Raw genomic sequence first — 118,834 nt, forward strand, 5'->3', positions numbered from 1 at the left:
CTTGATATTTTGAATATTTTGAATATTGGACTATAATTTTTTGTACATGGTTTTTAGTTTAAATAACCCGTGATTGCATAATGCGGGGCACGTTTTGAGCACGTTGGTGTTATTGCATATCTTAATGATTCATATTTCAATGATTGATGTTTATGAAAGATTGAAGGTGTTATACGCATATAGGGGTTAAAATTAAATTTTGCATTGAATCAGCGCAGTAGTATATGTACGCCATATACAAACACATATCACCAATACTATTACACCCCCTGGAGGTGTGCACAGGAACTGCAGCAGATATAACAATTTGGAAAAATATCATAATTTTGCGCCGGTGACACCACATACACAGATTGTAGTACCATGCCTTCTCTGGGGAAATTGCACACAAACACCCTCACTCTTGGTACTTTCCTGTGAATACATCAACTATGCTCTACCTACATCCAGGGGATGCCTCAGTTGGGCTGTCTATTTGGATCATCAAAGCATGTCTCAAAGGCTGCAGAAAATGCACCTTCTCAGCCACCATCAGAACACAACTGCAACTCAACATCAACTGCCCAGTTCTGCCTTATCAGCTGGCTATCTATCAACCTTCCATTATCAATATGCCAGTCTCTCTAAGTGACTACACACATATCCATGCTGACATTTTATTTTAAATGGGTTATACTTCCCTTACTAAAAAAAAATGCCAGGCACTATAATTAATTTATAACTAGCCTTTTAAAATAAGCATGCACATGAAAAAGTAATTTCACAGAAAAGTGTGAAGTGTGGTCCCTAACCCTAGTCTAACCGAGCATTCATCTTGGGTCATTTAAAACAAACAATACATTCAGGTATGCCCAAAGATAGACCATTTACTCTTAACGATCTAAGTAAAAACACCAAAAGCCTAGCACAACTCAAGTGCAGATGAAGACCTCCAGGATGTTAAATATAAATTTTATTTGCACCTTGACAAATCTTACTCATCATTAGGCTCAATCCATGCAAGTCTCTTATCACCAATTCTAGCCAGAAGTACAGAGGACATCTTTTTAGACCCACTGATCACAGAATTAATGTCTGCATGTAGATTCTGCTGCTCTTCTGATCATTTTGATACATACCTTAAACTGAAGGCAACTTCTCCATATGCTTTTTTTTATTAATCATATACTGACCTTGAATTGCACAACATTTGGCCAGATTGCTTTGAAGCCTGCAGTACATAGGATTTTTATAGTAACACATTCTAGTAGCAAGCAAAACTATGGGCCAAATCCTCAAAAGGGATATGCAGGCGGAACTGCTGTTCAGCCTGCGTATCTCTGTGCCTATCTTTGGAACTGATCCTCAGAAGCAGTTTTCCAAAGATAGGCAGAAGATCCGACATCTGTAAGAGACTTACACTGTCGGATCTTAGGATGCAGTACCGCATCCGCCGCTGGGGGCATTTAGTGTCGAAATGCCGCCTAGCGTATGCAAATGAGGACTTACGGAGATCCACAAAGCTTTTCAGCTTTGTGTTTTCTGCGTAAGTTTACGTTTGCATACATAAAATTAGTTCTGCTTTTACAAAGTGTAAACTAGTTACACCATGTAAAAACAGACCTTTTTTTCGATCGCCGCAATTTTTTTTAAATTTTGAATTTTTTTTTTCGGCGCGTAACTTTTTTTTTACCCGACGCAACTTTATTGTCCCGTCACAATCCACAAAGCCCGGCGTAACGAAATTTCGCGCGCTGCCCGTCGGGAAAATGACGTCACGAGCATGCGCAGTACGGCCGGCGCGGGAGCGCGCCTCATTTAAATTGTCATCGCCCCCTGCAGAAGAGGACCGCCTTGCGCCGGAGATATTTAAGTTACACGGCCTGAAATTTCTAGGTAAGTGCTTTGTGGATCGGGCACTTAGGTAGAAATTTTAAGTCAGTGTAACTTAAATGGGAAAAGATAAGTTAGGCAGGATCTTTGAGGATTTGGCCCTATGTTCTGAGCCAAGCACCGCTGTGTAGCCCCTTTTTGCAAATCATTTTTCAGTATTGCGCAAAGCTAGATTTCTGTAGTCTAGAGCAATGGTTCTTAACCCTGTCCTTGTGTACCCGAACAGTCCTTATTTGCAAGTTTTCCTTTATCGTGCACAGGTGCTTTAAATCAGAGTCAGTGGCTTGGTATTTTGAACAGCTATTTTATCTAAGAGAAATTCCCCCCAAAAAAAGCCTGATGGGGGTACTTGAAGACAGGGTTGAGAACCACTGATCTAGAGCTATGATTCTCAACTCCAGTCCTCAAGTACCCCCAACAGGTCATGTTTTTAGGTTTTCCATTATTTTGCACAGGCGATTTGATCAGTTTCACTGCCTTAGTAATTACCACAGCTGTTTCATCTGAGGGAATTCTTGAAAACATGACTTGTTGGGGGTACTTGAGGACTGAAGTTGAGAAAGATTGGTCTAGAGCAGGGCTCAAAATTTCAAGTCCTGAGCTACTAGCCAGGCCTCAAGGGTTACTCGCCACCAGTTTCCCCGCCCAACCCCTACCCTGCCCTGCCCCTAATCCCGCCCCTAAACACGCGCTTATATATTATCTCATGAAATTACACTTAAATGTTCTATGCAGAATTAAGTTATAAAAATATTAACAACTTTTCACCATACCCAAAAATGCAGCCTGCCCGTGTCCGCCAATGCAGCTTGTGTCCGCCAATGCAGCCTGTGTCCGACAGTGCAGCCTGTGTCCGCCAGTGCAGCCTGTGTCCGCCAATGCAGCCTGTGTCCGCCAATGCAGCCTGTGTCGGCCAGTGCAGCCTGTGTTCTGGTCCTCAGTGCAACCTGTGTTTTGGTCCTCAGTGCAGCCTGTGTGCCGGTCCTCAGTGCAGCATGTGTTCCCAGTTCAGCATGTGTCCCCAGTTCAGCATGTGTCCCCAGTTTCAGCCTGTGTCCCCCCAGTTTCAGCCTGTGTTCCCCCCCATTTTCAGCCTGTGTCCCCCCCCCCCAGTTTCAGCCTGTGTCCCCCCCCCAGTTTCAACCTGTGTCCCCCCCAGTTTCAGCCTGTGTCCCCCCCAGTTTCAGCCTGTGTCCCCCCCCCTAGTTTCAGCCTGTGTCCCCCCCCCCAGTTTCAGCCTGTGTTCCCCCCCAGTTTCAGTCTGTGTTCCCCCCCCCAGTTTCAGTCTGTGTTCCCCCCCCCAGTTTCAGCCTGTGTTCCCCCCCCAGTTTCAGTCTGTGTCCCCCCCCAGTTTCAGCCTGTGTTCCAGCGATTGTAGGGGATTGTAGGGGATGAGAGGGGAAAGCCGCCACCGCCGCCTGGCTAATTAGAGCGCTGGGGAACATAACAGCTTTCATTACAATAGCTGTGTGTTTCCCCGCCGTGCGGCGCCATATACAGCTCCTCCCCCTTGTCCGGGGAACTTTGATAGACAGATCACCATCCCAGGATTGGACGGTGATCTGTCTATCAAAGTGCCTGGACAAGGGGGAGGGGCTGTATATGACGCCGCACAGCTATTGTAATGAAAGCTGTTATGTTCCCCAGCGCTCTAATCAGCCAGGCAGCGGCGGCGGCGGCTCTCTCTTTTCCTACGATTGCTGGGACAAAGGCAATACAACCCGGACCGACGGCGGTGCTCGTCCCCCCCGCTCCCAGGCAGCCCCCTCTCAAAATCCACTCGCAAAATGCGAGCAGGCGAGTGGATTTTTTGAGGGCTGGTCTAACGTACTAGAGAATGCACCTGGCCAACCTTCGCTGTCAGTTTTCTTGAATTTTCTTAGCCCTGGAATGGACACATCATTTCCTATTGTTACTAAAGATGAGCTCAGTGTTTGGTACGAATGTGAGTTCAGACCTTATACTAGCTGGTTGGTTATTCAAATGCTTAACACTTATAAGGGTGTTCAGCGTCGATGAACGTGACAGCTTGTGGCTTGAAAGAGTATGAGGTCATCCACGCGCACGCCTAGTGCCATGGGGAGAAGCCTCGAGAAGTTAAGTACATTTACAAAAGTAATTTGCCCCTACATTTATTTTATGTATTGAAGCATATTGGTGTTAGCATGTGGAGTGCAAAGTAAATAAGTAAACCTTGCCTTTTTACTTTAAAGCCAAATAAAATTGCTTTTACCAAAGAACTGATGTGCACTGGTGATAGCAGCTTATTGTCTTTATGTCATGACTTGATAGTCCTGCGAACACTGCTCAAATCATCCTCATGAGTTTTAACAGTAACATTGCAGTATGAAAAAGTTAATAGACAATTACATGATTACACTTAAAATGCTTAATTTAGTGATATCTTATTTCAGGTAAAACACATATTTTATTGATGGCTGTAAAAATATGTTGTAACACTAAAGCCAACATGATAATGTGTAATAAAAAATATATATTGACTTCTGGGCTCACATTTATCTCAAAAAGTAATTAAGAGGCGGTGGCGCTGCCTAAAAGTTATAAATGTTAAACAGCTGAGTGTGAAGAAAATATATCTAGTGTAAACCTCTTATGGTGGCGGATGGAGCGTGCACCCCCCCTAAATTGATGAAATAATGATTCTCCTACAATACCAAGGTGCAGGTATGATGCTAGTGAGGTGATTCACTAAGACCAAAATTTCATATACTCCAGCCACCGATAGGCGATCCACCCATTGATCGCCTTTCATAGGCAATAATCCTAAAACAAGTTTATATGGTGGGTTAGTGATGCCCACTTGTCCAATCAAGTGAGCTGTGACTCTTCCAAAACCTCTGGTAGGTTAATAAAGTGATACTGTGCAAAAAAAGAGATGATATATTCCCCAGTGGGATGATCCCTCCCACTATGTAAGCTCTATTGGAGAGACCAGGGTAGTAAGGTGTAGTAGTAACACTAAAAGTATGTGATGCAAAACAAAATTCTAATGAGACTTCAGCAAGTGAAAGTGATCGCTGCACATAAAAATAAGAAACAAAAAATGTAAGTGCAATCACCCAGACAGGCGGTGCATATACAATAAATAATGGTTCCTAATAACCACAATTTTATAAGTGTCCTAAATGTGTAGCCCCACTCTCCATTCAGAGGCAGTGTGGGCAGCACTAAGTAACACTTCTCTCCCGGCCACAAAAAAAAAAAAGTTCTTAATCTCTCAGGCAGTGGTGGATATTGATATCACAAAAAGCAGTTCAAATCAGGTGACTTTTGTGAGCTTCCTGGCTGGTTGGTCATCAACTTGAAGCAAGGTGACCTGAGTGCTCCCCCCCCTAGAGACCACACTCAACAGACAGAGGTACCCCTACAGGGGTGAAAGGCACATCAGAGGGAATAGATGGGTTCCTCCGCTCGCCGTTGGCCGTGTGCTATGCTTCTGCGTTTCCAGAACTCCCAATCCTCGCCTTGAACTCCAAGTGGGCAGTTTCATATAGCCTCCGTCCCAGCTCCTTACAAAAGTGAAATCAGGAAAAAAGCCTCCATAGCGTAAAAAAGTTTATTTAAAAATCATAAAAACAAATCGTTTGCATCAAAAAACATGGCATGTGCAAACTGATCCAAAACAATAAAAGCAAACAGGTCAGGAACACAGTCTTGCACTGGGGATGGCGGATGGCCGGTAGACAGCATGCATTCCACCACTCTATCCCCCGTGAACCGGAAGTGAGCCGGAAGTGCCGTGAGACGCGCTGAGTGTTTCAACGTAAGTCGTCTTCTGAGGTGATGTCATTCCGCTACGTCTCTCGTCTAAATAGGCAGACGGCATCTAGGTACCTCCCCCAGTAGGGGCGAATAGGGTTTGGCCAGCTACACTGAGATCTTTCCACGATCCCACCCTCTACAGACCTCCCCCGTAGTTGCCCTCTGATTGTGAGGACCGGAATTGTTCCCCAGATGCCGTTTTGCTCAATGCAGATATTATAATGTAAAGATGAAGTACAGGCATGAGGGATGCAAGTATAAAAAACATCAGAAAAGCAAATATATATAGGCAGGTTATAATCCGCAATACATCTGTATTACATGTGCCCACCTTCCTTAGTGGGATGGTAAGTATCATCTCCTACACGTGAGAAATTATTAATACCAAAAAAATGCTGGTGGGATAAATATAAATAGCAGGAAAAAAATCCTATTTAAACTAATAGGGGGATGATAATGGACTAAAGTTCCACATGCGATGGGCATAATAGATACTATGGGAGGATGGGTATCCTTGATTCCTGTGATCCATACAATGGACATAATAAATACTATGGGAGGATGGGTTCACATTTATTTCATTGTACTTTGGGGCAGTACAGTCTTTGTGTTATTATTACTCTGTTGCTTAGCTTAATAAACTAATGATACCAATGTCTCCCATAGAGTACAATGTACCTGTACAAGTACCCCTGGTTTAGCAGGCACTTCTGCATCCTAAATTAAACTCAGCCCATCAGTACATGCACATAATACTCAAATACAGCTTGTGTCTTAATGTATTTTAAAGTACAATTAATACTTTGAAAATATTTATACACAATTAATGAGTACTGTTAAAGAAAATGTATGGTTTTGTTAGTATACTTGTGCTTAGGACTGGCAAAAAGGTTGAAAGATATTTAAAAATTTTAGGACAAGTAAATATGAAATAAGGAATCGAAATATTTTGGCCCAGATTCACGTACAGCGGCGTATCTTTGTGCGGGCGTAGCGCATCTCATATGCGCTACACCGACGTAACATAGAGAGACAAGGCCAGTATTCACAAAGCACTTGCTCCCTAAGTTACGGCGGCGTAGCGTAAATGGGCCGGCGTAAGCCCGCGTAATTCAAAGTAGGCAGGTAGTGGGCGTGATGTATTACAATGAAGCGCGACCCCATGTAAATGACGTCGCATATACGCCCTAAGATACGACGGCTCAATGCCTTCAACGTGAACGTAACCTACGCCCAGCCCCATTCACGTACGACTTACGCAAACGATGTAAAATCCGACGGCTGTTCCGACGTCCATACCCTAACATGACCTACCCCTGCTTTATGAGGCTTAACTTTACGCCGGACGTACGCCTTACGTAAACGGCGTAGATTACAGCGACGGGCGTAAGAACGTTCGTGAATCGGCATATCTAGGCCATTTACATATTCGACGTGTAAATCTATGGAAGCGCCCCTTGCGGCCAGCGTAAATATGCGCCCAAGATACGACGGCGTAGGAGACTTACGTCGGTCGTATCAAGCCAAAATTCAGGCGTATCTTGTTTTCTGAATAAGGCGCATAGATACGACGGCGCATCCGTGGACTTACGCTGCGTATCAGAAGATACATCGGCGTAAGTCCTTTCTGAATCTGGGCCTTTATGTTTACCACCACTTGCGACCAACTAGTGCAGCTCTAGACTACTTTTTCCAGGCTTGAATTCTCTGCATTGAATAATCTTGTGTTGTGAATGAACCTCGATAGCAGAAGCTTAAATTAAATATGCAGTTGATTTATCAAAGGAGTGTCATACACTCCTCCCTGTCTATAATTTATCTTTGGAAAGCTGCTAAGCTCTGGAAAACCAGGGCAATGGGTGCATCTATGTCTAAACAATATTTTTTATATAAATAAAAATATTATATAAAACATGTTTACAAATGTGAAAACTTTATTACGTTAATATAATTTTGGCAAAAAAACGTGTATTTTATGTTTAACAAATGCTCATGTTCATGTTCATAAGGGGTACTTGGGTTAAGGTTAAACACTCTGGGGCAGATCCTCGTACAATTGCATGGGCGCAGCGTATGTGAGAGTAACATTGAGTACGCCACCAAACAGCAGCTTTAACTATACGCCGAAAAAAGCCGACTAGAGACGACGTAAAAGAATGCGACGGCCGCTCGTACGTTCGTGGATCGTCGGAAATAGCTAATTTGCATACTCGACGCGGAATACGACGGGAACGCCACCCAGCGGACGCCAAAGAATTACATCTTAGATCCGAAGGCGTACAAAGACGTACGCCTGTCGGATCTAACCCAGATGCCGTTGTATCTTCTTTTGAGGATTCAAAACAAAGATACGACGCGGGAAATTTGAAAGTACGCCGGCGTATCAGTAGATACGCCGGCGTACTCTCTTTGTGGATCTGCCCCTCTGGGTTTTATATAGTAAGGTTGAAAAAAGATACATGTTTAACATCTTAACTCCTGTTTTTCTACTCTTTATTCTCCTTTTTTTATATATATTTTTTATTATTATTTAAGTTTGGATTTTAAACAAAATTTTAGATTATGTTTTAAAAATGTATATAATATATAGTTTAATATGAATCCTATATAATACAATAGCTGCAGTTATTTATGCTATCTTTTCATATATTTTTCGTTTGATTCTCTGATAATTTTATGTGTATTATGAAAGACAAAAAAGATACATGTCCTTTGAATTCAATCAAAATACATAAACAAGATGCTAAGAGCCGGTTCACACTGGGGCGACTTGGGATCCGACTAGAAATCGCCTCAAGTCGTCCCAAGTCGCGCTGTCGAGAAAAACAATGCAAGTGAATGGGAGCGGTGTTAATACACACGACTCGAATCGCTCCGACTTCAAAAGAAGTTCCTGTACTACTTCAATCCGACTTGTAGGCGATTTGTACCCATTGATTTCAATGGAAGTCGCCTCCAAGTCTGATCCAAGTCTGATCACTGTCTTAACTGAAGCGACTTTCCAGGAAGATAACATACATTTCTCAGGCAAACCTCTCCCTCCCCCTCCCTCCCCTAGAGCTGATTGTTGTTTGATTGGCCAATGGAAAGTCTCCTGTCCTGGAGACGACTTCAAGTCGTGTTGTAAATCGCCCCAGATCGCCCTGTGGTTCATGCTCAAGTCGTGTCGGAGTTGCCTCTGAAAGTCGCGCTGGAAGTCGTGTCGCCCTAGTGTGAACCGACTCTTAACAGGTCAACTAAAGAAAGAAAAAAACAGTGTGACCAATTTTCTTAATAATTAAACATTTTTTTCCTTATCCCCAAAGGCAGATGGATACTCCACAAATCAATATTCTATTATTTTCTATGGATGTTAAAAAGTAGCTCTATTTTGTGTATTTATAAACAAAGTGGGCCTTTTTGACAAAATCTACTAAGCTTATTAGAACTAGCTACTCTAGAACACTATTCCATAAATTCGCAGCTCTAACTGTAAAGAAGCCTTTCCGTATGTGGAGGCTAACCCTCTTTTCATTAAGACAGAAGGATTACCCACTTATCTTTTGTTCTGACCCAACTTTCCACCACATTTACTATAAAGACCAATTATGCATTTTTTTACATAATGATCACATCTCCACTCAATCACTTCTTCCCAAGTGGGAGGAATATCATTTCAGTTAACCTTCCCCCATAGCTGGGATCCTCCATGCCACATATTACTTTATATGTCCTCTGGATTTGAGGCAATCTACATCCACAGAAGATCTGTGGTTAGTGATCCAAGATGTTTGGAACAACCTACCTGCTGAGTGCCTTTAAAATCTGTGAGCAAGTGTACCTAGAAGAACTGATGATAATTTAAAGGCAAAATTATGATTTGATTTTGATTCATTTTCTGTTCATTTACTTTCTATTTTGTTAATTAATACAAATAACACTTCTGTTTCTGAAAGTATTCCTAATTTACAGTATTTTTAACACCTGCCCTAAAACTTTTGCACAGTACTATATCTCACATACATTTTGGAGTGCCCTTGTGGCCTCCAATATGTAGGCAGCACCACATGGAAACTTAATTTAATATTTATACGTAGTAGTTTTATATAGTGTGATACAGTGGTGTATTCAGGTTTTGTGCCGCCCTAGGCCTGACTAAACTCGTGCACCCCCTAATTTAAATATGACCCACCCCTTCCTGTCAAGGCCACACCCTTTGCTGTTTAAGACCCACCCTGAACATTTTGAGTGGGGACACTAGTTCTGAGGGTCTGGGGGGGGGGGGGGCAAAAGATTTCCTTAATTTGCATAGATTTCCTCTCACTTCCTGTTTGGCTATGAGACAGGAAGTGAAGGAAAATTTCTGCAATGTGATGGTTAAAAAATAACCAGACAGGGGCTATAACCCTCCCTTACTCTATTCAAAGTGTTGCCTATAGTTCTACTTTAAGCACAAATTTCTGATAATTTTATGGAGAGGACTAAGAAGATATAACCATGCCAACGGTGTAGCAGAAAACATATAGCACAGTGAGGAATTCCGACCGCCCGCATACCGGAAGCAGTGCGGCCGCTTTATGGGGGCACTAGACTAATTTGCCTCTCAGCCCAGTCTGCCCCATAAAGTGTAGCACAAGCCAGCGGGGACTCTTTCTGTGCTGCCCCCCTGCAAAGTGCTGCCCTAGGCCTGGGCCTTGTTGGCCTAGGCCAGGATACAGCACTGGTGTGATATGTATTTATTGATTCATACAGCAGTGTAGAGATAGGTAAAAGTTGAGGCATTAGGTAAGACATTGACCAATATAATATGATATAAGGCATGACTGGCAAAACCAGGGTTTAGTGCATATGTGCTCAACCTGTGGCCCTCCAGCTGTTGCCTAACTTCAAGTCCCATCATGCCTCTGCCTTTAGGAGTCATGCTTGTAATTGTCAGTGGCTTGCAATGCCTCATGGGACGTGTAGTTTTGAAAAATGTGGAGGGCCACAGGTTGAGCACCCATGGTTTACTGGCTAGGAATTATAGAGTTAATAGACACTGGTATTTAATCAGCGGTAAAAATTGTAACCAAACTGCTTCCTGATGACATTGAGTGATAAAATGCGTAGAAGTGGAACTTCCAGTTGATGAATTCACATCCGCTCATACCACTTCCACCGCTTGACGTGCATGCTAGCTCCTGAACATAGTGGAGCAAAAGCGATTTAATCTAACTCATGTCGGCAACAAGGTGAGTATAAAAGCTTCTTCTTTATTATTTTCAAAGAGTAAAATATTTCATAGAGCAATCAACACTAAAGCTTTCCAGTCAAAAGATGACCTTAATCATAGCTGGTTACATACTAATTATTAAAACAAATATATAGCCACACTTCAGTCTGACACACCTCTATAAATTACCAAAATGATTGCACCTGTTTGGGGTAACTGCCAGACTGGGGATGGACTGATGGTTGCTACAATTAAACCATAAAAAACAACTAGCATCAATAATTACTCACAGAGACAAAGAATATGAATAAAATAATTTAGTCTGAGAGAGCATGTAAGCCAGGGGATAGAGATAGTGAGAAATAAAAATAATAACAGCTATGGAGATGGAGAATTTAACCTAGATGCAAATCCAGGTCCCAACTAAGATTTGACCCCCGGAAGGGATCCAGGTCCCATCCAAGATTCAACCTCCGGGATGGATCCAGGTCCCATCGAAGATTCAACCCCCGGGATACCCGAGTCTGCATTCTGTGTATCCACTATGCCTCCCTTTGTAAAAACTTGCGATATCTCTCCCCACCTCTCACAGACGTCTCTCAATTCTTCAAAATCTAAAAATGGTGGTATCCCCCCATGCCCATCTCTAAAATGTTGTGAGACACTCAATATCTGTTTTGTTTGTAAGTTGACAGAGTCACAAAAGTTCTCTCCAATGTGGGTCCTGAGACAGTGTATCGTGAACCCCATATACTGTAAACAACAGGCTGTGCAGTAAATGAGATACACAGCATAGGTGCTGCCACAGTTTATGTAATGCTTAATTTTGAAGCTTCACCTGTAACCAGAGAATAAAAGGTCTTGGTGCAACGGTTCAAGGGGCAATATTTGCATGTTTTAACCCCATAGGCATAAGAACCTGTACATGACAACCAAGTGGAAGATTTTTCTCTTGAGATAAACAGGCTGGGGGAAAGGAGTGAATCTAGAGTGGGCGCTCTACGACTTGCAAATCTTCAGCCTCATTCTAATACAGTGTGTAATTATTTGTCTGTATACAAAATAGGACTTTTTTTTATGATGTTTACTATGTAATGATATTCTTTAGAAAAAGATGTAACAAATATAACCCTATTTTCTTCATGACACTTCTTTCTATAAAAACACATCCCACTCCCATACTGTGTGTTGCTCTTTCTTAATAAATGGTTCCGATCTGTTCCTTAGCAATTATCCTGCCTCGCTCAATACTCCAAATAAGAAAGCCCCTATCCAAAAGTCTATTTTTTATAATCGTACATTCTTTGTCTAAAAGTTCCTCTGTTGAACAATTTCCGCGAGCTTGAATGAACTCTCCTACCGGTATACCTTTTATAGTGTGGGAAGGGTGACAACTGGTTGTAAAGGGTGACAACTGGTTGCATATGTTTCCTGCATATGATTTCCGAAAAGTTGTCAAAGTGACCAGTCCCACTTCAGGATTGCCCACATCAAGAAAATCAATAGAAGTGGTATGATAATTACAGTATATATGAATTGAAGATAATAGTTGTTATTATTTAAATATTTTACAAATTCTTAAAGTACCATGGTGTCACCCGCCCACATGACCAGCAGGTTGTCTATAAAGTGACCAAACCAATGCAAATGTCTAGCATATGGATTCTGTTGAGAGAAAAGCAAATGCTCCGCCCACCATCCCATATACAAATTCTCCAGAAAAGGCGCAAAATTTGCTTCCATCGACGCTCCATGTGATTAAATATAATACAAGCCGTCAAACATGAAAAAGGTAAAAGATATTAAATACATTGAAGCAAATATTCTTGTAGTTCATCAGAATATAAACTATTTTGTTTTAGATGGTATTTTACTGCTTGTAAAGCTAGATAGTGGGGGATAGTATGTATTTTTTAAGGGTATTTTTAGACATTGCAAGTGTTATCAGAATTCTCATAAGATGGGTATTGATCCTGTAGTTTCATGGTATCATTTGCTGTTCAGACATGAGGCATATTCCACAATCTCTGGGTCTCCCAATCTAGCACTGGTGCAGGTGAGAGCTAAATAGATGGATGGATCTGACACAGAGAAAAACAGGTGGAGCAATTAGCAGAAATATCACAATACCACACATTTATGATGCAACATAATAGAGTAAATGGCAAGGTTTGTGTAACCTGGAACAAGAAGCTGCCGGTCCCTAGGTACAAGCTACGTGAATTAGTACATGGACATAGGAGAATCAATCAGTCATGACACTACAAACTGCAACCACAACATATGAGCCCATCGGTAAAATGTAAGGCAAATAAATGACACAGGAAATATAACCACACTAATAGCTACATTTGAAAGTGCAGGGCTGGACTGGGACAGAAATTTGGCCCTGGACTTCATCCAGACTGGCCCAATTTGACAGGTCTCTCCCATGGCGGCCGGCAACTCCCGCGGCCACCCAAGCCCCCTCTCCCCCTTCACTAGCCACTAGCCGTTTCTATTAGAGTAGAACGGCTGGTACTGGTACTCTTATAGGCAGTACCAGTGGGGAAGCAAGACATTATTTCACCCGGGACAAAGAATCAGTTTGGTGCCCCCCCTTATGGGACAAGATTAGGCAGAAGTGAGAAACTCCCAGACCATAGCTGTTGAGTCAGCTGTCATGCTCCTCTGTCCCCCCCTGCTCCTCTGCTCCTCCCCCTGCTTCTTTGTTCTCACCAGGTGAGTGCGGAGCGGAGGGGGGAGGCGGTCCGCTGTCACTGAACCCGGCCCACTGAGCCATCGGCCCACCGGGAAGCTCCCTGTAGTCCCAATGGCCAGTCCATCCCTGTGAAAGCGTACAATGCGTTTAATAGAAAACCAGGTGATTATACCAAAAAAGGCAGGCTGATAAAATGTAATTTAATGCTCTCTTATCAAATGTCAACTATGACATTTTTTTCACGTAAACCCCACATTTTATTGATAGCTATTTAGATTATATTAAAGCTAATATGATACTGTGTGATAGAATATTTCTTTATCGACTTCTGGGTTCGCATCAGGGTAATTGTACATTGTGGCAGCATGCTCTTTGTGCTAATGTTACTCTGCTACTATGTTGTATTACACTAACTATTTTATAATCTCCCAGTGACCCCCAATATAGATCACAATGTACAGTACCTGTATACGTACCTTGGCAGGTACTTGAGCCAGGTATAGCAGGTGCTTCTGTTCCCTAAATTAAACTCAATCTATCCGTACATGCACATGATACTTATATAAAGCTTTTAATTTTTTTTACAAATTATTGAGTACTGTTAAAGAAATGTATAGTGTTATGTGTACTCAGAACTGGAAAATAAAAGGTTGCACAATATTTTAAACTTGTAAGACAGGTAAGTATGAAAGGTTCTAAATATTTTATGTTTACCACTTGCAGCCAGCTGGTGGAGTTCTAGATTATTTTCCCATGCCGACTTTCCTTCTCTGTGTTGAATAATCTGTATTGTGAATGGACCTTGATAGCAGGGGCAGAATCAGCACAGCCGCTTCCCTCTCTGGAATTTCTCTTTAGAAAGCTTAGAATGCTCTGAGAAAAAAAAAGGCCATAGGTGCATTTATTTCCAAAGCAAAATATTTATATAAAGTTTGTACTTTCTGTTTAACAAAGGTTAATATGACATTTGGGATAAGGTTAAAGGGGTTGTAAAGGCAGAAGTTTTTTTTTATCTTAATGCATTCTATGCATTAAGATAAAACCCTTTTGTGTGCAGCAGCCCCCCTAATACTTACCTGAGGTCCCTCTCTGTCCAGGATCCGGGCTGCTCTGTGCAAATCCACTGCAACAGAGCAGGCAAGTATAAAATGTTTGTTAGTTTTATAGGAAAATCACTTTAAAGTGGAAGTCCAGGCTAAAACTAAAATCCTTGCATCTATAGCCTTAAACATGCTAACATTCACCTCTCTAGCCCTGAAAAGAAAAAACATCAGTATACAGTGATCGAAGTATCTCCAGTGGCGAAATCTCTGATCCCAAGCTGAGCTGTCAGCCACGGCTTTGCCGTGTAGGCGGGTGCAGAGGACACATCCGTCAATGGATGGGTGATGTCCCATTCATTTCACAGCCCTGGTCGGCCGTGTCATTGGCAGAGCTTCCGCTGCTGGAGATCGCCTGCAGAAAAGGTATGTATACTCAATGTTGGTGTCTATAGATGCAGGGATTTTAGTTTTAGCCTGGACTTCCACTTTAACCACACCAGGTTTTATATAGCCAGGTTGAAAAAAAATGCTACATGCTACATGTCTAACATCCTAACTCCTATTTTTCCACTCCTTGTACTATAGAACTATATTCCATATATTCACAGCAATAACTGTATAGAAGCTGTTTCATGTATGGTGGTTAAAGCCTAATACCGCGTACACACGATCGGAATTTCTGACAAGAAAAGTTAGATGTGAGCTTTTGGTCTGAAATTCCGACTGTGTGTAGGCTCTAGTGGTGCAACGGATCATCACCGATCCGTGATCTGAACGGGTCACCCTGTTCGGATCGGCACACCACGCGATCCGCGGAGGGCTCCGCAGCCTCGGCCATAGGAAAGTCCCCGGTTTCGGCCTAGCTCCGGAGCAACAGCCATCTTGGTACACCCGGCGGTGGCTGTCTCGCCAGGAAGTGACGTTTTGTCGCTGCCATCTTGCTCCATTCCACACTCTTGCACAGTAATACTAGTGAAAAGTGGGCAAGCGGGCATCTTGTTACACCCAACGGAGTTTTAGATTTCACAGTTCTTTTCCACAAAAACTAACTTTTCCATCCGTCTGGCTGATCGGATCGGGTGAACACGGACAGATGGTCCGTGTTCATCCGATCCCCCCTTAGGGGAGAGCGGAGAAAAGACAGGGCGGTCCCTGCACAGTGTGTGGGGACCGCCCTGTCATCCGCCGGCTCAGCGGGGATCAACGGAGCGATCCCCGCTGAACATACGGAGGTTCACGGGGTGGATCATTACTGATCCACCCTGTGTGAAAGGGGCCTTAGGGGTAAGCTGGGTCGGTAATGTGTAATCAAGCAGAAGCACAATGTACAGGAACACAGGATACAAGGCTGATGATAATTCAGCAATTTATGAGAGGAACTGTTGTCCTTATAAAGGCCAGTGGACGCGGGCAATTAGCGTGATTCGCATATGCGCATTAGTGTGGCCATACTGGATATTGCCATCTTTGTCAGGTCTTCTCCAGAATTCTTCGCTGACAGTGAAACAACTATGGAGAAATGAGAACCCTTTTTTTATGTATTGCAACATTCTGGTATTAGGGTGTAGAGAGTTTACCCAAGAATTGCTGTGCACTGGTGATAACAGTCATACAGTATTTTGATATTTTTGCAGACACTGCTCAGAACAAAGGATGACCTATGAATTTTTACAGTAACATATTGCATCATGAAAAATGTTATTGACAATAAAATGATTACTCTTAAAAGGCAGACTAATGTCCCTGAATTTAGTGATATCCTATCAAATGTCAGCTATAGTTTTTTTTTCCAGGTAAACCACATGTTGTGTTGATGGCTTTTACATTGTATATAAGATTGACACCAATATGATAATTTGTGATAGACTATTGTTTTCAACTTTATGGATTCACATCCATGTCATTGTATGTTCTTTGTGCTACCTTTAGCCTTGGTTCACACTGGTGCAATTTGACATGTGATTTGACATGTCAAATCGCATTTCAAATCAGTGGCATTTACCGGCAATTGCTTGCAATGGCACCGTCCTAATCGGTGCGATGCCGCATTTGAAAAAGTCGTTTCTGTACCACTTTTTGCGATTTCAGCCCGCGATTTACATTGACATCTATGCAGAAACCTGCACAGATGTCCCCGTAATCGCGGCCAAAATCGTGACTGACAAGCGGGAGTGAAATCGTGTGAGTTCAGGTAAACTCGCACGGCTTCACTTCTGCAGCCCAGTGTGAACCTGGACTGAAAGACAGAGAGATGCAACAGAAAAAAATCATAGATTAAAAAATAGCATACATATCAGTTAGAGTTTCATATTATTAGTTTATGCAGCCTAGTAGCAGAGTTAGCCCAGGTTCACACTGGGTTGTGGGAGTGAAGCCGTGCAAGTAGTTCAGCTGAACTCGCACGATTTCACTCCCGCTTTTCAGTCCTGATTTCGGCCTGGATTACGGGGACATCTGTGCAGGTTTCTATCAATTTAAATCGCAAAAAGTAGTACAGAAACGACTATTTGAAATCGGTGCAGTGCCGCAGATGCGTCAATTTATGGCAAATGCCGCTGATTCTACTGATACGCCGGCCTAACTCTTTATGAATCTAGCTAAATATATTTTATTTTTTGCTATAAAACATATCCAATAAAACACTTTAAAAAATATAATTTCTCAATAATTTTTGGTTAATATGTATTCTGCTACATATTTTTGGTAAAAAAAATACCAATAAATGTATATTGGTTGGTTTGTGCATAAGTTATAGCTTCTAAAACCTCCAAGTTTTTATTATGTTATAGCTTCTACAAACTATGGTATATATACTGAAATTTCTATTAATTTATTTTTTATTCTAGTAATGGCGGCGATCAGCAACTTTAGCGGGACTGCGATAGTATGACGGGCAATCTGACACTAACACTTTGTGGGAACCAATTACACAAATTCAGTGATCAGTGATAAAAATATGCACTGTCACCATACTAATGGCACTGTCTGGGAAGGGGTTAAACATCTAAGGTAAAAAAGTTAAATGTGTACCTAACCAGTGTTTGTGTGTACTGTGCTTTCACTAAGGTTCCATTCACACCTGGGCGATTTGAATTATTTCTCAATGGCACCCTAAATGCGGTGAGATTTTGCTGCGATTGTTGCACAACAAATTGCGGAAAAAATTGTGCAAACAATATCACAGGTAGCGTGTTGCCCAATAATAGTCCCGGAACTTCTTTTGAGCGACACGCATCCCGCGTTTTTGCCACGCGTAGCGGCAAAATCGCGCTTTGTTTGGGGTGCTATTGAGAAATACTGTCATTGCATTTGTGTCTAAAAACACTTATTTTAGACGAATAACAGTAGTAAAAGTGACACGTATGTTATGCTTTGACGCACGCAAGTTATTTTCCCAGTAATACACCAGAAAGGATGTCAATGACATATAACTTTATGTTGGGGATATTAAGGATATCAACAAGATTTTAGTTACTGTGATTCATTCTGCAGTTAAGTTGATAACGTTTTACTGTGTCATAAACAGTTATAAATAGTTTGATGATTCTTTGAAAGACGATTGGCTAAAGTTTTCATACAGTTCTTTAGAGTGAAATATAAGAGGAATGGTTTCTTAGGTGTATTTCATGTTTCTGTTTTTTTTTTTGCTTCAAAGAAAATAGAGCACAGGTAAAATGCATCTATTATTGTTTTAGTGTTATTATTGTACATTTTTAAGTTCAAACTGTTTCAAATTAGTGTATTTGCTAAAAGTACTGTATATATAAAAACATAACATTTTATATACACAGTATATATGAAATTCATCTATTGTTTTTAGTGTTATTATTGCATATTTATATATTTGTTTTTTGTTGGTAATGCGCAAAAGATAAGGTCTACGTATCATTTGTGACATAGACCTGGTAGGAATACCTACCAGAAAAACGTAGAAAAGTGACGGCAGAAAAAAAGACCATCAAGTCTGCAGCATTTTTTTAAATTTACACGTTTTTCTTTTCTTTACGATAGTTAACTTTGTTTTTGTCTGAGTATTGATCTAATGCCGCGTACACACAATCAGTCCATCCGATGAGAACGGACAGATGGACCGTTTTCATCGGTTAACTGATGAAGCTGACTGATGGTCCGTCGCGCCCACACACCATCGGTTAAAAAAACAATCGTGTCAGAACGCAGTGACGTAAAACACAACGACGTGCTGAAAAAACCCGAAGTTTAATGCTTCCAAGCATGCGTCGACTTGATTTTGAGCATGCGTGGATTAATCTTAAAATAAGTTGGCTTTTTGTTAACCAATGGTTAAAGAACCGATGGCGCCCACACACGATCGGTTTTGACCGATGAAAACGGTCCATCAGACCATTCTCATCGGTTTAACCGATCGTGTGTACGCGGCATAAGTTTGTCCCAAGCATATTTGTCTCCACTTACTGTTGACTGACTCACTACCTCTGCTGGAAGTCTATTCCAAGCATCAACTACCCTTTCAGAAAAATAATACTTTCTAAGATTAGTTTTGAACTTTCTTCCTACTAGGTTCAAGTCATGTCCCCATGTTCTTGATCTTTGCTTCATATTGAAAATACTGCCCTCTTGTCCTCTTGTACCTTATTCACCCCTTGATCTGTTTAACCACTTCCATACAGGGCACTTATATTTGTGAAAATACTCAGGGCCATCTTATTGTCCTATAGGGAATCCCTGTCTAACAGATTCCAGGAACAGGGCTAGAAATTACTTACACAGTGGTACTGTGTACCTGCTGTTCTTTAGAAGCCATTGGCAATGCCAAACTGGTCTGGGGCCATTGTCCCACATCTTCTGGCACTGCCCCGTACTGCTACTGTTCTGGTCGGAGGTACGTAGATTACTTCTTAAACACTAGATGTGTGTAAGAAGTCATCTCCAGCTCACCAGACCCGCTACTTGTTCTTCTTCTATTGCCGGTCCACGGCCACTTCCCATTTCATCTACATGTGTACATTCTGTTTCTCCCATGCACCTTCACTTACTCTCCTGATGCTGCCCAGTTTCAAAAAGACCGCAGTTCTATTATCCAGAGGCAGGAGACGTGGTCACGGTTGATCCTCGAAGGCTGGCCACACACCCTTTCCTTATTCCTGCCCAATCACTGCCTTTCTCCTCACATAAAGGCTCTGCTACATAGCAGTAAGTGCCCAATAGTTAAGCTGCCCCAGGGATCACGGCGGGGTGGAGGGAGGGATCTGTGCTGTGCTCACATGGATGTTTTTTTATACAGACAATGATCCTGCCCGGGCAAGCAGCCTAATTTAGTGGGGGACACACGGTGGGGCAAGGGATAACCTGGAAATCACCACTCCACTTGTGGGCGGCGCTGGCCAGATCTACATCTTCTCAACTCTCTCTACACAGTAGGGTAGGAACTGGAGGCGGAGCAAAGGGGCCATGCGAGTGAGTCTGAGTCAGATCATGTCAGTGAGCAGCAGCAGTCGGCAGACTCAAAAAAAAGTCTGTGGCGGACCGCTCAGCTCACTGACACCCACTTGTCTTGTGCGGACACCTTGCTGATTCCAGGGGGGGGCACTTGACCCCCCCCTTGCCCCCTCCTGCGGACGCCCATGAAAGCAGCAGATATATTTACCTATGTCTGGGATTCCAGTAGCTCCATATAGTTTGGAGAGAGACAAGAGGGAGAAACGTAATTGAGGACACAATTTATCCCAAGTAGGCTTCAGGGATGTATATAGGGAGCATATGAAGGAAAGAAAACACCAAATTCCCTCTCAGCACACACAGGTGTATCCAGCCAAAAAGAAACTTCAATGCCAGTAATATTGAGCAAATATCCCCAGGATCTGTGCAGCTGCCCTCTAACTTGTCTAACCAAGGTCTTGGTTCCAATCCAAACAAAAAGGGAAGCGCAACCTAGTGCAGTAAAAAATTTTTTTTTCTCAAATAACAATTTTTATTTGACACAGGGTAACCCCCGTGCCACAGAGGAGACAGTACAAAAACAGTGCATATCATATTACAGCACATTACAAGGCAGATATCAGGGGGAGCTCGGCGGCTCCACACGTAAGCGGCTAAACCACAAGCACATTCTGCTGGAAGTCGAATCATAGCACACGTAAAAGAAACTCTTGAATAACAGAGACAAAAAACAAACGGAAGGGATCAGAAGGGAAATGAAGAAAGAACAGGAAGGGGGGACTGCAGACGCAGGGAGGCAGGGAGAGAAGAGGCTGGGAAAGGGTAAGGGGAGGCTCGACTCGTGGCTCAGGGCGGATCCTCATGACGATGCCACTCCTCCCAGATCTCGTCATGCTTTTCCAATCTATCCTGCAGCCTAGCTGTCATTTTCTCCATCAGCTCAACATCTTTAATCCTGTCGTGAGAGGGGGGGACAGGCGCTTCCAATGGAGAGCGACCAGGCACCTCGCGGCCTTCAATACATGCCTCATCATTTTATTGGAGGACTTGGGGATCAGCAGGGGTGATACCCCTAGTAAAAATAGTTTTGGGGACCAGGGAACCGGTACTCCCAGGAGGCGATACAGCAACTGCTGAGTTTCCGTCCAAAACGGTACTATCTTGGGGCATGTCCAGTATATGTGGTACAAGGTACCCTTGGCTCCCTGGCAGCGCCAACACCTATCTGAGCTGGATGGATATATATATAGCATGGAGAACATCCGGTGTCATATACCAAAAATACAGTACTTTTTAGGCATTCTCCTTGTACAGCATACAGAGAGAGCTTTTAGCTGCCTGAAACCAGATCATCTGCCACGTCGCCTCTGGGATCTCCTCCCCAAGCGCCTTTTCCCAGCGAAGCATGTATGCATGCTTACCCTTGGAGGGGAAGGAGCGAGAGTTTAACAGCCTATATATATCCGATATCAACCCGCGGCGAGCAGATCCCTCCAGTACCAGTTTTTCTAAAGGCGTTGGCGCTGAAAATTGGAGCTTTGGGGCAAATGATTTTGCATAGTGTCTTATCTGCAGATACCCATAGAACACCTGGCGAGGCAAGTTCAATTTCTTTTGCAAATCAGAGAATGAGAGCAGTTTTCGGGTAATAGGGTCCACTAAATGGCCAAAGTGGAAGAGGTCACGCGTCGCCCAAGGTGACGACATCTGGTGGGTCAGACCATCAGGCATCCTGGGGTTGAACAGGAAAGAGGTCAGAAGGGACCGCTCCGAGCTCAAACCATGTGCCGGGGACAGTCTACGCCAAAGCGTCCTGAGGTGGAGCATGGGTCCTAAAAGTCGGCCCGGGTCCACCTCTGCGCTCGCGTTCCACTAGTGCAGTAAATTTTAATAAAATAGAGTAAAAACCTTAAAATACCACTAACAAGAGAGTTGTGGCTGGTAACATAATCACATGATGCGTTTTGGAGGTGTTGACTCCTTCCTCAGATGTGCCTTTTTAGACACCTCTCATCGATTTTCCACTGATGCTCAATATCATTGGTGGAATTCGATCGCGTTAGATGTATAGTACTGGCTTCAGAGTCTTTTTGTTCTTCCTGACTATTGTTAATAAACCAGTTAAATTTGGACCTGTCAAACAAATCCTTAAATAGTTTCTGAAGATTGTGTATGATATTCATGAGGTTATATAGTAGTACATGGTGAAATGAAGTTCCACTTTTAGCACTGCACCTTTTTTTTCCTACAGCCTTTTGATGAGCCTCCATGGCAAACACCCTAGTTTGCAAAGCAGTTAGATTCAGTCTCACCTCCAAGATCCTTGCACCCACAATATGTTGTGCTAGGATTTCTAGGTCTTTTCTGGTTGGGAAGGAGTCCATGTCCTGTCTGGTAGGTAGAGAGTGCAAGATGTTTCTTAGATCCAGGTCTTCTGCCCACAAATGGCATACAGAAACTCACGATGAGTCCGACTCTGATGGAGAAGCGTTACTCGTGTTGGGTCAGTCGGCTACTCCTCAGGAGGGAGAGTCTTGACCTGTAAGTCCATTGTCTCATCTTCCTTGTTGTATGATGCAGCTGGGTGCCATCTTGTGAGGAGAGCAGGGTGAGCTCAAAGGGGACAAAGTTGTTAGCTAACACTGGAGGCCCAAGGTTTTAGGCATACAATCCAAGCCAGGGGATTTCTTTTTTCTGGTCATTGGGTAAAGGAGGCATACATTTGTCTTGATTGCCCTCAGTATATCAGAGCTTCACTATTCAGCTGCAGCCCTGGACCATCGTCAGGCCACCCTCTTCTCCCTCCAGTTTGTGAAATACATCCTCATTATTTTCATTGGCCCAGTGCATGCAGACCCAAAACAAACAATACAACTTATGCAAACTGCAAACCTCAAGAAAACTGGAAGCAAAAATGGGATTATAGAATCAGGGAGGAGGGTTTAATGTTATGATGGTCTGTAATGTAAGTAAAAAACTAAATTTTACGGACATTTAGGGAAGTAGTGTTTAGGGGAAATTTGACTCAGAGAACAATAAAAATCCTAAAACTTCCCTAAATGTCCTTAAAATGTATTTTTTTACTTACATTACAGATCATAACATTAAACCCTCCTCCCTGATTCTATAATCCCATTTCTGTGAATTTGTTTTGCTTCCAGCTTTCTTGAGGTTTGCAGTTTGCATGAGTTGTATTGTTTGCTCCTAGTGCCTCAAAGAACAAACTTTTGCTTGACACTGGGTATAGAAAACATTGGTGGACACTGAGGCAGTTAACGTGTGGGTTGTAGAAGAGCACACAGCACAATGGAGGTCTCCATTGCTGAAGCAGTTGGCGTGCTTAGTGTATACTCTGCCAGTTATTGTGGAACAATATCCCAATGTACACTCTGAGAAATATGTAATTTCACCAAAAAAGGGGGACAGGTGTGCACAAAGTTAGAGCAGGGTACAAATATCATAAGATCTTTGAACTGTTCTGTGCCATATACCAATTCTGCAGTGCAGCAAATATAATAATCACAGAGATTCTAACACATTCTTCTTTTGTTTCCCAGCATTAATCAGGTTGGAAAAAACTGTCCTCACCTTATGGTTATCTTACAGTTATACGGTTCGCATTTACCTTTTAGAACTACTGGAATATGGATTACCCAGAAGATGCAATAGCAATAGTTGGAATAGGATGCAATTTTCCTGGTGGTGAGTATTTCAAACCATGATACACATGATAGAACCATGCAGTGTTTAGTAAGCTGTATAATCTGTTACAGCGTGATGAATGTGCTATCTCCATTACGAACGCTAGTTTTACCAGAACGAGCGCTTCCGTCTCATAACTTTCTTCTGAGCATGCGCATTTTTTTCACGTCGTTAAAGCCCACACACGACCATTTTTTACGACGTTAAAAACGACAACGTTAAAAACGGTGTGAAAAATTATAGCATACATTTTTAGTTTTTAATCGTAAAAAATGCTCTGGAGCCCCCACACGATCGTTTTTAATGACATTAAAAACAAACGTCATTTAGAAAATAGAGCACAGGTAAAATACATCTATTATTGTTTTTAGTGTTATTATTGTACATTTTTAAGTTCAAACTGTTTCAATTTAGTGTATTTGCTAAAAGTACTGTATACATAAAAACACAACATTTTATATACACAGTATATATAAAATTCATCTATTGATTTTAGTGTTATTATTGCATATTTATATGTTTGTTTTTTGTTGGTGATGTGCAAAAGATAAGGTCTACGTATCATTTGTGACATAGACCTGGTAGGAATACCTACCAGAAAAACGTAGAAAAGTTCACTGATGGGCACTAATGTTACTGCACTGACGGGCACTGATAAGGTGGCACTGATGGGCACCGAAGAGGTGGCACCAATGAGGTGGCACTGATGAGGTGGCATTGATGGGCACTGATGATGGGCACTAATATGCGGCCCTGATGGGCACTGATAGGTGGCACTTATATGCAGCACAGATGGTTACTGATAGGCGACACGGATGGGCACTAATAGGCTGCATGGATGGGCACATATAAGCGACACAGATGGGCACTGATAGGCGGCATGGATGGGCACTAATAGGCAGCATGGATGGGCGCTAATAGGTGGCACGGATGGGCATGGATGGGCACTGATAGGTTCTTCAGTGTTGGTGTTGAGGGGGGTGGCAGCGGTGGTGGTCGTGTTGAGGGAGGAGGCAGCAGCGGTGGTGTTGAGGGGGGTGGCAGCAGCGGTGGTGTTGAGGGGGGTGGCAGCAGCAGTGGTGTTGAGGGGGGTGGCATCGGTGGTGTTGAGGGGGGTGGCATTGGTGGTGTTGAGGGGGGTGGTAGCAGTGGTGTTGAGGGGGGATGGCAGCAGCGGTGGTGTTGAGGGGGGTGGCAGCAGCGGTGGTGTTGAGGGGGGTGGCAGCAGTGGTGGTGTTGAGTGGTTTGGCAGTGACGGTGGTGGGGGGATGGGATCAATAAGAGACAGAGGTGGTGGAGGTTGGGATCGATTGCACTGGCAATTTGTCACTTAGTTCAAGCAATCGATTCCTCCTCAGAATTCTGTCACAGGTACCTCCAGCCTAGGGATTGCTTTGCCTCATGGGGACTCCTGGCAATCGCAGAGGAGAGAGCTCCTCCCCCTTCACTCGATTGGTGTCAGATGGTCAGCTGACTTTTTTTTTCAGTGACCGCCCCGCCTGTCTACTCTCTCTCTGGATAGGGGCGGGGCGGTCCACAGTCTCAGCTCTGCCTTCTCTCCCCTCAACGCTATCAGCGGACGAAAGGGATATGCAGGCCCCTCCCACTGGCAGACGGACGGGTGGGAGGTTTGTGGGCACCTCCCACTGGCAGACGGATGGGCGGGGGGTCCACAGGCCCCTCCCACTGGCAGGCGGACAGACGGGGGGGTCTGCGAGCCCCTCCCACTGGCAGACGGAACGGGCGGGCAGGCCCCCCTGAAGTGGCGAAACTGCAGGGCCCAGTCACAACTGACAATTCCACCAATGTTCCTAAGATTGTATCCCAATATATGGCTTCTAGCAAGGTTCATAATTTAGGGAAGTTGGCTCTTTTGAAATTCAGTGTCTTTGTATTCCCCTTATGTTTCCTATTTGCGTGATTTATATTGAAGCCAATTGACCTGTGATCGCTGTTTACTAAATTGCCCTGTATTTCCACATCTGTGATCAGGTCTGTATTGTTGGTAATCAGTAGATCCAGTAACCAGGGGCGGACTGACCATTGAGTCACTCAGGCACTGCCCGAGGGCCCCATGCCACTAGGGGCCCCATCAGGGTTGCCATAGTATGTAAAAATCTATGTTTTTTTTACATCTGTCTCTGATATGTTCAAAACCGACATGCTTTTGATGTGAAAATCCCGAGATTTTAGCTGCCCCGCCTCTGCACTGCCTCCTGGCGTGGTGGCCATCTGTAAGCCCAGGGGCCCCATAATCTTCTATTGCCCGGGGGCCCCATGAGTTGTCAGTCTGCCCCTGCCAGTAACGCTTTATTTCTAGTTGGTGCGTCTATCATCTGACCCATAAAATTGTCCTTCAAGACATTTAGGAACTGGCGAGCCTTAGGCCTCGTACACACAACCGAACATGTCTGCTGAAACTGGTCCGCGGACCAGTTTCAGCAGACATGTTCGGTCGTGTGTACGGCCGACCGGACAATTTTCCGGCGGATCGGACAGGTTTCCAGCGGACGAATGTTTCTTAGCATGCTAAGAAACATGTCCGCTGAAAGCCTGTCCGTCGGACATGTTCGGTCGTCTGTACGACTTACCGGACATGTCCGCTCGGCCGAAAGCCCTCGCATGCGTCGAAGTGATTCGACGCATGCGTGGAAGCATTGACCTTCCAAGGTCGCAGCCGGCGCGGCCATGTCACCGCGTATCCTGTCCGCGCGGATTTCGGTTTGATGGTGTGTACAACCATCAGACCGAAATCTCTGAGCGGACATGTCCGATGAAAACGGTCCACCGGATTCCACCTCTTCCCTAGCTCGCTTAGTGATGTCATCTCTCACATTCACTTGTACATAATTCTTAATATATAGGCATACCCCTCCCCCTTTTTTACCCTCTCTATCCCTGTGATAAAGGGTACACCCTTGAATGGTTGCCAACCAATCATGAGAGCTGTTGAACCAGGTCTCTGAAATTCCCACAAAATCAAAATCCTCCTTGTACAACAGTATCTCTAGTTCACCGATCTTGTCCACCAGGATCCTGGCATTGGTGAACATGCCATGTAGTTTAGACCAGTCGCATACTCGCAGCTCTTATTGGGTGTTCCGAGATTGCAACTAGGACTTGTTACTATACTTACCTTGGGTTTATGTGCTTTAGTCAACCTACCACTAATGCCCCCAATACTACTCTCTGGAATATGTTCCGCGCTGACTATCTGTACCTCTGGACCATCCCCCCTGTCACCTAGTTTTAAAACCCTTCTAACTTTTTGCCCATCTTCACATCCAGCAGATCTGCACCCTCCTCATTTAGGTGCAGTCCGTCCCTTCTATAGTACTGGTGACTGACTGAGAAGTCAACCCAGTCTTCCAGGAACCCAAATCCCTCCTTACTACACCAGCTCCTCAGCCACTTGTTTACTTCCCTAATCTCCCTCTGCTTTTTTGGTGTGGCTTGAGGTACCGGTAGTATTCCTGAGAATACTACCTTGGAGGTCCTTTTCCTCAATTTAGCTCCCAAGTCTCTAAAATCGTTCTTTAGGACACTCCATCTGCCTCTGACTTTGTCATTGGTGCCAACATGCACCATGACAGCCGGGTCTAACCCAGCCCCTTCCAGTAATCTTTCCACCAGATCCGTGATGTGTCGAACCCAAGCACCCAGTAGACAACATGCAGTTCGGCGCTTCAGGTCTTAGTTACAGATTGCCCTCTCTGTCCTTCTAAGAATTGAGTCCCCTACCACCAGATAACTGTTTTATACCTCAACTGGTTTGTTACTACAAGCTTAAAAAGAGGCCATTGTTTTGACATCTACACAGGAAAAAGATGCACTTTTCGTTTGTGAATTGACTTGTTGTTTTGAAATCGATTTATATATGTACAGTTCAGTAATGGTGCGTGGCCATTTGATGCATGACTGTGGTGAAAATTGCTTGTTGAACTTCTGCCTACACCGTTTCTGAGGTTCTGCCTTCCTTATTTTCAGCATAGATGGGTGTATATATATATATATATATATATATATATATATATATATATATATATATATATATATATGGGGAATATGGGTCACAGCCCATGTAGAGTTTATATTAAAATGATTATAATTTAATTTGTGGATTCGATTTCTAATGCTGTTTATGCTGTTGATTTTTCTATTTAACAGGGGAGGGAATTGATAACTTTTGGAAAGTTATTGCTGAAGGAAGGAACTGCACAGTTGAGATACCTGAAGAAAGATTTATCACCAAACACTGGTACGACTCAGATTATAACAAGCCGGGCAAAATATGCACCAATCGAGCAGCTATTGTAAACGGGTAAGTGTATTCTGTAAATATTAATAACTTGAAATGGTTGTGTCACATAGAGAACAATATATCTGTCTGTGGTACAATCTGATAAAGTTTCAGTATGGATTTTGTTAGTCCTTCAACAACTCCTGACTGAAGTTTCCTGTCTGAAGTTGCTCGGGATAGGATTAATCAACTGAGATTAATCTTTTTGACCCAGCAATATTATTTCCCCTGAACAGTGTGGTGTGCCCAGTGCCCTCCTTTCTTTCTCTATAGATCTCAAAACTTGTTTGTAGGAAGATCTATCATTGACTCCCAATGTAAGGGGCATGTATCTACTGACTACCAATGTAACAGAGGCACTTCTCCAATGAACACCAATGTAATTGGTGCACTGATCTACTGACCACCAAAAAAAGGGGCCACTATAGTGACACAAGAGAACTTCTCCCCTGACCACCAATGTACAGAGGGACTTTCTACACTGGCCATCAATGTAAGAACAAACAGCTTTTTCTTCAAAGCAGAAACAGGTAGAAATTTGCAACAAATTAATTAAAATCCTTGCAATGAACATTGATTACCCTGGTTTTTTTTTTTTTTTTTCACAACAAAATTGCAGTTACTCTTTAACGTTGGCTAAAAAGCATATGTAATTGAACAGTTTCATTTTTTTTTTATTTTATGTTTGTGCTACATGTTTGGTAGGATATATTTCACCATGCTCTGTTAACCGCTTGCCGACCGTGCACTGTAGTTTTACTGCTACAGTGTGAGTTGTCCACTCTAAATCACTTATATATACATGATTGTTTATTTCCAGGTAGGGAGTCCATCCTTGCACCCACTCACCTGGCTGCACTTTCACTGGCTCCCTTAAATGCCGATCAATGGGTCTGTGCCTATGATTCATAGCCGGTACCCGGTACTGTGACATGGATGGTGGCAAACACATGGAATATAGACACAAAACTGCCAGCAGGACACCTACCAAAGAGTAAACAAGAAATTGGTACAATGTATACTGTGCTATGCAAGCAGGAAAAACAGTAGAACACTATAGGGGATGGTGCAAAATGGAGGCCTCCTTACACTACCCCCCAAGACCAGAAGGCAGAGTATCTTACGAGAGCCCTCTACGCACTAGTTGGTCATGTATTGAGATGATATGCAGATTACATCAGGGATGTTATATAAGCTGCATAGGAGTGGAAGAAAGAGCAAAACAAGGAGAGAACAGAGGAATTGGTCAATATCTTGTTCTTAAAACTATGGAACCTACTATAAATAATGCAACTGTCCATACACTTAATGTGGCATAGCCACACAGTGAAATGAACATTTCCAGATCAATGGCCAGCTATAGAGATAAAGATCAAAATATTTACCTATACTATATATTTTTCTATTCTGTGTGACAGATGTCAAGGGTGTCTTAGCCTTCATGCGGCCCTTCTTGATCCATTAAATATGCAGTCAAATAGTAGGTGAGCCTTGATCATTCTCATTGTGTACTTATAGACACATCAGTACATTTGAAGTTCATTTCAAGGTCCTTCATATTTGCTCTTTTGGATCCTTTGTGTTTATAATTGTTCCAAGAATCTCTCTCTACCAAAATAAAACGAGTACCACTAAAATGACATGTGTTTCTGTATCATAGAATTCATATGTTTGACAACAAGCTGTTTGGAATTCATAATGCGGAGTCTGATCACATGGATCCACAGCACAAATTACTGCTGCAATGTACATACAGGGCTCTGGAAGATGCTGGTTATGCCATGGAGAGCATCAGTGGAAGCAATACTGGAGTCTACATTGGTAAGCAAAAATCATTTATGCTTGACTACTGTAGTCTGAATGTCTTTCCTTTGCTGACTCGGTTTAGAGACAAAATTCATATATGGAATAGGCTGAAAATGTCCCTAGCGGGAAAGACCAACCTCATCAAGATGATTCTGATGCCGCAGTTACTGTACCTGCTCCACAATTCCCCAGTAGTCATTACCCTCAAAACGTTTAGAGTGGTCAATTCGCTTTTTAGGCAACTGCTTTGGCATGTTAAAACCCCTAGGATAAAACTGGAACAACTGCAGCGCCCCAAGGAGGGTGGGGGGCTGGCCCTTCCTAACCCATGGATCTACTATTTAGCAGCACAGCTACAGCACCTAATCGGTGCCATGTCCCCGGCTCCGGCTGGCTCCTCGGCTAGGCTTTTGCTGCTTGGCTCGGGGGCTACGTCGATACCAGAGGGACTTGAGGCCCAACAGTTTCAAAAACCTAATAAGAAAATGCCCACCTTCGCGCTTACCCAGAAGGTGTGGAATAAGGCGAGGCAGCTTCAGGGGGTCACAGGATTCACTGAATTCAGCCCGATTTGGGGGAACAATTCGTACCCCGAACTGGCCAAACTAGATCAGGGCCCAAGGTGGTGCCTTCAAGGCATAACGCTTCTCAAACAGATATTCCGAGGTGGCGCGTTGCTCCCGTTTGATACCCTCCGGTCCAGGTTTGCACTCCCCCAATCCATGTTCTTTTTCTACTTACAACTGCAGCATGCAATTAGAGCCCAGGGGGACGCGGTGGAGTGGACTCAGTCCCCCACTCCGGTATTCCGCGTCTTGAGGGCTGCATCTGAGACTAAAGGTGTTATTACGCAATGTTACAACATGCTGCTGGACACATTCTTAGAGGGGCACCCCATGAAGGTGGCAGACCAGTGGGAGGCAGACGTGGGCCCGATGACAGGAGACATGTGGGAGGAAGCACTGTTGGCAGTCAACAGCTGCTCGCTTAATGTAGCACAGAAGGTATCCCAGTTATATATTTTATTGAGGGTCCATTTTACCCCGGTGAAACTCTTTAAGATGGGTGGGGTCACCGACCCAATGTGTAACAGATGCAAGGTGATGTCTGGTGATCTGATTCATCTGCTGTGGCGCTGCCCCAAGCTCCATAGGTTCTGGAGCGGGGTCCTGGAAACACTTAACTCTGTGTTCCAGGTCTCTGTCCCCCTGGAGCCGATACATTGTCTGCTTGGAGTACTGGAGGGAGTAATCACGGAGGAGCTGACTCGAATGGCTTTTAACAGAGCACTATTTCAGGCCAGAAGGGCCATTCTCCTGAAATGGAAACTAGAGGCTCCCCCCACACTTAAATTTTGGTTGACACACATGGGCAAGATGCTGGTTATGGAGAAATATATTTTTCAACACAGAGGGAACGCGGGCAAATTTGACAGGCTGTGGGACGCGTGGCTGGCCACGCCTGGCTTGAGCCCTATGGAACTAGTCCAGGGGAGACTGCTGGGCGGTAACTAGACTTGCCAGTTATGGGGAGGCGGGATTGGAGGGCATGCCTTCAGTAACTGCTAAATATGTGCTAGAAGTTGGATGGAGAGGTTTGTGCAAAGTGTACTGTATATGCTACTGCTGCTGTGTCATACTGTTTCTTATCTATGTGTGTTTTATGAGCAATAAAAACTTCTTTGATTTAAAAAAAAAAAAAAAAAATCATTTATGCTGCCAAAAATATCTTGTCAACCTCTAAAGCTTTGTACACGCGGCCGGTTTTCCCGACAGGAAAACTGCGAGGAGAGCTTTTGACCGAAAAACCCAGCCTAGTGTATGCTTCCACGCAGTTTTTGGAAAACTGCCAAAAACCGCCGGACAAAAAAAGAGAACCAGCTCTCTTTTTTCCTCGCCGGGAAAACCAGCAGACTTTTCCTATGGGAAAAACTGTGATGGAGCATACACACATCCGGGATTCCCGGCCAAAGCTCCATCGCAGTTTTCCTGTCGGGAAAACCTCTCTGGGGTAGGGGGAAAAACTTACCGAGCAGGTTCTTGGCTTTCCCCTCTGGATTTCCGACGGGAACTTTTCCCGTCGGAAATCCCGCACGTGTATAAGGGGCATAAGATTCTAGTAGTAATTCAAGTCTGCCACACAAAGAACAATGATGTACAATGTGCAGGAATCCCTGCTAACCAAATCAGGAAATCAGGAATTAATGGGTGATGAATTCTGTTTGCCTAGAAATTCTACTGTTTATAATTTATTGATTCTTTATTGAACATAGGAAACAAAGTGATATCAAACAGCCGTGTTAATGATTCAACGATCCACTACCTTTTATCAGCCCCAAACAATTTAACTGTTTAACCTTTAAATCTATATAACTTTGGGGATCATTAATTATTATTGATGGTTATTTTTATTCTTTGCACTATGGATAATGTAAAAAAAGAGCAGGACCATTGATTTGCATTAATAAAAAAGCACTTGGTGGGAGAGTGGGCTGAGACCATAGAGTTATTCGACCCAACAATATTTAGCTATAATTTTAATAAGAGTTTTAAGAGGATTAGACTTTCAGTATATCTGTCATTATTTTGCAGGTTTAATGAACAAAGATGCAGAATTTATATACAATAATTATCCTGAAAATATCAATCACTTCAATGGAACTGGCACATCAATGTGCATAGCAGCAAACAGGATATCATATCAATTCAACCTGACTGGGCCTTCTTTGTCTCTGGATACTGCCTGTTCTTCCTCCCTTGTTGCACTACATTTAGCATGCCAAGCCATCAGACAAGGTACTGAATAGGGTTAAACCAGAACTCTTATAAAATAGGCAATAAACCTGCAGCCTTTGTGTAGCCCATGTCTCCATCATGCCAGACAATTACTGTTATGTGTTTCAACTGACTTTAGAAAAGGCAAGGCACAGTTCACTTACTATAGTGCAGTGATGGCGAACCTTGGCACTAGGCATGTGCAAAAGGGAAAATTTTGTTTCGTTTCGTTTTAATTCGTTATTTAATTAATTTCGTTAAGTTAGGTTCGTTACATGTGTTAAATTTGTTTTCGGAACTCGTTCGTTTTCGACCGAATTTCGAAAGATCCGGTCGAATTCGAAAGTATTTCGACCAGATTCGACAACAAATAGTCTCTTTTCGAATATAATTTCGAAATTCGATCGGAATTCGAAAAAAAAAATATTTTTTTCCGAATTCCAAATCGAAAACCCGCGGACGAAATTCGATCGGAATTCCAAAAAAAAAATAATAATAATTTTTTCGAATTCCAAATCGAAATTCGATCAGAATTCGAAAAAAAAATTTGAATTCCGATCGAATTTCGTCCGCGGGTTTTCGATTCGGAATCGAAAATGTTCGTTGGGATTCGGTAAATTCATTAATATTGCAATTCGGGAATTCGTATGCATCCGAATGTCCGAATAATGAAAAATTCGTCCGAATTTCGATTCGGAACGAAACGAAATGCACATGCCTACTTGGCACCCCAGATGTTTTGGAACTACATTTCACATGATGCTCCAGTACACTGCAGAGTGCATGAGCATCATGGGAAATGTAGTTCCAAAACATCTGGGGTGCCAAGGTTCGCCATCACTGCTATAGTGCATCTGTTATCCATGCAAAATACATCAGTCTATGTGACTCCCCCCACACATTGAATGTGATAAAAAACTGTAATTACCAGCTAGTCCATTGGGAGTTGTACTTTTTTAGGAAGCTTAATGCTTACAAAAATGCATACACTATTGAGCTTATTTTCTGATAGTGATGGGGCAGGGTTGTATCAAGCAATGCACTATTTAACTGTGCCCCTCAGCATTGTTTTTTGTACTTTGACTATGGATTTTTGTAAGCCTTAATTTTTTTAAGCCTTAAAGCAACCCACTTAAAAAAATAGGTGTCTGCAAACAAGTAAATAGTTACCGCTCATGCTGTCTGCAGCAGGAGAGGTAACTGCTCCATTGAACAGAAATCATAGGGGGAAGTTCCTTCAGAAAACCCAAACCTTCGAGACTCAGACGTTCTTCCCACTGAACCCAGCATCACTACAGAGCCCAATACTAGGAAGGAGTTTGACGATGCACCACTGAGCACAGCGGAGGACAAGATCCCAATATTATCTGCATCTGAACAAACATCACCCGATGATTACTGCTCAATGGAATGGTAATTGTTAGCATAGGCAGTCAGAGAGTTAAGTATTCACTTACTTCTTTGCAGATGCTTCTTTTTTTATCAAGTTTGTTTAGGCGATGTAGTCTCCATGGCCCAGATTCTCGTAGATCGGCGTAAAAATGGGCGGGCGTAATGTATCTGATTTACGTTACACCGCCGCAAGTTTTTCAGGCAAGTGCTTTATTCACAAAGCACCTGCGTGTAAAGTTGCGGTGGCGTAACGTAAATCACCTGGCGGAATTCAAATTCGGCGGGTAGGGGGCGTGTAGCATTTAAATGAAGTGTGTTCCCGCGCCGAACGAACTACGCATGCGCCGTCCGTAAAATATCCCAGGGTGCATTGCTCCAAATGACGTCGCAAGGACGTCATTGGTTTCGACGTGAACATAAATGGCGTCCAGCCCCATTCACGGACAACTTACGCAAACAACTTAACTTTTCAAATTTTGACGCGGGAACGACGGCCATACTTGACATTGGTTGCGCATCATAGACCCTGGGGCAACTTAACGCCGCGAAAAGCCTAACGTAAACGTCGTAACTTTACTGCGTCGGCCGTCCGTACGTTTGGGAATTGGCGTATCTAGCTAATTTGCATACTCGACGGGGAAATCGACGGAATCGCCACCTAGCGGGCCAAAAAAAAATTGCAGTTAAGTTCCGACGGCGTAAGAGACTTACGCCTGTTGGATCTAATGGATATCTATGCGTAACTGATTCTAAGAATCAGTCGCATAGATACGACAGGCCTCTCACACCGACCTGGCAGCCAGAGTATCACTCGGAACTTCGAGGGAAAGGATCTCTGCCACAGACCCTCCCTAGGACTTATATTATGGAGACAATCCTCCTTAGTAGAATTTGCGCTTGAATTTTCCTCAGGTAGTTTTCCCCTCAGGTTACCGACTGACAGGTTGCTGACATCCAACCTCTCAGTGTCCGGTTACCTCGATCCCCGATGGATTTTCTAGGCCCTGTTGGATTGCCTGCCTCTCTTGGCTCACTCCCCACCGAACAGCTATCTCGCTTTTGGATTCTCTCCTCAGAACTTGGGGACCCAGTCGAACACTGGGGCCCCGCCACAGCTTTAAATGTTCCGGGCCAACATGATCCCCAGGAACTCCTCGTGGCACGTGCACCCCGGCCTGGTAGGCCATCTCGCCGGGGTGCAGTCAGACTTTTTCCATTCAGAAATTCTGATCATGTGTACAAGGCATTAGAAGCTGTAGTAATTGCTGAAACATTCATGGCCGCTGTTATTGTCTACAGCGTTTAGTTGCATAGTATACAGGCGTGGAAAAAAATACAACAGAGATTATAACTTTTTCCTTTATCCAAAATGTAAAAAGAAAGGTTTCCTCTCGATACACTTTAATTATCAGTAATCATCAGACTTACATTACATGGTCTTACAGCTAGACTTGTACTTTATAATATTATAATGCTTGAAAATGGTTCTTTCCTTTCACAGGAGATTGTGAGATGGCGATATGTGGTGGTGTCAGCTGTATTATAGATCCCCATATCTATGTTGCTCTCAGTAAAGCAAAAATGATCTCTCCTGAAGGAACAAGTAAACCATTTTCCAAGAAGGCTGATGGTTATGGAAGAGGAGAAGGATGTGGCATTGTCATTCTTAAACCTTTAAAACAGGTAAAGTGTATTTTACCACAATATCGCCTGTTCAATAAAATAAAGTATCATTTAAAAAATACCTAATACTAATGAATTCAGAAACCTTAATTAATTATGATCCAAACAAATTATACATAGACAGATTGCTATTAAAAACAAATAAATAAATATAAATTATAATGCAAAGTCCCTACCACGGCTGTATGAAAATAAAAAAATATATACACATACACTATTTCTTTACCACACATTCGTATCTATTTCATTTAGATTTTTCACTTTGATCCCTCTATTAGGATTGTATAGTATATTTATATATTTTGTTGCATTTTCACTGCTATAAAAATTTTTTTTTTTATAGCAGTGAAAATGCAACAAAATATATAAATATGCTATACAATCCTAATAGGGGGATCAAAGTGAAAAATCTAAATAAAATAGATATGAATGTGTGGTACAAGAAATAGTGAAACTTTTTCTCTAACTGGTGGTATATGGTATGGTATAAGATAGAAAATCTTGTTTTTTTTAAAAAAACTTTGTAAATGAAAAATCAAATATGTAATAAATGAGTGTTAAAACAATAGCTGCAATAAAGACTGTTCACTATAGCAAAAGTAAATGGATATTTGTTACCGTTACAGCCAAGGTAGCTGCCATCTTAGTTTCTGTTTGACCTGCAGTTGCCATGGTGCTGCACATGTGATCAGTTATGACTCCTATCATTTAATGATTTGACAGTCTAGCTGAGAGCACTAGCACCAGCAACAGTTATGGAAAACAGTTCAAATTAACAGGCTTAGGTCTGCTTCAGGATGAAAAAAAAAAAAACTGTGCGCTGGACTGAATTACAATGCAAGATAGGTGCCAGTCACTGATCTCTGGTCCAAGAAGATCGAGCACTGACCGTGTAGTTCTCAGGTCATAGAGCCAACGTGGGACAGCTGCAGCATCGTATCAATGCTGCTGCAGAGGTGAATTTGTGTATTTGTTGTTTATATTTCTCAAATTTACCCTTTAACAAGCTGTATCTTGCCCCGTCTTACTGTATATTAGATCTGTTATTGTTTAGTCTTTGGCGAAAGGTTTGGATTCATCCTTCCACAACTTGTAAACCTCATGGATATCTAAGAATGTATACTACAAATTGGGACAATCAGTTGAGATAGGAACTAATCAGTCATTCTATACCAGTGCTGGTGGCAAAAACTATAATTGCTCTCTTCTTGAGAGATTAGCTGGTGAGACATTTTGGTACTTCACACTGGCAGCAGTCAGCAATTGTTTGATACTGGAAAAAAATCCCAGCACTAACAGTATCAATTTTTATCAACACTGTCCCTTTAAGAGAGCATAAATCCTATTGCTGGAGCAGCTGCCAATAAATGGTGCAAAAACCACACCACATACCCAATATAATTTAAATAAACTATGTGAAGCGATCAAATCAACTAAACGTGTATAATGATACAAAACCTAAAGTTCTACCAAGTAATATATATGAATAGATAAAACAAATATATAATGTAAAAGGTATATATATCTTGCTTACTGGGTGTAAATAAATATATAAAAAAATACTCATCTCAAATAATTCATCGGTATATACACTCTGTAATCCGTATGTACAAGTGTAATAAATGTCCAATCTCATATAATAGTCCTCTAATCTTCAATTCCTCCAGATAATAAGCTAATAGATTTTCTTAAATCTTCATACAAATACCAATGTGCCCTTCACCCTAAACCCCCTTAGGGTATGCGCTAACCTCATCCAGTGAACCCCTCAAATAAACAGGGGGGTCATACGCACTGGTTAATGCTCTTAAGCATGGGTCAGCTAGACCCAAAAATAGGATAAAAGGAGAAGCTGATATTGCTAAAGTGCAGTATGTGTGCTAAAACTCACACTTATTTAAAATATACAGGTGTACACTCACATAAAACACAGTCTTAGAGCATGTACTAGTTGCCACAGCATCATCAAACCAACCAACAAGATGGTGTCTAGTCTCCACATGGCATGATGACTTCAATAGCCACTGAGGCGTGGCTCCCAATCGGCTTTCTCAAAGGATATGGAATAGTTATATGAAATTTGATATGACTATTATATGAGATTGGACATTTATTAAATTTTGCACAAGTTATTCCTATAGAATTCCTACAAAGTCCTACAAGTTTCCTACAATTCCTACAAGTTTCCTTCAATTCCAATTCCTACAAGTTTCCTACAATTCCTACATTTTCCTACAATTCCTACGAATTCCTACAAGTTACTGTATTCCTATAGAATTCCTACAAATTCTCTGCAGCTATTACCTTTTGTACCACCACCCCTCCCTTTAGAATGTAAGCTCTACGAGCAGGGCCCTCATGTACCTTTTGTATTAAACTGTACTGTAATTGTGTTGTCCCCCCTATACATTGTAAAGCGCTGCGTAAACTGTTGGCGCTATATAAATCGTGTATAATAATAATAATAATAATAATATATATATATAGATAGATAGATAGATAGATAGATAGACAGACAGACAGTATATATATATATATATATATATATATATATATATATATATATATATATATATATATATATATATATATATATATATATATATATATATATATATAGTACATATGGATTACAGAGTGTATATACCAATGAATTATTTGATATGAGTTTTTTTTTTATATACCGTATTTGCCGGCGTATAAGACGACTGGGCGTATAAGACGACCCCCTATTTTTCCAGGAAAACTTTAGTTTTGGGATACACTCGCCATAAAAGACTACCCCCTTCCTACTAGTCTTTCTGGAAGCAAAGGGGTAGCCAGAACAACCGCTGACAGGAACAACCGCTGACAGAAACAGGCTTTTTTCAGATCTCACTGTGCCATTACATTACATTACATGCCTCACTGTGCCATTACATTACATGCCTCACTGTGCCATTGCATTACATGCCTCCACTGTGCCATTACATGCCTCACTGTGCCAATACATTACATTACATGCCTCCACTGTGCCATTACATTACATGCCTCCACTGTGCCATTACATTACATGCCTCCACTGTGCCATTACATGCCTCCACTGTGCCATTACATGCCTCCACTGTGCTATCACATGCCTCCACTGTGCCATTACATGCCTCCACTGTGCCATTACATGCCTCCACTGTGCCACCACATGCCTCCACTGTGCCACCACATGCCTCCACTGTGCCAGCCAAGACGATCTCCCTACCATACTCTCTTTTCAGATTTTGGCTTCCAGGCTGCGGGCATCCATGATTCAAAAGCCGCGCCTCCTCCTCAGACTGTTCCGTGATAGGCGGAACACTAATTTTCCCAGCAGGGCCTCTGTTCAGTGTTCCGCCTATCACGGATGTGCTCTCGTCCGAGGATGAGAAGGCATCCGTGATTGGCAGAACACTGAACAGAGGCCCTGCTGAGAAAAATTAGTGTTCCGCCAATCACGGAACAGTCTGAGGAGGAGGCGCGGCTTTTAAATCATGGCTGCCCGCAGCCTGACGGAGACAGGTACTGGCGTATAAGACGACCCCCGACTTTGGATGCATTTTTTTGCATCCAAAAGGTCGTCTTATGCGCCAGAAAATACAGTATTTATTTACACCCAGTGGGCAAGAGTTATATACCTTTTAGATCAGGGCTCAAAATTTCAAGTCCTGAGCTACTAGCCAGGCCTCATGAGTTACTCGCCACCAGTTGCCACACCTAATTCATACACTGCCCTGCGCCTAATTGCACCCGTAAACACGCCCTTGTAGATTATCTCATGGAATGACAATGTTTTATGCAGAATCAAGTTACAAAATTCAATATTACCAACAACAACTTTAACAAAATGGGACAGGGCACTGGGGGCAGACCAGAGGGACAGGGCACTGGGGGCAGATCAGAGGGACAGGGCACTGGGGGCAGACCAGAGGGACAGGGCACTGGGGGCAGATCAGAGGGACAGGGCACTGGGGGCAGACCAGAGGGACAGGGCACTGGGGGCAGACCAGAGGGACAGGGCACTGGGGGCAGACCAGAGGGCAGGGCACTGGGGGCAGACCAGAGGAACAGGGCACTAGAACTGGCTCTCTTCCCCATTCTCTTGCTGTCTCCTCTGCAACTCCCATCCATCCTCTCTCTCTCTCCCATTAATCTCATCATCAGGAGCCTGTGTGTGCGGCTCCACACTTGCATGTCCCCACTTCCCCCTTTTATTCAGACTGGCAGAGAGGAGAGGAGCTGCAGCACAGCGGGAGGGAGTACAATCCAGCGCTGAGATCCACACAACTGCACAGCCATTGACACCATAGCACAGCGCACACTGCCAGCGCACAGCACACATTGAGACCAGTCTGTTCACAGTGCTCAGGCTAAACTTACATAGAGCACAAGGAGAAGAAAACTGCACAAACTGGAAGGCTGCCGCTCTCATGTCAGGGCAACTTTCCGTGAACGCTGCACCGGAGTGGTAATTTTTGCAATCCTCCACCTCACTCATTACTTTCTGCTCTCCAGCTACATTGGTCTGGGCCCGGGGGAGGGGGGCAGGCTCAGAGAGGTCATACTGTTAGGTCCCATGGCTTAATGAGAATTGTAAGGAGAGCACCTGTGTACTGCTCTGCCTGTGCGCGGCTCACCAGACTACTTTTCCCGAGCATGCACCTTTCCTCTTCGGCCGCCAATCTCATCGGGACTCTAAGTGTAGGCACAGATTGGAGGGAGATTGGTCATGCAGCCCTGTCATCACTCGCCCCCAGCTTAAATCCACTCGCCAAATGCTAGTAGGCGAGTGGAAATTTTGAGGGCTGTTTTAGATTATATATTTTAAATGTTATATCTGTTCATATACTGTATATATTACTTGGTAGGACTTTAAAATAATATTGAGTAGGTTTTGTATCATTATAATTATACTTCTACTATACAAACGTATACTATATTTAAGTTGATTGGAGCACTTCACATAGTTTATTTAAATTAAATTGTTTGATGCTCTAAGTTCACTTTTTCCAGAAAATAGCCTATGCAGTCAAGGGGCCCCAATGAATATGAGAAAACTGTGCAGCTTTGTAAAATGTTCAAATATTTTATTGAACTTGTAGGCCATTTGGTTTTCCTTAGAAGCCTGGCCTGAAAACTTAGTTAACAACTCTCATGTCCATCTCCTGCAAAGCTGGGAGTGAGCATCCAATAGTTTTCACATCCTAGCAACAAGGCCAGATATGGGGATTGCTAACTGGGAGTTTTCAGGTCAGACTTCTGATGGGACCCAAATAGCCTACAGGTATGGCAATAATATTATTTAACATTTTACAAAGTTGCATAGCTTTTTAATATTCACTGGGGCCCCTTTAACTACGGTACATAGGCTATTCTTTGGAAAAAGTGAACTTAGCCTTTATGAAGAAAAAGAAGGCAAGAGATGGGTTCATGTATTTGTAAAAGGAGACTTTTGCTGCCAGCACGTTGAGATAGACAGCAGAGAAAACACATCATTCACTGTCATGGTTTATCTATCACTGTATTTTCTGAGCATAATATTGCATGCATTATCTTATTATCTTGTTATTCTAAAATGTGCTTACTGGTTGTGGTATAAGCCTAGAATTACAATGCTTTGTAGTCATGTCATGTTTGAATAAAAGTTGTACAAAGAGTCCAGAAATACTTATATAAAAAAAAATTGCTATGCTGCTTTGTTTATTTGTTAATTTTATAGCACTCAGAAATTATCTTTAAAGATTTAAACAGTTTATGATATTAACAATAATCTTAAAATGTATATTAAACTCCACAAGACTTACAAAATGATTGAGGCTAATTAAAAGTCCAACAAATATTTACAATAAACAATTTGAGCGGACTTAACATTTAATTTGGTTAATAATCTTGATAGGATCTTGAACGGATTAATACTTCTAAACTAATCTTCCTAAGACTCGTCCATGGACGACTATAAGAAAACTTTTTGAAATCAGCACTGTAATATGGTAAAATAAGATCACTTTAGATTAGAAATGGTGAATTATAATTCATGTTTTGCAAAAAAACTGGGGTGCACAGGAAATATATGTAATCTTTACATTACTTCCCCGTACAAGTCTTTATACACATAATTTGCTTTTTAATAGGCACCCACTTTCCTACATCGCTATATTTCCACATGCTGTTTTTTCATATTTATATTTGTTTCTGTTTTACAGGCTAAAGAAGATTACAGCAAAATCTGGGGAGTCATATGTGCATGTTCAGTTAACCAAGATGGGCGGTCAGTAACACCAATTACCAAACCATCCCAAGACCAGCAGGAAAAATTATTAAAACGTATCTACACAGCTATAGATCCATGTTCTTTACAGTATGTTGAGGCTCATGGCACTGGAACACCTGTTGGGGACCCAATAGAAGTCACCAGCATAGGAAACATCATTGGGAAAAAACGCCCAAGTGGAATGAAACCTTTGAAGATTGGATCAGTTAAAGGAAATATTGGACACACAGAATCTGCTGCTGGAATGGCTGGATTAATAAAGGTTCTGCTAATGATGCATCATGAAGTGATTCCCCCATCTTTACATTATTCTAAAGAACTTGGTATTAAACAAATTGAAGAATCCAAACTAGTTGTTCCAACAGTTCCTGAGAATTGGCACGAAGATGTAAAATTTGGAAGAATGGCTGGCATTAATTGCTTTGGCTTTGGGGGAACTAATTCTCATGTGATCATCAAACAATACAAAGAAAAAAATTCCAAACATCATTCCAAAAGGCCTTCTGAAATATTTGTTTTCTCAGCTTGCTCCAGCAAATCACTTCAACTCATCATTGAAGACACGAAGCAAGAGCTGAGCAAAATGCCATCATCATTATCTCTGGAAAACTTGGTCTACACTGCTGCCTGCAGAAGAAGTCATGTTAATTTCAAATACAGAGCAGCATTTTTGGCCTCTTCCCTGCCTAATCTGCAACAGCAACTTCAGTCTGTAAATACAGAGACAGCCCCAGCCACAAAAAGCCCTCAGATTGTGTTTGTGTTTTGTGGGAATGGAGTCCTTTCCAAAGGGATGTGCAAGGTATTGCTAGAAAATGAGGAAGTCTTTAAAGCTAAATGTTTAGAGGTAGACAAGATGATTCAAGTTTACACTTCCCTTTCTGTGGTACAATTGCTGGAGAATGAATATGATGACTTTTCCAGCCCAGATGTTGCACAGTTGTTGCTCTTTACCATCCAGGTGTCACTGGTGGATCTTCTGAGACACTGGGGGGTGAATCCAGACTGTGTTTTGGGACATTCAGTAGGAGAAGTTGCTGCAGCCTATTGTTCTGGTCTTCTTTCGCTTGAAGATGCTGTTAAAGTTATTTATCACAGGAGCAAATTGCAGTGTAAAGTAACTGGAGGGAAAATGCTTGTGGTTGGAAATGTACCAGTAAAAGAAATATCAAATATAGTCTTGTCAAGCAATGGAAAAGCATGTATTGCTGCTTACAACAGTCCCTCTTCATGTACAGTTTCTGGAGATGGAGAGGCTATACAGCAGATCAGTGATCACTTATCTCAACACTACAAGAAACGCAATATATTTCTCCATGATTTAGATGTCCCAGCTGCATACCACAGCCACTTGATGGACCCAATACTGGATGACATAAAATACATTTTATCAAACTTACACACAAATAATTTGAAATGTGAGCTGATTTCAACAGCCACTGGTAAGCCAGCAACAAAAGGAGATTTTACAACTGGAGAATACTGGGCCAAAAATATTCGTGATCCAGTTGAGTTTGAACAAGCTATAAAAGCTTCCGCAAATAATAAAGAACACATTGCATTTATAGAAATTGGGCCACGCAGAGCACTACAAAAAAATATTGTTGACATCGTTGGATCAAAAACATTTGTTATGCCTGCTGCACATCCAAAAAATGAGCACGAAACTCTTTTCTCTTTGCTGAGTGCTCTTTTTAAAAAGGGTTATAATCCTAATTGGAACAATGTATTTTCTGAATACAAATCCTCTCCGTCTTACATTCCAAGATATCAGTTTGAGCACAACAAGCAAGATATCCGTTTTGATGAAATTAGGCAAGGAAACCAATCTGCAGGCTCTCTCATTCATCCACTGGTGCACAGTGTAAGTGCAGATTTCACCAAGTTTAAATGCACTCTGTCAAAATCACTGACACCATATGTTTATGAGCACAAGAATTTGGGGTCAACCCTTGTTCCTGGTGCTTTCTTTGTAGAACTTGCATTAGCAGCTACAGTTATAAGCTTAAAGCCCAGGGTGCCCTTACACTCCTTAGAAATCAGTGCAACATTTTTGAATCCCTGTATTCTTCAAAAGGAATCACAGGAGCTAAATGTCAAGATACACCAACAAGACCAAGTAATTCATTATGAAATTCTGACATCACATGTCTATGCAACTGGGCATGTGCAAAAACTTAACATTAGAACAGACGGGGACAAAAGAATTTACATTCGGCATATTGTCAAGAGATGTCAGACGGTTTTCAAAAAGGAAGATATCCATGAATTACTATCCAATTTTGGATTTGAATATGGAAAGATCTACAAACAACTGTGTGATGTTCACTATGGGGAAGAACTGAATGAAGGGATTGCTAAGATTAAAATTGGAGAAGTCAAAGAAACAATGTATGAATACCACATACACCCAGTGATTTTGGACTGTTTCCTTCAAATGGTTGTTTGTGTGGTTGGTTCTCGAATAAAAGAAGCTGCAGCGATATTTCCATCTTCCATAGGAAGTTTGACCATTTTCCAACCTCTTCAAGAGGAAATGGTGATCTACATAAAAACAATAAAAATTACTGAAAGTTACACTGAAGTCTGTGGATGCTTCGCTGATACCAATGGTTTGGTGTTGGTAGAAATAAAAAATGCCAGAATGGCACTCATGAAACAAGCAGCAAGAACACAAAATAACAACTTTTTTCAAATTAATTGGACAAAAATACCAAGCTTAAAAAGTGAATCAAATGAGAAGCCAAGCATGCTGGTTTATGCAGATAACTCTGGAGTAAGTCAGCAATTATCAGCATACATACATGAAGGAGTGAACTACATTAACTTTACCAGCTGGGATTCAGACATCCAATTACACAAACTTCTCAGCAGTGAGTGTAAAGATGTTGTGTTTATGTGGGGGATCCATAGACTCAGTGATACAATTCCAAACAATTCAACACAATATCTAGCAAAATGTTGTGAAGTCTACCGAAATCTGATTTTGGCAGTAAGACAGAAAGGTTCTGAAGCATCTATCAAGACAGTCACATTCAGAACAACAGAAAACACTGTAGATCACATTAATCCTGGTTTTGTTTTTGTTGGGATGACACGAGCTTGTATTACTGAAGTGACCAACATTACTTTTCAGCTAATCGATATTGGCTCTTCAAGTCCACAAGATGTGGCAGTGCTTGCTCAAGTTCTCCTTCACTACAAACCAAATGACCACCCAGAGATAAGGATTAAAGAAGGCTGTATTTACACAGGTGAAATTATACACACAGACATTGAAAACAGTAGACAACTATCAGCACCCTTAGAGAAGTCAGATAATTTTACTTTGTGCACTTCAGATATTCATACTATAGCTGACCTTTCTGCCGAACCAAATAATTCTAGCCTCAATAAGCTCGCAGGCAAAGATGTAGAGATAAGAATTGACAAAATAGGTGCCCACACCGAAGACTATTTTCCTGTTAGTCTTTTTAGCTGGCAATATGGAAACACATTGTACTGGAATGGTATGGTTTCTGATAAACATAAGCTAATCGCTCTGGATTTAGCAGGAACTGTAACAGCCATTGGAAGAGATGTCCAGAAAATTCAAATTGGGGATAGAGTTGCTTCATGTTATCCAACAGTTGCAAATTCCAAAGTGAGGATTCCTGAAAGAGTTTGCTGTTTAATTAAGAAGTTTCCAATGCTAAGAGATACACCTTTTGTTTCTCTGTTTGTCTTGGCTTGGGAAATTTTACATAAGAGACTACCACGTGCAAAAAATAAACCTAGACTAACAATTGTAACACCAGAAGAAAAGTCAGTTTTGAGTACACTTTTATCAAAGGCAGCAAAACAAAGTGGCTGGGAAACCACAATATCTCCAGGAATTACAGCTAATGGCAAGCAGTGCAGTGCCATGGTTATTCTTCCTACATCAGAAATAATATCAGGAGAAGACATTGCCCATCTTTCCATTCTTAAAGATGTGGTAATCATATGTGACCACAAAAATTCTACCTATTTTCAAAGTTTAGCAAGCAGCTGCAGACAAAACATTCACATACACATACTTGACCTTGCAATAGTTTTTCAAAGAGCATACCTGCAAGAGTCTGCCAAAGACATTTACAAATGGCTTCGGTCACTGTTTTCAGATGTTCACCTCATCTTACCTAAATCTATCATGCAGGCTTCTAACAGTACTTCAAATTTGAACAATACAGTATCTAGTTATTTTAAAGCACAATCTTTACCACTCATTGAGTTGGACAATAACACAATTAGAAAGATACCAATGTCTATGTCTGGTGCAGTTCTTTTCAAGCACAATGCTGTTTACATTGTGGCAGGTGGCCTGACTGGGTTGGGATTTGAAACAGTGAAATTTATTCTACACAATGGAGGTGACCACATTGTTATTCTCTCAAGAAGAAACCCAAACACTGAAATGGAACAACAAATAGCCAAAGCAAGAAGTGAAAACGAGAACACTAAGATAATAACACTACAATGTAATATAAGCCTCTATGCTGATGTGAAGAAAGCAATTGATTCAATACAAAAGATTTTTACCAAAATTCCAGTCAAAGGTGTTTTTCACAGTGCTGTTGTTCTGCATGACAGCATCTTAGAAATGTTAAATTTGTCACTCTTTGAGAAGGTCCTGGGCCCAAAAGTTGATGGAGTTGTGAATCTTCATCTTGCCACATTAAATCAAAAGCTGGATTATTTTGTATGTTATTCATCCATTGCATCATTTGCTGGAAACTCTGCACAAGCTAATTATGCTGCTGCCAACTCTTTCTTGGACATTTTCTGCCAATACAGAAGAAATCTTGGCCTTCCTGCCCAATCAATTAATTGGGGAGCTCTGAATACCGGGCTGTTACTTGATCGAACACAGGTTCATAACATTTTGCAAGCAAAAGGACTACTTCTAATAACTGTACCGGAAATGCATGAATACCTGAAGAGAAGCCTTCTTATAGACAATTGCCAACAGGCAATAGTCAAGTTTGATTTTAAATTGATGTATGACAACTTGGCTTCACGCATCCCAGTTATGAAGAGGCGATTCATCAGTTTGGTTATGGAACATGTGATCAATTCGGATGACAAAAACCAAATAAAGCAATCCAAAGTTAATAAACAAAAATCAGAGGATTACGTTTTGTCATTAGTAAGTGAACTCACAAGTGTCACAATAAGTGACATCACAATGAACAGCCTTCTGAATTCATTGGGGATTGACTCCATGTTGGCAATGACATTACAGAATCGTATCTTTGAAGAGAAAGAAGTAAATGTTCCTGTTGTCAAACTACTGGATCCCAATACAACCATTTTAGAGGTGGCATCATTGATTAAACAAAACTCTCCTGATGAAGAAAAGCTGGTGGAGAACGTCATATTTGAAACTCAGCTGTAATAAAACTTTTCAAGCATACGTTTAAAGTGTATCTAAATCCCAGACTTCTTTCTTTTGTGTTTTGGATAGTGTGGGGAAGAATATGCAACCCTGTCAGATTGAAATTGCTCTCTGTGGCTTGGCTAGGGAAATACACCCTCTCTGTTCAGTCTGGTAACCATTGTGACCAGAACTGAAAGGTAAAATCCTAAATTTTGAGTGGTTGATGGACTAGGAATAGAGGGGGGAGTCTTGGAATAAAAATGCTTGTTGCAGTAACCATTATGTCAGAGAGGATATACCTTACTTTGGGAAAAGTTCCTCACAATTCCTGCTGTGTCTATGGAACAGGACGTGATTGGAATCTCCTCAATGGACAACGATGTAAAATTAACAGGTCTTTTATTCATCCCCTACATCAGGGATCCTCAAACTACGGCCCTCCAGCTGTTGCGGAACTACACATCCCATGAGGCATTGTAAAACTCTGATATTCACAGACATGACTAGGCATGATGGGAATTGTAGTTCCTGAACAACTGGAGGGCCATAGTTTGAAGACCCCTGCCCTACACTATCCACAAAAAAAAAAGTTAAGGCTTTAGGTATACTTTAACTTTATAGAAAAAAGGTAGAACTGTAAATAAAATATTACTACTAAGCTAAAAGACGTTTACCAAGGAATTATAGAGGACCTATGTTTATCCATATGAAAATATTACATTTGTGTTTAATATTTCTATTAGTGTATGTAAAAGTAACTTAGATGGCTTTTCACTTCTTTGTAATAAACAATGTGAAATAGGATATCAAATAAAGAAGATCAGATACACCATGGCATTTCATTGATTTACTGATTGTGTTCCTCAACTATGTACCTGGAGGACCCATTAATGAGCATTTCTACTGCCTTTCCCCTGCCTTTCATGGTATATGGAACATAGGACAGGGGGCGCCAACAGTTAAAGGGGAACTGCAGTCGGCTCACATAATTTGTAATAAAAACATCTTTGCCAATCTGTAGCTTCCCTCCAACCACTTTGCATTTTTTTTATATATACTGTGATTCTGTACCTGCCAAATATGCTGCAAAAATCTCCTTCCACTAAGTCTGGCTGCAACCATTTTAACTGTGGGCATCTGAAGCTGCTGAGTGTTCACTTCCTGGATTTAAACAGTCACACCTCCAGCTCTGCAGCTCTCATTGGCCCTCTTATGAATCACCACCCCTCCCTTGCTGGCAAACTCTCACGAGAGTGAGTGAGAGAGCCATGCATGATGTCATAAGCCTAGGCTTTTCACCAGACAAGAAACAGTAAGTGGGCTGTATAAGATATTTACTGGCAGAAAAAAAATGTTTTACTATCCAAAGTTAAAACAACAAGGGCAGAAGATTTAACAAATGGAAAGATGAAAAAAATGACTGAAGCCACATCTGTTTTATCCACAACAAAATCTTAAATTTTCACAGCAGTATCCATCATTACGTTACCATCATCTATATTTTGTGTGTGGAGGTTGCAGGTGAAAAGGAACAGTAATATATTATATACATTAAATAGATTTTCCATCTTTTATAAAGAAATTGGAAAACCTATATACAAGGACTGGGGTTGATGGGAGTTTTACTGCTTCGAACATCCATTGTTTTAACAGTGCTATGGAACAACTGAGATGCTAACATCACTTGCATATGAGCTTCCCATAGTCCAGCAAGGCTGGGACCTGAAAACCCATTGAAAATCTAGACTTCATAGGGGTTCCAAACATTTCGTAGTGATTTTTACTCAGCAGTGTCTTGCGCTATATGATTCATATATACATACAATTTAAAAGTGTTATGCATATATCATTTCCATTAAAGCCATCTTAAACATTGATTGAAGTAATGGCACTTTTGGATCATGACTTTTTATTTTTTTATTTGTTCAACCCTCACTGATTCGTCTGCAGGGGAATGAGAGACACTTGTCCATTTCCTTTCATTAGTCACTGGGCAGCATTTTAATAATATCAATTTCTTTTTTCAATAAATTGAAAAGGTCTACATCGAACATGATAACTGAATATGCATTTCACACATCAAACTGATTTTTTGCATTATACTAAAGAAAAGTAGTGGTTTACAATCTCCCTAGGCAACCTAAATGTTTTATTATAAATGTGAATAAGTAAAAATAATATATTAGTACAAAAAGTAATAATACATAGATAGCTCAAATGTATACATACAAATTCAGATATACTTGTACTAGTACATCACCACAGTGTGTGTCTCTACGTACGCCACATAGGGGCAGAAGATATAAGGATTACTTGTGTATAATCAACTGAGCAACAATGCACAAAAGATGTAGCAAACATATACATACAGGAAATCGTTGGCACAAAATCAGGCTGAGAGAAATAAATCCAATTCGCTCAATGCTTTAGGGTTATTCCAAACCCCTTTCTGAAAGAGGATTATGAAGCCCAACTCCCGGAATTAGAAAGAATCAACCCTTGCAGCGGACCCTTCTGCACCACAAGGGTTAAATGAATGTTATGTCTAGGGATTAGTTGAACAGGTAGGATTACTCACCCTATCCCCCTCTCTGGTGCTGCCCTTCTCTTCCTGAAGCTCCAGTCTGTGAGTGGTCATCTCATCATGTACAATGCAACGCTATTAACCTTGCACTGTACATGGTGGGGGCGAGTGTTTGACTACGACTTTGAGAGGCTAGAAGGGGGCTGTTAGCTGTAGGGACCCTGCTGAAGCATGGCATAAGGTGACTATTTCTCTTTTTTTTCTTTAAAATTAAAGGGGCGGGCTCTCCGTGTGACGTCAATGGATGGTCACGCCCCATGGCTGTGTAAGAGACGCCAGACAGCAGGTGTCATGGAAATATTTATACCTCACTTAAATAATTAAAATAAGCAATTAAAACTTTTTTGTCTATATAAAAATTAAAACAAAGAATAGCGGTGCGAAAAAGATTACATTTATTGATACAGAGAAGAAACTTGTATTACTCCAATATTCGTGACTATAACATAACAGATACCACCTTTAAAACCAAGATGATACCCATGTTACACAATATTACACATAGGAATATTGCTTCAATGGACGCATCAGTACATCAAGACAAGTTGTAGGAAAGGAAAAATGACAGAGATGAAGAAAATTAATGATTAGAAATTACCAAATATCCCTAGGTGATGTTACAGGTATAGTGTTGCCAGATTACAAGGATGACTAAGACCTAACTCAGATATGGTTACAATGGACATCCACAGACTCCTAGTATACTCTTAGGCAAAATCTTAAGATAGAAGGGGGAGAGAGAGAGAGGGGATACATTACATCACCATGTCTAGTTCAGGTCAGGTCATAATCTCCAGGGAAAAAAGCTGAGCTATCCGGCTGCATTTGGATATATACACCTTTGTAAAAACCCCACCCCACCTCAACCCCCCTTAAGACTTCAAAGGATGCCTGGGTTTAAGAAAAGAAAAAATGAATCTGCGCCACAGAATATTTAAAATAATCTGGAACCCTCCGATAAACTCTCGAGTAATTAAAAAAGATATAAAAATAGATATAAAAGGCTGCCCCTGCACAAAACCCCCACAAAGGTGGAGAGGAACAATGAAATAAAAAATAGCAGGTGGTGGCGCCACCCTAAAGTGTAGAATGTGGACTAGTATCAGTGATAGATACAATAAATAATAATAACATGTGGGTGATAAATGAAAAAATGGTCCAATATAAAGACACAATAAGTGCTAGTGATAATCCAAAAAAACAAACTCAGGTGTGTACCAGTGCTAGTGATTTCCAAAACAAATACTATTTCCAAAATTGCTTCAATAAATATGAATAAATATATATATGGTGCTGTGTGCTTTCAGCGGACAGCACTCATACTGTAAAGTGAGGAATCCTTATGCAAAAAATAGTTCCATGCAATAAATAAATAGATAAAGTGCTGCGTGCTCCTTCCAAGTGAAAAAACGTTGATGTGAATCTTCTGTGCAAAAAAACGTGCTCACTCCCTGTGGTCCCGCACTCACCAGATACTTGAACCCCTACAGGGGTAACGAACGTTCACAGTATAGTATACTGACAAGTTCCCTGGATCTTCCCAGAATATAAAACTCTCAGCCGCTCATAAGAGGAGACAAATAGATTCCCAATAGCGTGATACCGTTTTAAAATGATGAATAACTTTTATTCACATATAACAGGGTACTCACATTTAGTAGAAAGGTTAAAAACATGTAACAAAAACGTGCTGTGGCTTAGAATAGACGCTATTCTAAGCCACAGCACGTTTTTGTTACATGTTTTTAACCTTTCTACTAAATGTGAGTACCCTGTTATATGTGAATAAAAGTTATTCATCATTTTAAAACGGTATCACGCTATTGGGAATCTATTTGTCTCCTCTTATGAGCGGCTGAGAGTTTTATATTCTGGGAAGATCCAGGGAACTTGTCAGTATACTATACTGTGAACGTTCGTTACCCCTGTAGGGGTTCAAGTATCTGGTGAGTGCGGGACCACAGGGAGTGAGCACGTTTTTTTGCACAGAAGATTCACATCAACGTTTTTTCACTTGGAAGGAGCACGCAGCACTTTATCTATTTATTTATTGCATGGAACTATTTTTTGCATAAGGATTCCTCACTTTATAGTATGAGTGCTGTCCGCTGAAAGCACACAGCACCATATATATATTTATTCATATTTATTGAAGCAATTTTGGAAATAGTATTTGTTTTAGAAATCACTAGCACTGGTACACACCTGAGTTTGTTTTTTTGGATGCCTGGGTTTACCTAGTCCCTCACATAAGCCAGGACACAGTTCTTCCTGTCCCTAGTCACACCCCCCCCCCCCCATTGAGGTAACATCCATATTCCAACAAATGGTCAAATAAGAACCCTTTGTTAGGTAAAATTCCACAGCTGGGCAAGCTGTTAATTCCAAACATACTCCGACACCACAGAGTCACCGAAAGACAAATCCAAGTCACATTAATAATAAAGCCTTGTAAAAGAAAAACATATACATCTTCTTGTTATAAATATGGATTTGAAAAATCTCTACCACCGTTCCCCCTGAAGTTCATTCTTGAACTTATGTCCTCCCTCAATGATTTTGTACCCATCCACTACAGCCCAGAAGCCCCAACCCTTCCCCACCACCACAGCGGCCTCCTCTTCCTTTCTTGAACACGCCGGAACCCATCATGGTAGATTTGAGACAGTTCTGGTGCCTTTGCGACTTCACATCCGACCCACGAGAGTCTGTACTGCAATGTTTCATCGCCCCTTTGCGTCAGTGTACAGTTATTGGAGGAATGTCAGACAGTAGCAGTGGGGTGACCTTTACGACTATAAAGCAGTAGGTAGACTACTTGCATTAAGACATAAAAACCTGGATGTCCAGGGATACTTTGGTTTCACTGGGTGTACAATATGGCACTGGCGGGCAGGAATGCTCACGCGTCTTAAAAAAAAACAGACTTCTGTCCTAGTTACATTATCTTAAGAAGATGGATGATAGAAACCAAAAGAAAAACTTAGAAAGTATAATATTAAAGGAGGAAAGGAAGAGAGGTGAGTAATGAAAAAAGAATAAGGAGAATAGGAAAAAAATAATAAACATAAAAAAAAAAAACTACAGATTTAATGCTGCTCCAACCAAGATCTCCAGTTTTTTATTCCACTTTAGATTGTTAAAGAGCATTGAATCGGGATCCAAAAAAACTAATACCTAGTTGCCCTGATAACTTTAGCTGACAGCGAGAAAAAATAAAAATAAAACATTGTCCTGTTAAAAAAACGACTCCTCTCTCATACTAGTGATCAACAGGTGAACATGATCATGGTCACTTAACAATTTACAAGTCGGGTTAAAAAACATAAAAAATAAAAATATTAAAAAGGAGAGACTAAACAATGATTGCCAAAAAAACTTTTAGAATTTAGTCAAACCTGACTCTAAAAAATGTTTAGAGGCTTTTCCCCAAACCAAAGAATAATAATAAAAAATAATATATAGTTCTTTAACAAAAGGGCAATTAAAAAAACAATGCATTATTTATATTCTCAGGTCTATGCACTACTCCCCCCTTCAGGTGGACAAAGTTCAAAACTTTTGGAACTTTTCTCACCTGAATGAAATGAGAAAAAAAAAATAATAATGAAAAAACTTTAAAAAATTAAAAGTAAAAAAATTATAACCATAACACTACAGGGAGAAAAATATATATATAAAAATAAAAAATAAAACTGACAAAAATAATAAAAAAAATGAATAAGAAAAATGAAAAAATATATATTATTTTTTTGTAAAAAAAAAAGAGAAAATTGATTAAAAATGAATAAAAAGTTGAAAATAAAAAATTATTAAAAATACAAATTAAAAATTGGATACACATATATACATACATACATATACATACATACACATAGAAACCAAAACAAAAAAATTGAACATGATAACAATTTTTAACTAGGAGTATTAAAAACAGTACATTTGTACTGGTCTGGATTGGAACAGGCTTCTTCAGAAATTTGGGCCAAATTCTCAAAACCATGTGTAAATTTAGGATTATCTAACTTATGTCATTTAAGTTACGGCGCCCTAAGTTGGTGTCGTAACTACCGTATTCTCAGTGCATTTGCGCACAAAACTGCGCCATCCTTAACTTAAGTTTCAATGCGTAAGGCGTGGTTATGGCAAGTGGGAATGAAGTGGGCGTGCTTCATTGTAATGAGCCGTGACCCCATGCAAATGAAGTGCCGGCCGTACTGCGCATGCGCGCACGAATCTGGACCTCACTGCGCATGTGCAGAACTTTGGTCAGCGCAATCAGTGAGATAGGTAAAAGGCCAAGCGTACTTAGTTTGAAGATCGCCCTGTGTCTAAATAGCCCCAGTCAAACAGACTTCAATTGCAAAAGTATTTCCCTGTGTTCCCTTCCTAAAGCAAGTTGCTTCTGCTTTGAACGTTTGTCAGTGTTTGTTGGTAAGATTGTTTTGTGAGAAAAGTGTTTGTGGAGTTGGAGGGTATAGTTGGTGTTTGTTTTTGATAATTTGTTCTTTGTTTTGATTGTTTGCCTGTTTGTTTTTGAAAATCTTTTTGTTTGGGTTTTGTTTATATTTTTTGTTTTCCTTTTTTGCCTGTTTGTTTTCGAATTAATAGTAGCTGTCTGTATATTTTTTATTTTGGCTTGTTTGTATTTTCTTTGTTGTGTGTGTGTATTGGTGTTTGTTTTTTGGGTGAGTTCCCTGTTGCTGGGTGTTGTCTGTCATGGCTCCCAAGCGCAGGAAGCTTAATTTTACCCTGGCAGAGAAGCATATACTTGCTCAGGGCATCATTAAATTTGGGCGATTTCTCCATGGCCCTGAGAGCCACACCACCACCCCGGCCAGGAGGAAGGAGATCCTTCAAAAGATCACCGATCGGATCAATGCGGCGGGGGGGGGGGGAGACCAGGACCATCGCTGGAGTTCAAAAAAAAATAAATGACTTGAGGAGCGTGTCCCGGAACAAGCTGGCAACGCTGCATGCCCATACCAGGGGCACTGGAGGAGGGGGACCCTGCCCAGTCAGGATGAGTGAGGAGGAATGGGCAGTGGCCCAGTGTTTCCACCCACAGCAGGTGGTGGGCCTGCCTGGCTTTGACAATGATCCTCTTATGAGGACAGGTAATTTTTTTGATTTTCTATCTGGTGATTAGCATGTGTGGGTGGGGGAAGGGAAGATGTGCCAAGTGTATGGATCCAACAACCTGTGATTGTTTTGTGTCCTCCCCAGATGGCCAGGAGGTTGCAGCCCCATCAGCCCAGGAGGTGGCAGCCCCATCAGCCCAGGAGGTGGCAGCCCCATCAGCCCAGGAGGTGGCAGCCCCATCAGCCCAGGAGGTGGCAGCCCCATCAGGTCAGGAGGTTGCAGCCCCATCAGCCCAGGAGGTGGCAGCCCCATCAGGTCAGGAGGTTGCAGGCCCATCAGGGCAGGCTGCTGCACCACCCCCAAGACAGGCTCATGCAGAGTCCCAAGAAGGGCAGGATTCGCCATGGGAGGGGAGTGCCCACAACTCCCCTAATTTGGATGTTGAGTGGGAGGAGGATGAGGGGGAGGAAGATGACAATATTCTGATTGGGCAGGAAATAATGATGGGCCAAGATATGACCTTTGAATCATCCCCTGAGGGAACCCCACAGGCGCCCAGAAGTCAGGCCACCATCATGGGTCGCCCCTTCCAACCCTCCTCCAACATGCAGCAGCACCCATGGCTCACTCCAACTCCTCCTCCAAGGCCACAAGCCTCAGGGGCAAGTAGGATGCCGACCCCTGAAAACAGGGGGGGGTTGGTGCGTCTGCCGGTCAGTCTGTTGAGGGACAATGTCCGGCAGACCCGCAGTCTGTCTGCAATACAAAAAACAATGAGCAAGGTGGAGCGCAGCCTGGGTGCAATGAGGGAGTCACTGGGTGACGTGGCCACCAACTCCGTGGGGGTCATCACCTGTTTGTGGGACCTGAGGAACGCCACAACAGGTGTGGCCCAGGAGGTGACTGCCCTCACCCAGGCTGTGCAGGCCAATACCCGGGCTGTGCAGGCCAATACGGCTGACATTACTTCCTGTCTGACAAGGATAGCCGTTGCCTTGGAGGGAAGGCCAGCAGGAGGACAGACACCAGGGGAGGCTGCTTCCTCCCCTGTACAGTCCCCCCGCCCTGAAAATACTCCCACCCCTGCACAGTCCCCCCCCCCCCTGAAAATACTCCCTCCCCTGCACAGTCCCCCCCCCTGAAAACACTCCCTCCCCTGCACAGACCCCCCCCCCCCCCGAAGATCCCCCAGTCGGCCGTGCCCGTCCCCGTGGCCGTGCCCGTGGGCAGCCCAGAAGGAGCACTCGGCAACATCCCTAATTTGCAGGGGTACTTTTTTTTTTTTTTTACACTGTACTTATGATTTGGTTTATGTGTGTGAATGATGTGTGAATGTGGGGGGGTGGCAATCCTGAAAACATAAGGGTGTCACCCTCAGTTTTGGTGGAGTAGGGATCCCCAGGACCAGGGAGAAGTCATCCTAGGTTCCTGAATGGTGTATGAATGCACAGTGACATAATTGGAGCCGTGGCGGGGCGTTACTGCTCCCAAGTACCAAAGGGGGGGGGTACTTGGATCTTATCCAATTCGATGTGCATGTGATGTGTCTGTGCTAGGGACCACAGTGACGTGCATTCATGCATTCTCATTGTGAGATAATTAATGTGCGTTTTGTAAATAAAAATAAACATTCTCTTTGGCATATAAGTAATGTGCATTTATTTAGCAAAATAAAGATTTAAATGTCACATAATCTCTGTGATTTGTTCTGGGCAAATCAAAAACAAACATATAATTAGGATCCATTTACTGGGCAAAGATGCCTTCAGACAGTTGTCTCCTGATTGCCTGGCCCTCAGCAGACCGGGTAGAGGGGTTTGGGGGGGGGGATTGCCTGGGTGGGGGGTTAGGTCAGGAGATATCTCCACATGCATGCCCCTTCTTAATGCAAAATTGTGCAGTATGCAACATGCCCCAATAATTTTGCATACAAAGTCTGGGGAATACAATAGTGTACCCCCAGTCTTGTCAAGGCATCTGAATCTTGACTTTAGCATGCCAAAAGTCCGCTCTACTATAGCCCGGGTCTGGACGTGCACCTCATTGAATTTTCGTTCTCCGGGTGTTTGGGGGTTCCTAAAGGGGGTCATCAGGTGGGGTCCCAAGGCATATCCTGAGTCACCTGTAAGGGAAAAGACAGGAGGATATTAGTCATGCATGTGCCCCTTGTGATGTCTGCATCATGGGGGGGCATACCTGACACCAATGTCACTCACCAATCAGCCAGCTGTCTCCATACACGTTCATCTCAAAGTCTCTGTAGATCTTGGTCTGCCTTAGTATGAAACTATCATGGCACGAGCCGGGAAACTTGGCACAAACGTGCCAGATGAGGCCATGTGCATCTACGATCATCTGGACATTGATCGAATGCCAGCCTTTCCTGTTTCTGAACAGGTGTTCAGTATCATGGGGGGGCTGGAGTGCCACATGGGTGCAGTCAATCGCCCCAATGGTCTTAGGAAAGCCAGCAATATTGTAAAAGTCTGTCATTGCTTGCACACGCTGGTCCTCCTGGGTGGGCTTGACAAACTGGTGGCTCATGCGCCGCAGTATGGCAGGGACCACCTGATGTAGACATTTACTCATGGTTGACTGCACCATCCCAGCCACACCTCCAGATGCTCGCTGGAATGAGCCACTCGATAAAAAATGGAGGGTTGCCATAACTTTTTCTAGAGGTGTCAGGGCATGGGAACGTAGGGTTGGGGCGATTAGATCCTCATGAAGGAGTTGGGTGATCTCCAGGATGGCCTCCCTATCAAATCGGTAGTTGCCGATGACCTCATAAGCTGGCATTTGCCAAATATCACGGCGTGGCCGATAAACACGCGCCTGTGCCCTCATCCTCCTCCTCTGTGCCCTCCTCCTCCTTTGTGCCTGTAAGGCAGCAAGTGCCGTTAAAATCATCGCTGGTCCTGGCATTTTTAAACAAAAACCTTCACAACTAGAGCTATAACCTCTAGTCACTTCCTTCAGCAATCCCTTCCACAGCATGTGTAAAATTAGGGCTGGTTTTATAATGTGGAAATTTAGTCAGAAAAACTAACAGGTGCGCACAGGGCGGAAAATACGGCACACACACTTAATTCTGAGAATCGCCCTAACTCCCTCATTTGCATCTTTGCCTATCAAAAACAGCGGCGAGCCTAGCGTAATTTGCGCCCGGGAATGCGCAGGTGTAACTAATTTAAGTACGGCTGAAAATACGGAAATCTTTGCTTAAGTCGTTTTGACGATCGCGCGCAAATATACGCGCCGTGTAAAATTAGAAAAATGGAGTTAAGTCTGCGTATCTCTTTTGAGAATTTGGCCCTTTGTTTCTGAGTTAGTGGCTTTTCTGTTCCTTGAGAGAAGATACCTTGTTGAGGTGCATATTCTCATAGTTTTGGCGTTCATTCTCCTGATAGTAATGCACATCATTACTTGCATCAGGGAGAGCAATAAAACTACACATGGGCACACTGGCAGCAATTGTTGGGCACAGTGTCAGCAATTGATGGGCACACTGGAAGCAATTGATGGGCACACTGGCAGCAATTGATAGGCACAGTAGCGGCAATTGATGAGCACACTGGCAGCAATTGATGGGCACAGTAGCGGCAATTTATGGGTACAGTGGCAGCGTTTGATGAGCACTATGGGTGCATTTGATGGCACAGTGCGGCAATTGATGGCACAGTGGCTGCGTTTGATGGGCACAGGGGCTGCGTTTGATGGGCACAGTGGCTGCGTTTGATGGGAACAGTGACTGTGTTTGATGGCACAGTGACGGCAATTGATGGGCACAGTGGCTGCGATTGTTGTTTTTTTTCAGTTGTTTGCGCCCCCCAAAAAAATTTGAGCACCATCCGCCATGGTACTTACTGATTTACATTAGCAGAACAAATGCCGTAAGTGATGTGTGCACATGGGCTAGACGCAAATGTGTGGTGATGCCAAACAAATCAATGAACCCCACCCACACCAAATGTAACTACCACATCCACCCCCACATTGAGTAAGCACAAGTACATATCCTACACTTACCCGGCAAATGAGCAGCACCTCCTCGCCAGGTTCACCTAGATGGAGATCCTGACCAGCACAGGAACTTCTTGGTGATTACATTGACTAATTTTCGGGTCAGAATGTGAAACCACGCTCTTTTGATCGCAGCTGCGAAAATTTTATCGCAACCACAGTTATAATTTTTATATTCTTATTTATTTGCAGATATGCAAATCTGTATTTCTACATATGATATTTGAAGGTAAACTTAAAGGGTCACTAAAGGAAATTTTATTTTTCAGCTGAAATGTTTACAGGGTATAGAGACATAATAGTTAACTGATTCCTTTTAAAAATGATTAAAAAATAGATAAAAAACAATCATATAATGTACCTACAGTTTAGTTTTGTTTTTGCTGTTGTTTCCTGGTTCTCTGATGTACAGAGCCAGAGAGCCAATAGAGGGCAGTGATGGTTTGTAAAACGAAACTGGATTGGTGCTGAGGGGTTTTAGACACACAGTAATCACACCTCCTTGATTAGTCACCACAGTGAGAAATCTCCCAGTACTGTGGTGATCAGGAAACAGACAACCAGGTAGTGTCCAGAACAGAGAGGAATTACAGCCACATCAAAGCAAAAACGAACAATGAGGACATGAAACCAGGACTGCAGTAAGGTAAAGGAAGCTATTTAGCTAAAAAAAAAAATCCTTTAGTGACCCTTTAAGGGAGTTTGATAAGAAATGGTGTCCCTGGAAAAGCAGCAGGTCAATTACAAAGACAAAGGCCCAGTTTGAGCCTTGGTTCAAGAGGACGAAAACAATGCGAGTTCAGCTGAACTCACACGATTTCATTCCTGCATGTCGGTCCCGACTGCGGGGGGAATTTCAAAGAAATCTTTGCAGGTTTCTGCACTGCAATAAAAAAAATCGCATCCCTTAGGCCGTGTACACACGGTCAGTCCATCCGATGAGAAGGGTCCCCAAGCATTAGCATGTTGGGGAATTGAACCAGCAACCCCAGTGTTGCTAGATGGAATTGCTACCCACTTTGCCAGCGGGCAGCCTCATACATGTAGTCCGCACCTCTGTGGTGTGAACCAGCCCTAAGTCCATAGACGTGCTCAGTGTCACAAGCAATACACAATATAATGTCCTAAGTATTGGGACGCCTGCCTTTATATGTCGTGACACATAAGGCTGCTCAGCAAGCGTCACCTCCGCTGGCTGGGTCCCTGGTTTGATTCAGAGTTTCCTGATTCTTCACTGTCCCCAGGTTGGTGAGAGTGCTGCTCTGATACTTGCTTCAGCTACTCACTGTAGTCCCTCGTAATAAGGCGGATAGTCCCATGGTGACAGCTTTTCCTCTACCTCCGACCATGATGTCCGAACTGTCAATTCTGGTTGGACTGCAAGCCGCAGTCCCAACCCTGCACTGCTCTCTCGCTTCTGGATAGGCCCTCACACAGCCTGGCAGCCAGATGTGTCTAGAATAGGCCCAATTTCCGGCCTAGCAGCCCAGGCAGTACAACACACGTCCATCCAGACAGCTGTCAAGATGGCACAGAACATAAATCACCTGACTCCACCAGAATATATATGCTCTCCCAGCAGGCTAAGGGATTTAAGAAAACCCCTGCCCATTGACTGAGATACCCCATATACCCATAACCTGACCTTGTGTAACCCTTCTCATATCTAGTACCACCAAGCACCTGGCCACCTGGTAGAAGAGAAAAGTGCAACAAGGCCAAACTTAGGAAGAAATCAATAGATCTCTAACAAACAACCAGGATAATTCAGGGTGCTACATAATAATTCCCTAAGTGGGGTGAGCTATCCATCCTTGCTTGCCTATATAGACTTTTACAACAGCCACTTTACTCCATACTTCATCTACTGGCTTTAGAACCAACTGCAGTCTGCCTTCATGCCCTCTTAGCGTTTGCTGCTTAATTTGCAATAACCGCTGCTTTCCTTGTGCATACCGCTATTCTGCTTTACATGTTCATTACTGTCACATGTTACATTGCAGATCATGGTTATGTGCTTCCAGTGACCACGGAGGGATGCCACTACTGATCGCCCAGAGTTATTTCCCCTGAATTCTCTACTCCTTGCTTAAAACAATGTACTAATACTCACTGCATACTAGCACATTATGACAGACTTACCAGCACAAGGAGCCCTCCAGCGCAGCACTGTCATGGCTCCCCGACACATCCATCTTCACCCGGCCTTCTTTTCGACTTTTCGTGGTTTCTGGCTGTATAAATGGCTGAATGGGCTCCAGCCGCGGAGCCGCCGTGCACTGGCTATATGAATGGTCCTAGCACAGAGCTCTGAGGGTACAGCACTGGTATCCCTTCATATCCTTAAAATTCCACTTGCTCAGGAAGTTGCCTGCCAAATACACCATATGTGGGGGTTAGATCAAGTGGGGATCACCTTCCCTGGAAAAAAGGCAGTACTGATTCCTCTCTGAAATCACAGGGGTCAGAATTGCTACTTTTTTGGTTCACATAGTAAGGCCACTGCTGAGAGACCAGTGCATTCATCAGACCAGCAAGTCACATTGGGACTAGCTCATGAGGGGGGCCCCTTCCGCCACAAGACTTTATATCCACAACTATGAGTTGGTGAGCAGGCCAACAGTACCATTATTAACAGACAGACCACTGTGGGCAGGATACTGATAGCATTCCCCTCACATCCAGTCATTGCCAGTTGATATTTTGGCCACTTAAACTCACATCTGTTATTGCAATCTCAGGGTGCAGTTATATGACACCTTGACCGTGCACCCCTTTACTCACATAGGTTCTACCTTGCCTTGTTCTAAGGTGCACCCCCTACTGCCTGCAGAATATAAGTACTACATCTAGTTCACCAACGGTCCCCAAAGTTAGCCGGCAGAAGATCCACCTTAGAGACTGCCTCTTTCACTAAGTCTAATCATCCCCCTCCCCTTGTCCTTTATACTGTTTTTATGCTGTTTACCACTGACTACGTTCACCCAACCAGTCTAGGCCTAGCAAAGCCACCATTAGAACATGCAGGTAGAAGAGCTCCATTATTGTTAAATAACATCTGTTCGCTGCCTGTCGGGTATTCTGGGTGGCATTTCAACTGTATATGCTGATTTGGGGCTATTACGCCATTAATGCCTCACCCTCCCTATTTTTTTAACTACTCAGTATGTTCAATTGTGTAACCATAATTGTTGCTGGTTTGCATTCACTTTTTTAATCACCTTCCTAAATAATAACATACAAGTTTACTTTTCACCTATAGCCTAGTTGTCTTACTCAAGATAGTTTTAGTACTCTGTGTTAAGGAATTTCTTCATGTTGCTTGCTCTTTTCCTCTATTTACCTGGTGTGTCAGAAAGGCTGAGGCCTTGGTGAGGTCAAGGCAGAGAACAAAGAACCAATCTTAACCAGTGGCTCCTTCAGGGGCAGTGCTACATCCTTAGTTTGACTTCATAACTGTAACTGATCAATCTCAAATGAAATTAACTGTCACTTTTCTAAAAACAAGGATCCTAGTGTGTTAGCTTTGTGGTTGCTAATGTGTTATAAGGCAAATGATCTAGCCAGGACACCTGTCACTACCTCCAGGCTGGCCGTCTCTCCTTTTTCCAATCACCATCAGTCCCCTTACTAAGCCAGCTACTAAATTACCTGTAAATCATGTAAAAAAAGAAAAAACGCTTTGTGATTGCAAATGGTACAATTAGTATAAGTGTGACTAATTAATTTCTAAACAGGTAAACAACCAAATCAATAGTCCATGCGTAATGCATTAATCCTAGACGGGTAAAGAACCAAATCAATAGTCTAAGCTTGGTATATTAATATATTCATCCACGGTGACACACAAACAAAACACCTCAGAAGTAAAAAAGGTAAGATATAATAGTGCCCCTTAGGCCGCGTACACACGGTCGGACAAAACCGATGAGAATGGACCGAGGTTCAGTTTCATCAGTCCAAACCGACCGTGTGTATAGCCCATCGGTCTGTTTTCCTTCGGTCCAAAATTTTAAAACATGCTTCAAAACCAAACTGATGGACCACTGCCTGATCGATCCAAACTGATGGTTAGTACAGAAAAGCATCGGTTCAAAACCCGCGCATGCTCAGAATCAAGTCGACGCATGCTTGGAAGCATTGAACTTCGTTTTATTCAGCACGTCGTGTGTTTGACGTCACTGCGTTCTGACCCGATCGGTTTTTGGAAAGATGGTGTGTACGCATATCAGGCCGTCAGGCCACTTCAGCGGTGAACCGATGAAAACGGTCCGTCGGACCATTCTCATCGGTTTTGTCCGACCGTATGTACACGGCCTTACAAGTGACCCATATAATTTTCTTTCATAGGTGGCAGACATCTTGCACAAAGACTTCTTATAATGTCATCCTTTCTTGGGTGCATTGCTAAAGATCCCAAGTCCCTTTTTTTGGGAACTCTATAACATCTCAATTCTGAATGACATGTGGAGTGGTTCAGCAGGGGGATTAAACATGTTCTCACCCTATATTATGTGATGCTATGGAAAATTTTAATGAATTTTGACATGCTAAAGCTTTTATTAGATTTTACTAATTGGGTTTATTGGGAATATTTTTCTGTAAGACTGTGATAAATTTTGAAAGCTACTTTTCGCACGCCCTCATGCATGTGGAAAAGTTTGGGCACCCTGTGAACTGTCAAAATGTTTTGTAGGCTTTAACCAATCTTTCAATTACCATATTATTTTATTCGTTTTCCTGAACAAAAACGTAAAAAATATCTGCAGAGTACCGGTATCTCACACGCACTTCATTACCGAACATTTTCAGCTTTTGGGTATAAGGAAGCAATGTTTCCTTCAGGGTATACATCGGCTTTATAATTTTTTTTTTTTGCCTTTCTATTTCCAAAATGCACTTGGATTATCTACTGTATGTGGCATGCTGCATACTTCTAATTTTGACCTTTATGCTGAGGTTGTTAGGGAAATCCTTCTGTATTTGGTGTTTTGCTAGAAACCTGGATGAACTATACCATTGTATGCACGTGTCTACTGCTAGGTAAATGTCAAGTTAGAACTCAGGCTAAATTCCGCAAGGTAGAAAATGGAACAGAAGCCAAGCCAATGCATGATGTTGGATTATTTTCCTCTGGTTATTTTATAGGCGTGTGTCTGTTTATTTTCCCTGCTTTGAGTTCAGCATTGTAACTGTTCAAATCCCCGCAGACATTGTAATTTGGACCCAGCACTTAATTATATATTTGTTTTTCCTTCTAGATGATGTCAAATATATTTTTCTTTGTTTAATAATTTTGCGTAGTTGGATTATTAGAAACTGAAAAAGCTGCAAGGTTTGGAACCATGTAATATTGATTCAGCTGGATGCATTGTCTATCTGTTTCTGCTCTATAAGCATGCTGAATTGCAATGCATTTACCGTATTTAACTTCGTATAGCGCGCCCCGGCGTATAGCGCGCACCCCCAACCTGGAAGGGAAATTTCCTGAAAAAATTAAAATACTTACAGTTTGAATGCCCCTCGTTGGTGTCTTGGCCGGCGTCCATCGGCGGCCTTGTCCGGTCCGGCGTCCGTCTGCGGCCCTGGTGGTGTCCTCCCCGCTTCTCCCGAGCTGTTTCTGAGTCGATCCCCGCTTCCCGCCCTGTGTTTGAACGCCGCCAACAACATATACTGAGCGCAGTACACTCGGGCATGCTCGGCCATGCTCAGCTCCTGTCGCATAAAGGCTAGGAGGCGGCACAGGGCGTGACCGCAAGGGGAGCCGAGCCTGGCCGAGTGTACCCGTGTGTACTGCGCTCGGTATATGTCGGCAGCGGCATTTAAAAACAGCGCGGGAAGCGGGGATCGGCGTATATCGCGCACCCGTGATTTTCCCCTTATTTTAAGGGGAAAAAAGTGCGCGGTATACGCCGATAAATACGGTAGATATCCATCTTTTTCATCAGCCTCTTATACACACTAGTCTGTACAGTTGTGTTTTGTGAAAAGTCTGACGCTGTTGTAGTTTTAGTACATGTAGTGGTACCTCCTGTAGGGGCCGCTGGTAATAGCTGGTTCATCCCCAATAGTACAGAGGCTGCCCACCACCACAAGCACTAGTCCATGCACACCAGCTCCAATAACTCAGTCTAGGGTTTGTTATTTTTTATTATTATTATTATTATTATTATTATTATTATTATTATTATTATTGTTATTATTGTTATTATACAGGATTATTACAGTAGAGTTACAATACAATTCAATAAAGGAGGAATCAGAGGGTCCTGCTTGTTACAGCTTATAATCTAAAATGCAGGGTTACAAAAGGTAGTGATTGTGGGGGATGACCTGATGGAGAAAATAAAAGTACTGAAGAGAATAGTTTTTAGGGATTACCTAAAAGTGGATAGAATAGGAGATAGTCGGACAGATTGGGGTAGGGAATTCCAAAGGATGTGGAAGGCTTGGGAGAAGTCCTCGAGGCAAGCATGGGAGAAGGACTAAATTTATAGTAGCGCCCTTGTCATTGGGAGCCCGGTGCTACATACACCCCCTTCTACAAAAAGACACTGTCCACAGTGTCTGGGAAAAACAACAACCTCTCTCAAGCCTGAGGCCTCATACACACGACCGAACATGTCTGCTGAAACTGGTCCGCGGACCAGTTTCCGCGGACATGTTCAGTCGTATGTAGGGCCAACCGGACCGGATTCCCGGCCTAGCGGACAGGTTTCCAGCGGACCAATGTTTCTTAGCATGCTAAGAAACATGTCCGCTGGAACCATGTCTGTCGGACATGTCCGATGGTCAGTACGACTCATCGGACATGTCCGCTCGGCCGAAATCCCTTGCATGCGTCGAAGTGATTCGACGCATGCGTGGAAGCATTGAACTTCCGGGCCGCGTACGTCGCCGCGTCATCGTCGCCGTCACGTAGCTGCAACGTCACCGCCACGTCACCACGTATCCTGTCCGCGGGGAATTTGGTCTGATGGTGTGTACAGCCATCAGACCAAATGATCCCAGCGGACATGTCCAATGAAAACGGTCCGCGGACCGTTTTTATCGGACATGTTGGGTCGTCTGTACGAGGCCTGAGAGTTAGGTACCTGATTGGGAGAAGGAAAGAAAGAAAAGAAACAGGCCTAGATTCACGTAGGGCGGCTTTACGTTGTGCGGGCTGGATGCCCTTTTCCCTTATTTTTTTGCGTGCCTACAATTCTACTTCGGCTGATATTGGGCTCCCAGAGGATACTTTGAGGGCTTACATTACAGTTATTCTGAAGCTGGATAAAGACCATGCCCAGTGTGGGAACTATTGACCGATAGCCTTTTTAAATGTGGACCGAGAAATGTTCTTCAAACTATTAGCAAACATATTATTGCCATATATTTCCCAATTGGTACATGGAGACCAGGCAGGTTTTAACCCTCAGAGAGAGGCCAGGGATAACACCACAAGGGAGATCGACTTGATTTACTCTGCCCACTCAAGGACCCGACCCATGTTGCCTTTATCGACAGATGCGGAAAAGGCCTTTGACCGGGTGGACTGGCAATTTTTACTCCTCGCAACAGGAGTTTGGGGATCTATACATCATCTCTCTGTCACATAAAAAAAAGGCGTTGAGCTACTAAGCATGGATGCATTACAGCATGCGACCAGAGCTTAGCGTTCAAAATTAGTTCAAGGAGAATATCCCAATACACCACTACATGCAGGTGATTATCAGTAAGGGACCCCAGGCTTCTCTCCTCGTAACAGGAGTTTGGGGGTTCTCTACATCATATCACCTTGGCATGTAGAGATGTATTAAGGCCACTAGGGGAGATGCTATGGAATAACATCAACCCCTAGCATAGAAAAGTTAGAGCAAACAAGTTCAACAATTAGGACAAGGGCTAGGAAGATTTGTACTCATGTCAGGCACGTAGTAACAGAAGTTGTAGTAACAACTGTAGCTTGCATATAACAAGTACTTTAATTGAGTAGTAGTACTTGTAAATGAGAGGCAATATAGCTCAGGTAGTTATAGTAGCATACTTGAGTAGCATACAGTTGTAATAGATGAATCATTAGCATTTGATCTTCCTATAGAACTACAAGTGAAGGAATGTCTACTTATCCGTTTGTAGATATCTATGCAGGAGATGGAATGTCCATAATGCAAGATGTTCATGGCATGAAGGTAGTTCCCAGCAATGTAGTTGTTGTAGGAAGTCTCAGAAACAAAGTAGTAGTTGTTTCCTGGAGAGGTGTTCTGGCAAAGGGAGCAAGGACAGCAGCATGGCTGAGCTGACAGGCTAAGCCTGACTCTATGGCTGACAATAATAGAACCCCCCTGTATCTCCTATGCATGCCTTTATAGGCAGGAGATCAGGTGTAGTGCATTGCCGTGAGATTCGAATAGAGCGCCGTATAAGACACACTTCCGCGTTCCAAGCTGGAACGCATCATGGCGCCGGGCGATTACGTCATCGCGTGAGCGCCGTATGCGTTCCAACATGAAACGCATTACGGCGCTGAAGCGCCCATAGAGAGAGAGAGAGGACCAGTGGCGCAACAGCGCCTGTTACAGGTACGTATGCAGTCAGGGATTCAGGCACTATATTCATGAGCTACTGCGACCGTCCGAATCAACGGAACCCATTCAGATTACCGTATTTATCGGGGTATTGCGCGCTCCGGCTTATAGCGCGCACCCCTAATGTTGACCCTAAAATCCTGTAAAAAAACATTTTATTACATTTTACTACTTACAGTTTTGGTGTCTTGCCTGGCGTCCATCGGCGACCTCGTCCGGTCCGGCGTCCGTCTGCAGCCTCGGTGGTATCCTCCCGGCTTTTCCCGCGCTGTCTTTGTGTCGAATCCCCGCTTCCCGCGCTCAGTTTGAAGCCTCCGCCGACATATACCGAGCGCAGTACACTCGGGTATATTCGGTCACGCTCGACTTCTCACGCATAAACGTCACAGAGCGTGACTACGAGCGAAGCCGAGCCTGGCCAAATGTACCCGAGTGTACTGTGCTCGGTATATGTCGGCGCAGGCATTCAAACTAAGCGCGGGAAGCGGGTATCGGCGTATATCGCACACCCACGATTTTGCCCTGATATTCAGGGCAAAAAAGTGCGCGGTATAGGCAGATAAATACGGTACTTCCCCCTGTTCAATGGGACTAGGCAGGGCTGTCACCTTTCCCCATTGATGTTCATTCTAACCCTTAAATCTTTCCTATGCATGGTTAGATCGGATATTACGATCCATGGGCTACAGGTTTCAAACGTTTAACACAAGATCGCTGCTTATGCAGAAGACCTTTAATTTTTTCTTACAGAGCCGGAGTCTTCATTACCATGGCTTCTTCAACTTTTTGCCCATTACGAGCGTCTTTCCAATTTTTCTTTAAACCTCAGCCTTCAGCCTGTGGAGCCTATTGCCTATTACACACGACCGTTTTTCATGACGTGAAAAATGCAATTTTTTAAAATGGTCATTAAAAACGATCGTGTGTAAGCTCCAGAGCATTTTTCTCGACGTGAAAAATGGCCATTAAAAATTTAGAACATGCTCTAATTTTTCTCGTCGCTTTTCATGTTGTAATTTTTCACGTCGTGAAAAACGGTCGTGTGTAGGCTTTAACGACCTGAAAAAACGCGCATGCTCAGAAGCAAGTTATGAGACAGGAGCACTTGTTTTGGTAAAACTAGTGTTTGTAATGGAGATAGCACTGAAAAGCACGAAGACTGAAAAGCCAGAATCGTCTCTCACCAAACTTTTACTAACACAAAATCAGCAAAAGCAGCCCAAAGGGTGGCACCATCTGAATGGAACTTCCCCTTTATGGTGCCGTCGTACGCGTTGTACGTCACCGCACTTTGCTTAAGCATTTTTTTTTCACGATCGTGTGTATGCAAGGCAGGCTTGACAAGAATCACGTCGAAAAAAACTTCGTTTTTTCTATGACATTAAAAATGGTTGTGTGTACGCAGCTTATGAGTATTCTTTTTTCTAAGGAGGGTATTACCAAGCTAAAACATCTTTATCGATTTAAATGTATTCAGTCCTTCATGAAGGACCACTATCACTATCTGGTAGTTAAATTTACACCGGATACTGCCTTATTTTATGAGACTAACTTTTGCCCGTTATTGACCAAGATAGGTTCACATCTCCATCTGTGGCAGACACTCACTCTTACATGGTTCTGTAGATGTACTGCATTTAAGATAACTACGCTCACTCAGATCTTATACTTGATGTAGGCGATAACTATTAAACTCCCTCCATAATTTTTTTCTCTCATGTCGGGCAATGCTGACCAAATTTATATGGAGCAATAAAGTGGCTAAACTTCTCCACTCTTTGCTAGTTTTCCCTAAACACCAGGGATGCATTGGTCTACCTGACCTGTTATCATATTATAGAGCTTTACATATGTCCAGGGTGGTAACGTGGTGTGCTTTCCTGCAAACAAAACTATGGGCACAAATTGAACAACAAGCAACACCGATTGCTTTGTCCGCTTTCCCTTGGGTCGCACCTAAACACTATAGTAGGATGCCAAGTTTTTGGAAACTGTCAATTATAGTGGTTGCACTAGGGTCGTTCGTTTGAATCTTAACCATGGCACTACCTTCCTGGAGTTTGCATGTTCTCCATGTACCTGCATGGGGTTCCTCCAAAGACATGCTGGTAGGATAAGTGGATTCTGTGTAAATTGGCCCTAGTATGTCTATTTATGAATGTGAGTTAAAGCAGATCTCCCGCGGCCCCTCCTTTTTTTTTCTTTTGGCATCATATTATTGAAAGCATATCAAATGAGTACTCACTTCTCTGCCGTTTCTAATCATCCGCACAGTGATTTCGTCTGGAATCATAACTTTTATTTTGTCGGGAACGCCGTTTCCATTTTGCTTGTGGGCATGAGAAGCCCACAAGCACTTACTTCCTTGTTTTGGTGAATGCAGAACTCTCAGCATTCACCGCCGCTCGTTCCCGCACATGCTCAGTTCCGTCGCCGCCATCTTGCTACACCCCGCACTCCTGCACAGTAATGATAGTGAGAAGGGGGTAAGCAGACATCTTGTTACACCCACCGGAGTTTTAGACTTCAGTTATTTTGAACACAAAACGGATACTGTATTTAAGCATACAAGCTCCGTTTTGTGTTGAAAATAACTGTAAAATTGAAAACTCCGATGGGTGTAACAATATGTCCGCTTGCCCCTTCTCACTCTATCATTACTGTGCAGGAGTGTGGGGTGTAGCAAGATGGCGGCGAGGCTCCGCAATGACTCCTGGGAACAATGAGAAAAGCTCCCAGGACACAGTGCGGGTGAAGGATATGACGCACTACCCGCAGAATACCCGCAGAAGAGGGGACAGTAAGCCGAGTGACAGATGCTGTAATCAAAGGTACTGTCACAGAAAAAAAAAACGTCTGTTTCGTACTGCATTAGAGTATGCTATTTGATTAAACAAACCCCCCCGGTACATACAGTGGTCGGTAAGCCTCTGGGAGCGATCCGGGATGAGGGCGCGGCTATTCGTTTCTAGCCGCCCCCTCGTGATCGCTCCCCGCAGCTGAAGAACGGGGAGAGCTGTATGTAAACACGGCTTCCCTGTGCTTCACTGTGGCGGCTGCATGAATCGTGTCATCCCTTTTATAGGGAGACACAATCGATGACGTCAGACCTACAGCCACACCCCCCTACAGTTGTAAACACACACTAGGTGAAACAACACCTTCAGCGCCCCCTGTGGTTAACTCCCAAACTGCAACTGTCATTTTCACAATAAACAATGCAATTTAAATGCATTTTTTGCTGTGAAAATGACAATGGTCCCAAAAATGTGTAAAAATTGTCCGAAGTATCTGCCATAATGTCGCAGTCACGAAAAAAATCGCTGATCGCCGCTATTAATAGTAAAAAATAAATAATTAATAAAAATGCAATAAAACTATCCCCTATTTTGTAAACGCTATAAATTTTGCGCAAACCAACCGATAAACGCTTATTGCAATATTTTTTACCAAAAATATGTAGAAGAATACGTATCGGCCTAAACTGAGGGAAAAAAATGTTTTTTTTTATATATTTTTGGGGGATATTTATTATAGAAAAAAGTAAAAAATATTTTTTCAAAATTGTTGCTCTATTTTTGTTTATAGCACAAAAAATAAAAACCGCAGAGGTGATCAAATACCACCAAAAGAAAGCAAATTTAGTTTCGGTACAACATTGCATGACCGTGCAATTACCAGTTAAAGCAGCGCAGTGCCAAATTGTAAAAACACCTCTGGGCATTTAGCTGCATATTGGTCCGGGGCTTAAGTGGTTAAGCACAATTTATGCTGCAATAATCTATTATAGATTTATGACACACATAGTATAGTTTTGATATTGGTGCAGTCACTAATGTAAAGTAGTTGGTTAACTTAGGGAACACACATATGATTTTGCTTAGAGGCATGAAAAGGATTTGTATCTCCATGCATGACATGCATAAACTCATCATTCCACCCGAACAAATAAACCAAATACATTGTTTGTTATTTTTGGCACAATAGTTTGAAGCAAACACTGGGTTGTGTTTCCATGGAACAATCTATACGTAAAGATTACTAACAAGGCATCTAACAACTCCAGGCAGAATTTCAACATAAAAGCTAGGTACCTTAGACTACCCAGAGCAGACTAGACAATCGATACTGCTGACAAGTGACAACACATTCTAAAGGTATGTGAAGGTTACATTTTACCTCTTTAGTTAATATTCACATGAGTAATTCTCAATTTTCGTTGGCCAGTTGTGTGTTGAAATATATTTTGCTCCAGATGTTAACATCCTAATCAGTGTAAAATATCATGTAAACTTACACCTTTCTAACACTTGTGCTGACTGTTGGGATCACAACTCAGAGACATTTCCTTCATATGTTGGGCTGTTAGTCTAACAGCTGTGAGGTAAGCTGCTAGACATCACAAGATGTGTTTGTACACTGAAGTCTTCAACCTTTACAACTCTTTAGCTGGCTTTTGGGATCAACATTCAGAGACTTTTTCTTTATATAATTTTTCCATTCTGTGTGCTCTTCATGCCAATTCTTTGGCTCATATTTAATCACACATACTTAGTTGTATAGTGTGTATATATATGCCATCTATTCACGTTTATTGTTTCACATACCTAAGTTTGCTGTAGATTTGATTTTTTTTTGGATCATTTAATGCTCAGAGTGTGTCATACACTGCTGTGTGTATGTTCACACATTTAGTGCGTGCACGAGTTACACTTTCCAACCCCCTCTCCCCCCTTTGTTACACAGCGCAGATATCATCACTTTTTTTTCAGTTGATACATTTTCTCATTAGGATAGATTTTCAGGTGTCTGCAGCAGTGCCCCCTAGACTAGTTTACTGACAGCGAGGGAGTCCCCCTTGCTTATTAATGGCTGTATGTTGAGGGGACAGAAAATGTACACTGTTGTACAAGCTGAACACTTACTACTTTACATTGTAGCAAAGTGTAATTTCTTCAGTGTCACTTGAAAAGATATAATAACATATTTACAAAAATTTGAGTATATATATATATATATATATATTATATATATATATATATATATACACATACATACATATATGTAGCACCTGGCTACTTTCATAGCTGCTGCTGCTATAAATTTAGAGGGTGGCCAGAGAGTTAGTTGCCTCTGACCGTGTTTATTTTGCTAAATTCAGGGCTTCTGTTTCAGCTTTGACTGTACTGTGTGTGTATACTTTTGTTGTCTGGGGAGTTGGTCCCACCCCAGACCGGCAGGTGGCAGCAGTAGTCAAGATAGTGTGGATATTTCTCCTCGGCAGCCAATCAGGAGGCTTAATCGCCTCGCTGTGCATGCTGGGGAGGGGTATTTAGGGGGCGGACTCCAGTGGCGCGGGGTTCGTCTTTGCCGCCATCCGCCTGGGCAGTCGTCCCACCACCCCCGTGTGTGGCCCACCTGCCTGGGGTGTGGGTGTTTCAGTGTTCCTGGCTCCGGGACACATTGGTCCAGGACAAATAATCTACCTTGTAGGCTCAGTGTGTAGACTAAGTCTGCGGCTGCAGAGTTGTCCAGTGCTGTCCGTCCTGAGAGAGGAAGCCGACCGACGGAGAACCTGTCTGGGAAATACCGAGCACGAGGCTGGTATCTCAAGAAAGGCCTACTGCTTCATCGAAGGACACATAGGCCCAGATTCAAAGAGATTTGCTCTTTTTTTGCGGAGGCACAGGGCAACGATTTTGCCCTGCGCCCCCGCAAATTTGCGCCGCTGCCCTTGATTCACGAGCAGTAGCTCCGTAAATTGCGAGGGCGCGCCGGCAAAATTGCCCGGCGTAAGCGCGCGCAATGTAAATGATCCCGCCGGGGGCGGGAATCATTTAAATTAGGCGCGTTCCCGCGCCGATCGTAAAGCGCATGCTCCGTCTGGAAACTTTCCCGACGTGCATTGCGGCAAATGACGCCGCAAGGACGTCATTTGCTTCAAAGTGAACGTGAATGGCGTCCAGCGCCATTCACGATTCACTTACGCAAACGACGTAAAATTCGAACGTCGCGACGCGGGAACGACTGGTATCCTTAGCATTGGCTGCGCCTGCTATTAGCAGGAGCAGCCTTACGCTAAGCACGCCGTACGGAAACGACGTAACTTCCGTATGCAGGGCCCGCGCAACAATTGTGAATCGGTGTTAGTATGCAATTTGCATACTATACGCTGATCACAATGGGAGCGCCCCCTAGCGGTCAACGCAAGAATGCAGCCTAAAATCTGCGTGGCATAAGAGCCTTATGCCACGCAGATTTTAGGCTGCAGTCGGCGTTACGATGTTCCTGAATCAGGAGCATTCGTAACGCCGGAGCAAGTAAGCAATTGCGCTACGTAACCTATGGTTACACAGGCGCAATTGCTTCTTGAATCTGGGCCATAGTTTCTGAGAGACTGGACGATGGTCGCCTATCAGTTCCGAGATTACTAAAAGCTGTTCAAGGGAGATCCGGGTGCTTAATCCAGTGTTGAGAAGGATTTTGAATATCTCCGCCTTTGGGAAGGTCTGTGGCAGAGACTTTGATAAAATTCCTGAGTGACATTCTAGCTGCTAGTCCGGTAAAAGCAGCCTTTCCAGATGCACTATACCCACTCTGGCTAGAGTGGCGACGCAAGTTGTCGTTGGAAGCAGGACTGCTTCCGAGACCCTGTTATACGCCTGAATCTATTACCTACCACTTCTTCTATCATCTCACCTACTACTACTTTTACCATTTTTACCCCGTTGGGTAATAAAGTACAGAAAAAAATATCTACAGTGTGGACTTTCTTACAGCTCTCATCCAGTACCCTAGACGGCAGAGAAACAGAGGTAACGTGCCACCCAAATCAAACCAGAAGCTCCTTCAGGGGTAGTGCTACATACAGGCCCGTCGCTACAGGACAGGCAAAGCAAACAATTGCTTGGGGACCCGAGCTGGCCTGGGGCCCCCAACTTCCCCTTTCCAGGCTGTAGCGTGGCCGAGCTCCTCTTCTTTCCTCCTGTCAGTCCGGCCGAGTACCGCGCGGTACAGGAGATTAAGTGTCCTGTTCCCGGCCGGACTGGCAGGAAGTGCACACTGAGTGCTCACTTCCTTTCAGTCCGGCCGGGAACAGGAAACTGAATCTCCTGTAGCGCAGGGACGCGGCCAGTGTTCTGCCGAATAAGTTCTGTCCGGGGGATAAGGACCCCCCTTGTACTGTGCATGCACGACGCTGAGTCTCCGAAAATATGGCAGGACACCTGACTGACAGGAGGAAGAGGAGCTCGGCCACACTACAGGTAAGAAGGGGAGGTGAGAATAGAACAAAACATGGGGGGGATCTATAATTTCAACCTTGCTTTCCATGGGCAGCTACTATTCTCTCTCTCTCCAAGACCAGCCCTTTGGCCAGTATACTTCTCTCATTAAAATTCTACTTGGTGAAACTTAACACAGTGGGGCAGGCTGTCTTTCCGTTATACTTTTACTATGTCACTATGATGACACTAAACTACAGTACTCTGGTTACAGTATGTTTTTCTTTTTTTTACTTAAAAAGTTTAAAGAATTGAATGAAAAGGGATTATTATTTTTTTTTACATGCTGTCACCAGTATGTAAAAATAAAAAATTAAATGCAGCCCTCATATGATGACGTTGCACTACACTGGTGACAATATGTAAAAGAAATTGTGAGTAAAATAAAAACACAATCACAAGTTGTAACAAATGATGCTATATAGTGAGAGTCTCTCAGTGACTGTGAATAGAAAGAAGAGAGCTCACTGGCACACTGGCACAGCCGGGTGGATGGAAAGTGATCACAAAATGGTAAAATATGAATAAAAGCAATGTGGGAAGCATAAAGATTCTGGCATCTTTATGCTTCCCACATTGCTTTTATTCATATTTTACCATTTTGTGATAACTTTTATTGGCTATATTTACACTGATTTGTAAGATATTTTTTATAAATAAAATTCATTGGTTGATCTAAACCATATGGAGCCCTCTTTTATATTTCATTCTATGCTGGGGCACTAGTGATTCATCTTGCCCCACCATCACCCCTTCCATCCACCCGGCTGTTGGTTTTCTGCTTGCTGTGGTTCTGCGATGTGCGTGCGGGGGGGGGGGGTTTCCATGTCCATTTTTATTGGGGCCCCCAAATTCCTTCAAACGGCCTTGGCTACATAGAGAGAGAAAGAGAGAGAGAGAGTGTGTGTGTGTGTATGTATGTGTATATATATAATATATGTGTGAATAGCAAAAGAGAGAATCATGAATCATGTGGCCATGCTACCCAGCATAAAAAAACTTTTTTTTCCATCTTTTGTAGCAGAGATGGAAACAGCTGGTTCAGTCAGTTATACACAGGCTGCCAACCAGCATGAAGACTGTCTAAGGCCTTGTACACACGATCAGTCCAAACTGATGAAAACGGACTGAAGTTCCGTTTCATCGGTTCACCGATGAAGCAGACTGATGGTCTGATGTGTGTACACACCATTAGTTCAAAAACCGATCGAATCAGAACGCGGTGACGTGCTAAAAAAAACGAAGTTCAATGCTTCCAAGCATGCGTCAACTTGATTCTGAGCATGCGTGGGTTTTGAACCGATGCTTTTTTGTACTAACCATCGGTTTTGACCGACGGTCAGGCGTCCATCAGTCCGATTTTAAAGCAAGTTCTAAAACTTTGGTCTGAAGGACAAAAGTCCGATGGGGCATACACGAGGTAGGTTTGGACTGATGAAACTGAACTTCAGTTCGTTTTCATCGGTTTCAGTCCACCATGCTTTTCAGACTGTGCTTATGAAACCAGATTGTTCCTGAGGGTAGTCAGCATGTTTCTCAGGTGGCTGATCAAAAAAAAGAATGCATAATCTATGGCCAGCTATTGCCGGAAAAATAAATACGAATGTAACCACCTCATCTAAGGTGAATTCACACTGCAACACAGAGCAGCAGGAGCGATTCAGCACATCACATGGCTCCCTTTTTTGTTTGTTTTCAATAAACTTTATTCTAAGTGTACAAAACATACACTTCATACACTGCAATGTAGGGCAGCATAATGCTCTGTGCTGCCTTACATTGTCATGCGGTTTGTCATGGTGCGCTGTGATAAAATGTAGCATGTGTGCATTTTACGGCAGCACACTCCAGCACAGCACAGGGCTGCGTTGCAGTGTGAATGGGACACATAGGCTCCATGCGGTAAAATGTCTGTCACCACATATAGTGTGAATTCGCCTTAAGAACTGGGAAGCTGCAATATAATTTGTTTTTCATTTTAGCTATCCTTTATGGTAGATTTACACCTAGCCACTAAACTCAAAAGAACAAAAAGGTAAGAAGCCTTTACTGCAGAAGAGTACGAGGGGAATTTATCAAAACTAGAGCAGCCATAATCTGGAGCAGCTTTGCATGGAAGCCAATCAGCTGCCAGCTTTCATTTTTAAAGCTTAAAGGAGTTGTAAAGGAAAAAAAATGTTTGCCTAAAATTAATGTCTGCAAGGTAGACAGACAGAATAGTGTAATATATCTGTTAAAAAAACAAGTAAATACCTATTCAATTCCTTCATCTATATCACCTCCGGCATTCTAGTTTCTGTTCTCTCATTCAATTCCTGGTTTGCATTGCTCGTTCATGTAAGAACTACATTTCCCAGTATGAATTGCGGCACACCCAGTAATTCACACCTCCTTGAAGTCTCTAACATGTAGAGAGCGTCCTGCCACACAGATGTAGGGCCAAATTCTCAAAAACTCTGCGTAACTTAAATTTCAGCAGTTAAGTTACACTGACTTAAAATTTCTACCTAAGTGCCTGATCGTCAAAGCACTTAGGTAGAAATTACACGCTGTGTAACTTAAGTGCCGCCGTCGTAAGGCGGTCCTCCTCTCCTGGGGGCGTTTAAAATTTAAATGAGGCGCGCTCCCGCGCCGGCCGTACTGCGCATGCGTGTGACGTCATTTTCCCGACGTGCAGCGCGCGAACATAATTAACGCCGGTCGGCTTTGAGAATTTCGACGGGACACTAAAGTTGCGACGGGTGAAAAAAAAAGACGCGCCGGGAAAACAAATAATTCAAAAAAAAAATGACAGCGTCGCTCAGCATGCATTCCTGAGAGGGAGAACTCCATGCCAATTTTCAAAGAAAAAAACGGCATGGGTTCCCCCCCCAGGAGCATACCAGGCCCTTAGGTCTGGTATGGGTTGTAAGGAGACCCCACGCCGAAAAATTGACGTAGGGGGTCCCCCTACAATCCATACCAGACCCATATCCAAAGCACGCTACCCGGCCGGCCAGGAATGGGAGTGGGGACGAGCGAGCGCCCCCCCCCTCCTGAGCCGTGCCAGGCCGCATGCCCTCAACATGGGGGGGTTGGGTGCTCTGGGGCAGGGGGGCGCACTGCGGGCCCCCCCACCCCAGAGCACCCTGTCCCCATGTCGATGAGGACAGGACCTCTTCCCGACAACCCTTGCCATTGGTTGTCGGGGTCTGCGGGCGGAGGCTTATCGGAATCTGGGAGTCCCCTCAAATAAGGGGGCCCCCAGATACCGGCCCCCCACCCTAAGTGAATGGATATGGGGTACATCGTACCCCTATCCATTCACCTGTAGGCAAAAAGTAAAATGTAGTAAACACACAACACAAGGCTTTTTAAAATATTTTATTATTCTGCTCCGGAGGCACCCCCCTGTCTTCGTTATTAGCTCAATTACCAGGGGGGGCTTCTTCTTCCGCTCTCCGGGGGTCTTCTCCGCTCTCCGGGGGTCTTCTCCGCTCTCCGGGGGGGCTTCTCCGGACTCCGGGGGGCTTCTTCCATCTTCTCCCCTCTTCCGCTCTTGACTCGGCGAACCCCGGTTCTTCTGCAGCTCTCCGGTGCCTTCTTCTTCAGCGCTGGCTGCCTGCTATGTTTGTGTGTTAGCTCGATTTCAAACAGGCAGCCGGCGCGGTCTTCTGTGACGCCAGGGTCTTCTGGTCTTCTGTTCTTCCGATGTTGCCTCGTCGCCTGTTGTCGCTGTAATGATGGAAGCGCGCCTTGCATCCCATTTATATAGGCATCACCGTCCCATCATGCTCCGGTAGGTACCCACGTGGTGGGTGCACGTGGGTAGGCACCCACCACGTGGGTACCTACCGGAGCATGATGGGACGGTGATGCCTATATAAATGTGATGCAAGGCGCGCTTCCATCATTACAGCGACAACAGGCGACGAGGCAACATCGGAAGAACAGAAGACCAGAAGACCCTGGCGTCACAGAAGACCGCGCCGGCTGCCTGTTTGAAATCGAGCTAACACACAAACATAGCAGGCAGCCAGCGCTGAAGAAGAAGGCACCGGAGAGCTGCAGAAGAACCGGGGTTCGCCGAGTCAAGAGCGGAAGAGGGGAGAAGATGGAAGAAGCCCCCCGGAGTCCGGAGAAGCCCCCCCGGAGAGCGGAGAAGACCCCCGGAGAGCGGAGAAGACCCCCGGAGAGCGGAAGACCCCCGGAGAGTGGAAGAAGAAGCCCCCCCTGCTAATTGAGCTAATAACGAAGACAGGGGGGTGCCTCCGGAGCAGAATAATAAAATATTTTAAAAAGCCTTGTGTTGTGTGTTTACTACATTTTACTTTTTGCCTACAGGTGAATGGATAGGGGTACGATGTACCCCATATCCATTCACTTAGGGTGGGGGGCCGGTATCTGGGGGCCCCCTTATTTGAGGGGACTCCCAGATTCCGATAAGCCTCCGCCCGCAGACCCCGACAACCAATGGCAAGGGTTGTCGGGAAGAGGTCCTGTCCTCATCGACATGGGGACAGGGTGCTCTGGGGTGGGGGGGCCCGCAGTGCGCCCCCCTGCCCCAGAGCACCCAACCCCCCCATGTTGAGGGCATGCGGCCTGGCACGGCTCAGGAGGGGGGGGGCGCTCGCTCGTCCCCACTCCCATTCCTGGCCGGCCGGGTAGCGTGCTTTGGATACGGGTCTGGTATGGATTGTAGGGGGACCCCCTACGTCAATTTTTCGGCGTGGGGGGGTCTCCTTACAACCCATACCAGACCTAAGGGCCTGGTATGCTCCTGGGGGGGAACCCATGCCGGTTTTGAATTTAAAAATTGCCGTGGAGTTCTCCCTCAGGAATGCATACCAAATGCCGTCGCTGGAATGGGCCTTTACAAGGTTTGGCTAACTTTCCACATTGTAAAACCAGCCCTAATTTTGCGCCGGCAAATTCGGAACTTAGGCAGAAATCAAAGTGCTGAAATGCTTTGAAAATCTGCTTAAGTCCTCATTTGCATACGCAAAGCTGGATTTCAATGAGAAATGCCCCCAGTGGCGGATGCGGTACTGCATCCTAAAATCTGACCGTGTAAGTGTCTTACACATGTCAGATTTTCTGCCTAACTTTGGAAAAAGCCTTTTGAGAATCGTTTCCAAAGTTAGGCACAGAGATACGCAGGCTGAACAGCAGTTAAGTCTGCGTATCTCTTTTGAGAATTTGGCCCGTAGTTCCCAGGAGGGGGTGAGCACGTTACTGACCACTGCAGTAAAGCCTCCCTTCACAGTGGTCAGTAAAATCAGACAAGCAGGAAGTGAACAGAACAGAGAAGAAATAGAGCAACTTCTGAGCAAAAACGAACAATGAGGAAGTGAAAAGAGGAATGTCTGCAGGTAAAGGATGCTTATTATGAAAAAAGAATATTTCCTTTACAACCCCTTTAATTGAACAAGATGAAAATACAATCAGATTGGTTGCCATGCACAGCAGTTCCAGATTCTGTTTGCTATGGGTTTGATAAATTCCCTCTTATGTCTCTTAGCATGTCTTGTCTGTAATAAAAAAAAAAAAACTGCTTATATTTTTTTGGAAAACAGCAATAGTTTCACTTTAACAAGTGTGAATAAATGATGGCCATGACTTTTACCTAGCACAGCACACCATAAATCATTTGAAGCAGAAAAATATGTGGTCCGAAGCATCCAGTGATGCGCCTCCATTCCTGCATAAACATACCGTATTTTCCGGCGTATAAGACGACCCGGCGTATAAGACGACCCCCTAATTTTCCAGGAAAAATTTTGATTTTGGGATATACTCACTGTATAAGACTACCCCCTTCTTACTGTCTTTCTGGAAGCTGAGGGGTAGCCAGAACCGCTGACAGAAACAGGCTTTTTCAAATCTCACTGTGCCATTACATTACATTACTCACTGTGCCATTACATTACATGCCCAGACTGTGCCATTACATTACTCACTGTGCCATTACATTACATGCCCAGACTGTGCCATTACATTACTCACTGTGCCATTACATTACATGCCCAGACTGTGCCATTACATTACATGCCCAGACTGTGCCATTGTGCCATTACATGCCCCCACATTGCCATTGTGCCATTACATGCCCCCACATTGCCATTGTGCCATTACATGCCCCCACATTGCCATCACTTGCCCCTCACATTGCCATTGTGCCATCACTTGCCCCCAATGTGCCTGAACTTGTTGCCCCCCCAGTGCAATAACACTCACTTTTTCCCCCAGCGCTGACAGTGTCCCATGCTGCGATCGCGATCGTGAAGGATTTCAAAGCCGCGCCTTCACTGCAGAGTGTTCTGTGATAGGATGAACAAAAATCTTCCCAGCAGCGCCTCTGTTATGTTTCCCGCCTATCATGGACGTCTTCTCATCTCGTCCGAGGATGAGAAGGCATCTGTGATAGGAGGAACAAAGAACAGAGGCGCTGCTGGGAAGATTTTTGTTCATCCTATCACAGAACACTCTGCAGTGAAGGCGCGGCTTTGAAATCCTTCACGATCGCGATCGCAGCATGGGACACTGTCAGCGCTGGGAAAAAAGTGAGTACTGAGACTGTACGCGGCGTATAAGACGACCCCCGACTTTGGATGCATTTTTTTGCATCCAGAAAGTCGTCTTATACGCCGGAAAATACGGGTATTTAAAAAAAGGACAAGTTTGCCCTGGGACTTTAAAGGAGCCCAACACACCACATACAGCCACAAAATACATTGGGGGTTATGCAAATCCACTTTGCACTACAAGTGCAAACTACAAGTGCAAAGTGCACTTGAAATTGCACTAAAATTTTCCTTGGAAGTGCAGTCGCTATAAATCTCTGTTGATTTTATCATCCAATCATGTGCAAGCTAAAATGCTGTTTTTTTTTTTTCCCTTGCATATCCCCCTCGGACCTACAGCGACTGCACTTCCAAGTGCACTTTTAGTGCAATTTCAAGTGCACTTTGCACTTGTAGTTTTCACTTGTAGTGCAAAGTGGATTTGCCTTTCGTAAATAACCCCCATTGTGTACAGATTTATTATATATTTAAGATACATCTGATCCATAATGTCACCCATAATGATAGCTGTAAAGGAAAAATGTGCTTAATTAAATTATGTATCTAGATCCAAAAAAATAGTGTCATCCAGAAATGAAGTACTACAAATGCAACAGTAAACTGGTGGATAAATAATAAACGGTTCTGCTAACAGATGTGCCTGGATAGATAAGCTAAAATAGAGGAGACCTATCTCCAAAGATCCAGTTGCAAGAAAAATAAAAAAAAACACAACTCATTCAAATCTGTGCATTGTGATGTGCTGTAGAGTAGTTGCATTACTTCCTACTGTATATGTGCTTTGGAATGCCATTCAGAATTAATGGTAATGCAATGCAACGCTCAGTTATAGCTCATTGTAGCACAGTAAGTTTAAAACATGCTACCACAAGCACATAGGTGTGCATCCAGCCCACAATGGCTCTTCAATAACTCCAACATCCTTTTACATTACACTATCCTTACCCATGATAAATATGACAAGAGACCAAAACCATAGCTCCCAACTGTCCCTAATTTGGAGGGAATGTCCCTGATTTGGAGCAATGTCCCTCTGTCCCTCTTTCCCCCTCATTTGTCCTTCATTTTGGTCTGATCTATACAGTTGTATAAAAATTGCACTTTTCAGAAAGTGTTTCCCAGTGCTAATTCTTTCATCCAATTTATAAATTGCTGTATGTGTACATTTTAAAAGCCAATATAAAGGAATAGTAGTGGTAAAAAAAAGTCCCTTGTGGATTTGATTAACTTTTTTTTGGTTAATTCTCCTTTAAGGGGGCGTGGCAGGGGGCGTGTCCTATGCCTACATACTTTTGCTAGTAGGTGTCCCTCATTCCTATCTCAAAATGTTGGGAGGTATGCCAAAACACACGTACATTTTTAATATTGCAGTTTTGCATACATTTCGTAATAAGTCGTTGTGTGCTGTTTACCAAACAAAGTCAGTCCTTCGATAATGTGAAAGTGCACATTATACAGCTGTAAGATTTATCACTGTACTCTACTGGAGACAGTATTTTTGGGCTCTATTGTTCTCTCATGATTTACAGAAGCAAAAGAGACACTCCCTTACCGATATGCTACTTTAACCTCCCTGGCGGTATGATTATTTCCGATTTTAGGTGCTGAAAGCGGTACAATTATTTTGCATGGATATTTAGCGTTTTATATTGTAGGCCTGCAATTCTTAGGAATAACTCACTTAAATCTGTCCAAACAAGAGTCTAGACATCTCGGGTATAATAAAATTTGAAACACAAAATAAATTATAATATAATAAATAATTATAACAAATAATATAATAAGAATAAAAATTATTACTTTTAATTTTTTGATGACGAATTTTCCCACAAATCACTATCGCTCAATTCCACAAGTGATTCTAATAACCACTTTTGACATAAAGGGACACTTTTTGGTTGCTATGGACAATCTCCAGTTTCCAGGCAGAAAGAACAGTTTTTTATTATATAAAAGTGCATTTAGGACACTGGACAGACCACTAGGGATAAAGGGGGTGTGTATTTTTTTCATACAGTACTGTAATCTATAAGATTACAGTATACTGTATGTATTGTGTTTATTTACTTTTTTTAATTTGGTGCCGATCTCCGCCCCCATGCATCGTAACGTCACAAGGAACGTAGCTCGGCGGCACGCGGGCACTGTGTGAATCAAGCGAGGACACAGCTCGATCACACAGCGGGGAGGCATCGCAGGATCCAGGGACAAGGTAAGTAACTTGTGCCTGTGGACACTGCGAGCGATCCCGAGTTTGGCTCGGGGGTTACCGCTTTTGGTCCTGAAATTCCACCCCGAGCCAGACTCGGGAATACCGCAAAGGGGGTTAAGAGCATCATAAAATTGCTCTGTTAGTTATTTTGTTTCATCAGTATTGATGACAGCTCATTTATTATGCTTGCAAAAGCTAATTTATCACTCTCAAAAAGCATATTAATTAAATAAGTTACCTGTGAAGTAGGTGCAAACATTAAATGGTGACTCTGCCGTGAAGGTCCTTGTTCTGGTTACAGTGATGTTCTATCCCTGGCTCCAAGTTGTCATCATTGTGATCCTGTTACATGCGCTTCTGATGGGGACTGAATTTGGCCTTTTCATCATACATTAAAGAGGCATGATTCACTGTTGTTACCATCAGGACACCCACCCTAGGAAATGCCATGCAGCCATCCCTGGAGTTCATGCATGCAGACAGGAAATGGCTGGTAAGAGGCTGTGGGGCATAAGCAGCACAGAGAAAAAACAAAGAAGAAAAAAAATTAAAATAAGTATTTTAAATAAAAAATGTCAATTATTCATGATGCACAATGCTTTGCCAAGCTAAATATCATGTAGGTATATACAGTGCCTTGAAAATATATTCATACCCCTTGACATTTTTTCATGTTACAAGCAAAAACGGAAATGTATTTTATTGGGATTTTATGTGATAGACCAACACAAAGGGACACATAATTGTAAAGTGGAAGGAAAATGATAAATGGTTTTAATTTTTCTTTTACAAATAAATATCTAAAAAGTGTGGCGTGCATTTGTATTCAGCCCCCTTCATTTTGATACCCCTAACTAAAATCTAGTGGAACCAATTGGCTTCAGAAGTCACCTAATTAGTAAATAGAGTCCACCTGTGTGTAATTTAATCTCAGTATAAATGCATCTGTTCTGTGAAGCCCTCATAGGTTTGTTAGAGAACCTTGGTGAACAAACAGCATCATGAAGGCCAAGGAACACACCAGACAGGTCAGGGATAAAGTTTTGGAAAAGTTTTTAAGCAGGGTTAGGTTATAACAAATATCCCAAGCTTTGAACATCTCACAGAGCACTGTTTAATCTGTCATGTGAAAATGAAAAAGAATATGGCACGACTGCAAACCTACCAAGACATGGCCGTCCACCTAAACTGACAGGCCGGGCAAGGAGAGCATTAATCAGAGAAGCAGCCAAGAGGCCCATGGTAACAAAAAATACAATAGAAATAGTCTTTGCGCTAGAAGTATCCAATCCAAAGTGATAACACACTGACCAAGGAATCCCTTAATGAGAATGCTTAATGTGAAACAATCTGAAACAATCTGGCCAACGCCATACTCCTTGCAGCTCAGTGATCATCGGGAAATTGATAGCTGTGAAAACAAAAGGGAATACAAGGGCACAGGCTCATGGTGCAATAACGTCTTTTATTGGATATAAAAGAATAAAATCAATATACTCACAAGTAAAGATGAATAAACAGTGTCAAACAGTTCCTCCAATAGAGAGCCTTAGCGAGGGACACATCTGTGCTTCAGAGTGGATGAGAAGACCACTGGATGGCTGGATGGGCTGGCTCCACAGACACAGGCTCATCAAGCAGCTGCCGACAGCTTTTTTTTAGTTTCTGTCATTAAATTTTGTTTTTCCCTTCACTGATGGGCACTGATAAGGCGGCACTGATGAGTTGGCACTGATAAAGTGGCACTGATGAGGAGGCACTGATATGTAGAATAGATGGGCACTGATATGCAGCACTAATAGGCACTGATAGGCGGCACTGATGATGCACTGACAGGCGGCTGTGATGGCACTGACAGGCTGCACTGATTTGCTGCACTGATTTGCTGCACTGATTTGCACTGATAGGCGGTACTGATTGGCACTGACAGGTGGCAATGATGGGCAGCACTGATGAGTACTGACAGGTGTTACTGCTGGGCAGTGAGTGGCACTGTGGTGGGCAGTGATTGGCACTGTAGTGGGCACTGGCAGAATTTATTGTTTTTACATTGCTGAGCACTGGTTGGCAGGTGATTGGTATATTTGAGGGGGCTGTGCTGATAATTAATGTGCTGATTATCAGCACAGACCCCCCCCTCTGACAGGGAGAGCCGCTGATCCAGTCTCCCTATCAGCGCAAACCAAGGAATGCCAAAACTTTCGAACATCGCAAACGTTCGGAAACCAAACAATGAATCCCATTGAAGTCTATGGGACCCGAACTGGAAAAATCTAAAGTGGCCATTTTGAAGGAGTATATGCAAGTGATTGGGCATAAAATGGTTATGGGGGTCCGGGTACTGCCCTGGGGAACATTATTATTATTATTAATGAAAAAAAAGTTTGTCAAGTTAGTGCAACTTAGTGCACTGGGAACAAGATTAGACATTTTTGGGATAAATTCTGGTATCTCTTTTACAGACTTTGGATAGAAGTAACAGGTGCGTAAAAATTGGTCTATGGGTGTCGGTGGGCCTTCACACCGTAACCCTATAGAGGTACTCTTGATGAAAGCAAGAAATGGCCTTATGCCGCGTACACACGGTCGTTTTTTGTGAAAAAAACACAAATTTTTTAAAAACGTCATTTAAAATGACCGTGTGTGGGCAAAATGTCGTTTTTTGTCTTCTAAAAAACGACAAAAAAAAAATTCGAACATGCTTCAATTTTTTATGTCGTTTTTCAAAATGTCGTTTTTTGTGTCATAAAAAATGACCGTGTGTGGGCTAAAATGATGTTTAAAACAACGTTTTTAAACCCGTGCATGTTCAGAAGCAAGTTATGACGCAAGCTTGAATTGAGCAGAGTGCCGTCGTACGTGCTGTACGTAACCGCGCTTTGCTAGAGCTTTTTGAAAAAACGATAGTGTGTAGGCAACGTCGTTTTTTAAAATGAAGTTTGAAAAACGTAGTTTTTTTTCATGATAAAAAACAACGTTTTTTTCCAAGACAAAAAATGACCGTGTGTACGCGGCATTACTGTCAAACATTTTAATTATATGCACCTGTCAAATAGGTGCAGAAAAAATGTTTTTTGGGTGTCGGTGGTGCCTTCACATCATAATCCTATTGAGGTACTCTTGATGAAAGCAAGAATTGGCCTTGCTGTCAATAATTGAAATGATATGCACCTGTCAAATAGGAAAAATTGGTCCTTGGGTGTTAATTGTGCCCAAAATATTTCTTTCAGATTAAATAAACACCCACAAAATTAAGCAGTTTAGACAGTCTTTCAGAGTTTTCATATCCAGAAAGCACTTAATCAGCTAAATCGGCATTGGGTCTTGATAGCTGCTGCTAATCTAGGTCTGATTTTGATAAATGTCAGCCGATCTTTGGAGTCTGTGGACAGACACGCTCTTTTTCCTGTCACAAAACCTCTGGCAGCACTAAATGCCCATTCGGAAAGCACGCTGGGTGCAGGGCTCAATTGCATACTGGGCACGTTTTTTTGCATACATTTCATTTTTATCATAATGTATCAGTAATTTATAGTTCTTACTGATATAAAATAAAACAGATATATCCTAAACCACATATTTTTAACAGTAAATCCTTAAAGCGCAAGTAAACCCATTGATTTAACAGTTTCAAAAAGCAGTTACATTTCCGGCATGCCGGGATTGCTAACTGTCACATTGGTTGTGCTCTCAACCAAACTGTCAAACCATCCAATGGCTGGTGTCATAACTGATCCCATGTGCAGCATCATGGCAGTTGAAGATTAAACATAGGCCAAGATGGCAGCTTCCTTGCCTGAAAATGATAGGTGGGTTTACTTACACTTTAAAGATAACAATGTATATATGTGCTTAATAAAAAAAGTTTCCAGCAAATAATTAGAAGATGTTAAATAGTGATTATTTTAAATTGAAAATAAAGAGTTAAGCAGTGGCGTCAGAGGGGGCGGGGTCACCCATACACGTCACTGGGTGGCCCCACCCATGGCTATATAATAGCTGTCATGGCGGGAGTAGCATCACTCTGCGGGAGCAGCCCATGGAGGCAGAGCTGCTGTTGCTGCACTTTTTTTCCCCCTCAAGATGGATTTACATCGCTGGAAATTGTTATCTTTTAATAGCGGGTTTGTTCCAAGCTGGCTCTTGTCTTTTTTTACAATTTTCGACAATTTTTTTTTGTATTTTTTAATAAAGGACTTGTCCCAAGCTGGCTCTTATCAATTCACATGGGGGGCTGGGATCTGGGAGTCCCCTTATTAAAGGGGGCTTCCAGATTCCGATAAACCCCCGCCCGCAGACCCCCAAAACCACCGGACAAGGGTTGTGGGGATGAGGCCCTTGTCCCCATCAACATGGGGACAAGGTGCTTTGGGGGTCACAGACCCATAAAGCATCCTCCCTGTCAGGTCACCTGTGGCCAGGTAACAAATGCACCCCGTTGGAGACAGGGGTGCACCGCAAGGTAGTGAACCCAATAGCAGACTGCTGCGGATAGACAGGAAACATGAGCCCAAGATTCCCCAGGGAGCGGAGTCTAAGGTCCAGCAGGTGTTCACCAGAGCCTCTAGTGGTGAGGATGGCCTTCGCTGCAACTGAACCCAGGTCGCGCCCCCATTCCGTTCTGAGTGGCTGCTACCCCTCTCTCCCTATGCTCCGTAGGGAGAGAGGGGTAGCAGTCACTCAGGACGCAAGGGATAGTGAAGGGTAAGCCGAGGTCGGGGCAACAGGCAGACGAGAATAAACAAGGGACAGGTCAAAGGTCAGGGTCACAGGCAAACAGGAGTAGTCAGAGATGAGCCAAAATCGGTACACAGAGAGGTTAACGTAGCACACGGCAAGCAGGAGCACAAGCTAAAAAACAAAGTTGAACAGCAAAGCAGACCTGCAGTGCACTAGTTAATATAGAGTTCATGGGATGGCCTGGGGTGGGGCCAAACAGAGAGGAGAGATGATAAAAGGCAGCCAGAAAGAGAGTCAGGCCTCTAATGGACACACGGAGGAGAAGTTAAGCTGTCAGACATTATTGCATGTCCATGACACTCACCATGTTGAGGGCATGTGGCCTGGTATGGCTTATGAGGGGGGCTCTTTCGCCCCCCTCTTTTCCTGCAGCCTGCCAGGTTGCGTGCTCGGATAAGGGTCTAGTGTGGATTTTTTTTTGTAATTTTGGCGCAGGGTTCCCCTTAAAATCAATACCAGACCTCAAGACAATTCAGACCCGACAATTTATTAAATATGACTTTTTTTCCTTTAGCAATGTAATTTTGCTGCAGGGACTGTTCTAAACATGGAAAAATGTGCCACTTTACAGGCATACTATAGACACCTCCCAGGTACAAAATTTAAAGGAATATTTCACTTTTATTGTTTCACTTTAAGCATTATTAAAATCACTGCTCCCGAAAAAAGGCAGTTTTTAAACCTTTTTTCTTGCATTGATACTGGGGCAGTATCCAGGTCCTCGAACACTTTTTTTTACAATATCATGCATATAAGCCTATAAAATTAGCACTTTTGATTTCTCCCATAGACTTTTAAAGGGTGTTCTGCGACTTTCGAATTTGCCGCGAACATTGCAAATTGTTCGCTATTCGGTGAACACCCTATGTTCGAGTCGAACTCGCGTTCGACTCGAACATCGGGCTCATCCCTATCTGCCACAGTGCGCACAGCCACGGATGAGCTAATGACCCTCAAAACCAAATTGAATGACCTGGAGAATCGTTCCCACAGAAATTATCTCCGCTTTGTAGGATTTCCAGAATGTTCTGAGGGATCCTGCCCTGAACAGTTCCTCCCATTCCTGGCTACGTAATGTCCTTGGGATTAAAGCGCTCTCCCATGCTTTTGTTGTTGAGCGTGCACATGGCACCCCTCCACATCCTTCCCCCTCGGGGGCTCCTCCATGATCTCTGATTGCACGGATCCTCAACTTTCAAGATAACATTACACTGGTCTAATGCCGGGACGTGTGACATCCATCATAGGAGCCAGTCCAGGAGGAGGGACTTAGTGTGACAACAGCCATGCTGGGTAAGTGGGAGATCCCTGCTCTGTGTAAACCAGCAGCTCACCTCTCTCCCCATGCACTTGCAAGGCTGCGCTGATGGGCACTGCTGTCTGATCAGGCTGCATTGATGAGCAAAGGTAAGGCTGAGCTGATGGGATGGGCACTGGTGAGGCTGCATTGATGAGGCTGCATTGATGGGCACTGATCAGGCTGCACTGGTAGGCACTGATCAGGCTGCACTGATAAGCACTGGTGATGTTGCATTGATGGACACTAATCAGGCTGCACTCGTGGGGACTGCACTGGTGAGGCTGCATGGATGGGCACTGGTGAGGCTGCATTGATTGGCACTGATAAGGCTGCACTGATGGGCACTGGTGAGGCTGCACTGATGGGGGTTTGTAAGGCTGCACTAATGGGGGCTTGTAAAGCTGCACTGATGGGCACTGCGCTGGTGAGGCTGCATTGATGGGCACTGATCAGGCTGCACTGGTAGGAATGGCACTGGTCAGGGCTGCATTGGATGGGCACTGGTAAGGCTGCATTAATGAGCACTGGTGAGGCTGCATTTATGGGCACTGGTGAGGCTGCATTGACGGGCACTGATGAGTCGGCACTGATGGGCACAGGTGAGGCTGCATTGAAAAAAACAGGAAATGCATATGGTTTCAAACAAGACATACAATGTAACAATTCTAAAAACAATATGGAGAATAAGCAAATAAATGAGCAATATAAAATGTAAAAACTTGTGCTCACAAACATTCTCACAGGTACTGTATATTTATTATAGTTTGGTTTTCTCACACTGTGCATAATTATTTTACAGAACTACTGGGAGATGGATGAACTGGAAGATCAGATAGCAATAGTTGGAATAGGATGCCATTTTCCTGGAGGTGAGTGTCTGAAACCAAAGATGTTTTAAGAAATGTAAATAAATAGTTAAAACAGAGTTCCAGCTATATATATATATATATATATATATATATATATATATATATATATATATTTTTAAATACCCTGTGATTTCATTAACAAAATCAATAAAAAAAAAATAATAGCAATGTCATTTGTATAATTACCGGTATTTCTTTCTATAGCAAGCTTTTGGTTCCCTGCCGAGCATGCTCCCTTCTACCTTGTGGGCATGTGAAGCCCAGTAGTAGCTTCTTCCTGGATAAGGTGCTACTGGCTACCTAGCATGCACCTTCCGATCTTGCAAATGCGCATAAAGCACAGCGCACGTATTGTCACTAAATACTAAAACCCAGATGCTGTCCTTGTGGCTTTTAAAATGTAACAATGCGTAATCTTTGTGTAGTTTACCAAACAATTTCCTCTTTAGCCACCTTCACCACTGATCACTACTGCACAGACACTATGGCAACAATAGCCTGGTTACTCTCTTTAAATATAGCACTCATCGCTGGCTTGCATTGCATCATTTATTGTTAGGAAATAATGCAATGCTTCCAGCTGGCGATGACAAGCATCTCCCAGGAGGCATATCCCCTCAATGTCTGCCTCTTGTTCAGGGCATGGTAACAATGGTAACATGGTTGTAAAATTGTGTAAAAATGTTTGTTATAAAAAAAGTTAAAGCACCCTTGTCCACCCTTGCTCGCGCACAAATGTGAATGCATATGCCAGTGCCACACGCATATATAGTGTGCTAGAGAGTATAGGTAAATTTAAGCAGGCCTGGCTGGTTACTAGGCATGTTTGTTTTCATTATGGGCTGGGAGTGGCTCAGGGTAGGGCTCATGCCTCACAGGTGGTGTCATCAGGACTTCCCATTTCATTCCAGAGGCTTCTAGTGCTTTCTGGAAAGAGGGGTGGGAGGGGAGGTGGAGCCATCTGGGGTGTTTGAGGAGCCTTAATCAGTCCCCAATCTGGATTGGTAGGGGGCAGGCCTCCTTAAATACCCTGGGTCAGCTCAGCTGGGGAAGAGTTTTCTGGTGGAGTTGGAGTGGGAGAGTGTGGAGGCTGTCGGGGGCCTTCGGGGGGGGGGGGGGGGACCTTGGGCTTGTGCTTGGGTGCAGTTGGGACCACGTTCAAGAACACATAAAAAGGGTCCTGGACTGGAAAAGCAAGTAGAGGACAGCGGGAGAGAGCACTTCTAAGAGACTCCAGGGAGGACAACTGGTCGCAGCCAGGAGGGCTGGGTAGGCACACCTGAGAGGACTGGGAGCTTGCAGTCTGAGATAGGTGCAGATTCAGAAGTGTGGACTGTGGTGGAAGGAGCAGCAGAAAGAGGCAGCTGCAGGCAGGAGGGCTGGCAGGACCTGAAAAGGGCGAACTAAGATCAGTAGCCATAGTTTGGGCAGCTATCACAGGGACTTTACTGCTACACCATTGGGGCCTGCGGTTAAAGCCTGCAAAGGTTATTTTCTGTCAGGCCTAACCAGTTCCTGAGAGTAACAGTCTGCAGCAAGTGATGTGCTGGTGGAGTGAGGAGTGTTTAGCTTCAAGCACGTTTGTGCAGGAGGAAGCTGAAGGAGCATGTACAGGGTGTACATAGTTGTCCCAAAACAATTACTATTCAAATTTTCCATGCCCTTAGACTTCATGCCTTGGGGAATCCTGCATCACCTGTTCTCACAAGGGACCATTATCTCTTAGAGTCCTCCAGCTTGGTTCTTATGCCTCTAACACACGACCAGTTTTCCCGTCGGGAAAACTGCCATGAAAGCTTTTGTCCGGGAAAACTGTCCGTGTGTATGCTCCATGTCGGGAATCCTGGCAGGAAAAATGAGAACATGTTTTTTTTCCTGCCGGTATTCCCGGCAGTTTTCCTATGGGAAACACTGTAGTGGAGCATACACACGACCGGGATTCCCGGGCAAAGCTCTCATGGCAGTTTTCCTGCCAGGAAAACCGGCCGTGTGTAGGGGGAAAAAGCTGCCGAGCAGGTTCTGGGCTTTCCCCTCTGTACAAAATCAGCCGGGAAACCCGTACAAGGCATAACTTTGCAGTTCCAACTTCCAGGTCTACTCTGCCCTGTAGTATCCTGCTCTAATGTGAACCAGCTGTCAGACAACACTTCTTAGGTACACCTACCAACTCTCTTGGGTATCATTTGGGTATCATTTATAGTGTAGTTCGACACAGGCATAGCTACGACAGGGACATTGATATCCTGAGGCACTGTTGACCACAGATGCAGGTCTATGGGAAACACATATGGATCCACCTATTCCACCATTACAATTTCAAGGTTTTTCCTCCTGAGGAATGGACTGTGTAAAAAAACTGTACATTTCTTTCCATTAAAAAGCTGTCTGAGCTTCAGTAAAGGTATTCTCCCTATGTTGAGATGTCCAGACAGAAAATTTCATTTCCTCAGTCTCCTTTCCTTCAGTGTCCAGATCCCAACATTATAACTCTGTCAGAAGCTAAGAGGCTGCAACAGGAGGCTAGAAAGTAGATGCAGACCCTGGATAAAGCCTGAACAAAGAAGATGAAGGCATTATCAGGGGAGTATTATGATCTCTTTAAGAGGAAATAAATACCTGCAAATGTACACACTACTTAGTATGCATTTATGTAACATGAAGTAGTATATGAGATGCTTGGTCCACTTTACCAATATATTGTTAGATGTTTTTGTTTGCTTATGTTTTAACTCTAATTATCTAATGACTACTTTAATAGGGGAGGGACTTGATAACTTTTGGAAAGTTATTGTTGAGGGAAGGAACTGCACAAGTGAGATACCAGAGGAAAGATTTAATTCCAAACGTTGGTGTGACCCAGATAATACCAAGCCAGGAAAAATATGCACCAGCAGAGGGGCTTTTCTAGAAGGGTAAGTGTATTCTGTAAGGTTTGAGACACAGCCCTAAAATGCTTGCCAGTAAAAAATAAATAATGATTAATTGTAATAGTAAATGGAAATTAAGGTACAGTAATACTTCGGATTGCGAGTAATGCGGTTAACAAGTGTTTCACAATTTGTTTTCAATTCTGACTCAGTTTGCGAGCGTTGTCTCACAAAACGAGCAGGATTCAAGCCTTTGGGGTGTGCAGTACTGCATTTGGCCAGAGGTGCGGGGGCGCCATTGACACTCTGAGCTGCTCGGATGCACTCAAAGCCACTTGGAAACACTCCGTCTCCAAGCCTCTGCGGGTGTCTCTGAGTGCATCCGAGTGGCTTTGAGCGGTCTCCAAGTGTTTCCGAGTGTCTCCTGCGCCCCCCCAAACCTGAGTTTCCATTGACTCCTATGAGGAAACTCGCTTTGATATACGAGTGCTTTGCATTACAAGCATTCTTCTGAACAACTTACGCTCATAATCCAAGGTACCACTGTATATTAGACATGTGTACACTGAAATATTTTGTTTCGTAATTTAGTTTTCGTCCGAAAAATCAATTTATTTAGTTACTCCCGAAATTCGTTTTTATTTATTTTGTTTTTCGTAAAAAAAATGCATTCGTCCGAAAATCCAAATTAAGGTCGAATCTGTCATTGAAGGCTTATGGTGTCTGTCGAATGTTCTAAGAAGAAGAAGAAGAAGAAGAAGAAGAAGAAGAAGAAGAAAAAAAAAAAGAAGATTCGACAGAATCTTTAAAAAAAAAAGAAAAAGAAAAAATTTGACTCTTCATGTCTCTCTATGTCGAATCTTCATGTCTCTCTATAGACATAGAGAGAAAAGATTAGACATTGAGAGAAAAGATTCAACATCTTTTCTCTCTATGTCAAATCTTTTCTCTCTATGTCGAATCTTTTCTCTTTGTGTAGAATAATATTGGACTAAAAGAGTTAAGGATAGGCACATTCGACTGCAACGAAAACGAAAATAAAGCATTTGTTTATGTCGGATCTTTCGTTTTTCGTTTTCTGTGCTTTTGTTATCGTTTGTTAAAACGATAATGAAAATACCTGAAATTCGGACGAAAACGAATGCACATGTCTACTGTATATAATCAGGAGTAAACTTTTAGAAGAGACAAAAACTGTTCTCTATGATTACTAAATGTTGCATTTCATTACTCTGCACTACAGATACTGTATATCAAGCTCATTATGGGGATGATCAGTTTTTTTAACCACTTCAGGATTTGGCTGCCCAATGACCGGGAATTTTTTTGCGATTCGGCACTGCGTCGCTTTAACTGACAATTGCGCGGTCGTGCAACGTGGCTCCCAAACAAAACTGACATCCTTTTTTCCCACAAATAGAGATTTCTTTTGGTGGTATTTGATCACCTCTGCGGTTTTATTTTTTTGCGCTATAAACAAAAAAAAGAGTGATGATTTAGAATTTTTTTTTTTACTTTTTGCTTTAATAAATATCCCCAAAAAATATATATAAAAAACATTTTTTTCCCACAGTTTAGGCCGATATGTATTCTTCTACATATTTTTGGTAAAAAACAATCGCAACAAGAGTATATTGATTGTTTTTCGCAAAAGTTATAGCGTCCACAAAATAGGGGGTAGTTTTATGGCATTTTTATTATTTTATTTTTTTACTAGTTATGGCGGGGATCTGCAAATTTTATCGTGACTGCAACATTATGCCGGACACATCAGACACTTTTGATGCTATTTTGGGACCATTGTCATTTATACAGCGATCAGTGCTATAAAAATGCACTGATTTCTGTGTAAATAGCACTGGCAAGAAGTGGGTTAACCACTAGGGGGTAAGGAAGGGGTTAAGTGTGTCCTAGGGAGTGATTCTAACTGTGTGGGGTCTGGGCTACCTGTGACACGACACTGACCACTGCTCCTGATGCCAGGGAGCAGAAGATCACTGTCCTGTCACAAGGCATTACAGGGAGATGCCTTGTTTACACAGGCATCCCCCCCATTATGCCTCTCCGTGACACGATCGTGGGCCGCCGGCGAACATCGAGTTCGTGGGGCCCACAGCCGCGGTCACGAAGAGTTCGGCAGGTGGGTGGGCACGCTTGTTGCACGTATTTTTAAAGGGGACTTAAATTTAATGCTCACAATGCTTAGTGAATATGGCAAAGCTGTGTTAGTTTAGAATACCCTTCAACATGCAAGATTCTTGTGTTTTTTTAATAGTTTTGTTTGCACATGAATGATGTGAACATAGGCATGCGCACGGGGTGTGCTGGGTGTGCCTGGGCACACCCTAATCACCCCGGCTGTCTCCCGAGAGCTGCTCTGAAATGTTACATCCAGGCATTTTGTAGCCCACGTTGCCTGTGAAACAATAAGCAGATTGTGAGGCGAGAGTCGCTCAGTGTGTGAAACTGTCAGCTAATATAGCTAATATAACGGCTTGCAGAGAGAGAGAGACCAGCTGTCACAATTCCGCGGTGATATTGGGGGTGGGCAGGACCGAAAGGACAACAAACACCAGCCAATGGGATGGGGTCTGGGCAGGCCGCTATATATATGTGGCATCGCCCCTTTTGTTAACCAGCCCAATCATTGGCTGGTGTTTGATAGCTGCTCGGTCCTGCCACCCCAGGTCCTGCCCTCCCCCGTTATCACTGCGGAGTTGTGACAGCTGATCTTCTCCTTGCGTGCAGTTACATTAGCAGACAGCTCCACATGGTCATGAAGGTCGTGACAGGGTGGCGCACGCACGCGACCAGACGGCTGTAAATTAAAGGGGACGTACCTGTATGCCCATTTGCCTGTCTGTGCCATTCTGTCGATGTAAATCTGCGCGCAGTGGTCCTTAAGCGGTTAAAGGGTAAAAAATAGTCCCCCTCCCAAAAGTGTACACAAACATTCATTAATTTTAGAAGATATACATACACAATATAATCTTCAGCATACACAATATAATCTTCAGCAGGTCAAATCGCATAAATAAATTGTTCCTTCCAGCCACTCATGGGTTCACTGCGTCCGATATTCACAAGGTTATGCCAGTGTTTCAAATGGTTATGCTGTAGTGTCATGCCGACACTAAGGAATTAAGTAGATACAATGTATTAGCACTGTTGACATCAGACGCAACCTCAGGCTGTGAGTGGATGGGCTCGTGTGGTATGAAGTCACTTAAAGTGTGGCTCCGCCCCACGCATTTTAACACCTGTCATCAGGAGGTGGCGGACACTGGGTGCTGATTTTGCACAGCACATTACACTTTGCCCTGGAGTGGAGATCATGGACTTTTGATTTGCCTAGACATTGCAGACATTTTATTACTTGAATGTTTTATGGACTTTGAAAGAAATTCATTTTTGTTTAGGTTTTATTTATTTTGTGTATTTATTCATTTTGGCAATTCACAATTTTTACCAGATGGTTTATTTATTTATCATACTGAATAATGTATTAGATTATGAATTTATTATGCACTTGTTGATTGAAATGAGATGATATTTATGCACTTTTAAGTAAAATTTGAAGGAGACCATCAATTAGTTTTAGAGCGGTCACAATTTGAATATTTATTGGTTGCACACCTGGGAGACTGTGTCACTTCCAATATCTGACTTTGAAATCTTGTGGAAATACTGTATATATGAACATTTGTTAATATGTAAAATACAACAAAGTCTAAACATAAAGAAATCAACCCAAAGGGAAAAAAAACTGTAGGGTGTCATAATGCAACAAAACTTGTTTTTTTGCATCCTAGTGTTCATATGTTTGACAACAAACTGTTTGGAATTCATAATTCTGAGTCTGACCGCATGGATCCACAGCACAAATTACTGCTGGAATGTACATATAGGGCTCTCGAAGATGCCGGGTACCCCATGGAAAGCATCAGTGGAAGTGACACCGGAGTCTTTATAGGTAAGGAAAGTACAAGGCACTTGACTGGTATGTATGCTCTGTTCATAATATAATCCTTAATTTTAGCAGTAACTCAGGTCAGGCATGCTTGGCTTGTAAAATACAGTGAAGAACATGAATTATATGAAAAGTTCAGCAACTGCTTGCTAGTGATATCTTTCTAGATTGAAAACAGGGTAGCATAACATGGGGAAAGGGGGGGTGCTGGGGTAGGGGCAGGGGATGATAAAGGTACAGTAACACTTTAAAGCGGGATTCCACCCGCAATTTTTTTTTTTAAGTCAGCAGCTACTAACAGTGTAGCTGCTGACTTTTAATAAGGACACTTACCTGTCCTACTTGCCCGCGCTGATGCCCCCCCCGATGCCGATCCCACGATCGATGCAGGTCCCGCGCCGCCATTCACACTAGGGGAAACAGGCAGTAAAGCCTTACGGCTTCACTGCCCATTTCCTACTGCGCATGCGCGAGTCTCGCGCCGACTTGTGAATGGGCGGCTGCTCTCTGAGAACACACACAGTTCCCAGAAAGCAGCGCGCCCCATTCACTAGGAGAAGATGAAGAAGAAGACGGACCACGGCTACGGAAGAGGCAGAATACGAACTTCTGCATAGCAACAGGTATTTCGGGTGAGTATAATTTTTTTTTTTCACTTTTTTTTTTCACTTTTTTTTCAATTTTTTTTATGATTTTTGGGCAAATGTTTTTTTCCTGGGTGGAACTCCACTTTAAGCTAAGTAAACATTTACAAAATACACATTCCCCATTCTTCTTGTAAAATAAATCCTTTTATTTTGCAGGTCTCATGAACAAAGATGCAGAATTTGTTTATAATAATTCTACTGAAACTATCAATCACTTCAGTGCAACAGGCACTGCAACGGGCCTAGCAGCAAATAGGATATCATACCAATTCAATTTTACGGGACCTTCTATGTCAATTGATGCTGCCTGTGCTTCCTCCCTTGTTGCACTAAATTATGCATGCCAATCCATCAGACAAGGTACTGTATACTAAATCCCACCATACCAGTGGGTGATCGGATTGTATTAGCCTTTCAAGCATCTATTCAGGACAATACTTCCCTAAAAACAAAAAGCTGCTTTGTACATCCCTTCATGGTTTATGTAATTGAGGGCATTTGACTAAAGATACCTCCAGTACTAGCTTATTATTGGTAAAGTTGATTGGTAAAGTTGCACCTACAGGCACTGCTAAGCAAGTGGGTTTTACGTAACCTTTCCATTTAGGAAAGGTTACGTAAAACCCACTTGCTTAGCAGTGCCTGTAGGTGCCCAGTAAGAAAACCATACACTGCAAAAAATGAACTTGAAATTAACTTGAGTGATTTCAACATTGACAGTAATAACCAGGTTGTATTTGTAGTAAATACTACCTTTATATAAGTCCAATCAAAGGTGATAATTTAGTTATAGTTGGAGTTTGGTGGGTTCAGTTTGCCCTGATACCTTATATATCTCCAACAGTGAGATCCTCTGTCCTATTTCCTGATTCTGCTTCTATCAACTTGGAGGTTTTGGGTGTTCCCTTTGTCTGTTTCATATCCTCATGTTACATGCTTTATAATATAAAGTACATAAAGAAATTCAAAAAGGATAGTGAAAACCAAGAATAATGGCCACAGCAGATGTGTGACCCAAAAATAAAGCATATAGTATTCCACAAAACATTAGATAGTTTCATTTTACAGCATCTACCAAAAACTGATTTATTTTAAATTCTGAATAAACTGGTTCTTACAGGAGAAGTATGGGTAAAGTAAAAAAAAAAAAAAAACAACCCTTAACCACTTAAGGCTCGAGCCTCTTTCTGAGAATTGGTGTTTACAAGTTAAAACATTTTTTTTTTTATAGAAAACTACTTAGAACCCCCAAACATTATGTATATATTTTTTCTAATACCCTAGAGAATAAAATGGTGGTCGTTGTAATACTTTTTGTCACACAGTATTTTTGCACATCGGTCTTACAAGCGCACTTTTTGGGAAAAAAAACACTTTTTTAATTAAAAATTAAGACAACAGTAAAGTTAGCCCAATTTTGTTATATTCTGAAAAATAATGTTATGCCGAGTAAATTGATACCCAACATGTCATGCTTTAAAGTTGCACCTGCTTGTGGAATGGCGACAAACTTTTACCCTTAAAAATCTCCAGGGCTAGAATTATTGCTTTTGCTCTAACGATACCGGTGATACCTCACATGTGTGGTTTGAGCACCGTTTTAATTTTGCAGGTGCTGCTCACGTATGTGTTCACTTCTGCGCGCAAGCTCGTCTGGACGGGGCAATTTAAAAAAAAATTATGTTTTCTTATTTATTTGACTTTTAATTTTTGACACGGTTTAAAAAATAAATAAAAATTGTGTCACTTTTATTCCTATTACAAGGAATGTAAATAACCTTTGTAATGGAAAAAAAAGCATGACAAGACCTCTTAAATATGAGATCTGAGGTCAAAAAGACCTCACATCTCACATTTACACTAAAATTCTATATAACTTTTTTTTTTATGTCATTTAAAAAAAATATATTAAAAAAAATTCCCTTTAAGAGCATTGGGAGGAAGTGACATTTTGACGTCGCTTCTGCCCTGCAATGATATGGAGACGGGTGGGGGCCATCTTCTCCTCACTCATCTCCATGTCAGCCCAGGAAACAGATCCGATCTCCTCCACCGCTGCCGACAGCTCCAGTAAGCGGTGGAGGGCACCGGAGAGCGGCTGGAGGCCTCTCCCGCTGCTCAGAAAAGTGATCTTGCAGCAAATCCGCTGCAGAGACCACTTTTATCTGAAAGCAGACCGCCCACTCTTGAAGAGGATAACGGGGTTGTGGTAGCTAGCTGCTACCATAACAACGGTATTCCTCTTCAAAGTAGCGACGTATTACGACAGCGGGTGGTCTGTAAGTGGTTAATACTTGCCTGCATGCTGCAGCATCAGTGTGCTCTAAGACCAAGAACTGAATGATCATTTGACCGCTGATTGTTCAGTTCTAGATCTTCTCTAAGTGGAGATTGATGACTGTCTCACTGGAGTGCCGGCCTGAGGAGGGGGCGGGAGCAGCTGGCTCTTAACCACGCACTGAAAGGTGGAAGAAGCTGTCAGTCAGGTAGCTGGGTGGATCTGACAATATCCTTTCAGAAGCCTGGTTCGGCTCTGTCCATCAGCTGATAGCAGACAATAGCCCTCTACAACCAAAAAAAGCTTTGGCCATGCTTCTCTTTTAAATTTGTTAACAGAAAAAATATCACTTTTTAGGAAATCCCAGGTTAACAAACCTTTTTCCAAAATAGTAAGCCAGTATTTTCCCACTTACCATTTAAAGACTGGACTGTTTCACCCCCTTCCAGTCCAAAATGTATAATGCTTTAGTAAAAAAAAAACAGTGTATATTATTTAGTCTAAGTGAAAGTTATACTGTAGAGTCTACAAACTATAGAATATACAGTATATTTGAAATCTGCTAAAACAGTACAGATACCAACAGCATGGTCCCTTTTTTTGGAAAATAGACAGTGAAAGGTATTAAGAGGCATAGTATTTTTTGGGAAAATTAAATACATTTTTTTTTACACAAAGTTGTAAATTTAACAAGTTATTTCTCACACACAGCAAAGACATTCTTACAGATACATTCCAAAACATGTGTGAGACTTTTTCATAGATTCACAGCCTAGATGCATAGAGGGGCCCAAAATCCAAAGAGCATCTTTGGGCTTTCAAGAAGCATAAATTATACTTTAAATTTCTAGACTACCTATCACATTTCCCTGAGTCCCCAAAACACCAGGACAGGAGAAACACCCACAAAAAGGCCACCATTTTGAAAAGTAAACACCCCAATTATTTTCTGAAAGGCATGAGTCTTTTGAAAATATAATTTTTTGCCACAAGTTTTTGTAAAACACAGAAAAAAAATTATAATTTTTTTTACACAAAATTGTCAATTAATAGGATTTCTAACACACAGCGTAGGCATACTTAGAAATACACCTCAAAATACATTCTGCTACTCCTTCCAAGTATGGCGATACCACACATCTGAGACTTTTTCGCAGTGATGTATAATAGCACATTATAACTTTGCCTTGCAGGGTTTTTTTTGTTTGTTTTTTAGGTCTGTGGTTTACTACCGCTTTAAGATAAAAAAAAAGACCCAGTAGTTATATTGCGCCCTCACCTCCCTAAATACTTAGGCCGCGTACACACGGTCAGTCAAAACCGATGGAAACGGACTGAAGGACCTTTTCATCGGTCCAAACCGACCGTGTGTGGGCCCCATCCGTCAGTTATCCTTCGGTCCAAAAATTTAGAACTTGCTTTAAAATTCAACCTTAGACGCCTAACTGAGGTTAAAACTAACTGTAGGTACATCAGACCATCAAACAGCTTCATTGGTTAACCGATGACAACGGTCCTTCGGACTTTACCTGAGTCCTATTTCGATCCAGTGCTGTGCCCGTTTGCAGTTGCGCTGGTCTGTGTTCCTCTCCTTCACAGGACACAGAGGCAGCAGCAAAAGCCATTGGCTCCTGCTGCTGTAAATCAAATCTGTGAAGAGGGAGCAGAGCCAAACCACTATGTGGGTGTCTATAGATGCACACAGCCTGGCTCAGAAGCAAGCCCTCAGGCATGCTTCTATAGCAAGTGGCTTTCTATGGGGGCACACCAGAGGCTTAACTAAAACCTTTCCGGGGGCCCTTCCCACGTTACAGAGTTTCCACTTACATTAGAGTGCACACAGTTCCCTCTTACATTAGAATCCCCCCTTACATCAGAGTTCCCAGCGTTCCAAGAGCCCCCTTTATAGTACATCAGAGTTTGCAGGGTATTGCTTTACATTGCAAGGGGGGCTCTGCGGACCCTTTTGTAAAGGGGAAATCTGATGTATGAGGTTGTCTGGTCTGCAGAGTCCCCCTTACAACAGAGTTCTTATTTACCTCAGAGTTAAGGGAGAATGCTTGAAACTCTAATGTGGGGAAGGGAGATCTGGCGACCAGAGGCCCCTTATATCAGATTTCCCCTTTACACCAGTCTGCAGAGTGAATACACTAAGGTAAAGGGGTTCACTGATGTAAGAGGTGAGTGAGGACACTGATATAAGGAGGACCCTTATATCAGTGTACCCCCTTACTTTAGGGTCTCCACTCCCCTTTACAGGAGCTGGTCAGTTGAATTTAAAAAAAGGGTTGGGAGGTGGGGGGGGGGGGGGATGCTTGGGGCACTCCCACAGTGATGGAAAACTAGGGCTCAGTTGCAAGTGAAAACGTTGTTACCCTGTTAGGTCCACCACTGAGGCACACACAGAGGTGGAGGAGCTGAGGGTGCTGGTGAAGGAGCCAAGGGTGCCAGTAGGGGAGAAGAGGAGGTTTGGGCCGTTCTGTGCATTATGTTTGAACTATGCCTCAAAAAATAAAATATCAAGACTAAGAACTGTCATTAATTTCAAATCCTGACATTTTTTTATTAAGTTAAGTTAGGCTTGGAAAGAGTAAATATATTATCCAAATGTATTATACAATTATGCTTTTACAGGAGATTGCAAGATGGCAATATGTGGTGGTGCCAGCTGTATTATTGATCCCCATACCTATGTCACTCTCAGTAAGGCAAATATGATTTCTCCCGATGGAACGAGTAAACCGTTTTCACAAAAGGCAGATGGCTATGGAAGAGGAGAAGGATGTGGTGTTGTTGTTCTTAAACCTTTAAAGCAGGTAAACTATAATTAATTTCATCCACATGTGCCAAACCCCCAAAAAATTCAGCTTATAAACAACTCACCAGTGCAAAATCAGAGAACAACTTCAGTAAACATTTGAAAACGATCAGTGAGGTAATAATGCATCAGTTAACTTTGAACTGGGCTAAAATCAGATAATATGTAAAATCTCAGTAGATTGCTAACTATCTAGCAGGCTAAGTAGGCAGACCAAAATCATTATACTTTCTGAAGCCTATCCTGTAACTTTTCTCTCTCTCTCTCTCTCTCTCTCTGTTTTCTGCATCATCAATCACGTTAACCCTCATCCGCACAACCCCTCAAGGAAATTCAAATGCCGGGAGTCAGAGGCAGGCATTCCAATCCTGGGAACCCCTTGATTGGCTGTCACAGCAGTCACATGATCAGAAGCTCCCAGTCACCAGAATGCATCATGAGCTTCCTGTGGCATTTAGTGAGCGTGCTTTCAGCACAGAAACCCATTTCCTATGGACCCATATATGTGGCCACGGGGTGGGTGGGCTTTGGGCCTAGTGGCCGCATATGTTGGTCCATGGGAAATAGGTTTCTGTGCTGAAAGCACGCTGACTGCGAACTTGCAGCCCAGTAACTAAAATGTCACAGTATATGTATATTATATTAAACTAAGGTCACATTTTTTTCTGATACAAAAAAATGAAAATAATCTAGGTTATGGGAGTTACTGCTTTGTATACAAAAGTAACTAATGTAACCTATAATTTGCTTTTCCATATTTCACTACTTTCTGATAACTAGTGCATAAACAAAATTCAACTTTTGTGAGGTGAAGGTTTATTTACAATATTTCTCCATCTAATGTAGTAAGTAAGATAAACAGATTTTCTTTCTGTTATACAGGCTAAAGACGATTACAGCAAAATCTGGGGTGTTATATGTGCATGCTCAGTTAATCAAAATGGGCGGTCAGTAACACCAATTACCAAGCCATCTCAAATCCAACAGGAGTCACTGTTAAAGCAAATCTACACAGTTATAGATCCATGTTCTATACAGTATGTTGAGGCTCATGGCACTGGAACACTTGTTGGGGATCCAATTGAAGTGACCAGTATAGGAAATATTATTGGGAAAAGGCGCCCAAGTGGAATGAAACCTCTGTTAATTGGATCAGTTAAAGGAAATATTGGACATACAGAATCAGCTGCTGGAATGGCTGGATTGATAAAAGTTCTGCTAATGATGTGTCATGAAGTGATTCCCCCATCTTTACATTATTCTAAAGAACTTGGTATTAAACAAATTGAAGAATCCAAACTAGTTGTTCCAACAGCTCCTGAGAAATGGCACGAACAGGTAAACTGTGGGAGAATAGCTGGCATTAATTGCTTTGGCTTTGGAGGAACCAATTCTCATGTTGTCATCAAACAATACAAAGGGGATAACCCCAAACATCATTCCAAAAGACCTGCTGAAATATTTATCCTCTCAGCAGCCTCCAACAAATCACTTCATCTCAGCATTAAAGATACAAAAGAAGAGCTGAGCAAAATGCCATCATCATTATCTCTGGAGAACCTGGTGTACACAGCTGCCTGCAGAAGAAGTCATCCTAATTTCAAATACAGAGCAGCATTTCTGGTGTCTTCCTTACCTAATCTGCAGAAACAGCTTTCATCCGTAAATACAGAGACATCTCCAGTCAAGAAAAGTCCTCAGATTGTGTTTGTGTTCTGTGGGAATGGAGTCCTTTCCAAAGCAATGTGCAAGGTATTGCTAGAAAACGAGGAAGTGTTCAGAGCAAAATGTTTAGAGGTAGACCAGATGATTCAAGTTTACACTTCCCTTTCTGTGGTACAATTGCTGGAGAATGAATATGATGACTTTTCCCGCCCAGATGTTGCACAATTGCTGCTCTTTACTATCCAGGTATCATTGGTGGATCTTCTAGGACACTGGGGGGTAAATCCAGACTGTATTGTTGGACATTCAGTAGGAGAAGTTGCTTCAGCATATTGTTCTGGTCTTCTTTCACTCGAAGATGCTGTTAAAGTTATTTATCACAGGAGCAAATTGCAACATAAGGTTTCTGGAGGGAAAATGCTTGTGGTTGGAAATGTACCAGTAAGAGAAATATCAACTATGATCTTGTCATACAATGAAAAAGCATGTATTGCTGCATACAACAGTCCGTTCTCATGTACACTTTCTGGAGATGAAGAAGCAATACAGAGGATAAGTGATCACTTGTTCCAACATTACAACAAAAGGAATATATTTCTCCATGATTTAGATGTCCCTACTGCATACCACAGTTACTTGATGGAACCAATATTGGATGACATAAAAAACGATTTAAAAAACTTACATGCAAATAATTTGAAATGTGAGCTCATTTCAACAGTGACTGGCAAGCCAGCAACAAAAGGAGATTTTACAACTGGAGACTACTGGGCCAAGAATATTCGTGATCCAGTTGTTTTTGAAGAAGCAATAAAAGCTTCTGCCAACAATAAAGAACACATTGTGTTTATAGAAATTGGGCCCCGCAGAGCACTACATAAAAACATTGTTGAGATTCTCGGACCAGATACAATCGTTTTGCCTGCTGTGCATCCAAAAACTGAGTATGAGACTATTTTTTCCCTGCTGATTGCTCTTTTCAAAAAGGGATGCAATCCTAATTGGAGTAATTTTTTTTCCAAGTATAAATCTTTTCCATCTTCAATTCCAAGGTATCACTTTGAGCACAACCACCAAGATACCAATTTTGAAAAAATCAGGCAAGGAAACCAATTAGCTGTTTCTGCCATTCATCCACTGCTGCACAGTGTTAATGAGGATTTCACTGAATTTAAATGCTCACTATCAAAATCACTGACACCATATGTCTATGAGCACAAAAATTTGGGGTCTACCCTTGTTCCTGGTGCTTTTTATGTAGAACTGGGATTGGCAGCTACAGTTGCAATCTTGAAGCCCAGGGTGCCATTAAACTCCTTACAATTCAGTATAGCATTTCTCAATCCATGTGTTCTTCAAAGAGAATCTCAGGAGTTAAAAGTCAAGTTATACAAACAAGACCAAGACACTCATTTTGAAATTTTAACTTCACATGTTTATGCAAAAGGAAAACTCCACAAAAATAACAGTAAAATAGATACTGACAGACACATTTACATTCAGAATGTTGCCAAGAGGTGCAAGACTGCTTTTAAACAGGAAGACATTTATCAACTACTGTCAGCCTTTGGGTTTGAGTATGGGAAAGTTTACAAACAGTTGGATGAGGTTTACTATGGGGAAGAGTTTAATGAAGTGATAGCCAGAGTGAAAGTCAGTGAAGAAATCAAAGAAACAATGTACGAATACCACATACACCCAGTGATTTTGGACTATCTCCTTCAAATGGTTTGTCTCTTAGGCTCTAAAATCAAAGGAGCTACTGCAGTCTTCCCATCATCCATAGCAAGCCTGACAATTTCTCATCCACTCCAAGAAGAAATGGTGATCTACATGAAAACAACAAAAACAGCACAAAATCATTTTGAAATGTGTGGATGCTTTACAGATGTCAGCGGTTTAGTTCTAGCAGAGATGAAGAATGTCAGGTTGGTATCTGTGAAACAAACAATGAAAATACAGGGTAACACATTTTTCCAAATGAACTGGACACAAGCACCAATCTTGAAGAATGCATCAAATGAAAATCCAAGCATGCTAATTTATGCAGATAACCATGGAGTGAGTCAGCAATTATCAACATACATACACAAGGGATTGAGTTACATTAACTTTAACAGCTGGGATTCAGACATCGAGTTGCACAAACTATTCAGCAATAAATTTAAAGATGTCGTATTTATGTGGGGAATCCATAGACTCAGTGATACTGTTCCAAACAATCCTACACAATATCTAGCAAAATGCTGTGAGGTTTACCGTCAGCTGATGTTGGCAGTAAGACAGAAGGGCTCTGGAACTTCTATCAGGACAGTCACATTTAAAACAACTGAAGGCACAGTAGATCACATTAACCCTGGTTTTGTTTTCAATGGGATGACACATGCTTGTGTAACTGAAATGCCAGACATTACTTTTCAGATGATTGACATTAACTCTTCAAGTCCACAAGATGTGAAAGCACTTGCTCAAGTTCTTCTTCATTACATGCCAAATGATCATCCAGAGATATGGATAAAAGAGGGCAGAATTTACACAGGTGCAATTATATATTCAGATACTGAAAACATAACACAAAAAACAGCACCTTTAGAACAATCAGACAATTTTACTTTGTGTACTTCAGATATTCATTCTATGACTGATCTTTCTGCTGAACCAAACAATTCTAGCTTCAGTGAGATTTCAAACGAAGATGTAGAGATAAAAATTGACAAAATAGGTGCCCACACTGAAGATTATTTCCCAGTTAGTAATTCTAGCTGGCAATATGGAAACACATTGTACTGGAATGACATTGCTTCTGATAAATATAAGCTAGTTGCTCTGGATTTAGCAGGAACTGTAACAGCTGTTGGAAGAGATGTTCACGAAATTCAAGTTGGGGATAGAGTTGCTGCATGCTATCCAACCGTTGCGAATTCCAAAGTGATGATTCCTGAAAAGGTCTGCTATTTGATGAAGAAGGTTCCAGTACTGAGAGATTCACCTTTCATTTCACTATTTGTTTTAGCATGGGAAATTTTCCATAAGAAACTATCCAGTGCAAAGAATAAACCTAAATTGGTGATTGTAACGACAGACGAAAAGTCAATTGTTTGTACACTTTTATCAATGGCAGCAAAACAAAGAGGTTGGGAAACAACAATATCTCCAGGAATTACAGGTAATAGCAAAACGTGTAGTGCCATGATTATTCTTCCTACATCAGAAATAACCTCGGTAGATTTTACCCAGCTCCCCCTTCTTAAAGATGTTATTATCCTACGTGACTATAAACATTTTGCAGATTTCCACAATTTACCACTCAACTGCAGACAAGACATTTATGTACATATTCTTGACCTTGCTACCATTTTCCAAAGAGCATATCTGCAAGAATCGGCAAAATCCATATACAAATGGTTACAATCATTGTCTTCAGACATCCCCATCATCCAATCGACAGCCATAATTCAGGCATCCAACAGTAAATCTAATTTAGACAATACGATATCAAGCTACTTTAAAGCTCAGTCTTTACCTCTCATTGAGCTTAAAAAGAACACAATGGCAAAGATACCAATGTTAGTCAATGATACAGTGATTTTTAAGCACAATGCTCTTTACATTGTGGCAGGTGGCCTGACTGGCTTGGGCTTTGAAACTGTGAAATTCATTCTACACAATGGAGGTGACCACATTTTGATTCTTTCTAAGAGAAATCCAACTAAGGAAATTGAAGAAGAAATTGTGAAAGCACAGAGTGAAGTGAAGAATGCTAAAATAATCACAATGTCGTGTGATATCGGTAATTACATTGAAGTGGAAAAAACTATTGATTTAGTACAAAAAATGTTGCCAGATATTTCAATCAAAGGTGTCTTTCACAGTGCTGTTGTTCTTCATGACAGCATCTTGGAGAAGTTAAATTTGTCACTCTTTGAGAAGGTTTTCAGCCCAAAAGTCAATGGGGCTGTCAACCTTCATCATGCCACATTAAACCAAAAACTGGATTATTTTGTATGTTACTCATCTATTGCTTCTTTCCTTGGAAACACAGGACAAGCTAATTATGCTGCTGCCAACTCCTTTCTGGACATTTTCTGCCAATTCAGAAGAAATATTGGCCTTCCCGCTCAGTCAATAAACTGGGGTGGCCTCAATCTTGGGCTACTACTTAATCAACAGCGGATTCATGACCTTTTACGAGCAAAAGGAATACTTCTGTTCAGCACAGAAGAGATCCATGTTCACTTGAAAAAATGTCTCTTACTAAACAATAGCCAACAGGCCATAGTAAAATTTGACTTTGAATTTCTGTCCACCAGCCTGTTTTCGTACAATCCAGTAATGAAGAAGCGGCTAAGCAAACTGGTTTTGGAATATGTGAACAACAGCGGGGGCATAAGCCAAACAAAGCAAGCAAAGACCAATAAACAAAGCCCTGAAGATTACATTATGTCATTAGTAGGTGAACTTACAAATCTCGCCCTAAGTGACATCACTATGAATAGTTTTCTGTGGTCTCTGGGAATAGACTCCATGTTGGCAATGACATTACAATATCGTATCTTAGAGGAGAAGAATGCCAACATTCCTCTTGTTAGACTACTGGATCCCAACACATCTGTTTTGGATCTGGTGTCATGGATTAAAGAAAATTCTCTGGATAAACAAGAGCTTGAGGTAAAATCAGACCAGCAATCAAAGCTCTAATGAGACTATAATAATCTATGTGCCTTTCTTTAACCCTTTCACTGCCAGGTCCGTACGCCGTACGGACATACAGAAGTGCCCACAGGTGGCCAGGTCATTACGGCATACTGACCTAATTTCTCCCTCTCCTATAAGCTTATGGTCACTTCAATGACCATAAGCTTATATCAGAATTGTTCAGTAAACACTGCTGAACAATTCTATAACTCTGATCAGCAGATTCCAACCCGCTGATCAGAGTTATTAACCCCTAATGTGATCGTCCCCCCCACCCAAAAAAAATTTCCCCCCCGACTCTCCTCTCCAATCCCCTTCACCCCCTTCTCCCCCACTAATTACCCCCTCTACCTGATTCAACCCCCCCTGCAAACCGACTCCCCGTAGCCACTATCATTAGCGGCATTCCTCCTCTTCCACTCCGCCGACTGCAGGTGCTGCATGGGGCTTGGGGGTTCCAGATGTGTCCCCCAGCCAGTCAGATCACCACTCCAACTGCCCCTGCACCCCGATCCATGGCTGCTCCAAGCGGCATCTCTCCTTCCCTTCGCCTGCATCTTCTCCCTGCACAGATCTCCGTGATCTGTCATGCTGGGGATCGCGGCGGAGGGGGGGGAGCTTAGCAGGTGGGGGTGAAGTTGGGGCTTGGGGGCTTTAGTAAACATGTGTTTACTAAACACCCCCCTGTAAAAGAGAGGGCACATGCAGTGATCACTACTGATCACTGTTATGTGCCCACTGACAGCTGATATATTATAACCGTGAGTGTTACAATGTATCAGATTATCATTTTATGAATGAATGGAATCTCTATACAGATTCTCATTCATTCAAGTAAAGTGATACAGAGAAAAGATACTATCTTCAGTTCCTTTCTCTGTCTCAAAAGAAGCTGTTTGCAGGATGTCCTGCCAGCGCAGCGCCCCAGTGTGAAAGTACTTGGGCTTTCACACTGGGATTGCAGATGAGGCTTTTTTTAGGCGCTTTACAGGCACTATTTTTAGCTCTAAAATGCCTGAAAAACGCCTCCAGTGTGAAAGGAGTCAAACATAGTAAGGCCCCCAGGTACGCCTGCACGCACACATCCACGGTGATGGTCCCCCCCAAAAAATGTAATGACTTTAAAAAATTATATGAAAAGTAAATAAAAAAAACACAAAAACACACAAACATAGTAAGATTCCCCCCCCCAGGTCCACCCGCACTTACCCCTCCACGGTGACGGTCCCCCCACACTCACCCTTCCACGTATACCCCAGCTTTTCCTCCCGGCCAACCCGATCCATCCTGATTGGTCAGGAGGAGAAACCGGAAGACGATATTGAATATTAATTCGCTATTGTCACAACTCACATGTGGGGGTGGGTTCAGGGTGCAATGCTATGCGCCCAAGCCCAACCTTTTTCAAGCCAATTAGTCTCTAATCATGTGGCTTGAAGGAAAAAAAATGCAAACGTATTAATCCGGCACCCTGCAGGGGAGCGGTGCCCCAGCTCCCCTAATTGACAGGCCGCTCCTGGTAAGACCTCTTTCACATGCAGCAAAAAGCAGATCTGCCTGCTCAGCGGGGAAGTTGTCTGCTGATGCCCACTGAGCAGGTGGATGATAAGTCCGTGTCCGCTCTGCTGATGCAGAGAGGACACAGCTCACTATTCTCCATTTCCATCGGATGCCATCTGATCCAATCTGCTAGATGGATGGGGAATGAAATCCCCATCTGTCTGTTTTTGTGGACTGGATCAGATGCAGGCGGGTGTAAACGGATACACGTCCATTTACATCAGTCTCTCCATAGACAACAATGGGTGGTCCGATTGGGCCCACCTGAAAAATGGACAGGCAGACCCGGTCAGTGTGCTTGTGTGAAAGGGGCCTAAGGCCTTGTTCACACACAGCGTAACTTTACTGGGATGCACAGATTTTCATGCATCTCTGTGCAGGCAGTCCCATTGATGTAATTTGGGATGTAGCAACTGCACGAACAGAGCCTTTGCTCCTGACTTAACATCCATGTAGGTCCTCACACGTTTGGGGTCATGCTGTCGTTGATGGGCAGCTTAGTAGTGTAGTGATTAGCACTTTCGCCTAGCAGCAAAAGGGTCGCTGTTTTGAATCCCGACCACAACACCATCTGCCTGGAGTTTGCATGTTCTCCCTGTGCCTGCGTGGGTTTCCTCAGGGTACTCCGGTTTCCTCCCACACTCCAAAGACATGCTGGTAGGTAAATTGCCCATGGGCGTACACTTTAGTATGCCACATGTGAACAATGCTTTAATACTAATTTAGCAGGAATTGTGTAAGTAACGTTGTGTTTATGTGCAATAGTAGTGATTTTAGCGTATTTTTAGTGAAAAAAGCGATATAATGAACATTTCCTCCATGCACAGTTGTCAACATTCGCAAAAAATTCTAGGGACACTTTTTTAGTCTGTAGGCGGAGCATTATTTTAATTTGGGGTGGGGTATTCATTTGTAGGCGTGGCCCAGAGGCAGAAAAAAATGGGGCGTGGAGCGCTGCTGTGAAAACTGAGTGCGGTTTAAACTATGCTATATATTGGGCGTGGCTTAAAAGGGGGTAGTAAATAGAGTCTGAGGAGGAAAGAAAGGAAAGAAAAATAGAGAGAGGGTGGGAGAGAGAATAAAATAAAGGGAGAAAGAATGAGAGAAAGGGGGGAGAAGAAGGTAGGGAAGCAAGGGGAGAGAAGGAAGGGAAAAAAAGGAAAGAAAGAAAGCTGGAGGGACAGCAGGCTCAGATCACCACAATAGCAATATTTGTATGCCATAACATTTAACAATCAGCAAATAAAGATACTCCAAACACCATCTCTCCAGTCAGATCCCATCAAACAGATAAAAGAGACTGCTCACATGACACAAGAGACTGCTCCCATGATACAAGAGACTGCTCCCATGACACAAGAGACTGCGCCCATGACACAAGAGACTGCGCCCATGACACAAGAGACTGAGCCCATGACACAAGAGATTGCTCCCATGATACAAGAGACTGGTCTCATGACACAAGAGACTGGTCCCATGACACAAGAGACTGCTCCCATGATACAAGAGACTGGTCCCATGACACAAGAGACTGGTCCCATGACACAAGAGACTGGTCCCATGACACAAGAGATTGCTCCCATGATACAAGAGATTGCTCCCATGATACAAGAGACTGGTCCCATGACACAAGAGACTGGTCCCATGACACAAGAGATTGCTCCCATGATACAAGAGACTGGTCCCATGACACAAGACACTGGTCCCATGACACAAGAGATTGCTCCCATGATACAAGAGACTGCGCCCATGACACAAGAGATTGCTCCCATGATACAAGAGACTGGTCCCATGACACAAGAGACTGGTCCCATGACACAAGAGACTGCGCCCATGACACAAGAGACTGCGCCCATGACACAAGAGATTGCTCACATGACACAAGAGATTGCTCCCATGATACAAGAGATTTCTCCCGTGACACAAGAGACCTGAAGTGAACCATATCTATGCTTGGATTCACACACGTGCGGCAGTTTAGCTACGGTCGGCCTGCCAGATTAATCTTTACCTCTCAGAGGCTGGTCACGCCCCCTCTCCGAGTCACGGTCAATCACTAACAGGCAATCGCCCCCTGACCTCCTTGCATGCTAAGTTTATTGGAGAGGAGGAGGCAGGGGGAGGATCTGAATAAAGCTCACCTGTTAACCTGTGTGTACCCCGGTGCTACAGCAAGGTTTTACACTAGGCTGGCTGCTGCCCGTGATTTTGATCATTTCTCGGGATTCTCGCCGGGACAAAGACTCCACCGGACAACAGTCAGTTTCCCAGGAAATCAGTGACTGTTGGTAGCTATGCCCATGGCAGTGCCTGGTTTCCCAAGCCTTTTGTTTGACATTAGCTTGCTGATTAGCCATACAAATGGCCAGAAGAAACAAAGACCAAGATTTACCCACCATAGACTTCAGTGGGGATTGCAAAAACTGTTTTGGAACCAAACACAGTGCGTGTTTGACTGCAATTGCTGTAATAGTGACAACCCTTTCTGAGACCTCTATGCCTGGTCTGAATTTAGCAGAGAACCATTGCAGATAATCTTCATCGGATAGCTGAACTCACCAACACTTTGCATCCAAGAGAATATCTATATTGCATGGAGAAGAGTAGAAGCACTGCCCATGCAGTATAACTGCTGGAGGCAGAACATTGCTGATTCCTAGCCCTGAGTTCAATCCCTCTCCCCCCCCCCCCCCCCCGGAGCAAATTGGATTATGCTTTATTCCTTTCCCTTTGCCTTCCTCTGGATCAACTGTGGGTATTCAATGGTGTATATGGAAGTTTTCTATTTGAGTGTAAACTAAAAAGCAACTTTGTACCCAACACTGCACTTTCTATCGTTTAGATAATTGTATACAATAAAAATTGAATCGTGTGTGGAAGATAAATACAAATACAAGGCTGCTAATCAAAAAACTGCGAGATGTGCATATAAAAAAAACATATAGACAATAATTCTTATGGAAAATCCAGAAGGTTAAAGCTTGGCAATATATAAAATATATCTACTGTGACTAGTACTTTTGGGAAAATCAAGGCTGCCTCTCAGAACGAGCTGGGAACCCAGACAATGCAAAAGAAGAGGGTAGGGGAAAGAGAGGCGCTAATCCACCAATAGTGTTATACGTTTTCATTGTGTTTTTTTATTTGTTGGTTGAACTGGATGGACTTGTGTCTTTTTTCAACCAGATTAACCGTATAACTATGTATGCCCTGTCAGTTTTTGCCTGAGCTTACTTCTACCTGAGCTTACTTCTGACAGTATTCTGCTCTGGTGACTGGCTGATCAGGTCCCAAACACTGCATCCTGGAAGGAAGGAGAGAAGGTCACATGCTTCCCCGGAATCACCAGATATTTCCAAGAGCTCTGATAGATAGAGCAGAGGGTGAGCAAAGCAAAAGCATCTATGGAAAAGGAGGAGTAAAGAGAACCTGTTTATTTCCCATTCATAGTGACAGGTTCCTGTCAGTAAACTGAAAAACATGGCAAGGAATGTAAAACCTTTACCCCAATTTTGGGACAACTAAAGACCAAGTGCACTTTCCAGCCTCCAATTTAATAGCATTTTGAATTATTTCTGAATTATTTTGTGTTCCTTTCTCCTTTTTCTTTCCATTCTTTTTTCTTTGTTTTATGTTTGTTCAAGTTAAAAGCAAATAAAAAAGCATAATAAACAATAGAAATTGTTTTAAATAATTGTACTTTATGGCCTGATACTGCAAAATGAAAAATAAATAATCAGTCAATAGAATCAAAATATCAATATACATATGAATAATATCCACAATATTGTAAGTTAATTCAATCACTTCCATAGGCACTATTAGCCGGATTCAGGTAGACTTACTGGCCCCCTGTGTCTACAATCTATAGTATATATAGACGCTATACTGTAATGGTATAATAATGTAAATCAGCGACTTATAGTGGGACTGTAATAGTGTGGCGGACAATCTGGCGCTAGTTGATCCTGACTGGGAGGGGCGGTAGTAACTAGTTCACTGATATCCACCAAAAGAGTATCTCAGTTGTATATAGTTCTGCAATCTCATTACACCAGGGATGTGTGGTGAAGTCAGTGGCTGGTGAGGCACTGGCTAGTATCAGAGCCAGATACACACAGGTTACATATGCATCAATAGTTAGAGCGAGAGCAATAATTCTAGCACTAGACCTCCTCTGCACCTCTAAACATGTAACCTGTAAAAAATGTTATAGTGTCTCCTATGGAGATTTATACCATATTTGCTGGCATATAAGGCGACTGGGCGTATAAGACGACCACCTAATTTTCCAGCTAAAATGTTGGTTTTGGGATATACTCGCGGTATAAGATGACCCCTCACTGCGCCATTGCCTCACCTCACTGTGCCATTGCCTCACCTCACCGTGCCATTGCCTCGCCTCACTGTGCCATTGCCTCACTTGCCTGGCAGAGTGACTCAGACTCCATTTTTTAAAAGCTGTGCCTCTTCCTCGTGCCGATGAAAAAAGTCAGACGGAATTTTTTTTTATCGGATATTACGACCGTGTGTATGCCCCATCTGACTTTTTCCGTCGGAAATTCTAGAAAGTTCTCTTTTTTTCAGACGGAAATTCCGTTTGTCTGTATGGAATTCCGTTGAAGAAAAAAACATGCATGATCTGAAACAATTCAACACATGCTCGGAAGCATTGAACTTAATTTTTCTAGGCTTGTTGTAGTGTTGTACATCACCATGTTTTTTATGGTCGGAATATGGTGTGTCCATGTGTATGCAAGACAGCTTGAGCGGAATTCCGTCGGAAAAACCAGTCGGAGTTTATTCTGATGGAAAAACAGGTTGTGTGTACGCGGCATAAGACTTGGACTGTAAAGTAGTGTGCTGGAGGATGAAGTGTTCTAAAGTAACAGTCTGTCGTGGTATGTGCTGAGGAAGAAGCAGTGGCGTAACTAGAACCTTCAGGGCCCCGATGCAAGAAACCATGGAGGGCCCCCCTGACCCCCCGGACAGGGTTTTTTTCTCCGAGCTCGGTGGTGGAACAACAGGACCCGGTCGCAAGTGGGTGGCTGCATATAAAGGAACCGATTTCTCCATTCCCCCTGCTTCTCCTCCTCTCCCTCCCACAGGCATTCAGCTGCTGCAGGAGGAAAATGGAGAGATTTGTTCCTCTATGCCAGTGTTTCTCAATATTTTTTACGCCAGGGCACCCTTGAAGTATACTCCTAGGTCAGTGATGGTTAACCTTGGCACCCCAGATGTAACATCTGGGGTGCCAAGGTTTGCCATCACTGCCCTAGGTTAATGCGGCTGTACTGCAACTGTGTGCATTGCATGCAGTTGCAGCATAGTGAGGATGCATTTAAGGGGTTAAAACAGGCGGTCAGGAGGCAACATATTGCCTCTTTACCAGCTGTCAAATGCCTCTGAAAAGCGATCTTACAACTATATAGCTGAACTTGCATTGCACAGACATCGCATGTGATTGATAGTGTGGGTGCGAATTACATGTGCTGTCTGTGTTCGCTGCAGTGTGACCCTAGGCGGAAACAGGCAGTGATGGGTACGTCACGGTGCTTGTAGCTGCCACCCCGTCGCAGTATATGTACTGCAATGGGTTTTCAATGGATAATTACCAATGGTATTTTTTTAATATGCATGAAAGGGTTAATGTGTATCGTCAGTGCTGCATTAGTGACAAGTGGCAGTTAATTAACCCCATTGTGCTGCATTAGTGGCATCAGGGTTAATTAACCCCTGCATGCTGCCGCAGTTAATTAACACTGACACTGGTGTCACTAACGCAGCCCAAAGGGGTTAAACAAATGCTACTTGTAACTAATGCAGCACTGACGATACACATTAACTCTTTCATGCTAAAAAATATTAATATATATTAACCGCCCCCAAAAAAGGAGTTAACAAATGAATCTGCAGATGGCTTACTATTGCTTGGTTCCTCCTCCACACTCGCTCCGGCAGCACTCTATGCTCCTTTACACTCCCATCCAGTGGGGGGGGTGGCTGACATACATTGAGGAGGGGTGGGGGGGGGGGGGCGGCTGACAGAGAGGATGAAAGACGGACCTCAGAAGATAGTGACACACAGCCAGAGTTAGGAGCATGCAGGGGAAGGCGCGATTACCCACAGCCACGGTCCAGCCTGCAACCCACATGTGTCCAGCTTCTCCAGGCGAATCACAGTCAGCCGTCCGTCCTGCACATGACCTCTGCTCATCCAATCACAAGACACCCGCCGGCGCCGCTGCCAATAGCTGAGCTGAGTAAGGCTCAAACACAAAGCGCACCAATGTTTACAGGTAGTAGTGTATACATAGCTTGTGTCGCGTGCAGAAGCAATTACTCTGCTGCCATCTAGTGGCGGTAGATGTAATTGCGGTTACGCCGCCCAAGTAATGGGAACGGCGTTACCATGAGGGGAAGAGTAATCAGTTAGATTACTCGTTACCCTCAAAAGTGGCTGTGTTAGGTAACAGCGTTTATTTAAACGCCGTTACTTACAACACTGCATACATACATATTCACATGCACACTCACATACATGCACATGAACACACACACATGCAAACACACACACAGTAGATAAAAAATGTAGGTCTTCTACCTTAGCAGCTCTTCCTGCCAGGTACTGCACTGTAGGGGGAGACAAAGAGCTTTCACTTTGTTTTCACTTTGTAATCAATGTGACGAGCTCCCCGCACAGAGCTGATTACAGTTCGGCTTGGGATCGGGGAGCTTGTCTCCGCTCCTCCTATTCAATTACTGTATACAAGGGGCCCTCAAGGGCCCCGGTCGCCATGGCGACCTCAGCGACCCCTATAATTCCGCCACTGGGAAGAAGTGTTTCTGAGGTAAAAGACTGTCAAGTTTAGGGTTAGCCATCTTGTTCTACTAAGAAGTGTGACACAGTTACTTTATTCTACAAAGTATTAAGTTATCCTGTGGGCATCCCATGTCCCTTTCCCCCAACCAAGTTCAATTCCCTAATAAAAACAACAAAAACAAGCAAAATGCTTATCATTGACTCAAAAGTATGTCTAATGGAGGTCTGGGAGCAGGGTGACATGTGTGGATGTTATAACACGTAGCAAATATGATTTAGCTTGAATAGAACAGTACCTTTTCAGCAGGCAGGAGATTTTCATTCTCCCTCTTAAAGCGGGGGTTCACCCAAAAATAAAAATGTAACATTAGATTCAGGCAAGTTGTTAGAAGCACAATCGGGTGTTTTTTTTTTAAATCATTGCCGTACATACCGTTTTAGAGATGTTCTCCGCGGCTTCCGGGTATAATCTGCGGGACTAGGCACTCCTAATTGATTGACAGGCTTCCGACCATCGCATACAGCGCGTCACGACTTGCCGAAAGAAGCCGAACGTCGGTGCGCAGGCGCCTTATAGAGCCGACTCGCAGTCCGGCTTTTTTTTTGGCAACTCGTGACGCGCTGTATGCGACAGTCAATCAATTGTCAATCAATTAGGAACGCCCATTCCCGCAGATTATACCCGGAAGCCGATGAGAACATCTATCTCTAAAACGGTATGTACGGCAATGACTTAAAAAAAAAAAAAAAACACCCGATTGTGCTTCTAACAACTCGCCTGAATCTAATTTTAACATATTTTTTTCGGGGTGAACCCCCGCTTTAACTGTGTGAGAAAAACATTGGATTGTGGGTAAATCTTATACACATAAACACTTGTTTTTTTCTTGTAGTTAAGAGGGCTGGGCTGGAAAGGAACATATGTCTTTTAGACAAATGCCC

At 42.9% G+C, this 118,834-nt stretch overlaps 2 protein-coding genes across 2 annotated transcripts; both read left to right on the plus strand.

Annotated features, from left to right (window-relative positions):
- Nucleotides 1–23,514: 23,514 nt before the first annotated feature.
- LOC120940031 (mycocerosic acid synthase-like) lies at nucleotides 23,515–47,832 on the plus strand. The gene is made up of 6 exons (XM_040352580.1): nucleotides 23,515–23,710; nucleotides 27,878–28,031; nucleotides 29,671–29,831; nucleotides 32,408–32,611; nucleotides 35,484–35,665; nucleotides 41,878–47,832. The coding sequence occupies exons 1-6, from the start codon at nucleotides 23,653–23,655 to the stop codon at nucleotides 47,359–47,361; spliced, it is 6,243 nt and encodes a 2,080-aa protein (XP_040208514.1). The 5' UTR covers nucleotides 23,515–23,652; the 3' UTR covers nucleotides 47,362–47,832.
- A 23,831-nt stretch (nucleotides 47,833–71,663) lies between these two features.
- On the plus strand, nucleotides 71,664–110,451 carry LOC120940032 (phenolphthiocerol/phthiocerol polyketide synthase subunit C-like). Its single transcript, XM_040352581.1, has 7 exons — nucleotides 71,664–71,759; nucleotides 90,500–90,569; nucleotides 93,328–93,481; nucleotides 97,249–97,409; nucleotides 98,210–98,413; nucleotides 102,966–103,147; nucleotides 104,032–110,451. The coding sequence occupies exons 2-7, from the start codon at nucleotides 90,512–90,514 to the stop codon at nucleotides 109,510–109,512; spliced, it is 6,240 nt and encodes a 2,079-aa protein (XP_040208515.1). The 5' UTR covers nucleotides 71,664–71,759; nucleotides 90,500–90,511; the 3' UTR covers nucleotides 109,513–110,451.
- Nucleotides 110,452–118,834: the final 8,383 nt, after the last annotated feature.

This window comes from Rana temporaria, chromosome 5 (genome assembly GCF_905171775.1).
Source record: "Rana temporaria chromosome 5, aRanTem1.1, whole genome shotgun sequence".
NCBI lineage: Eukaryota > Metazoa > Chordata > Amphibia > Anura > Ranidae > Rana > Rana temporaria.

Bases quoted from the DNA above. Each gene is read 5' to 3' on its own strand.
- LOC120940031 (XM_040352580.1), top strand. From the start codon at position 23,653: ATGGATTACCCAGAAGATGCAATAGCAATAGTTGGAATAGGATGCAAT. The intron at 29,832-32,407 runs GTAAGCAAAAAT...ATTATTTTGCAG, and splicing joins CAATACTGGAGTCTACATTG to GTTTAATGAACAAAGATGCA. The intron at 35,666-41,877 runs GTAAAGTGTATT...TCTGTTTTACAG, and splicing joins TTCTTAAACCTTTAAAACAG to GCTAAAGAAGATTACAGCAA.
- LOC120940032 (XM_040352581.1), top strand. From the start codon at position 90,512: ATGGATGAACTGGAAGATCAGATAGCAATAGTTGGAATAGGATGCCAT. The intron at 90,570-93,327 runs GTGAGTGTCTGA...CTACTTTAATAG, and splicing joins AGGATGCCATTTTCCTGGAG to GGGAGGGACTTGATAACTTT. The intron at 98,414-102,965 runs GTACTGTATACT...ATGCTTTTACAG, and splicing joins ATGCCAATCCATCAGACAAG to GAGATTGCAAGATGGCAATA.